Source organism: Phaseolus vulgaris, chromosome 9 (genome assembly GCF_051622355.1).
Source record: "Phaseolus vulgaris cultivar YP4 chromosome 9, ASM5162235v1, whole genome shotgun sequence".
Taxonomy (NCBI): domain Eukaryota; kingdom Viridiplantae; phylum Streptophyta; class Magnoliopsida; order Fabales; family Fabaceae; genus Phaseolus; species Phaseolus vulgaris.
The window spans coordinates 2,164,273-2,296,024 of NC_143506.1; the positions used below are offsets into that span (position 1 = coordinate 2,164,273).

The window sequence follows — 131,752 nt, forward strand, 5'->3', positions numbered from 1 at the left end:
TGCAGTTAGACAAATATAACCAGCACGGTGAAGACTGTAACCAAGGAACAAACAGCACTGAGAACGAAAGGCAAATTTACGTGTGTTATAGGGGCGAAGATTAGGATAACAAGCGCAACCAAAAACCTTAAAATGAGCGTAATTAGGAGTGGTGTGAAAAAGTTTTTGATGAGGCGTGTCACCTTGTATAGGGGAAGAGGGGAGAACATTAATAATATGAACGGCAGAAATAAAAGCCTCAGCCCAAAATTTTAGGGGAAGATGAGCATGAGCAAGCAACGCTAAACCCATGTCCACAATGTGGCGGTGCTTTCTTTCCACAGAACCATTTTGCTGGTGCGTGTAAGGGCATGTTAAACGGTGATGGATACCCTGTTGTTGGAGAAAAGGAGTTAAGGCAAGAAATTCACGTGCATTATCAGTTTGCAGATTACGGATTTTATGGCCAGTTTGGTTTTCAACCAAGGCTTTAAATTTTTTGAAAGCATGTGAAACTTGAGACTTGGTATGCAGAACATAAATCCATGTAAATTTGGTAAAAGCATCTAGAAAAGACACATAATATCGAGCTCCATTAGAAGCAGGGACAGAAGCAGGACCCCAAATATCAGTATACACAAGTTGTAAAGGAGCAGTGTAGACAGTTAACGTAGTGGGATAAGGGAACTGATGACACTTAGCACGCGCACAGGCAGCACAGAAATGAAGATCATGTTTTACAGAGATATTACAAGACGAAAGAATTTTCTTTAAGGGTGTTAAATGGCAATGACCAAAACGCTGATGCCAGAGATTGATAGTGGCACTGGTTCCAGTAAAAGAAAGAGAGTTAGCAGAGTAAGGTGATGAAGCCTTTAAGCCAGGAAAGGTGTACAGCCCATCTTTAAGAGTTCCTTGAAGAAGGACTTGCTTCGTATCCTGATGCACAACATAACACGAGTGAGGGTAAAATATGAAGAAAACATTGTTATCACGAGAGAATTTTGAGACACTAAGAAGATTTTTTGTGATATCAGGCACGAGCAAAAGATCGTTTAAATGAAGGGACGTACTGTGAGTACCAGCGGATAAAGAAGCAGAGCCAATATGGGAGATGCACAAACCTTTTCCATTACCCATTTTAACCGTTTCAAAACCTGCAAAATGTTGTTTATTGGAATAAACAGAAGGAGAGTTGGTGATGTGGTGAGTAGCGCCACTATCCGGATACCAGAGAGGGTCATCCATGGAGGAAGGCGCACCAAGTATGGATGCGTCACTAGGAACACAATCCGGAGAAGAGTAAGAGGAATAATGTGCCGTCATATTATTAGACGAAGAAGGATGATACCGCTGCCAACACACATCCGCAGAGTGGCCATGCTTCTTGCAGATTTGACAAACAGGGCGAGACGAGACCCAAGAGTCAGTATGTGAGGGTCTGTAGTGGGAAAGACGTCCTGAAGTCGAAGGAGCATGCATGACGCCACGACCACCACGAGAGCCACCGGGCTTGCGGTGAGAGTTGCCATGGGTGGAACGCGTAGAAGTCCACGTAGCAACATCGGCTGTGGGCGGAACAGAGAGATGATCAACCTGAAGATGTTTAGCGAGACGCTCTTCTTGAGCTAACAAGAGAGCTTCGATTTCATCAATAGTGTACGCCTCTTTGCGGGACATGATGGATGCAACAAAAGGATCAAAATCAGCAGAAAGTCCATCAAGAATTGTTTCCACATGGTCGTCAACAGAAACAGGGGCTCCTATGGCAGCAAGAAGATCAACGGTCTTCTTGATATCCAAGAGATACGTGGAAACAGAGCGCGCATTCTTGGGGTTCTTGAGACGCAATCGGAACTTCTTGATCTGTGCACGTGTGTTGGCAGCGAAATAGGTGTGAAGAACCTCCCAAATCTCAGCGGAGGAGTTCAGGCCCACCATCTTGGTGAGAAACGGTGTGGTCATGGAGGCTAACATCCATGCCACGAGCAAACTATCTTGCTGCTTGTATCGAGTAAAGGCAGGATTGGCACACGGGGTGGAGCCCTCAGTAACAGGTGGAAGAACAGAGGAAGGGACACAAGAGCCATCAAGAAAGTGAGAGAGGAGTAACCCATCAGTGGTTGCAAGGACCTGCTGCTTCCACAGCAGAAAGTTTTCTTCAGACAGCTTCAACGAAATTGGGGTGGTAAAGAAGTGAGGGGAAGAAAAAGAAGAGGAAGAAGAAGCAGAAACTGTGGACGTAGCGGAAGACATGACAGAAAAAACAGGGAGCTCTTGATACCATGTTAGGCTAAGTGAGCGGGAGAGAGAGAAAGAACTGATATTTCATTATATATTTCACTAGCTATGTATTACATGAAGCGTAGGGGTATATAAAGTACTACCCATGCAGTTACATAAACGTCATTCAGTTATACACTTAACATATATCAATGTTTTTCCTATTTAAAATAATATTATTGGAAGGAAAGAAGAGATACATGTGAAAAGAGAGACAAGTATCAGACATAGAAAGAACAAAAGCCAAAACTAGAGAAAGGGTGTATTTTCTTAAACCTTCCCCCCTTCTCCTCGAACACATACATAGTACACACATCTTACGAAAACACCAACAACGCCAATAGATTATATTCCATTAATTGTTTCCTTAAATAAAAACATGGCACAACCAACTACACTTCCAAATAGAGAAGAGTATAAAGGACAAGAATCCAGAGCTATCAAGAGAAATGATGACACTTACAGGTATAGGTATTCTTCTGTCATGAAAAGCACAACCTGATATAATAAAAATATCCCCAATACTAGCTCCTTTGGCCTGAAAGCATTCAACAATAAGCACTATTTGAAAACATATGTTCATGTGTAGACAAATGCATATCGCTGCATCATAACATTTTTAACTACTTGTATAATCATCATAAGATTTTGATTTGCAGAGAGTGAATATTTGATACATGCACACCAATGGGGTGGAAAGTACAACCACTCCACATGCTGGTAGAGCACGAGTTTGCCATCAACATACCACAGTCATATTGTCCATCCACAGTCATACAGTTTAGTAATCCATTTCTTGATTACAAAACAATCTATATATAAAATTATAAGACAAAAATCAATGACCATTATTGATTACAAACAATGCATTAGACTAATTGGTTTTGAACATAAAACACTTATGTTGTATGTTCATTCATCAACAAGCATTATTTAACATAGGTTACAGGGTCAGATTCAAAACCCTTATATCAACTCTGCCAACTGTGTTGTGCCACATCTTACCATAAACTATTGCAAAATGAATAGGCCAATAATTTCACAGATAGAGGATCAAAACAACATAACCTAGGAAGAGATGCGAAAATATAACACAAACATTTGGGAGTTCAAAACTCTGGCAAATCTAAGACGATTGTTGCTTGGGGAGAACGCAGTGCCAACCTTGAAGCCACCAGTAGTTCCTGCATTGATGATCAAGTCGGGTTGTAATGCTTGAATAGCAGCATATGTTACAAGAGCAGATGGTATTGTGCCAATACTATCAGCACCTGAAAGGAATGGATCAGGACTCGTAGCTGACAAAACAAAACAGTGTCCAATAGCTGACGATAAGGCAAATTCAACAACTGTTAAAATAAATTCTTATAAAACCATATAATTTATATTTAAACATAACTATGACTAGAGATTAGGACATTTCATTTTATATAAGTGGGTGCAAACCTCACCTCATGAGCCGGTTTTATGGGATTGAGTTAGACTTAAATTCACTTAATAATATGGTATCACAGTCATTTCAAGTCAATCCTAACAAGTGTTTGTTGGACTTATTAGGTCCACTCACAGGCTGTCACTCTCGGGTTGGGCGTGAGGGTAATTTAATGTAGAATTTCCAACAGAATCAAATATGAAACTCAGTGGTGATAATTGGATGGTTAGAAGTGGTGGAAAAGAGAAAACATGTTACCCGAAGCTGGATCTTTTCCAGGCCAAATCAAGTTTATACTAAGATCTTTGTATGTCCCACCATAACGGACCCAAGGAACCCTTTCTGGAAACCTGCACCATACACTTCAATCAACTGTAAGTACGTGAAAAGCAAAGCTCCACTCTACTTCGACCTCCTCAGTAAAGAATAAATAGATAACTCATTAAAAAAACTCCATGGAAATTCTAAGATATTTGTAAGCACCATAGCATCAGTGCTCAATTTCTCTTACGGTGAAGGTTGACCAATAAAACTTGTGTGATAAACTAATCAGAGAAAGTGATCGCAAAAGAGTGATTTTTTCTTGAAATTCTAATAACTAATCAAATTAGTTTTAAAATTAAGAAAACTAATAAAATAATCCTTAAAACTATAATCAACACCCAAATTATTTTTTAAACAGGATTAATATGATTGGTATCAACTGTGATTTAGGATTTAGTGTATGAAATAAATGTTCACGGTTGTTGGTATCGAATCATCCTAGTAGTTTACTCACAGAAAAAATTCAACAATCTTTTTTAGTTTTATACTATTTCTATGTGATGCCACATACATACTGTCTAACAAGAATGAAAAAGAATTGTGGTTTAAGATTTCAATGTCTAACATATGAGTTAAAAAAAAATTGTGGTTTAAGATTTCAATGTCTAACATATGAGTTAAAAAAAAATTGTGGTTTAAGATTTCAATGTCTAACATATGAGTTAAAAAAAATTGTGGTTTAAGATTTCAATCTTGATAGCTTTGAATATAGAATAAATATGTGGGAGTAAGACTCTTCAAAGAAAATTAAATTGAACCATTTTTGGTATTGACGAAACTAAATTATATAAAAAATTGATTTTTTTTAAACAAGCTTGTTATTTTAATTTATTTGTATAGAGACTATATTTTATAAATATTAAAATTAGTTATTTTAAATTTTATATGAATGAAGAATTTTTTTTTTATAAAAATCAAAATCAAAACTAGCTAATTTTACTCAGACCAAAAACATATTGAAGTACTTCGTTTTTAAATAATTAACTTATAAATAAAATAGTGAAATATGTATAAATAATAGATGAATGTATCACTTATATGATTATCTTTTTATATAAATATAAACGTAAATTAAAATTGTAAAAGTGTAGTTAATAAATGCAATATTTTAATATATGGAGTAAACAAGTAAGAAAATATAAAGTGTTTTTTTATGGGGATGGAGAAGAAAGAGGTCAATGATTCACCTCTCATCTTCAGCATTTTTATCATTTTTTAAAGGGTTAATTGAATTTTAAGGGCAAAATGGGTGAATACTTTTAAGAAAAAAATAGTATATAATTAAGTTTTTCTAAAACAATATAACTCGAGCAAAAATTCACAAAATTTTAAAAGTTAAGAAACAAAAGTGTAATACGTTCCTTTTAAACTTCAAGGATCCATTCGATCCGCATTAAAATTTTAGAGATTAAACTAATTGATAGTTTGTAATTTTAATACTAGCAATTTTTATTTATTTCATGATCAATTCAATAGTTTATTATAATTTTAAAAAATAATTAATTAGTAGTATACAATTCTATTTTTTCATTTTATTTAAAAAGCAGTTTATTTGTTTTTTAAATTTTAGAGATTAAATTGACAATTTATTTAATAAAAGCAAATTACTAAAACTCCCTGATTTGTTGAAAAAACATTGAGAATGTATTTTCCTTATACAATCTATTAACAATCTTTTATATATATATATATATATATATATATATATATTATGAGTAAAGTAAACTAATAATATTTTAACAAGTAATTATTATATAATTAATATTAGTTTTTAGAAGTGTAAACGGAGAGAGAGAAAGAGAGATATACGAACGAAGAGTGAGGCTGGCGAGTGAGCCGGAATCTGTTGACGATGGGAAGTGCTTCCATCTCCATAGCTGTTATTCATTAAAATTAAAACCATCAAACAAAAACACAACAAAACATAACATACAGTGGCGGCGCGTAAGTTACCAACGACGATGACGATGTTTGATATGGGTCGGATCTGAGTTTCGGGTTTTCCGGCCATGCCTTCTTCCTCTGATTGTTTGGCTGCAGATTCTTATTCCTTTTATCACTTTTCTTTGGCTATTACACTTTCATTCCAACAATAAATTCTTCCTTTTAATATGGCTCTGAAAATGATAGATATGGACTCATTGATGCTTATATAAATAATTTTTAATGGTATTCTAAATTAAAATATTTTAAGTTGAGTATTAATTAAAATTGAGTGTTAAATTATTTTTTTTACTTTAATTTAATTGCTTTGTTATTTTATTTTTTTCAAAGAAAATGTGATTCTTTTATCTATTAACTACATGATTAAACTATAGAATACTTAAACAAACAAATAAAAATTTAAACATTAAAAAGTGTTGCCTAGAAACTATTCTTCTTTCAGCAAAATATGTTTATTTCTCGAATTTTCTGAGCTTCTCAGTCTCTACTCTCGGGTTGGACCTTCGATTCACTCCTTCATGTTGGACTTATTTGTCTAACAAGCTCACTTGGTTGGGTTGGATCAATTGGATCTCTCGGTTTCTCTTTTCGTTCTCCTATCATGGTTGGGTGTGTATACTTGTAAGGCGCTCCAATGTCAAAGTCAGAATTAGTTTTATATAATTATCAGATAAATTCACTCTGCATACCTCTTAGATTGATGACCTATTTATAGTGTTCTCTTATTGGGCCCAAAACTTATTTGCGCTTTTCTTTTTTTACCTAATATTTTTTAAACACACACATGTTAATTTGTGTCATGTTATTATGGGCTTTGCTACAGTAACCAATTATAATTTTATTTATTTATATTTTTTACACTTTAACCTTTCGGCTTGATCTTTTGGCCTAACCTTTCCGCTTGATCTTTCGGACTAGTAGTACACTAGCCCCCAGGCATGAGGATTTTTGTAAAAAGACATTATGCCTATTACGAAAAGAAAGAAGGCATTTAAAGCTTATCAGTAAAAATATTTTTTCAAATCATTTCAATTTTGTATTAAATGTCTCGTTTCATGTGCTTTTTCTTGAACGCACCGATTGACTTGATGGGTTAGGAACATCTGATCGTTGGATGCAATATAATTTAACAGTTACGATGTCGTGACCTTTCGTATGAAAGGTTTTACTAATGTTATAAATACCTAACTTCATTTGTTCACACTCACACTTTCTTGTTTTCTCAATTCAGAAAGATTTACTAAATTCCATCAAAGGTATAATGTCTCTCTCCAACTCTGTTTTCGTTTCTGACGAATTTACGGCTTTTTCGAGCGCGGGTAATGAATCTATTGGGAGAGTGATGGAGGTTAATCAGAACGTGGATTCAGTATCGTCATCTGCTACGCTTTCATGTATGAAAGACTCAAATGAAGCAGCCATAGATGTTGAAATTGAAGGAACCGAAAGAGCTATAGAAAGGATAAGTCTTCGTCTCGGTTATAATTGGGTTAATCCTAAAGTCCGAGAATTTTTCTCTCGGTATCGTTCTTCTTCCGCTCTTAGCGATTTTCTTTCCAAGATTTACATTTATTCTCCAAATGCGGTTGAAGAAATAATTTTTTTTCGGCATGTCGGGCCGTCGACAATGTTTATCATGGCCGTGAAAATGATAGTTGTGAATTTTTCTATTTTTATGAATGTTTTTCTACTGACCTTCATGTTAGGTTTCCTTTAAATGAGTTTCAAATGGGTGTACTTAAATATCTAAACGTTGCCCCTACCCAACTTCATCCTAATGGTTGGGCTTCTATGCAAGCTTTTAGCATCTTATGTAAATTTCTTTCATTATCTCCTAGTCCAAAAGCTTTCATGTATTATTATAGTTCTCGACCTGGTAAGCGACGAGGTTAGTTGTCTTTGATTAGTAAATCAAAAATTTGTTTTCTTAAACAATTTACTTCCTCATACAAGAATTTCAAATGAGGTTTTTTCAAAATCCTAATCGAGGACAGTGGAAGAAGATATTGCTTTGATGGTGATGTTCCAAATTTTCCTTTCTACTGGACTAGTCAGCCCTTAAAATTTAATTCATGGTCATACCATTCAATGGATGCTGAAGATCGTCATGTTCTTGAAGTACTCGGTCACTTATCCCACAAGATTCCTACTCGTGCTCTATTACGGTTATACACTTTGAAAAGGTCCAGAAAAGATTTCTTTGGTATGTATTTTTTCAAAAACTTTCTTTATAACAAGAGATTTTTAACTTTGCTAAATGTTTTATTGACTTTCAGGTTTGATGGCGGCAACTAATCCGAAAGCACGATCTTACTTTTCAAAGATTGTGAACAAAGCGGGGGGTTTAACTCCTCAGCTTGAAGGAGGTTAATCATGAGGTAGAAGTAGAAGTTGTCGAACCAATTTCTTGGGTCGAGGCTGTCATTGAACCCGACAATAACGAAAATGTTGTTGGGCCTTCAAAGAAGAACAGGAAGAGAGATCGAAGTACTAGAAGATCACATTCATCCTCTAAGTGTCATCGTCATGCTATTGGAAGTTCTTCTCAACCACTTCCAGACTCTATTTTTGCTGCCATAACTCAATTTTTAGAGTTTATTCAGACTAACCTTGATGGAACTTCGTACAATATGCTTAAAACATCTGATATTCCATCCTTGGTTGATTCGATTGTTGAACTTACGAGTTGTGCTTTATTAATCGGCAAGATGATAAAAAAAAGAGCATAAGTGATATTTCTTCTACTAAATTTGAAAAATTGAAGACTGAACTTGCTGAATCAAATGGGAAGCTTAATTCTTTGACTACTCAAGTTAAAGAGTTAAGTTGTAAATTGTAATTATATACATTCTTAATTATGGTAATTTATCATGCTCAATTGGTAAGTTTTCTATTCAACATGTTTTAACAAAGATAAACAATTCAATCATAAAAGTACTATTATAGTAATTTAACATCACTTCCTTGTGTTAGAATAGTTTCTTGTACTTTACATTTTACATTGGTGCAAAAGTATCATCACGTTGATATTTTAATTTATGTAATTTAGATTATGAATTAGTAAAACTCATATAGTATTTAATTTTCTTAAACTCTAAATTCTTATACGTTATATATAATATTATAGATACCGTATCTCATCTAACTAAGATAATGCAAAAGTAATATCAATTTCATTTACATGCATACCATTTGTGAAATATATTTTTTTGAAGGATGGATTAGAAAGTGTGACAGAACATACATTTCTTGAGAATAAATTATTAATTTGACAATGAATTCGCATGTATTGGACATGGTAAGGGAGCTCTTCAAATTTCCAACCCCATAGAATTACAATTTTCAATGTGATATAAATGTATGTTAAGAAAACACAAAGCATTCTTAAAAAAAATGAGGTATGTTCAAAGCCAAAGGAGTAGTAGGGGAAGAAACAAAAGGATAAATAAGAGAGTAAAACTAGAATAAGTAGGTGTTAAAGTGGAGCTACGATTTGGCAACATAGGAAACGTGTCAGGTAAAGGCATTTCGCAGTTGTCGCCATTGAAATATATTCTTCTAGGAAATGCCCATCCATTACTTACTGTGAAAGAATTTGGATCTTTGTCCAATAGTATTTCTGTTGTCACAACACCCATTTGAGACTTGTCAGAATGCAATAGCTCATTGTTGTAATAATCTATTCCCCAAAACAGGGAAACTCCATCTGCCACACATTTTTTTCTAAATTAGTACTGCACTTTACAGCTTTTTAATCACATCCAATATATTATATAGTCTATACTTTGTCATCGTAGGTTATTTATATCCTAAATAGATTCTTACAAGTAACTGAAATTTAAGATTTCTTTCACAACAATGGTTAAATCTAAAGTTCAAGTCCTGTAAAATTTAAGACTACTTTTGAGTTTTGATTACTATTACTATGGTTGAATGAAATGTACAATAAAAAAGACAGTACCTTGGATTCCGAGGGTGGGAAGTTTACTGCTGTTGAAACTGTAGGTTGATGCTTTTTGAGTGAAACCAGGATGTTGGACCAGCAAGTTCCAGTTTGAGTAGTTTTTGTTGTAATTGTAGTTAGAAATGGTAAGCTTCACTCTCCATTGGTTCATATAGTTGTTCTTGAAATGCCAATGGACTCGAACTGGGCACATGTGGTCGGTGCATTCAACAACTTCAATCGTGTTCTCCTCATTGGACCGTGACAAGGAACCAGGCCTGGTTAGATAAGCACACTAATGAATAGGGAGAGGGAATGAAGGTAACGGCATGCACACAACTGTGAGCAATTGAAATACACCTTATGCAAGACGCAGTACTTTTATCTGTTTCTCTGCATCCACAACTGCAATTTCGGCAAGATGTGACGATGGGGTTGTAAAATGATGAGAGGGAAACACAGCATACCGGTAATGTGTTTGCTAAGAAACTGGAGTATGCACATGTTGACTTCCAAGTTCCTGAAGCACAAAATTTAAATGTGTGCCAAGTACACTAATCATTTACTGTCATCTAAATTCAAATCAGAGATTGTCACACTAGATTGTTGAGTTTTGTGATAATTATTGTTAAGTCACACTTAAGAGTACTTTATAATTACTGTGCATGTGCTGCTGGGAAATTAAACTAAGTCTAATCATTGCATAATATGATTATGATTGTGTATGTCATCCTTTCTTTGAGTGCGACAACAAAACAAAAGAAAAACCATTTGTTGCACGAGAATATTATGGCATAAGAAAAGTAACTTACTGAGAACAGGAACTTGTCTTAGTCCCCCAAAATCTGAGGACACTGAGGGATCAGTGTCAAGAAGGGGGCTACAAGTGTAACCAGGACCTGGGGCCATCAATGTAAGATTGTTAGGTGGTTGTCCTAGTGGGTCATCTCCCACGTTGCGTACTTCAAGTTCAAATGAAGAGAATGCATTGAAAGGATCAATAGACCAGGCAGAGAGGAGGCCACCACGGCAACAATGCTCTGACCTGTTTTTTGAGATTTCTGGAGAGAGATCAACTATGATGGGGTCATTATTGCAGGAATGTGGCATCTGAGAGCCGCTGTAAGATGAGCAATTTCCTCTGTCAGTTGCTATGGCACCACTCATTGACCATATCACTTCATTGTTAGCCCATCTCCATCCTAGCTTCCACCCTGGTTTCTCCACATGCCGATACTGATGGTTGTTCTGAAGTGTCACCCTTGCCTGCACAAAACATTCCAAGCTCGATTCTAGTTTTGATTTCAGCAACAAAACAAGATTCTAGTTGTGCGCTTCATTACTTTATATTGTATGCAACAAAACGGTAGAACTTAATCAACTAGTTAGTGTCGGAAGAATAAACTTCAAATGATTCTATTCAGTGCAATTTGCAAACCACCAAATATACAGTCTATAGTATAAAGTGGATCAGTGGCCAAGTTGATTGGGAGTTTTCATTTTCATTGTATAATATTTCTCAAGGTCCATGGGAATTTTCGCTGCCCTTTGTTGAGCATACCTGTGAAGTTCCAAGTATGTGGTTCAAAAATCAATTGGCAGTTTAAGTGTGTAAATGTACTTACCAGATATCCATTATCTGTACGTTGGTAAATGTCAAAAGTTACGGAAATATTCCCAGTTGGATCCAAGGGGTCAAAGCAATCTGCATAGAATATTGAGAGCTAAGTGAGAAAAAGGAGAAGAAAGGAACAATAAAGAGAAGAAGAAAAGGCTGTTAGAAAGGCACGAGCATAGCATCATGTAGTGAAAACAGAAGAGAAGCAGAAGATAAAGAGAAGTGCATTGCCTGATAAAATGAAGAGTGCAAAAAAGATTATCAACTTCGGCTTAGGAAGAAGGAGCCCCATTTTGTTAGCGTTGAGAATGGGTAGGTTTGGGGGCCTTTATTTAATAAGTTGTTTATATCAATCTAGAGAAACCCGTTATGTGTTGCTTCCTATTATATAGTACTGATATCAAACAAGATGTCATTGGAAATATCAGCTACTTCTTTCGACTATAGGAACCCTTCATGTATTCCACTAAAATGCATATATGCTAAGCTACAGAATAATATGTTTTGGGCAAACTACAAATAAATCCAACAAAACTTGCTAACTTGGTGAAACCTTTCATCTCTCATGAAACAGCTTTATGTATTGTTTGTTCCTTCCTAGGATATGCTACCTGTCCTCCTTAGTAACCACATCATGGGAGAAAGTCAACTAAACCTGCTCCCTCAAACCAATACTTACACTAACATACTAAAGGGAATTAAACACTTTTCATTTCAAATGAACTTTTTTAACAGAGACAGAAACACACACTAGGGAAATTATATTTCGATCATGCGATAGATAGATAGAGAATTTGTTGTTTTTTTACACTTGCAATTTTTATTTATTTCTATCATTTGGATTTATACAAGAGATTAACTGAGTGATTGAGGTTGAAGTTCCCTCGTTGTGAGGCATGGCTTCTTGTCTCTGTCCATTAGCCGCGGAATGTTTGAAAGGACATTTTTAATATATGAAAGGATTGTGATTCGTCTATTTATCTTAATTGATAACCATATCCGCTTAAATAGTGTGACGGAACCATAGATTTTTACGCACTACACTATCCATTATCCAATTATGCCTCAACAGCTGTGTAATGCTACATCGTTACCCAGCTGGCCTTCAATAATTCCATAATTAATTTCAATAATTCACTACCACTTACTTTCATCAACTACATGCTTCAACCATCTCATTTTTCAATCTTGCTTTGCAAATAATTACCTCAATTTTTTAAAATTACAGCCTAGCTAGACTCTATCATTTTTCACACCTCATTTTTTGTCACTGTTTTATTGGTTTTTTAAATAAAGTATGAAGTTCGGATTTCGTTCGTGCTATCTAACATTTCTCTTCAAATATTGTTTGACATGTTTACCATTTCTTTGGATATATGCCTTTTCACAAGTCAGACTCTATTTTTATTGGCTAAGGTATCAAGTGATAAACCAAGTCAAACATATATATATATATATAACAGAACTCCTTGCATCCTTTCGTACCTATCCATGACCAGCTTTTCATAAAAAAAATTATTAAATACATGTTTTGTGAATGCATACTTAAGGCATCTTCTTGCCGGCACATCCCAAAATTTCTACAACCTTTTTGCCTGAGACTGTTATATGAAAAAACAACAGAAGTCCAATAAAAGATGGTGCATGCGAAACAGAATCCGTATTATTTTTATTTACAACTATTCCTTAGTTCTTATTCATTCTATAATCGTCCAACTGCTGGTATATTGTATTTTCAAAGACAGTGATTTGAAAATTGTATGTCTTATATTATTATATTAAGTCTCTTTTTATGTTGCCATCAATGGCCTACAAAACATATATCTACATTACAACTGAAGTGATAAACACGCCCGGCAAAGGATAATAGGATAATTCAGAGTTTAATTTCTTTTTTTCCACTGAATTCTATAATTTTCAGATCCATAATTAATTCCACAGCATACAAAGTGACTCTAAAAAAGAGACTATGCCACTAATAATTTGCATCAATAAGAAAAATGATTGAACTTGGTTTTTTGACCGGTGATAAACTTGAGACAACTATGCTGTTTCACTAGGAGATGGCTGCAAGAGTGTAGAAGATGAGCCTAAAGGCTCATGTACGACTGAATTTGAAGAAACAGATATGGGATTGCCCTCTAACTGCAACATGATACCCCCCAATATTTCAGTTAAAATTTTCTTGAATTCTTCTTCTCTGACCGTGTTTGTGTCATCGACATTCACCATCTTAAAGGCTTCAACAATAACTTTATCCATCTGTCAAATCAAACACGCGGGTTTTTAATCTCTGGCTCAAGAAAATGCAATGCACATCTTTAAGATATTGTATGTCATGATATGCTGGCATGACCCAAAAGGAAAAATAAAAACTAGTTGTAGCATTGATTCATGCCAACTAAAACTTTTGAGCTTCCATTTTGTATAATAAAATAAATTGCAGAAGCATCAATTTATAAACAATAGTGTTCAATAAGAACATTTCAATAGAAGATGTGTCAATCTCTTTTATAAACACTAGCATTGTAATGACTCGTGCCAACATTTCAATAGAAAATGTCATAATCTCTCCTATGTTTCTTTAACAAAAAACACTATCTAGCAGCATACAGAATTTAATAGATTAAAAGCAATTGACAAATACATGAACCCAAAGTAAGTAGGAAAGAGGATGACTTTGTCTGCATGCATTTGGCAATATACCTCTTCAATTGCACCAACTGGAGGTAAACCAGCAGATGGAGACACCAGATCTAGTGCCAGCCGCAGATAGTCCTTTGATATTTTTCCATTGCGATCTTTTGGCAGATTCTCTAAAGCCAAGTTCAATGTCTGCATGATGCAACAGATTAATGAATTTCATGTATGGATGAGTAAATTCAAAGCAAGAAAGATATTGCAATGAATCACAGAAATTAAACCCTGTCTAGTTCAAACTTGTTGGATAAAAGTCTCTTAACGCCACGTCCATCAAATGTGTTTTCACTGTGGGCAACAATGACAGGTTTCTCTTTAAGAAAATCAACCACACTTAATGCCACTTTCTTAAATTCTTCCAAAAATGTCTCCTGAGCAGCAGGTTTGTCCAAAGCAGGCCCAGCTTGAGACAGTGCTGGATCCACAATGTTGTTGAAAACCTTGATGAAAAATTGTAAGTCAGGAGGGCAAGGAAAAGAAAGAACATTGAGATATATCTCTAAATAATCAAGTTTTGATACACAAAGTTCTAGTTTAAAAAACAAGCACTTAATTGTGTACAAGAAACACCATTCAAGGACAGAGTAGTTGCAGCATTTACCCAAGAATCTGATGTGGGAGGAACTCCTTGATCAACAGTGAGTCTCCCAAAAGCTTCAATTACATGGTCACGAAGTGATCCATTAGGGGACTCAATCTGAGATAAAATGGATGCCATTTCTGCTTCATAACTTGGACCATTAACAAACTCAAGGAGATCTTCCCCTTCCATGCGGAGTATAACAATAGGGTCTTGCTTTAGTCCAGCAGCCATGCCCAAAAGAATGTCTGAGAGAACCTCTTTGAACTCCATCTTGCTTACTTTTTCTTGCTTACCATGGGTGAACTCATTCAAGACCTATACACAGTCAATAGAATTTTCCACTATTGTAGTCTTGATCCATTATTTGTACAAATTAAAGAATGGAAATTTGGGTAGCACGTGTAGATATTGTGAAAGGAGCTTGAGGACTTATATTGAAAATAAAGTGACAAATCAAACTCTTCTTCAGAGAAACATGATAAATGCAGATACACATCTTGATTTACCTATGTAGCATCAAAGTGGATCAATTTCTGGGTAAATTTTGTTGGCCAGTATAGTGCTTCTTTTTATTTCTTGGAGGCAGAATCTGGTAACGTATCTGGTGGAAGAAACAATGTTAAGCTGGCAATTTAGCAGCTAATATATGTTAAACCCTGACTTGATCCTAGACCCTCCTATTGAAGAACTGGAAAATTGTTATTTTATACTAGACTTTGGAGAGTCAAAAAGTTAATCTGTTATTATAGTTTTGATTTGGAGTAGCAAAAAGTTAATGTCATTATAGTAAATGATGAACTCCTGTGAACCAAAATGCTAGTGCTAGCTCCAATGCTCCACATGTGCACAAGAAAAGGTGTTCCTTCCTTTTATAGCATGCTTTGGAAAAAAGCAATTTTCTTACCTAATTACTCCGCTAAATATGGGCAATAAAAAGTTAGAGTACAATGTGATCAACCAACAGTATAAAATAACAATTTCCAGTTCTTCAATAGGAGGGTCTAGGATCAAGTCTGGTTTAACATATAGTTTAGCATATATTAGCGGCTAAATTGCCAGCTTGATATTGTTTCTTCCACCAGATTCATCACCAGATTCTGCTTCCAGGGAGAAAATTAAAAGCAAAATATAGCAAGGCAAGCAATTGCAATAGATAAGGCAGATTTCCACTGGACCTACCAAGTAAACATGGTTCATGGATTATAATACTCCAGGGGCCAGCTAGAAGTCAATTTTGAGAACTTATTCTAGAAAGCAAGCACCACTAATTATAAAAAAATATGTCACTGTAGACTTTTTTTATCCCTAGTTCAGACACAGACTGTTTCTTCATCAACATCGGAAGCACTAACAGGTATATTTGTGAAGAGGAGCCACGGCTACAGAAAGAACAAAAATTAACAAAGGCAAAACCACAAGACACGGGAACTCAAACAAATTAGATGACGGTGATGATTATTTTATTATGGGTGATAAATTAACTATTTTTTCTTAGTCATCATGATAGTATTGTCATGGACAGAATTAAAATAATATGCACTCGGAATACTGCCAAAGCTTAAGCCAAGGCAAAAGTTAAAAAAAGCCAAGCAGCCCCATACAACATCAATCTTGGTAGCAAGTTAGACACTTTGAAGCAACCGATTTGAGTCTTATAACTTGTTTCCTAAGTGGGAATCATAAACAATTGACAAAGAATTGTTTAATCCATGAGTAATTTCTTTCAAATAAAGACATGTACGAATATTTTCTTTCATGTTTAACCCCCACCCAACACAACACACAACAACATTGCCAAGATTCCAATCCAAGATATTTTCGAAACAAGACAAAAACCCAAAAAGGAAAAAAAAAAGTAGGGATTATTGGGCAAGAAAAAGAGACCTCAAAATAGATGTGATCTGAATCCGGGCTAGTGCCTTGAGCAGGCAAACCAAGGCCAGCACCGATGTCAGCAACAGCAGGTTCAAGCTCCTTCATGGAGAGTTTTCCATCTCTGTCCTTATCCAACTCGTCAAACTTATTGTCCACAAAGTCGCTGAAAACTTGTTCGTTTCCAACCAACTCCATAATCTTGGAACCATCCACAATCTCACCCTTTGCACCATTTTTCCGCTTGCTGCTCCCTGACTTACTCTCCATTCTATCCTTCACCTCTAAAGAGTGGTAAGACTAGCACAGTAACACCCTTTGGCCTGTGATTGGTTTGTTAACGAGTTAAACTCAGTGGAAGAACAGGAGGAAGGAAAGGAAGAAGGTCATTATTGTATAAGTCAGCAATGGTGTGAACTGTGAACCCCACACGTGGCTCCCCAGACAAAGTAGATACATGTAAATCTTAATCATATATCACATATAAACATGTAAGAGAAAAAGGGCAAACACAACATGTGCTCAAAAAACGTTGGTCCTGTTTGTTTTAGCTATTGGAAAGTTATTTCATCCACCACCCAGCAGACCTGCTTTGTCCCTTTTCCTCCTCTCTCCTAGTCAAATTCTTTGTACTTTTAGTTCTTATTTGATGTGATTTTATAATTCTTTCTTTTTGTGTGTGTATCTAACTTGATTCCTTCAATAAGTTAGGATTTGTTTGAATTGGAGTGGAAGAAAACGTTGAGAAAAGAGGAGAAAATGTTATTTGAATCAAGAAAAAAATAAATAGATTTTAGTAAAAAATATATGATAAATGTGATTGAAAAAAATTATTTTTAGTAACAATGTGGCATAAAAGTGCCTTTGCCTATGATAATCACGTCGTGGGAGCAGGCTTTATTGCGGTCAAGGGTCAACATCTCAAAACGGGTACCCAGTGTCTCGTGGTGAACACCATGTAGCTTAAATGAAAAGGGGGGTCTATGGGAAGTGCTGACAACTCTCAAACAACAATACCAAAATCAAGCTTGGGTGTTTTGTGGAGATTTTAATGCTGGGAGAAGGGAGAACGAAAGAAAAGGATTAAGAGGCTTCTCAAGTCAAAAGAAGGAGATCGAAGACTTTAATTATTTTATTGAAACTAATGGGTTATTGGACATCCCCGCTGTGGGTAAGAAGTACACCTGGTTCAAAGCCAATGGTACAGCTAAGAGCAGACTAGACAGATGTCTGGTGTCGGAAGAATGGCTCCAAATCTGGCCCGCTTCTAAGCAGTATGTACAACCGAGAACGGTATCGGATCATTGTGCGCTAGTGATGAAGGCACGGGAAAAAGATTGGGGCCCCAAACCGTTCAGATCTTTTGATGTATGGCTCATGGAGCCAGATTTCAAGTTGATGGTAAAGAGAAAATGGGATTCATATCATGTGCAAGGCGACAGTATGTCCGTCCTCAAAGACAAACTGAAGTTACTGAAGGCTGATCTCAAAGTGTGGAACAGAAATACCTTTGGATGCCTGGAAACCAACAAGAAACGAATAGTTTCGGAAATTGAGGAGCTAGATGCCAAGGATGACAACGATGCCTTGGATGACACTGGAAATTTGAGAAGGATGGAACTGTTTAGTCAGTTGGGGTTGGTCGATAAGAAGTTGGACTCAGTATATAGACAAAAAGCAAGAGTGAACTGGTCCAAATATGGGGACACCAATTCAAAGTTTTTTCATTCTGCAATCAGATGGAGAAGATTAAAAAATGAGGTCAAAGGTGTTGAGATTGATTCGCAGTGGTGTGAGGAGCCGGAGGTAGTTCGTAGGGAAGCACAACGTGTGTTTGAGAACAGATTTAAGGCTACAAAAGACTATGGTGTTACCCTAGGATCGGTGGAATTCAAGTCCCTGTCTATGGAGGTTAGCAGGAAAATGATATCTAACTTCACCGAGGAGGAGGTAAAGGATGCCGTATGGCAATGTGGAGGATCAAAGAGTCCGGGTCCGGACGGATTCAACTTCAATTTCATCAGGAAATGTTGGGACGTCCTAAAAACGGATCTTATGGAAGCTGTGAGATTCTTTCAGGTTACGGGGTCTTTTCCCAAGGGCTGTAACGCATCCTTCATTGCCTTAGTTCCCAAGGTAAGAGATCCGTCGTCGCTCGAACAATTTCGACCCATATCTCTTGTTGGAGCCATTTACAAGATCATTACTAAGGTCTTGTCGATACGGATGAAGAATGTTATGTCTATGGTCATTGATGATAGCCAGTCTGCCTTCCTTAGTGACAGAGGTCTTTTGGATAGTGTGGTTATGGCTAATGAAGTACTTGAGGAGTGTAGGAGGACTCGAAGGAGAGGAGTTTGTTTCAAGGTGGACTTTGAAAAGGCATATGATTCTGTTAGGTGGAGTTTTCTGTTTGACATGTTACGAAGGCTGGGATTCCATGAAAAGTGGATAATGTGGGTTAAAGGGTGTTTGGTCTCGTCCTCAGTGTCTGTTTTGGTTAACGGAAGTCCTACAGATGAGTTTAAACCATCTAGGGACTTAAGACAGGGAGACCCCCTAGCACCCTTCCTGTTTCTAGTGGTGGCGGAAGGGCTAGCTGGGATTGTGCGGAAAGTGCTGAGTATGAGGGAGCTTACGGGGATAAAGGTAGGAAGGAACAACTCTGAGTGTTGTTTACTACAGTTTGTTGATGACACACTTTTTCTCTGCCAAGACTCCTTCAATAACATTTTCGCTATCAAGGCCATCCTTCGATGTTTTGAAATTGCTTCAGGTTTGAAAGTTAACTTCCACAAGTCTAAGCTGGTAGGTATAAGCATCGACAACTTTGTACTGAACACTTACGCGAAGACGCTTAACTGCCAAACTATGCAACTTCCATTTCAATACTTGGGGGTAGAAGTCGGTGGTAATCCTAGGACAAAGCACTTTTGGGAGCCGGTGGTGAAAAAATTAGAAGCTAGACTTAGTTCCTGGAAAAGAAGATCCCTATCTATGGCAGGTCGCATATGTTTGCTGAAATTGGTCTTCACCACCATTCCGCTCTTCTATTTATCCATTTTTAAAGCGCCAGTAGCAGTATGCAACAGGATTACTAGTATACAGAGACGATTCCTATGGGGGTGGGGGAGAGAGAATAAACCGATCTCTTGGGTATGCTGGGACAATGTTTGTAGGCCTCCTGAAGAAGGCGGGTTGGGGATCAAAGAGATTAGGAGGTTTAACTCAGCTCTATTGGCAAAATGGAAATGGCGTATAGTGAGTCATGAGGAAGGAAGATGGAAAGACATCCTTAAGTCCAAATATGATCTAGACCCAGGTGGTAGACAAGTTGGGCTGAAATATCAATCGTGGTGGTGGAGGGACCTAGTTAAAGTTATTGGTGAAGGCGAGCAGGAAGGTTGGTTCCATAAAGCAGTTCGATGGAAAGTAGGTGATGGGGGTAAAGTCAGATTCTGGGAAGACGTGTGGTTACTGGATAGTAGTCTTAAATCCATGTACCCAAGACTTTATACCCTGTCGTTGGACCAAGGTAAGAGAGTGGGTGAGTTAGGAGGATGGGAGGAAGATAGATGGCAATGGAGGTTAAGTTGGAGGAGGGATCGATTTGAATGGGAAGGAAATATGGAGAAGGAGCTAACCTCAACGCTGTCATTGGTCAGTATGTGCCAGGATGTCCAAGATCTCCTCACCTGGAGGGCAGATTCAAAAGGCATGTTTTCGGTGAAATCAGCATACTCCCTTCTAGTTCAGCACCAAACTCATGTAGCAACGGATAATGCTTTTGGCCTCTTATGGCAGTCGAAAGCCATGCCAAAGATACTTATCACTGCCTGGAGAGTCATTCTAGACAGGCTGCCTACCAATGACAATCTTATAAAGAGAGGGATACAGGTGAATTCGCCATTATGTGCCCTGTGTGGTTCGGCAGATGAATCATCTCAACATGTCTTCCTTGAGTGTGTTCAGGCACAACGAGTATGGTCCCGTTGCTATCGCTAGATTGACATCTTGGGGGCTAATAATAAGGACTTAAGAAGTCACTTCGTCAACTTCTATTTAGTCCACCTATCCAGTACACAAAACCAGGTGTGGAGAGGTTTATGGCGGCAATTGTTAGAAGCATTTGGGAACAGCGGAACCATGTAGTTTTTAGATGAGGGATACCTGACGCGAACGAAGTGTTCCAAAACGCTCAGTTATGGTCATGGTTATGGTTAAAACATAAGACAATTGGTTTCTCTTATGCGTTCTCAGATTGGATCTTGAACCCCAACCACTGCCTCTCTGCAGTAATTTGACAGGTTTAAACTATTATTTGGCTTGTTGTGTCTGTGGTGTTTGTGTTTTTGGTGCTTATATAGGTGGTACCGGTTCGTTGTTGTATGAACTAACGAGCATGCCCTATGTGGCTCGAGATGATTTCAAGAAGGAACATCAGTAATCGATTGTGTGAGAGGTTGGTAGTGCTTAAGGTGGATGAGGACACGTGGAAGGCCAATATGATCGTCGGTCGATAAAGCGGCGCTCTCCAAGCGTGCGTAGTCGATGGTCGCCGAAGGTATGCATCATCGTCGTTTTTTAAGAAGGCCAACATGATCGCCGCGATAAAAGAGGCGTTCTCCATGCGCGCATAGTCGGTTGTCGCCGAAGTTTCGATGAAGCGGCGATCTCCGTGCATACGTAGTCGGTGGTCGCCAAAGTTGTGCATCATCGCCGTCCTTGAAGAACAGAAGGTCATTGGAAGTGAGGGGCGATGTGGATGAGGACACGTGGAAGGCCAATATGATCGCCAGTCGATAAAGCGGCGATCTCTGTGTGTTCGTAGTCGGTTGTCGCCGAAATTTCGATGAAGCGGCGATCTCCGTTCGTACGTAGTCGGTGGTCGCCGAAGTTGTGCATCATCGCCGTCCTTGAAGAACAGAAGGTCATTGGAAGTGAGGGGCGATGTGGATGAGGACACGTGGAAGGCCAATATGATCGCCAGTCGATAAAGCGGCAATCTCTGTGCGTACATAGTCGGTGGTCGCCGAAGTTGTGCATCATCGCCGTCCTTGAAGAACAGAAGGTCATTGGAAGTGAGGGGCGATGTGGATGAGGACACGTGGAAGGCCAATATGATCGCCAGTCGATAAAGTGGTGGCCTCCATGCGTGCGTAGTCGGTGGTCGCCGAAGGTATGCATCATCACCGTGACCAACATGATCGCCGGTCGATGAAGAGGCGGTCTCCGTGCGTGTGTAGTCGGGGATCGCCGAAGTTGTGCATCATTGTCGTCTTAGAAATGAAGTGGTGATCTCTGAGCGTGCGTAGAAAATAGGGTTTGGGTTTTGTAAAAGGTTGGGATACCCCTCTTGTATCCCCTTAATTTAAATTAATTCTTTGCTGATAAAAAAAAATATTATATTAATTATTTATTTTATTACAATAAATAAAAACATAAAAATTATAAAAAATACATAATTGATTATGTTAAAGAAATAATTGATTGTGTCTATTTCCGCTTAAATCTTGTACAAGAGAGAAAAAGTCACCCACAATTTTTATCTAGAACTCTTTGAATATTTTTATTTTTTTTGTGTTTATTTTTTACTTAAACAATAATTCTCATGGTTTCTTTCCGCAAATCCAAATAAAATATTAGTGTGGAAAAAACACACACGGTAATAAATTTACATGGATATTTAATTTAAATTATTACATATGATAAATTTAATAATTTTTATAGTATTTATTTTAAAAGTTATATTAATGACAATAGATCTTAAGAGGAAGTGAATGAAAGTATAGGCCTTTGAACTAAATATTAGTGAGGTAAAATTTTCGATTTTGAGTTAACAAACTGAGTTTTTTTATAATAATGAGAAATAAACAATACATAATGTTAATTTGTTATTGAAGATCCACTAAAGATAAGTATATTATATAATATATAAGTGAGTGTACTTCACTTTATAAATTGATTTTATAAAATTGAGTTAAGTTTAAAATTCATTCCTTAATATCTATAAATAACACTCAAATTAGTGAATGAACAAGAAAATAATAAGTGAAAAGGTAAACGTAAATAATAAAATAATAAGTTGAAGTGAGTCTTTTAATTGTGGATATATAGGCTTGTATAACTTAATCTTTTGATTAATGTCATAATCTATTAGATCTTATAATATTGTAATCAAATAATATATTATATACATGATAAAAAAAATCGAGTTGACAGAGTTTATCTATTGAGTGATTATCAACTAATTTGTTAATAATAACTATTTAAGAATATATAAGTCACATTCTGAGTATATTGGATACAAGTCTTACAAGCTCAAAACCCAAGTAGAATGGTTATGCAAGTAGATGATTATGATTTTTTTGGATTGATACTCTGAGCTTTGAATAATCTTTAAGTGATTCATTTGCGATACTTGAGCTTGAAGAAAGTTAACATGATGTTAGTTGTTACATGAACATCGTGATGTTCCATACAATATATATGTCTAAACACATGTAACAATAACTTGATGTGTTATTATTTGTGAATAATCATTTGTAAAGCAACATTGAATGCTTTTAATAAGATTTTTTCTTGGATCTAGAAATGACAAAATTGTTGAGCATTTAATGAGTAGGTAAAAAAAAGACTTTTGATGTTCGAGGTAGTAAATATCATCAAATGTCTTCGTATCCAAAAATTGTAAAGGCATGATTTTATTTCCATTTGTCAAAGACATATACAGTCAATTTGTAGGATATCCTCTGTTGTTGTTTACTACTAAATTGTTCTCATTTTTATGCAAAGGTGATAGGTTCCAAGTTTGACTACAAGAAACTTGAGATCGGCATGCCTACTATCAATTAATTAGTCATTCTTAATAGATCATTGAAGAAGAAGAAGCAAGTGATAGACCTTTAAGAAATTGAGATCTTAAAATTGTTGAAAATGTGGTGTTTTGTTGAACAACCTCCTCTTTAAAAAAAAATATAAACATGTTTTGAAGCATTATCCACTAAGCAATCAATGCTCAATAGAGCATATGAATATTTGAGATATATTTTGTTTATATTTACCACTTTATTTTATGATGTGATAATATTGGTGAACAATGTAATGTAAGTGACTTTTCTCGTGAAGTAAACTATGACAAGATTGTTAACCTCTTATTTGACTATTTATCATCTTTCTTCTTCGAGTTTACACATTTTTTAAATTAAAAATTGACTTATTAAAATTTTGTCAATTTTTAAATCGTCTAACTATTCCAATAGAAAGTTCATCTTCTTTTATTAGTGTAGATAGTCTCAATAGAATGTCTAATCTCCTAGCTTGAATATTAGTACATGAAAAAATAACTAGTAAAATAATAAAATTAATATAAGTATTAAGAAGGTGAGTTAAAATTTATTTTTCTTTCAAAAATATTCTTATATTACGTTATCTTATGCATATTAAGTTGTATTATATTGTTAAAACCTAATTATATAATAGAGATACGATAAAAGATAATCAAGTTATTACTCTATATCTTTTAATAATAAATAATTTACAGAATATCAACCATTAAATGATAACTATTATGAATAATTATATAAAAATTATGACAAAAACTTGTTAAATAAGATTTAAAAAAATATTTTTGAAATGTTTTATAATAAAATTAAAATTGATTAACCAGTCGTGTGAATAAGTGGTGCAGAATTGAAGTAGTTTGTTTGGAGTTTTAAATTCAAATTCTACGTCATTATTGTTTTTGTTTACTAAAATAAGTATTAATTTATAAAGTCAGAAACAGTTTTAAATTTTATGTTGTATGATATAAGAAATGTGAAAGTAGATTATCATAGAAGAAAAAAAAGTGTGATGGAGTGATTTTTCTAGGTATGAATGAAAGAGGGAGAAAGTAGAAAGATGTTGTAGACCACTGTTGAGTTTGGGCCAAATATTGAAGTGGCCCATATCTCAACCGTTTGAGATAAGCGTCGGTGTTGAACTAGATTTCCTTTTCCCTCTCATTTCTGATCTTCATCTTCTTCATAAATCTTAGGTTCTACAATAATAAATCTGTTAATTACTCCCCCTTTTCCATTTTTTGTTTTTTCAACTCAGTTACTACAATTTAAAAAGTATAACTAATTGATTTAATATTTTTTTTCATTCTATAAAAGAACAATTATTTGTTAATCAATATATCAAGTATATTTTAAAATATTTTTTTTATTTTAGTTATCCGTAATTTGTTTGGTTATCAAATCAATCATCTATATATTTTTTTTTACTTTGACATTATACATTGAGATTGGGGTAGGGAAAATGCATGCTGTTTGTGACTTTTTTTTAGGATTAAAGGAAATGGAATAAAAGTACGTATAATTAAAAAATTTAGGATCAAAATTGCGTAAAAAAATCAAGAAAAAAATACGAATGATTAAAAAATGAACTAAAATTTTGAAAAAAAAATCAAGAACCAAAATTGAAGATTTTACAAAATATAATGATTAAAATTAAATTTAAACCAAAAATTAAAAAAAAATCCTTAAAGTTGAGAAACATTTGTTAAATTGGCCTTATTTTTTTAATCAATTTTTCTCAACTTTAAGAATTTTGTATAAATTTTTTAAAATAAGTCAAATTTAAGGGATTGATACTATTTCCAATCCAACCCAAAATAATGAGTTTATTCATCTTATTTTTATATGTTGCTAAACTATTTTTTTTTTCTCGAATTACACTAACCTTAATTCTAAACCATTATCACCTTCAATATTAATATAATCAGAAGTAAATTTGAATGTTAAAAAGGGGAGTTGTTTCTCTCCTCGCTAAACTTGAAAGATGATTCTTCTTGATTCATTGGTATCTTTTATATTTCCAGTGATTTAGATAACGCGGTTAATGTAAATTTTTAGTATAAATAATCAATAATACAATTATTAGGATAAAGATATTTCAAATAATCTTCATAGAATATATATTTTTATGTTATTTATTAATAAAAAAACGACTTCTGTTTTCTTAAATCTAACTTTCGAAATCTATGTTCGTTCAAATAATTGAAAATGATAGCTAGCTAGGCAAGTTGGTCTTTGTTGTTTATTTATTTTAATATATATATTTTAAAAGAGGAATATGTAGGTTTAAAATAATAAAAAATATAGTTAGGCATTGGGACGTGTGTCCTAAAGTATACACTACCCAATTGTATTGATTGACCATACGTTTGACTGTAGATGTTGTACACTTCTTGAACAAGCAACTGATGAGTATAAATACTAATTGATTCTGTCTTAAGATACAGAGATTTTACAAAGAAATACAACATATATACGAACTATAAATAGAAATTAGAAGACAAATAATTTTAGCATGTAATAATTGTAATTAATGAGATAGAAGAATCCCTCAACAAATTTAATCAAAGAAACTATGATCCTGCAACTAATATATCACCTAAAATTCAACAATGCAATAAAAGCATTCATTATTGGCACCAAAAATGTTTGTCCTTTTTTTTATCTCTCTTTTTACTTCTCCACACTTTTTAACAATTCATAAGCTCATGTATTTTAAGCAAACAAATCTAAATTATACTTTATTTTGTAACAAATAAGATCTTATTGAGTGTTTGGATTGGGGACTTATCAGGTCATCCGTTATCATAATATGTTATTTCATACACAATCTGTCATTTTCGGCGTAAGGAGGTGTATTAGAAATTTCACATCAATTTGAGATAGTGACAATTTATTGTATATAAGTGAATGTAAACTTCATCTGATAAATCAATTTTATGAGGTTGAATTGAGTCAGTTTTATAAGGTTAAATTATGCGTGAAAATATAAGAAATTTCACGTGAAATTATACTAAATGAATAGAGTTGCCTTGTGATTCTGATAAAATAAAAAAAGGAATCTCATAATCGAAGCAACTTCAAAGTTCTAAGATTGACATAATAGCTGGTTGTTAACTTATTTGCAGTCAATCACATTATTATGGCCATTCATCTCTATTCTCTGCATCATTGAGACACCCACGCCCCTTCTTCTAACCACATGCATGCACTCTGCATATTCTGCTTTTCAATGTTGATTCTCTTATCATCTTTAATCAAATAGGATATTTTTTTTAATTTTATTTTCCACTTCTTCATGATTGCCAGATTAACATTCTTTTTTATTCTATTACCTCACAAATCAAGTTTCAATTCAAGATGATATCAAAGTTGCTTTTCAGTTTCTAAATCTATTCAAAATTTCTGTTTATCAACTTTAAGCTGAATATGTATCATGTTTTTATTTCTTTCAAATTTATAAAATTAATTATTTTACTTTTCTTTATGAAAAATACGCATCTTTTAAGTTATTCAAATCAATTCCATCAATTTTTTTTTTTTAGAAAAGTCAGTAGTTGAACAAAGTTGTAGCTCTAAATTACTTTTTGGTTAGTGGGACAATGGATGTCAGAGTTCCAAATCTAGAGACTGGTAAATATCTCTTTTATGGGTATGAAGAAAATAGAAAATAGAGTAAATATATATATATATATATATATTATGTATCAGTACATTATTTGATAGTGAAGTTCATCTGATATACTAGAGTTAATGTATTAAGATAAATTTATCATAAATTATGTATTTTATTTAATATTATAAAAAATGTAGTAATCAAATTAGAGATATTTTAGAAACTAAAATAAAAATTGGTTTTTAAATTAGTTTTTATTATTGTTAAATAATTTATAAATTGGTATCTAATTAATTACAAATATTTTAATTATCAATTATTTAATTTCTAAATTTGGTAGAAAAACCTTTATTACATACTAATTTAGATATCATTTAATAATAATAAAAATTAATTTAAAAAAATATATATTTTAGTTTCTAAAATAGTCTTTAGTTTAATCATTATAACAATTAATTAGTTTTTATCTTTAAAAATTAATATTTATTTCATTATTTTTTTTAATGTAAATTATAATATATATTAAATATGACTTATTAATAAAAGAGTTCATTATAAATTTTATAAATAAATGTTATATTAAAATAAAAATATTTTTATCATCAATATATTAATTACATTTAAAATGTAAATTTTTACAAATATACTCAGAAGTGAGAACTGAAAACCAAATAAAAAAAAGGTAAGGTTGAGTGAAATGATTCTGAACCTACCTTTTACAAATTAGTTTATATGCAAGTACATATTACATATAACATAGAAAGAGGTGGTAGTACGGGTGTGTGATTATGTGGTGCATTTAATATAAATTTTACAGCGACTTTCCTAAGTTTTTGAGGCCTCACATCACATGACATGTGAAGGGTGTGATGTGATCCTTTTCGTTTTCAGTGTACGGCACGCTGTTTTCAACATAATGGGTGATTCCAGATGGAATTGGAGTTGAGTTATGCAGTTTTCTGTTCTGCCATGTGAGAGTTTTGTGGAATTTGATGAAGTGGGCCCTTTCTTTTGTGGCACCACACTCCAACTAGCACTTCCACTCATATCATCCTTTCTGGATACGTATGGCTTCCCACACTCTCTCCTACCATCACTATAAATTCAACAACTCAAACCCCCTTCACTCCCAAACTCAATCATTACATCATCTTCTTCCTGCATGTTCCAACAATATTCACTTACCTTCCTATAATTCAACATCTTCTTCAAGTAACGTACTTGCATTATTCTCACTGTCTCTCTAGCTAGCTAGCTTCTCTTCGAACCCCATCATCATCAGATATATAACATATTATGGGTATTCGTCTTCCAATATTCATGGCTGTTCATGCGAACAAGATATTGAAGTGGCAGCAGCATCTCCATAACAGAAACCACTCCAATGTTCCAAAGGGTCACGTAGCAGTGTACGTGGGAGAGGCTCAAAAGAAGAGGTTTGTGGTTCCAATATCTTACTTGAACCACCCTTCCTTTCTTGTTTTGCTAAACCGAGCTGAGGAAGAGTTTGGCTACAATCATCCAATGGGAGGTCTCACAATCCCTTGCAAAGAAGAGGCATTCATCTCTCTCACCTCTCAATTACGTTCCTCCTGATCAACACACTTTTCTGTCCCTACTCACCATTTTACTAACTCCATGCTGCTTCTTCAATGTTGCAGCTTTCCTTTTTGCATACCATACTTTTGTATATTATTTTCAGCCTTCTGGTTCATATTGTACATGCTGATTAAACATATTTTGTTGTAAAATCTTATCCAATAGTACTAATAAACACTAGTAATGATTTTAATGAAATTTATGTCTTCTTAACATTATGTTGATTAGTTATTTATTTATGATAATTGAATTCAATAGAGTTTTATAGAATGGTGTTAGAAGCTGAATATTGAAATGTTATGTACATGTACATGCAAATCCCAACCCAACATATTTAATTGTAGTCTTTCATGTATAGTTAAATGTTTTAGTACATTTTCTTCTAAAAATATTCTTAGGGTCTGACGACAAAAGTTTAAATATTTATTACTCAATGAACCAAGTTGTGTCTTGCATGCACATATCTCAAGTTAAAACTATACTTCAATTTAATTAAAATATAGTGATATCAAGTGGTTTTGGAACTTAAATTAATGAAATAAAAAGAGATGAAATGATTTTTAAAACCATTTTATCTCACTTTTCAATTTCTCTATTCTTATTTATTTCAAAATTGTAAAAGTTATCTACTATGTATGATAGAGACAGCAGAGTTAGATTGAGATGATTCAAATATGGTTAATGAAATATAAGACACGGGCTTTAATTTTGGAATATGAAACAAATATTGGAATTTTAACTTGATTTAAACATTCTAATCAAACTCAATCTCGTTGTTCTTTCTCAATAGCTTTATATTGATCTAAATTAAATTCTAGCAAACAATCTGGCATTGAGTACAAGATATTTTTATCCTAATTTAATCATATGCACAATTTGTACGGTAAAAAACTTGTTTTTTTTATCACAATAAAAAATAAATAAATGGAAATCACTTCACGGGTGGTTCAATCCTTATACACGGTACACAAATACCTCCTTCGACCACAATCCACCAAACTAACTAAAAAATAATCTTGCCCTTATTACACCTAACAAACAGCTTCAAGAAACCAACCTCATACACTCCACATGTTCCAAACACCAATCAGAAAAGGAAAACGAAGCAAAACGAATTTTTGCAGAAACTCAAGACCAAACCTTTACTTGCACCAAAGCAAATACTTCAGACACATCAGTCACTCCTCTTTTGAAAATGATAGAATTCACGTGGTTCCAAATTTCACTCATCACCCCAACCCAGATTGTGTTCCATACAATATTAATCGACTTTGAAGATAGAGTCATCCTGAATTGATCAAAGTTAGACTTCAGATCAATGTGAGACACAAACGAAACAGCAAGCCACCTAAAACATAAACTCCAAACTCACCAAGCAAAACTGCAATCGAAGAACAAATTTCTGCAAGACTCTTCCTCCTTCTCACACAAACAACACATCGAGCTTTCTACCAACACTCCTCTTCTATTCAAATTAACCCTAGTAGCAAGCTTGTTTTCCATCGTCCTCCAAGCAGTAAGCACAGCAGAGGGTACTGCCTTACACCTCCACAACTTTCGGAAAACTGAAGAAGAAACCACCTCTCTGTCCTTCCTAACTAAATTGTAGGCAGAATTAACTGAAAAAGTTTGAAGACCCCTAACCTTCCAAATCCATCTATCGGCCTCTCCCGAGGCCAACATAGCCTCAAGCAAAAGATGACTCAACTGATCCACCAAAGGATTCTCCCAATTAAAAAAGAGTCTTCGCCAAGCAAGTTGCCAACCCCAAACACCATTAGACCAAAACTCAAGCTCCGCCACCTTTGCATCTTTGGCTGAACAGATAGAGTACAATCTCGAAAAAACACTCTTCAGTGCAACACCATTCAACCAACTGTCCTTCCAAAAAGAAATGTCCTTCCCATCACCTACTTTCCACTTGAAACCGTCTTCAAAACTTCTCCCCCAACCCTCTAAAGCCCACACCTCTTTCAAATCTTTCCACCAAAGAGAGTACCTCTTACTTTTTCCTTCATCTCCCAAACTTCTCCACCCACCGTATTTAGAAACGAGAATCTCCTTCCAAAGACCACCCTTATCCGAACCCAACCTCCAAATCCACTTTCCTAACAAAGTGAGGTTGAACAACTTTGGATTAATAATTCCTAAACCCCCAAACTCGCGAGGCTTACAAACCAAACTCCAAGAAGCCCAAACAATCTTCCTTCCTTCATAAGAGTTGAATTTTTTTTAAGAATTATTTAAAAAATTCAAAGTAAATACAATCTTAATAAGAATAACTAAATACATACAAGTAGTAAAATCTTATCTGATTCTAATTATAGAAACAACAGTAGTTATATTAACTAGTAAATGAAATTAATATTTTCTTAAAATTAATTTGGTTAGTATTTTGTTTATGATATGATATTTGATAGTATATTAATATATATATATATATATATATAATTAAATTTAATTAATAATAAATATTCTAGGTAATATTACTAAAATTGAAATTACTGCTTTTTTAAATAAAATAAAATAATACAATCTAATAGTAATAAATAATCAGTAACCAACCATGATAAATAAATTTATTTTTGTTCTTATGGTTGATTTTTTTTTTCAATTTTCACCAATTTTTTTGTAATGACTAGACACAACTATGTCATTATTCAGAAAATTGTATTTATTCTAGTAGGAAGTTAGTGGATAGCTTCTCTAAGAAGAGATTGTTGTACAATTTTATACATGAATTTGATCATTCTTAAAGTGGTTCTTATTTTTTTATTTTTTTATTCTCATTCAGAAAATTCACGTAATAGCTTATAAAATACACTTGTCCTTGTCTACTTGGATTCACCAATTTTTCATGTGTTTGGTCCATTAGTACAACTATATGTATATTCTATACTCTAAGCTCACAACTATTGTATTTACTAGATACATAACACCTAATTCTTTAAATAGACACTTCATCTTATTTTAAATTTTTAAAAATATATTTAATTTATTATATAAATAAAAAAGTTATTTTTTCACTATTATTTTTTTATTCTTATTTCACATAATCTTGAAAACCCTTATTTTGTTATCTAATTTTCATTTTCTCTTTTAAATATTAATTTCACTCATCTCCAAACTAAGCATTAAAACCAATATGATATAGGTGAGTGTGAACCTAAATTAGATTGACATCTAAAATTTAATATAATTACTCAAAATATAATATTGTATCTAAAGTCAAAAACAAAGAAAATGGAAAGACAAATGGTTAAAATAATAAATTTCAAAAGAAAACGTTTAGACCAAAAGAACTTGCAAAAATAACAAATTCCCACTAGAGACACTTCAACTTCACCTACAAATACAAGACAGAAAAACTTTAGTGCACAGAAAAAACTATAAAATAATAAATCCTTTAAAAAAAACTTGTAGGAGTTGAACTTTTATCAGTTTTTAGGAGTCATTTGAAAAGTTTAAACTGAATACAATTTTAATAAGGACATTAAATACATGTAGTAAAATCTTATATATCTGATTGTAATAATAGAAATTACAGTAACGATATTAACTAGTAAATGAAATTAATTTTTCTTAAAATTAATTGTTTATGATATTTGATAGTATATATATAATTAAATTTAATTAATAATAAAAATTTTAGGTAAATATTACTAAAATTGGAATTACTTCTGTTTTTTAAATAAAATAAAATAAAATAAAATAATACAATATAATATAATAGTAATAAATAATCAGTAACCAACCATCATAAATAAATTTGTTTTTGTTTTTATTGTTCAATTTTCACCAAATTTTTTTTGTATTATTAGACACAACTATGTCATCATTGAAAAAATTGAATTTGTTCTACTAGGAAGTTAGTAAGAAGCTTCTAAACGGAGGAATTATTCGTTTCTGTACGAGTTGTGTATGAGTTGGATTATCTGAAGGGTTTTTATTTATTTTTTATTATTGATGCATTTAAAAAATTGTCTCAATAATTTATAAATTACACTTATTATCTAATTTTTATTTTCTCTTTCAATTATCAATTTCACTCATCTCCAATCTAAGCATTGCACTTTAGAAAATTTAAATTTAAATTTTATTAAACTAAATCATTTTTAGAACATATATTGAGTAGTTCAAGTACCAAATTATCTCAAATTCCTAAAATAATTTTTCTTTCAACATTTATTAATATTTATAAAAACAATAAATATTGAAGCTATGAATATTAAAAAATAATTATTTACTATTTTATATAAGTATTTAATAATATTATATTTTTTTTATTGTAAAATCATAAAATTTTAGTGTGTAATTATTTATCCTTTTATATAATTACTTCACAATTGTTTATTTTTTTATGAAATTATTATTTTGTATTCTATGAGATTTATAAAATTATAATATTTATAACGACATGAAAACTAATATAATATAGGAGAGTATGACATCTAAATTATATTTACATCTAAAATTTAATATAACTATTCAAAAAATAGTATTGTATCTAAAGTCAAAAACAAAGGAAATGGTTAAAATAGTAAATTTGAAAAGAAAGCGCTTATACCAAAAGAACTTAAAATAATAGCAAATTCCCACTAGAGAGCTGCTTCTCATAAATCCATTCTGGTGCTATAACAAATCTAACTGCTCTTCAACAAAACTATAAAATAATAAATTCTTTCAATAAAATGGGCCGGGCCGTCCCAACAGGCAGATTAACTTTTTGGTTCATTAACATTAGGCAACTTCTTTCTGCACCTCTACAAATTTCTTCCTGCACCCCCTCACTTTCTGAAAAGACTGTTTTGACCCTTTAAAATATGACTTCCAGATTGTTATTTTCGAAATATTTCTAGAACGTCTTTTTCAGACATGTTTTATGAATTCCAGATTTATAAATCCGGAAATAAAAAAATGTATTCTGAAAAAAAAATTCTTGAATGATTTTGTCTTCCGGAATTTCTATTCCAGAAACATTTAAAACTGTAAATGATAATTTCGATATTTTGAAAGAAAGTAGGGGTGCAGGAAGAAAAGTGTAGAGGTGCAGGAAGAAACACCCTTAACATTATCACTAGTCTTTTCAAACAACCTGGTGGTAAGCCCTTCCATTATCCGTCACCATTGTGAGACTGTTTCTTCCGGCAACTCCATACCTTCTTCTCTCACTTCCATAAAATTTTGAATTTCCAAAAATGTTCCTATACAATATTCTAGATTATGTAATCTGAAAGTCATTTTTTAAATTTGTAATTAGCTTCCAGATTACATAATTCGGAAGTCTTTTTTAAGATGCATGATTACTTTCCAGATTACATAATCCAAAATTCTTATTTAGCTTTCAGTTATTTAATTCGAAAGTCTTTTTTCAAATGAGTTTTCGGATTATATAATCCGAAAACTATTCTATGAGGGTGACACAAGAATCAAAATGTATTTTGTTGTTGTGTATGAGATAGCAAAAGAAAAGAAGATATGAAGGTGCAGGAATTGTCAAGCAAGAATATTATAACAAGTCATAAATGATTCATGAGAGTCACCAAAAATAACTGCAAAATTTTCTTTTTGTTGAATGTATGAAATTGCAGAAAAAGATAATTTAAATCAAATGTGGTACCAGATTTAACCTTCTCTTGTCACTCAGTTTGTAGTTATATTCTAAGAAGTCCACGTATTTAGTATTGGGATGCCACAATTTTTTAAAATTCAACATACCATACATATAAACCATGGATACATTAATAAAAAAATTATAAAAGGTTTTTGTATAAATATAAAGTATTGATAAATAAAGTGGCTTTGCTGGTTCTTACTAATTCATAAATATGAAGATCATAATAAAAAAAAAACATTTATAATCATTACAGAGAAATGTACTTTTTGTCTACATCAAAACCAATCTTATTAACTGTATCAATAAAAGCATGTGTGCTTAAAACAAGCTTTGACTCTACTACAGTAATTTATAATTTAGAAACAATGTTAAAATGTTCTGATATTCTTTTCATCCATTGTTATTATGAGAAAAAAAAACATAATTTTTAAGTTTTGTTCATAAATAGATATTCTTCCAATTCAAAAGGCCCAACACAATGTGAATATATCTTTACTATGTTTCACAATTTTATCTATTTTTTTTTATACAATAATGTCCTTAATCATTTTAACAAAAAATTAGAATGTGTGATACTATTTAGAAGTATTCAATTAATATATAAAAAAATAAAAATAAAAATTGAAAAGAATTATATACTTTTTGAATACACACCTTAAAGTATCCAAGATGAGTATGAGAAATATTTAATAATATATTTTTAAATAAATAGTATCAGTTACTTTTTCTGTTCATATTTTGAAATATGCAATTTTGAATTAAGATATAGATACTTTTCAATTTTTAAAGGATCCAAACTTGATAGGTTATATTACATCTCTTCAACTTATATCCAAATTTGAGGATAGATTTAATCTATTATTAATTTAAGATTCCTTGAAAAAAATACTAAAAATCATTAAATAAAATTAATTTTTAAAATAAAAAATAATTAATTATTATATTAATTAACTTATATTATTTTATAGACTAAAATATTAGTTAGATAAATAGTTTTTAAATTGATATTTAATTATATATTAAGATTTTAACTATTAATTATTTAAACTTATATAATTACTTAATAATTATTTATTTATTTTAATTGTTATTTTGTATTCATAAGATTTATATAATCATAAATTTTTTTCTAAAATTTGATATTAGAAAAACAAAAATTCTTTGAAATTAAGTATTTAATCATAATTTTATTATAGAATCACAAAATTTCAATGTGTAATTATTTATTTTTTATATAATTATATCACAATTGTTTATTTTTTATGAAATTATTATTTTGTATTGAGACTTATAAAATTGTAATTTTTTCTTTAAAATTTGATATTAAAAAACTATCCTTTAATTATATTTTTGTGAAAAATTAATATTTACAGCGACATGAGATCCAATATAATATAGCGGTGAGTATGACCTAATAGGATGCATTACATCCTACACAATTAAATGTTTCCATGGATCTCACTGTCTAGAAAACCACATAAAATGAATATATATTGACATCTAAAAGTATAATATAACTACTCAAAAAATAATATTGTATGTACAACCACCAAGGACTTCACCAACAATTCATTTCTGTCTTCTTCCTCTACTATGCCGTTTCTTCAAGAGATGCTCGAATGGTTTCAGGGCTCAACATTTTGTTTATGCTACCAAAAACCACGTGCCATAAAGTCAAAAACAAAGGAAATGGCAAGACACATTGTTAAAATAGTAAATTTAAAAGAAAACGCTTAAATCAAAGGAACTTACAAAAATAGCAAATCCCCACTAGAGATCTGCTTCTCAGAAATCCATTCTGGTGTTACTTCTTGTAACAAATCTAGCTGGTCTTCAACTTCACCTGCAAATACGAACCAGAAAAACTTTAGAGTACAGAAAAAACTGTAAAATAGTAAATCCTTTCAACATAAAACAGGGCCTTACTTCTGTCAACAATATCACTGTGGCTTGCTATTATCTTGCTTACAAGCTCGGCTTTAGTAATACAATTCCGCTGTCGAAGCAAGAGGTGAATCATGTCAAAGAGCTTAGGGAGGTTAGCTATATATTTTTTCCGTTTCTTTGCTTGAGTGATAGCTGGGTCTGTTTCCTCCATTGCCATTCTTTCCTTTTCTCTAATCTGCAATAGGCACAGTAAATATTGATCACATTAATGCAAAGTAAACCTAACCAGATGTTAGGCCCAAAATTTATTGAAATACTCATTGAGTGGACAAACTAATAAAAGTGAGGCTGATATCATACAAAAAACATTTATACTTCCTCACTGGAAAAATACTTTAATTCTAGTTAATGGGACAACAAGAAAAATGGAGAAGCAAAGGCCTAAAACTAACGGGTAGCAATTTAAAACCATAGGATCCATTATTACCAAATAAATAAATAAATGTAGCACATTGTTAAAGAAAAGACAGACATACCGATTGGACAAGATTTTCTGGAAGAATGTCAAAAACATCATCATCTATTGGTAAGCCACCGGCATTGTCTTCATTCACGACCTCCTTATTATTCACTGGAGTGTCAAATCTCAATGACCTTGAGCGAGATGGACGTCTAGCTAACTTGTTCAAAGAACTGATTGGGTGGTCATCTGGGCTCATAAGACATCTTTTGGGTGAACGCAACGCAGGTGTGGCACTCATCAACCTAATTGGAGTAGAAACATGTTTAACTGGAGTTGACATGGCATCAATGCTAATTGGAGTAGAAACATGTTTAACTGGAGTTGACATGGCATCAATGCTCTTGAGAGAAACATCTTTGTTTTCTGTGCATTCAGCGATTTTATCTGCTTGAGTTGACATGGCATCAATACTCTTGGGAGACCCATCTTTGTTTTCTATGTACACTATGGTTTTTCTTGCTGGAGTTGACATGACATCAATACTATAGAGAGACCCATCTTCGTATTCTGTGTGGTCAACTATTTTGCTTGGAGTATTAGCGGGGGCGGGAGAACTGCATGATTCGAGAGAGGCATAAATTGTTGGACAATTTTGTACCGAATCTACTTGAGAATTTTGCTGTACATTATCCGCTCCATTTTGTTTAAATTTCAAAGAAAATCTTGCTCTAAAGGATGGAGCAAAGTGAGAAGCTGCTGCCAGATGCTGATTAGACAATTCAACTGATGTTTCTACTGGTACAGACATTTGTTCATCTATGTTAACAGACTCTGCATTATTGACAATGTCATCATAGCGCATGCAGAGTGATAATTTTGTTCGGAGACGAGTGTCAAACGTGTCTAAAATATTGGCTTTCTTTGGACGATTGAATGGCTCAGGCAGAGTTCCTTCTGGAATTTCATCTCCCTACACATAGAAGCATCTCTCAGACCAAACAAAATGCATGATTACGAAGTAATTAGTCTGATGAGGTAGTAATTGCCCATTATTAAAAATAATTAGTATTCATTCAAAAGTATTTAATCTGATTGAGATAGTAATTGCTCATTTTAAAAAATAGACTGGATTCATTACAAATTATCCTAATTTATCCTAATTTATGAACAATCAATTTCCAACAAAGCACAGGACTATTCCATTAGCATATGATAGTATATCACATCTATAGTAATTTTGCATAATAACAATCACAATCATGAACAAAACTAGAAAGCTAGAGAATAATGTTGAGAGAAATAAAAATCAAGGCAAAAGTGAATCATAGTAATATGAAAAGTTTCACGATAAATTATTAAGCGGTTATTCTAGAGGTAAAACGTGACCAACCTCAGGATGAGATTCCCAAAAATCTCTGAGCCGTGCGTGAAACAACTTCTTCAATGACACTCTCGCATGTTCAGGGGACAACTTCACATCAGAATCTACTGTCTCACGGACTAAAGAGACGTGAATATCCGGCTTCATACAACTAGTCCGTTCATCATGCACTGAAACCTTCTTTAAAACAATAGCATCAGGCAAGATAAATTTCAACTGCGCCAGATGACCATGAGTAAACCTCCTAAACAAAAAGAAAAAAACAAAATTCCGTTATTGAACACTATTGCGGTATAAACAGTTCAGGAAGAGATCTAGATCAAAACGTATAACGTTCTTGCTGATGGTGAGATAAGTTTTGTTATACATTAATGCTCAAATTAGGTGAGTTACTCAGAAAGAGAATATCAAGTGATTACAGAATATCTTTATATGTTATATTTCTATTTCTTTGAGTGGAATTGAGATCTGACCCCGAGTGTACAAACACAAAGCTTAAACGATAATTTCATGTAAAAAAAACATTTTTGTCGATTAAAAGAAAAAGAACCTAATCGATCGGTACCTGTCTGTTAAAGATTCAATTCTAGAACTGATTTCCGTAAAAGATGGAATCTTCCCTTTCAGACGGAACATTGAAATTAAAGTGTCCAAGCGATCGAAGAACCGATCCAAAATCTCATATCTGCGCATAAATCATAAAACTCAATTATAATCAAATACATACATAAAAAAACACACACACATATACATATATTAAATTATCGGAAATTATAAAAAAATGTAAATTACTTTTCGGGAAGCTTGGAGGAATCATCGTCAGTAATCTTAGATTTACTCGGAGAAGAAGGCCACAGTGAGATCTGTCTCTTCACACTCTTGCTCTGCGACGGAGACGACGTCGTTTCGCCGCGTTGCTTCCGATCCTGCAAATCCTTGCCGACTTTTTTAATGTCTGAGACGGAGAGCGACACGCCACGGTTTCGGATCCGCTGCGGTGGTTTCTCCGGCGTCTTGGAGTTGAACTGAACGGGATTTGGTGATTGGACCTTGGAGCTTCTAAGATCGGGGTTCTTCATGATGTTTGGGGATTAGTGATGTGTGACACAGTGAAATGAAAAATTATTATGGACTGATCTTTCTTTTCGAGGGAAAACTTTCTCTTATTGCGTGCGAGACGTTGCTTCCCGCCAAAATGAGACGTTGCTTCCCTCCAAAATGAGCCGTTGCTTCTCCTACTACTCAACTATTAATATTTATTATTATATATTAAAATAAAGTGGTAAATAGTTGTTTTGTTTCTATGGTGGTGATAGTATTGTAGTTCTAAACTTAAAAGAAATTATTTGGAATTTTTTTTAAATTAAGAGGTGCTTTATATAATTGAATGATAAATTAATATAATTGAATGATAGTATTTAATGAGAACAATTATAAAAAAAGGTAAAAAATAAAAATCAGAAAGATATTACAATTTTTTTAGTTAGAAAAAGAATGAAAATATTGTTTATTAATATATTTTGCAAATTTTGTTTATTCGTTACAGTTATAAAAAATTTGAAATGTAGCGTATGAAATTTATTTATTATGTATTTAAGTAAGAAAAAAAATATCATTAAGAGTGTGTTTGCTTCCAAGTGAGAAGAAGGAGGGGGTGTTTTTTTTGTGTTTGTTTCCATGGTTTTGAGAGTGGGGGAGAGGGTGGAGGGTTTTTTTCATTCTTCACAAAATGAAGAGATTTGTGGGGATTTAGTAGGATTATTGCATTTTACTAAAATACCCTTGTGTATACATTTTATTTTAATATATAAAATTAAATATTACATAAATTTATTTATTATTTATAATTTCAAAAATATTTAATTATACTATTAATAACAACATATAATTATAAATAATAAAATAATAAAATAAAATTATAATATCAACAATATATATATAGTTATATAAATTAACAAATTAATATTATTTTTATAAATTTTAATGTATTTAATAAATTTATTTTAATTTAACACCAAAATATTTTATATTATATTTTTTAATTTTTTATTAAAAATATAAATAATTATAGATATTATATATTAAAAATATTTAATTAATTCAAATCTAAAGAGAAAAAAATCATAATTCATTATTTAAATATTTTTAATAAGAAGGATAATTTTGTAAACTTACAATAAACCATCCTCACAAATCCACTCCCTCAATCCAAACAACCTCACACATCCTCTCCAATCCTCACAAATTCACTTCCTCCCCTCCTCACAAATTCACTCCTCAATTCAAACAAAGCCTAAGTCATGTAATAATAGGGGTGGCAAAGCGGGCCAGCCCGCCCCGCGTTTGGCCCGTAAAAATGAGGGTCGGATTGGCCTGCCTCGCAAATTTATTGTGGTCTAGAATTCCCGACCGACCCCGCATAAGAGTTGGCCCGCAGGTTTGCGGGCCAACCCGCGTTTTTTTTAAATTATTATTATTATTTTTTACATTTTGTTCTTAAAAAATTGTCAAATTAAACCTATATATTTGTTACTATCAAATCTAAATTAATTTTTCTTCCTTTTCAAACATCAAAACATTAAACATTAAGATAAATATCAAATATCACTATTCTTCAATTTCCAAAACATTAAAAATACCTAATTCAAAAACATTAAACATAAACATTAATTCAAAAACATTAAACATAAACATTAATTCAAAAACATTAAACATAAACATTATTGACATTCTTCCATTTTAATAACATTGGATGTCACCTTAGAAGAACTTTCATCCATATTTTTTTTTGCGGGTTAGCGGGCCAGCCCGCCCTGCCCCGCTACTGGCCCATGCAAGCCGCGGGTTAATGCGGGGCGGGCTAATGCTAATGGTGCCCCGCTGCCGTCCGCCCCACTTTGCCATCCCTATGTAATAAAATAGAGATAGAAATTAAATGGTAAGATAAAGTTATGAATGAAAAATGAAATGGCAAAGATATTAATAAGATATTTTGATTTGATTGTATTAAAATTTTGAATTGATTTTTTTTTTATCAAACAAATAATTAATTTAACATTATATGGACACTTAAATGTGTCCTTAAACCCTTATACAAAAGTTGCAACAGAATAATGCTCATAGTATATCTAAAATAATATGCTTCTTTTGACACTACCGTTGGGCTTACATTTGTCCCAGACCCCCAATACAAGTTCTGCACAAAAAAACCAGCACCCACATACACCTTATGGTTGCCTTAATACGCACCAGCCTCCAAGCCTCCCTTTACCTGATCCTCAATGCCCTCCTCATACCCATATGATCACAATTCATTGTCCCCAATTAGCTTCACTGATTATGTCCATGCTGCCCCAAAACTGAGTTGCTTTGTCTTCGTAATCACAACTGATCCTGTTATGGGATATTTGGTCATCACTGGACCGCAGATACCTGCATCAGGGGTTTCCATGCACTCCATGTACTTGCTAAATGTTATTTCATTTTGCCTTGCATTTTTAGTTGATACCTATCCATCTATATGGCACCACTTCCCTTCCTAAAACTACCAACCAGGGACCATAAACAACTGCACCTAGAACAGGGACCATATCCTAGATGACTCAAATCAAAGGCTTCTTTAGAGCTAAAACACCACCACCAGCAATTTCTGCCATTCCTCCATCGTCGCTGCAAAAAACCTTGCATACCATGTTTATCCACGACTTCCAGCAGAGACATAGGTACACATTTCTCTTGCATCATAATACTAATTGTTGGAGTCCTAAGTCTTCATTTTTACCAGCCAAAGCATGCCTAAATCCAATGTGGCAGCATCCCTGATTTGGCCTTGTAGAGCAGCTTCCATAATTTGGCCTTAAATAGCAGCTGTCACAGCTGCCATCAGAAACACCTTTGGTGGAACGCATTCTGATAGTGTTGTCATTGTCAACACAGATCCCCTTCCAAAACCAATGGAGCAACTAAACTTGTTTTCACCTGCCAACAACGCCTTCCAAGTGCACCATTTCCAGGCATAAGTGGGCAGCCCCAACACTTGATATGAATCTTCAACTCATATTTATCAGTAATTCTGAATTGCATTATCAGTGAGCATTGATGTCATTGCCACCTCTGTCTAATGCTCTCGCTGCCATACTGTAGAAGCTGATTCGTGTAGATGCTCAACACTGATACAACACGTCGCCCTTTAATTCCACATTTACGCAGTCCTTCTATTCTTGTGGTTACAAACGTTGCCAAGAGAATTTGCAAAGTGCAAAGACGAGGAGCATGGGATGACCACCCTCAAACTATCAGCCTACGATCACTTGCTTGCCAAGTCATTGTTTGCAGAAATTGGCCACAGTTTCTTCACAGCGGCTACATCTGTAGTGCTCAGCCGAGCCTCTCCAACCAGCAGGTTCTCCATCTTTTGCAGGACCTCAGCACCTTCGGGTGCATCATACACCAGCTACTACCTTTATATTGAACCTATCCTGCCACTTCAAAACAACACCAGAACATCCATCAAACTGTTAGCCATTGATAACCCTTATAGAGTAGGTAGACGTTGGACAGTTTCTTGCTACCTCCTCCTCCCCTGTGACAGACCAACACCCTGTTGTCTTAGATTGGTTGCCGCATAACATGCCAGAGGATTTAAGCTATTGAGCTTTTGTTGACCATTCAAAAGCTGCTTCAACTTCAAAACCACTCTTCTTTGGTCTTTTGCTTAAATCTACTCACAACTAGCTCCAGCAGGTTTTCATCAGCAAGATACGAGCACAAACCGGATGAAACCAGCTTGAGAAGCTTGCCACTCACAACCATCTTTTTCTTACAAAATCAACTTCCAAACAACAGTCATCAGTTCCTACCCCAACAGGTTATGCCACTCCAACTTAATAAGGGATTGCACCAATTCCCCGAAAAAGAGGAGTTCACTAATCGGGCCTTCTACTACACAAGGAGCATAACCTGCAACAACAACACCATCAATACCAACGTCTTTTCTGCAGCTTTCACAACACCATTGCACAACATGACCACCTTTAGCGCCTCCTTCCTCTTACATGGCAGCTAAACTCCTTCCGAAACCCACTTACTTAAGGCTTCTGATACAATACATTGGATTCAGGATCCAATCCACTAATGAGTAATTAAAAGAGTCTGACTTATGCTTCATCCATAACCAAGATTTGAGTTGGACTTTTTTAAACATATCTTCCGCATCTACTACACCTTGCTTGAACACAACCGAATTCCTTTGGTTCCAGATAGACCTAACTATTGCTGTCCAAACCCCTTTCCAGACCAGATTTTGACTATTACTAACCTGGAACAGGTGGAAGCTCTCAAAGTGGATCTTTATGTCGTTATGTTGGACGAACAAGATACCAATCCACCTAAAGCACATGGACCAAACACTCATGGCATATTTACACTCCAAAAAGAGATGTTGGCAAGATTCATCTTGGTCTGACATAAAGCACATAAGGTGGAGAGTGTCATCACCCCTCTCCTACTTAAGCACTCTCTTGTTGGTAATTTATCCATTAGAACCCTCCATGTTGTGGTCACCACACTGTGGAAAGCCTTAGCCGTCTACAAATACTTGAATACATCAAGTTAAGCGTCTCTTCCATGTTTAGCTAAGCATTCTTAAGCGGAGTTCACAGAGAAGAGTATTAACAGCTGATGGAAGAGGACCAAGCACAACCTCACATAAGAAGACAAGAGCCAAGACATGAGCATCCAAAGCCAAACCAAGAGCGTCTAGGCCAAAGGGAGGAGCGTCTAGGCCAAGCGAATCCATGAAGATTTGTATATGCTACATGAAGGCCCATTAAGGGTAGCTTGGTATTAGTTGTGGTGTAAATAGCATAAACTTGATTCCAAGAGACTTGACCTAGATTTGCTAAAGATTTGGTCACATTCTAGAAGGATTCTCCACTAGGCTGGCCATGTGCCATGTTATGTAAATTTGCATTTCATTTTGTTTAGCATTAGGGTTGCATTATGGTCCTTTTTAGCCTATAAAAGGAGGAGCCAACACCTTGTATTTTGAAGACTATTTTGAGTAATGAAATGCTTCCCAAGTGCCATTCAAATTACTCCCTTGCCAAATTCTCTCTAGAATTAGGTTTTTAGTCTTCAATCTTCACCCTCAAATGGAGATGGCCGAACCACTCCAACCCTCACTACTCCTCATGCACCTTCAAGGCACCCACACTTCCTAGGAAGGCCTTGTTCCACTCTCCTCCACTAAGCTTCCGCAACCATCATCATCATCAAAATCAAAGAAGAGCTCATAGGAATGCCATCATTTGGTATCATGAGCTATGGTTCTTCAAAGATGAGTATCTCTTTGCAATTTTCTTTTTGAGTTCTTCTTATTTCCTAGTTGTTCATCTTGATTCCAATTTGTCTTGCTGTTTTTATGATTTTAATATGATTTGAATGCTTGTTTATTCATTTCAATCGGTGGTTTGTTCAAATTTGTGCTTGAACATCTATTTTCAATTTTGTGTAGGATTCTTGATATCTTTGTGTTGCTGTTTTTATTTTTAGGTATTTGAGTCTTGCTTGAAATTTCATTTGGGTCATATAATGTTCTTGAGTCTTTTCATTTTATGAATCCACAAGTTTTGTCTAAGTCATGTGTTTCCATATTTGTCAACAAATCCTAGTAGTACTTTTCTTGGTTTATTTGTTTCTTGTTTTTGGTTTGAATGCTTGATCTGAAATCTGTTGTGTTTCGATCCTTTGGTACTTTTTATTTTTAGTTTGAGTTCATATTTGTGTGTTAGATCCACACAAATTCCTTCACACTAATTCCATTGTGTTTTTGTTGGTATATCATTCTGTTTTTGTTTCCATATTTTCATAATCCTCTGTTTTACACCATTCTGTTTTGGCTGATTTTGCTTATGAAAATTAAATGCAACATAAGAAAATTCTGAGCCTCTGTGATGGATATCCACTAGGAGAGGATTTTATTAATGAAGGAAGAGGATTTTCACCTACACATTTGAAGTTCTTCCTTCTAGTCTTCTCACAAATTAAAAGAAGTCAAAGAGAAGATCAAGCCTAAAGATAAAGAAGTCTACAAACTCTCAAATAATAGGCTTCATATTAAATATCTCTCTTTATAGTTTCTTTTAAATTGTAAATAATATAGAATAATGTTTAGAAAGGTGCTTAGAGGGAAACATGAGACACCTCTTTTGTAAAAGCATCTTTAGGCTTTAGTTTAGCAAATTCTATAAGCTTGGGGAGTGAGCTTAGTAAGGGGGTGTGATCTTAGGAGTTTTTTGGGTAGCTTAGGGAATAAGCTATGTAAATGACCAGCCCTTACTCCTATAAAAGGAGGGCTTAGGTCCTTCACAATTCAGATTGGAATTTTATAGTAGAGAGACTATACTCAAATTTGGAGAGAATTTGTGAGTTTTGAGTCTTCTTCTTCTTTGCCTTATCTTGTGAGCTATGATGAGCTTCAAGTGGTGGCACTCCATCACTTATCTTGGTTCAAGGTTCCAAGTGGCGTGAATGGCTTCTTCCAATTCTCAAAATCCAGCAAGCATCTTCCTATAAGTGTTCTTCTTCCTTTTCTTCAATTTTCCCATTCGGTAGATTTTAATTCCTAGTGTTTTCCTTCATTTTCTACCGTTTACATTTACTTTTCCAGCTTTGTTCTTTGTTTCTTTTCGGTTCAGTAGCTAGCTTTTCAATTCTGTCCAGTTTTTATTTCTTGTTCTTCATTCCTTGTGTTTGATTCAATTTGACAATACATGGACTTCCATTTGAGTCTTGGTTGGTGCTAAGTTTTGGTGAGTTCTTGAATTAGAACATGGATCCAATTCTAAAGTAAAGTGCCTTTCAAATCCAGCTCAAGTTGCTCCTAAGAATGTCAAGAATCATGTATTCTTGTAGTTGCATTCACATCATGTGGTATCTAGAGTCTAGGCTTGTTTCTTGCTTAAATTTTGAGTTGTATTGCACTTTACTTTCAAGAGCTCTTTAATTCAAGTTGTTTATCATTCTGTTTTAGGATTTATTTTGAGTTTTCTTGCTGTTTTTCTTTTGTTACACCATGTGTTTGTGAAAAGGATTCTAGCACTTATTGTTCATATGAGTATGGCTGCTCTTTTGGAATGACATTCTCCTTCCTAGAGCTGACCTTAAGCTTCCTTTCACTTGTGGTTTTATCTTGTTATATGTCTTTTAATTTTGTAATCATGTCAAGTTTTGTTTTAGTCATGTTATTCCATAATTGTCATTACTTCTAGTAGTACTTTTATTGCTTTAATTGTTTCGTACTTTGGTTTACTTTCTGTTTTTTTTGAGTTTATTGCTTGATCCTTTGTGCATTTTCATTTTTAGATATTGAGTTCATGCTTGTATTTTCATTCTATACAAGTTCCTTTACACAATTTCCATTATGTCTTCGCTAGTTCATCATACTGTTTTTCATTCCTAAATAGGCTCCTCTGTTTTCTTACAAACGTGCTACTGTTTTCAATTTACTGCAATTAATTGGCTCATAGGAAATTTGTGAAAATTTGGATTTACATACTTCAAAGTGTTACAAAATCATAGAAAAAAGAATCACTCAAAAATTCCAAGTACACAAAAAATGATAAATAAAATACGAAAAGTGTACAATACTGCCGAAAAGAATACGGTAATTGGGCAGCAATTTTGAAAAATTTATTTCGCTCATTTGGCTTACTGTTTTTACCTCATTCCAGTGCCATTTTTGAGTTAAGACATTGAAGTTTCTGTGGTTAATTTTTCACTTTCCAGTTCGCTTTCAATCGGTACAGTTAAATCTGTAAACATAGCACAGTTTGCTTTAAAAAAAAAAATAAAATTCCAGTAGCTGTTTTCTGATTTCTTTCATCTACTCTAGCACTTTTCTTTAGGACTCTTTTTGTGTGCCTTCTTTATTCATTGAGTTCCTTATTTTTCTTGATTGTCTTTCATTCATATTCTTTCTAGTTTGTCATACATTGCTCTCTGTTTTTTGGTTTAGCTTTTATTGTTTACACCTTTTCTTGCTTGTCTTTTTGTTCTTCTTAAAGTTGTGTGGAGACTTGTTCTTAAGTAAGTTGGTTTGCTGTGACATATTTCACTTGAAGCTACTCCATTCCACAAGCAAGGCTTGGTTGAGGACAGAATATTTTCTTGGAGTGGTTTGAGTGCTTTCTTGGACATTTTTCCAGCAACCTATATCTCACTGTTTTTAATTGTCTAACAAGTTTCTTTCACTGTTTTGTTTTCTGTTGTTGTGTATTTTCTGCTCATGGCTCATTTCTCTAGTGGAGAGTCCTCCAAACCGTGCTCACACAAAAGGCAGCCCTTTATGAAGACTTAAAGAATGCCAAGCAATCCAATGCTCACTATCTTGAGGTGATAAGGAAGATGGAAGCACGACTCCAAAGTTTGGAGTTAAACCGAGAAGAAATGCATCAAAACCGTGAGAGAAGAACTCCTCCTCCTAGTCGGCATTCTTCAAGGCACTCCCATGGTTATTATGAAGATAATCCAAGGCCAAGACATCATCACCATGAAGAGAGGCGCCAACATGTGACTGGCCCTTGTTCTCCTAATGTAAAACTTCCTAGTTTTAGTGGTGAAAGTGATCCCAATGTATACTTAGGATGGGAGGCTAAGGTGGACCAAATTTTTGATGTAAATGGGGTTAGGGATGAGCATAGGGTTAAGTTAGCTTCTTTAGAATTTTTGGACTATGCCATGTAATGGTGGCATCAATACCTCATGGACATTGACCTACACAAGAGGCCGCCCGTGGTCTCTTGGAACGATTTGAAAGCATGTTTACGCGCTAGATTCGTACCCCCACACTTTAGGAAAGACCTTATGTTGAAACTCCAACGGTTTCATCAAGGCGCGCTAAGTGTGGATGATTACTTTAAACAACTAGACACGCTTTTAATTCGAATTAATATGGATGAGCGTGAGGAAGCTAAGTTCGCTAGGTTTGTGAGTGGCCTTCGAAGGGACATTCAAGACGTGGTAGAGTTACAAGAATATTCTTCTTTGGAAAATGTGGTGCACCTTGCTAGTAAAATTGAAAATCAACTTGCAAGGAAAAAGGCTTTAAAAAATTCTTCTAAGGATAACTACTACCACTCTTCTTGGAAAAATAAAAATAACTCTTTTTCAACTATCCCTTCTAAGGACTCTACTTTCAAATCTAGAGAGTCTAAGCCTTCCACTTCCAATTCTAGGCCTAAATCACCACCTAAATCGTCTAGTAAGAAGTGTTTTAAATGCTTAAGCTATGGACATATCGCTTCTAATTGCCCTTCTAAACGAGCTATGTATATGCATGATGGGGTACATAGTAGTGAGCATGGGTCCGAATCTTCTAGATATTCCTCACCTTCTAGATCCCCAAGTGAGAGTGAGAGTGAAAGCCCACATGAGGGTGACCTATTAGTAATAAGACGCATGCTTGGACAAGTTTTAAAACCTTTTGATGAAACTCAAAGAGAAAATATTTTTCATTCAAGGTGTCTTATTAATGATAGAGTATGCTCTTTGATTGTGGATGGGGGGAGTTGTGCTAATGTGGCAAGCACAAGAGTGGTAGACAAACTTGGATTACCTACCATCTCTCATGCCAAGCCCTACAAATTACAATGGTTAAGTGAGGTAGGTGAGATTGTTGTTAACAAGCAAGTCCTCATTACATTTTCTATTGGTAAATATAAAGATGAGGTCTTGTGTGATGTTGTCCCAATGGAAGCCACTCATATTCTTTTAGGTAGGCCATGGCAATTTGATAGAAAAGTTTTTCATGATGGCTTTACCAACAAAATGTCTTTTAACTTCCATGGGCACAAAGTCATTCTTAAGTCTCTCTCTCCAAAGGAAGTTCATGAGGACCAAGTTAAAATGAGAGAAAAAAGAGAGAAAGAAAATGATATAAAAAGTTCAAAGAGAAGCCTTCTCATGTCCACACAACAAGTTAAAAGGGTAATAGTTACTCAAAAGCCTATTTTTTTAGCTATTCCTAGGACTATTGACTGTGAGTCGGCTAAGGATAGTCCCACATGTTTGGACAATTTGGTAAAGGACTATGAAGATGTGATTCAAGATCCTCCTAAAGGCCTACCACCTCTAAAAGGGATTGAACACCAAATAGACTTAATGCCCAGGGTTTCTTTACCACATCGTCTAGCATATAGGACCAATCCCAAAGAAACTCAAAAAGAAAATGAAAAGGAAATTGAAGTACATGATAAACCGAGTCTTAATACCTTCTCAACTAAATCACTTTTCTTGACTCGTGCTACGCCTACAAGGTCTTCTTCTTCTTTGTCATTTTCATTACCTAAGGTTCCTACTTCCACACCATATTGGATACAGAATGTTAAGGATGATTTTTTCATATCTCCTATTTTACCAAATAATATCATTCCTAAACAATCTTTTCCAACATGGTCTGTGTATAGACCATCTTTTTTTGAACTCCCACCATTTCAAAGTGATAAGTCATGTTTGCCCATTTCTTCTTGTCTTCTCTTATATAATAGCAAACTGACTTTGTTTTATGCAGGAGTACTGAATTCGTGGACGAATTCTCTCCAACTCGGGGAGTATGACGGATATCCACTAGGAGAGGATTTTATTAATGAAGGAAGAGGATTTTCACCTACACATTTGAAGTTCTTCCTTCTAGTCTTCTCACAAATTAAAAGAAGTCAAAGAGAAGATCAAGCCTAAAGATAAAGAAGTCTACAAACTCTCAAATAATAGGCTTCATATTAAATATCTCTCTTTATAGTTTCTTTTAAATTGTAAATAATATAGAATAATGTTTAGAAAGGTGCTTAGAGGGAAACATGAGACACCTCTTTTGTAAAAGCATCTTTAGGCTTTAGTTTAGCAAATTCTATAAGCTTGGGGAGTGAGCTTAGTAAGGGGGTGTGATCTTAGGAGTTTTTTGGGTAGCTTAGGGAATAAGCTATGTAAATGACCAGCCCTTACTCCTATAAAAGGAGGGCTTAGGTCCTTCACAATTCAGATTGGAATTTTATAGTAGAGAGACTATACTCAAATTTGGAGAGAATTTGTGAGTTTTGAGTCTTCTTCTTCTTTGCCTTATCTTGTGAGCTATGGTGAGCTTCAAGTGGTGGCACTCCATCACTTATCTTGGTTCAAGGTTCCAAGTGGCGTGAATGGCTTCTTCCAATTCTCAAAATCCAGCAAGCATCTTCCTATAAGTGTTCTTCTTCCTTTTCTTCAATTTTCCCATTCGGTAGTTTTTAATTCCTAGTGTTTTCCTTCATTTTCTACCGTTTACATTTACTTTTCCAGCTTTGTTCTTTGTTTCTTTTCGGTTCAGTAGCTAGCTTTTCAATTCTGTCCAGTTTTTATTTCTTGTTCTTCATTCCTTGTGTTTGATTCAATTTGACAATACATGGACTTCCATTTGAGTCTTGGTTGGTGCTAAGTTTTGGTGAGTTCTTGAATTAGAACATTGATCCAATTCTAAAGTAAAGTGCCTTTCAAATCCAGCTCAAGTTGCTCCTAAGAATGTCAAGAATCATGTATTCTTGTAGTTGCATTCACATCACTCTGGATTTTAGTAGATTGAGGTGTTAGCAAAAGAACAAAAAAAGAATCAGTTGAAAAAAAAGAAATAGAAAAAAAAGATAAATATTACAAAAAAGTGTGCAATCCTGACGCTACAACTGGCGGTTCTGAGCACTGTTTTTAGAAAAATTATTAAAATTAAATGGTGCATGCGTTTGGAGTGAAACCAACGCCAAAAATTTGTTGAGATCTTGATTTGTTTGAATATCAATTTTCAGAAGCAAATATTAAAAGGCCAGCTCAGCATAAATATGAGAAAATCATGCATTCTGGACCACAACATTTTGTTTCAGTGGTGCTGTTTTTGGTTTTTAAATCAAATCTAGTGTTATTCCATAGGTTCCTTTTTGTGTGCCATCCTTTCTTTGAGTACCTTTTTATTTGCTTGTCTAATTTCATTTGAACTCTTTTTAGTTGTCACATTTAATTCCATTTGTGTGGTACTGTTTTTCAAATTAATTTGTTTCTTGCTTTCTTTCTTTGACCTCTAAGCTTTGTGGTGGATTAAATATCAATTTGTACTTGTTGAGTGGGAATTGACTTGAGAGGAGTCTAGCTTTGCTTGATAGGTGCTGGATTGAAGATTTTAATTACCTAATTCCAAGAGGAACAAAGGTAAGGGCAGCAACAAACACATACTAAATACACCACACACATTGGAAGGCCCAACAAAGAAGAGACAACAAAGGAAGTGCAAATAGAAAATCCACAAAGGGAGTTCCATCTAATTTCTTTGCAACTTAACTCTTGTTAATTACTTGTTAATTACGCAATTAGACGGTGAGTGTGTCTTCAAGGGCTCCAAGTGTCCAAGAAGCCTCACCTAGGGCCAACTAGCTTAAAACTATCTCGCTTAGTTTTTGTTAATTGCTTTAATTACATCTTGTGCCTTTAGTTAGCTACGCTTATTTTTACTTTGCCTTTGTATTGTTTAAGCTTTGCTAATTTTGCTTGGGTTGTAGATAACTTGCATTGTTCCTTGCATTAAAAATTTGATTTCTCCAACCTCATTGTGTTTTAAGTGGTTTACCAAGAGAAAGATTTGTGGAAGATCTTGAGGGATAGTTTTTGGCTAAGGCAAGACTTGGTATTTAAGTAGTCCATTGTGACTCACCTCTCTTACCTAGAAAACTACCTTCTTTAACTTCCCTCATTTTTCTCAAAGTAAAACATTTCTAGACACAAAGTTCTAGTCATGTCTTCTCATTCTTCAAAGTCCATGAAAAGTGATGTGAAATCCATCAAATCCCTTTTGAAACAACTTTCCAAGGATATTCAATCAATTCCATCTAAACAATTGGAGAATGAGGCCAAAACTAATAAATTGACTAAAGCAAAGGATGAGAAGTCTCAAATTTCAAAAAAATTACATTCTCATGCATATAGCTCTCAAGTTTATGAATCTTTTGGGGAAGAAAGTCTTGGGATAAATGAATATCATCAACCACCCCCTAGGAGAGCTAAAAAAGAGAGACAAGAAAACCTAAAGGAGGTTAAGGTAGAGCTACCTCATTTCTATGGAAAAGAAGATGTAGAAACATATCTATATTGGGAGATGAGGGTAGAGCAATTGTTTGCTTACAACCATGTGAGTGAAGAAAAGAAAGTACCCTTAGCTACCTTAAGTTTTCAATGTGATGCTATGTATTGGTGGAATGCCCTAAAAAGAGAGAGACATCTCCACAAGGACCCTCCCATTACATCTTGGAATGACCTTAGGGGAGCCTTGAGATGTCGCCATATTCCCTCACATTACAATAGGAAGTTAATGGACAAGCTCCAAAGACTTCATAAAAAATATATGAGTGTAGAAGAATATTGGCAAAAGATGATATCATATATTGAGAGGGCAAGGATTAACGAAGACAACCATACCACCATAGCTAGGTTTCTAAGTGGTCTCAAACTTGAGATAAGAAACAAAGTTGAACTTTTACCTTATAGAGATTTAAATGACTTGATTCAACTTAGCATTAAAGTTGAAAAACAAATTTTGAGAAAACAATCAAGTCAAAAACAAAGTTCATACTATGTATCTTATGACAAGGATGAGTTCCATAGAGGGGAAGAACATATACAAGAAACATCTCTAGAACTTTCCCAAAACCTAACCAAGCATATCTCTCACACTCAAGCTAGAGAAATTCCATGTTTAGAATACCTTGGCAATGATCAATTAGCATCTCAATGTTCCAATGAAAGATCTATGATCTTAAGGGACAAAGATGAGAATAGTAGCCAAGAAAAAGAAGCTAGTGAGAGTGATAAAAATGTAAAAAAAGAAAAGCAAGAGAAAACCCTTGGGAAGCAAAAGGCGTGGGAGAAGAGTGTTCCTTCCCACAAGGTCATTCAACAAGACAAAAGAATTAAAAATACCTTTGAAAATATGCTTCTTGTTGAACAACCTAGCCTTACCTCTTGTAAAGGAACACTTGCAAGCATAGTCAAAAAAGAAGAATCCTTAAAAGAGGCTTGCATAGATAAAGATGTAATGGATTATTTCTCATATGTGCTAAGATATCACCAAGTGAAGTTCAAGTTATCTATAGGCATCTACAAAGACAATTTTTTTATGTGAGATAGTGCCTAAAGAAACTTGTCATGTCTTATTGAGACAACCATTGCAAAGTGTTCAAATTCTCAATGGTTGTAACAACGAGACTACCTTTGCACATAAGAGAGAAATTCTTCATGAAGGAGAACTCATGGGCCAAATTAGAGTTGATAAAACTCTAGAGCTTTTAAAAGGAAAACTTTTGTTACCCATGAGAAAGGATGTTCAAAGACATTACCCTAGATACATTTCTTGTTTTAAAACTACACCTAAGGCAATGTCTCATGAACTCTATACTCCTTCACCTTTTGCAAATGATCCTTGGGAAGACATAAGCCTAAATTTCATATTAGAGCTTCCTAGGACAACAAAAGGTTTTGATTCCATTTTCATGGACATGGATAAACTCTACCTTAAAGAAGTGACAAGTCTTCATGATTTCTCTTCAAACTTAGTGTTGGATAGAGCTCCAAAATTTGAAAACCATCATTTGAGGATTCTCTTGGAAAAACTTGCAACTAAGTTGTCCTTTTCAAATTCTTATCATCCTCAAAAGAATGGTCAAAATAAAATTGAAAACATAGCTCTTGTTACTATGCCTAGAGAAATCATGAAAGACAACCACAAGTCTTGGGAAGAGTATCCTTTTTCTATTGAGCATGCATACAATAGAGTAGTCCACAAGACTACTAATATTTCTACATTTGAAGTTGTATGTGAACATAGTCCTCTTTCTCTTTTAAAGTTGTTACCACCTCCTAAAGGAATTATGCCTAAGGGAAAAGTAACTACTATTGGAAATTTTAGAAAACATAAGAGGATTAGAGGACACATACAACCATAAAAAGGGAAATATTGTGAAAAGTTGCCAAAAACAAAAGAAAAACAAAAATGGCAACTTCATACAACTAAGTTTTCTCCAATTGCTCACACTAACTCATTTGCTTTGTTTCAAGATTCCCATAGATGGACATTTGATCCGGGAGGACAAACATTGACTAAGCAAGAGGCTGCTATTCGAGATCAAGTCTGTAGATCTGAGGATACATCTTCTCAAGAAGGAGGAGATGATGGACACCATCTAGCCACATCCATCCCCCTAGTTGAAGAAAAAGCGTTGGATTTGAGGACAAATCCTTTTCAAGAGGGAGGGGATGATGGAAGAGGGCCAAGCACAATCTCACATAAAAAGACAAGAGCCAAGACATGAGCATTCAAAGCCAAACCAAGAGCGTCTAGGCCAAAGGGAGGAGCGTCTAGGCCAAGCGAATCCATGAAGATTTGTATATGCTACATGAAGGCCCATTAAGGGTAGCTTGGTATTAGTTGTGGTGTAAATAGCATAAACTTGATTCCATGAGACTTGACCTAGATTTGCTAAAGATTTGGTCACATTCTAGAAGGATTCTCCACTAGGCCGACCATGTGCCATGTGATGTAAATTTGCATTTCATTTTGTTTAGCATTAGGGTTGCATTATGGTCCTCCTTAGCCTATAAAAGGAGGAGCCAACACCTTGTATTTTGAAGACTATTTTGAGTAATGAAATGTTGCCCAAGTGCCATTCAAATTACTCCCTTGCCAAATTCTCTCTAGAATTAGGTTTTTAGTCTTTAATCTTCACCCTCAAATGGAGATGGCCGAACCACTCCAACCCTCACTACTCCTCATGCACCTTCAAGGCACCCACACTTCCTAGGAAGGCCTTGTTCCACTCTCCTCCACTAAGCTTCCGCAACCATCATCATCAAAATCAAAGAAGAGCTCATAGGAATGCCATCAACAGCTCTACTTCCAGCACGGACTCCCACTCAAATCTTGCACACCTCCATCTTAAACTTCATCGCCACACCGAATCATCTCACTCACCTACCTCTTCCACCTTATGACCCTGATCTAAAGACAAATCAGGTATTAGGGTATGGTAATGCGTCGTCTTATATAATATCACCTTTCATTTATTCTCTACATAATTTTAGTTAGGTTTCTTTTCAGACTTTCCCTGTCAACTATTCTGTGTTAATATGATAAGTTAAATATGTTTGCACAAAGGATTAAATCATATTCTCCACGGTTATTTTAATCTGAGTGTTTTATTTTTCATCTGCTTCTGGAACTGTCCATGCAGTCCTGATGAGGATTGTATAGGTACTTGTTTTGCATGTAATGTCTCATAGATAAACCACATAACACTCCTTTTGCACACAAAACACAAACAAAACACTCCCAATATCATGGTGGATAGAACATTTCATGGAAATTATGTAAAGTTTGAGTGCCGATAAATCGTCATTTTATTACTAGAGTTTTAAGGAGTTTGAGCAATTAAATCCATAAATTTTATAACTTGTTTCTTCCTTTTACCTCTTAAATCAATTTTCCAATAATTAAAATTATTTGGGAAAAAGATTTAAGAATTGAAACCTATAAATACGACACTCCCTAGATTGAGAAGGACAACTAAATTAACTAACTTAAAGTCACTATTTTTTGAATAAAAAAAATAACCCAATATCAACTTTCATTTCTTAAAGAAAACAACAATAGAATTTAACATAAAGATTAATACTCTCTAGATGAAATTAATGGAGCCCAATTAGTTCCAGGTCACAATCATAAGGTATAATTCAAGTACCACTTTGGGAATTTTGTGTTTCACTCTTTGTTGAGGAGGTCTTGTGAGGAATGATTAGGTGGGAGCACTGGATGATTCGAGAGAGGCACAAATTGTTGGATAATTTTCTACTGAATCTACTTGAGAATTTTGCCGGACATTATCAGCTCCATTTTGTTTAAATTTCAAAGAAAATCTTCCTCTAAAGGATGGAGCAAAGTGAGAAGCTGCTGCCAGATGTTGATTAGGCAATACTGATGTGACCCACCTCAGGATGAGATTCCCAAAAATCTCTGATTTGTGCGTGAAACAACTTCTTCAATGATAATCTCCCACATTGAGGGGACACGAGAATATTCGGCTTCATAAAACTCGTCCGTTCATCATGCCTGAGAAGCTAGAAGCGGTTGCTACATTTATCCATGAGAAGCTAGAAGCTAAGCTTTGGTTGCTACATTTATCTATGAGTGAAGTTGTTGATCCCTTATAAAATCTTTGTTCACCTTATCATGTTAGTTCATCAGATAATCCATCTTTGAATAGAGTTTGCTATCTCATTACACAACAAGAGAGACAATTTTTTGGTGATCAATCCAAGACAATGATTGTTACTGGCAATGATTGCTACTGGAAATGATTGCTACTAGCAAAGGAAGTTATGAAAACAATGCTACCATCTATGGCAGAGGTGGTGGATACGGGAGAGGAAGCTATGAAAGAGAATATACCGCCAAAATTTACAGTTATTGTGGAAAGACAGGGCATACCATTGATACATGCTATAAAAAACATGGTTTTCCACCTCATTTCAAGTTTAAAAATCAGAACCATGATCAGAGTCATACTAATGCAGTTCTTTAGAATACAAATTTTAATAATAATGAGCAGAATCATGAAGGTCTGAAGTCAAAAGTGGAGTCTCAACAAATTGGTTTTACTCCTAAGCAGTATCAAACATTGTTAGCTCTTTTACAACAGGCCAAATCCAATGACAATGTTTCTAGTCAAGTTTATGTTATTCCTTCCAACATGACAACACAAACATGTAATGACTTTATTTCTTCCTTCAGTTCTTGGATTATTGATAGTGGTGCTACTGATCACATTTGTTCATCCTTAACTTATTTCACTTCATATCATCAAATTAATCATATTTTCGTCAAATTTCCAAATGGAAATGAAGTCATTGCCAATTATTCTGGAAGTGTTTTTCTCAATCAAAATCATGTCATAGACGATGTTTTGTATATTCCTTGCTTCACTTTTAAATCTTCTTTCAGTAACAAAATTGATTGATAAATTATCTAGTGTTCTTACTTTTGACTCTAATGGTTGTCACATTCAAGACAAAAAATCCTTGAAAATGATTAGCTCTGCTAAGATGCAAGATATAATTTATATACTCAGGATCCCATCTTACCAGAAACTTCAAACAAACCCATCGAATCTACACACACCATCAATACTGTTAATGTCAGTGCTAGTGATCTAGAAATCTTTTGGCATTTTCGATTAGGTCATATTTCAAATAAATGTATTGATGTTATCAAGAATAAATTTTTTTTCGTTAAATATAACAAATCTTTTGTTTGTGATATTTGTCATTTTGCAAAGCAAAAAAGGCTTTCATTTCCTATTAGTACATATAAATAAATAAAAAATGTTTTAATTTGATTCATGTAGATATTTGGGGACCATACTTAATACAATACCATCAATTCATGGTCATAAATATTTCTTGACCATAGTTGATGACTATTCGAGGTACACATGAATTTTTCTTTTAAAACACAAATCTGAAATTGTCAAGGCTAAAATTTTGTTGTTTTTGTTCAAACATGATTTGAGACCGCGATAAAAATAATAAGAAGTGATAATGGGACTGAATTGTTCATGACTGATTTGTTTGTTAATAAAGGAATAGTACATCAAACATCATGTGTCAATACTCCAAAACAAAATAGTATAGTTGAAAGGAAACATGGTTATTTATTAAATATAGCAAGAGCTCTTATGATATAATCTCATTTACCCAAAATTTATTGGTCATATTCTGTGATACATGTTGCGCATATTATAAACATGCTTCCCACACCTTCTTTAAACTATTCTTCTCCTCATGAAATGCTTTACAAAACTGATGCAAGTTTTAATGGATTAATGGTGTTTGGTTCTTTATGTTATGCTAGCACTATGTCAACAAATAGAAGAAAATTTGATCCAAGGGTATCAAAATGTGTTTTTATTGGTTTTTAAAAAGGGACAAAAGGATATATTTTATTAAATATTCAATCAAGATAAATTTTTGTTTCTAGGGACGTTGTCTTTTATGAACATGTTTTTTCATATCAAAGGGTTCAAGATACTAGCAATGAAACTAACAGTCCTGACATTTATGATCAAATTTTGTTTGCTGAAGATCAACCTGTCTTGAGTCAGCCATCACAAGCCATTCTTGCACCTTGTGATAATGCACCTTGTGGTAATAACTGTGAGTCACACATTAAGGTTCCAGAAGAAGTTTGTTCCCATGTAGACCAAAACCTCAATGAAGATCATGACATAGAACAAAATTCTGAATCAGATCAATCTGATTGAATGAGTATAAGAATTAAAAGACCACCTGAGTATTTAAAGGATTATCATTGTAATCTTAATGTTTCCAATACATCTTCAAGAGTTAAATATCCTTTGAATTCTGTTTTTTCATGTCTCTTTCTTCACATGTTGAGCCAAATACTTACTCTGAAGCTGTGAAACATGACTGTTGGAGAAAAGCTATGCAATGTGAGATATTTGCTTTAGAGTCAAATCAAACTTGGGAGACTGCTCTTCTGCCTAAGGACAAAGCTGCCATAAGTTGCAAATGGGTATTCAAAATAAAATATAAGGTTGATGGGACAATTGAAAGGTATAAAGCAAGGTTAGTGGTAAAGGGATACACACAAACAAAAGACATTGACTACCTTGATACTTTCTCTCCAGTAGCAAAGATGACCACCATAAGGTTGCTTTTTTCTCTAGCTTCTATCTATAATTGGGAATTGAAACAATTAGACATAAACAATGCCTTTTTATGTGGAGATTTGAAAGAAGATGTATACATGGTTGTTCCTCCTGGATTGAATTCTATTCCACCAGGAAAAGTTTGTAAACTAAAAAGGGCTTTATATGGCCTTAAGCAAGCCAACAGAGAGTGGTTTACCAAACTGTCATCATTTTTGCTTTCTATGAGATATACTCAATCTATGAATGATCATTCCTTGTTCATTAATTCTTTTGAAGGATCTTTTACAACATTATTGGTGTATGCGGATGATATAATATTGACAGGAAATGATAAAGAAGAGATTGCTCGAATTAAACAAGCCTTGAATCAGACATTCAAGATTAAGGACCTTGGGGATTTAAGATATTTTCTTGGTCTAGAAGTAGCAAGAAGTAAAAAAGAAATAATGGTGAATCAAAGGAAATATGTATTGGAATTGTTAACAGATGCAAGTCTTTTAATCTGCAAACCTGCACTCACTCCTATTGATAATCATGAAAAATTTTCTTCTATTGGAAGTGTTCCTTTCACAGATATTCAAGCCTACAGAAGATTGATTGGAAGACTTATGTATCTCTTTAATACCCGACCTGACATAACATTTTCTGTGCAACAACTCAGTTTCTTGTTAAGCCTGCAATTGCTCAGTATACTGCAACGATTAGAATTCTTAGATATATTAAAGGAACTCCAAGTCTTTGTTTATTTTTCTCTTCCAACACTTCTGTTCATCTCAAAGCCTTTTGTGATAGTGATTGGGGCACCTGCAGTGATTCAAGACAATCAATGTCTGGTTTTAGTGTGTATCTTGGGAATTCTCTCATATCTTGAAAATCAAAGAAGCAAAGCACGATATCAAAGAGTTCTTGTGAAGCTGAGTACAGGGCAATGACCACTTTTACATGTGAAATTCAACGACTAACTTATCTTCTTCAAGATTTTAAAGTTCCTTTTGAGCAACCATCTCTTTTATATTGGGACAATGACTCAACAAGATACATTGCAATAAATCCAGTGTTTCACGAGCGTACAAAACATAGAAATAGATTGTCACGTTGCTAGAGAAAAATTAAAGAAGGGTCTCATCCATTTGCTTCCCATTTCCACATAAAACAACTGGCTGACATTGTTGTTTCTCTTTATAGAGATGAATAACCTTTATTGTGTTTTGTCTGTTATGATTCTAATATTTATTTGATTGATTATTTCTCTCTTTAGCTAGACCTAGAATGAGTGTACTGCTTGTATATATTCAGACTATTTGTTTTGATCTCAATAGAATAATATTAGAGATATTCATTCTCATATCATTTGTCTTCCTTTTACTCTTTTGTTCATATCTGTTTTAATTTATAATATGGTATCAGAGTCATTTCGAGTCTATCCTAGCGAATGTTTGTTGGGTTTATTAGGCCACCCACTATCGCACCGTTATCAGACCCATAATATGTTATCCCATGCACGAGCTGTCACTTTCGGCGTGAGGAGGGTGTGTTGGAGATCCCACATCGACTAGAGATGAGGACAATTCATTGTATATAAGTGGGTGCAAACCTCATCTCATGTGCCAGTTTTATGGAGTTGAGTTAGACTTAAAGTATACTTCATAATAATAAACAAGATAAATTTCAACTCAGATGACCACGAGTAAACCTCTAAACAAAAAGAAAAAACAAAATTCCGTTATTGAACACTATTCTTTGTTAAGTGTACAAACACAAAACTTAAACGATAATTTCATGTAAAAAAGATAAAACATTTCTATCATTAACAAAAATAAACGTCAAAAAGCAAACATACATAAAGTGAAATGCCAATAGTAGATTAAATTTTACCAATTCAAGCTATTTTATGTATTATTTTAATCACAAGTCCTATATATAAATGTTCATATATTCACATTACTATATTTTATTATTATCATTAACTATTTATTTGTCAATAACTAGCTTCTAAGTTATTTCTTTACACAATTCCTGAGCCTGCAATAAGATTAACAATATAAAATAAGTAAAGCTAAATTCTTTTCTGGATGTACAACTTAATAGGTAATTTAATTTAGTTTTAAATTTCTTATAAATTTAAATATTTTTAATTAATTTTTTATTAAAATTATTCTATTGAACTAACTAAATTATATTTAAAATTTTCTTTTTAATTTTAAAATGTGTACTATCAATTTACTGTTGATATAACATATTATAATAACTGTCCTAGTAGACGATATTCTTCTCCTCCAGTCAGATAATTTAAACATCTAACTAAGTTCTTCAACATCAACAGTGTACATGATTTAAAGTCGATTACTATAGGAAATGAAAAAAAATAGTTAGAATAATATGATTAGAAAACGTTGGCTCTAACCAGAATCATGTAACAGCTTCCAAGTAGATTTCATCTTTTATAGGTTGAATTTCAAGTATCCTCATGAAAGAACAAAAGATCTGATATGTTTTAGAGCTGTCTGGAACAAGTGAAGCAGTAGGTCAATTACACGTTCCTTAGGTAGGCCTATATTCTGAATGGTGGGGCGTGTAATTGTGTGTCATCATGTAATCTTCCGGTGCCTTCAAGACAATACCATGTGATATTTAAGGAACTTGTCTCCCACTAAAGCCCATTGAATAACACATTCACCATCCAGTTAGCTAGAGAAAAGCTTACACCCTCTCTCTATATATATCCTTCACTTGTTTCATAAGCAACATAAATCATTCTCATACTGAACTAAAGGTCACTACTTCCTTATACTACTTTGAAATCATTCTTTCCATCAGCAGGTGAAGCAACCATTAAAACAATGGGTTTTCGCTTACCGGGTATTAGACGATCATCATTCAGTGCAAGCAAACAATCTTCTTGCAAGGTGTTAGAAGTTCCAAGAGGGTATCTGGCAGTGTATGTCGGAGAAAAAATGAAGCGTTTCTTGATTCCAGTGTCCTTCTTGAACGAGCCTTTATTTCAAGAATTGCTAAGCCAAGCTGAAGAGGAGTTCGGTTACTATCATCCTATGGGTGGTCTCACGATTCCCTGCAAGGAAGATATGTTCTTGGATATAGCTTCCCGCTTGAACAGATTATAGTTCATACTACCAAAGATCCTAATCCTAACATTTGAGACAACTTTGTACAACAGGCTTTTGCTATATTGTAAATAAATCTTTTAATACATGCGGGGAAACACCTAAACCTTGCACCAATTTTTAGATATATTGCGTACTACAGTTATTATGCAAGACTAGATTTTTTTTATAACTTTTTTTCGTTACCATTTCTCAGAGTGGAGATGTTAATGATATAAAGTTACTAAAGAGATTGATACAATATCTTAGCATTTGTTATATCTCATTGAATTACTGAATTCTTAGTTAATTTGTATAGGCATCTTATTTAAGAGCAGTATTTCTTTCTGGATACTGAAATATAACCTGCTGCTAATGGTTATAATAATTGCTGCATTGCTGTTCCACCTTTGTCCATGAGCAAAACTTGGAACAGTAACATATCAATCCTTGAACAGCCTTAGCCACTTTGCCAGATTTTTCTATAATATGTGGTTCATCTTATTACTGGTTTTCTAAGCACCATATAACGGATAACTTTTCAATTTTGTGGCTCTTACCATTCTCTCGGCAATTGTCATTGTCATATGCACTGTCCCAATCAATCAGAATCATCACATGGTTTTGTTAGTTGTTTTTGGGGCAACAAGTGATCGATAGTGATAAGCCTCTACCAAAGTAATTTTCATTTGCTCACCAAAGAGTAATGGATATGGACATTTTGGTGGAAAACAAGAAAAATTAGGATCCACTTACGTAGATTAAAGGATTAGCAGCATCCATGAGCTGTATAATTCTTTCTCTCCTATTCAAGTTCTCTTATTCTCCTTTAATATTTTGCTTAAAACACTGTCAAAGAAGACGCTGAAAGCCAGTTCATAAATTAAAGTTCTTTTAGCGAATTAATTCTGCATGCAAAGAAAATGATGAAAACCATGTATAACCCGTACAAGTTGCAATTAATAATTGTATTGTGGTTCCAATCATGTACTATTGCGCTCTGATTCACAGTGCCTAGTGATGGAACTCTTGACACCTAATAATCTGATCCATTGTTATCAACTACCTTTTAATTTGTGAACAAGACAGTGTGAGCAATGTATGGTAGGACTGAGTAGTTGTGAGTATGAAGAAAACGCGTAGGAATGTCTATTGTCTAGAAAAAGAAATCGTCATTGAATTATGCAGTAAATTTAACCATAGCATATCTCATCTTATTTGACGTTCCTTCTCTATTATAGCCTTTGTGTTCAACTTAACCAACAAATAGATGATGGAATTGAATTAGGTAATAATAGAGACACGTAAAATATTTATTCGATACTCAAAACATATACCGGATAACTAAAAATTATGTAAGCCAAAAATATAATTAAAATAAAAAATTATTTTAAATTATCTTAATCCAAAGAAAATTAGTAGAAATATAACAAAAGATATTTTTCAAACAAAAACCTTAATATTTTATTTAGATCGAAGGATGATTTGGAGAAAAAAAATGGTGAATTTGAAGAATAATGATATTTGTAAGTAATGTCATTTGATTGATAAAATTGTAACATTACAATTGTTATTTGTATATGAAACTCTTGAGATAAACATTTCATATTGTTATAATTATTATTTATGACTTTATTATTATTATTTTATAAATTTATTTTTTTATTATTATTTTTAATATTGTTATTATAATTATTATTTATAATTTTTTATTTTATAAATTTATTTTTAATAATAATATTATTATTTTATAATTTCTAATATTTATATTATTATATTATATAATTATAATTGATTATGTCATAAAAGTTATAACATAATCAATCATGTATAATATAATCGCTCATCTACCCAGCTTGTAAAGTGAAAAAAAGTGAGGGTAATATTGTATTTTCTATTAATATAAGGAGTCTTAAGCTTTATTTTTTTACATATATTAAAAATTGCATAGGTATGTTGTTGATTGAGAAATAGTTGTAAAACAGAGTTTGTGTTAGGGTTTAGCTTTCAATAGGAACTAATGTCAAGATTGAATTTCAAACACAAATAGATATTAGGGTTGGACGTGTAGAGTTATGATGGTTAGAAAAAAAGTGTATAAGAAAAAAAAAGGGAAATGCAAAAATAAAATAAAGAAACGGTGAGTGGGTAGTGAAAAATAAAAAATATCTTTCTCCAACTTTAATCCACAACAAAATATTAATATTTATAATAAAAAAAACTTTTTAATAAAAATATAAGTAAAATTTAAAATGTTAAAATAATTTTTAAAATTAAAAAAATTGGAAAAAATTAAAATATTAAAATTTATTGTAGTGTAGAGTGAAACATGGGTGTAAAAAAACCATTTTTCAAATAAAAAGTGATCCTCGTCCAACAATGTAAAAAAGAAAAAACAAAGAGTGCTCGTTGTTGAAGAAGAACACAACAAAAAAAGTTACACTAATAAAAAAATATAACACTAAAGAGAGAAAAGAATGAGAAGACTTATGCTACTTATAATAACAAGTGAAATAAATTTTTAATTTATTTACTATATTGTCCCAGGACACTTAGTATGACATGATAATATTTTCACTTTTATATTAGTAAAAAAAAATAATGTTATGTTTTAATTTAATTTTCTCTAATTCGTACTTTTTTTTAAAAAATCTAGATTGAATTGAAATTATATTTTATTAATCAATCAAAACTAGATTGAACATTTAAAAGTTTCAGCCAAAAGAAGAGAGAAAAGAAAAGAGAAACATAAAAAGTACGTGATTATGTTAGTGCCTAGGAGAATAAAAAAATGCATATGCATGAAAATATCAACCCTGATTTAAATTTAAAGTTTGAAATTTCTTTCAGTTTGTAGCCTACCTTATTATATATAATCATATTGCTTCCTTGTAAAACACTTCAAATTGAATTTAAAATTTTCTGGTGTTTGACATCTGAATAATGGCTTAATAGACATTCTTTTCAAGGCATGATTCAAACAGTTAAATGCAGAAAATAGAGATATACATATATCTTTCATTTTCAAGAGATAGGTTCTCCAACATGTACATATTATCTTTCATTTTCAAGTGTTCATCATGTCAGCACATCCTCAAGAATTACGACCCAGTTGAATCGATGGATCTGCCAAGCAATCACCATCCTCGATTAAGGGCTCCAAGACAATACCATGTGATCTCTCTTGAACCCTTGTTTGTTTGTATCCTACTTGAACACATCAGAGGGCCCATCCACCAAACCTGAGTTCAACTATATATACTAACCACTTCATCACAACAATACAACCCAGTTTCTCTCCAAAGATACTTTCGTCTGCAAGTTCTCTGTCATCATTCTTTACTTCCAAGTGTCAATTAAAGCAATACAATGGGTTTCCATTTACCTGGTATTAAAAGAGCATCTAAGGGGGTTGAAATCCCAAAAGGCCATCTTGCAGTATATGTTGGAGATAACATAAGGCGGTTTGTGATTCCTATATCATACTTGAACCAACCTACTTTTCAGGATTTACTGAATCAATCAGAAGAAGAATTTGGATATTCTCATCCAACGGGTGGTCTCACAATTCCGTGTAAGGAGGATGTGTTCCTCAATGTCACTTCTCGCTTGAATGGGCTATAGCTCATGCTAAACAAGACTTACTAGAGTAGATGACAAAAAATTTGTGCAGGAGGGAAATTTCTTTCAATTTTTCATTTTTGTTTTCTTTACCTTTTCCACAAAGAGTGGAAAGACGTTAACCAGAAAGTAATGAAAAGAGATAGATACCATTTTTGCTTCAGTTAAATCTCATTGAATTTTTATATTTTAAGAACTGTTATATATACAAAATCTAACTTTATGTGTATAAGCTTGCTTGCAATTTGAGAGTTGAAGATACACCATACCTGACCTAATGTAGTAGTTATAATTCAGCGCCATATGTCCATGAGCAAGACTCAGAATACCAGAAAACTGCTGATCAAAAAAAAAAAAAAGAATACCAGAAAACCTTATAGCCACTAGGTAGACTTTCTATAATTTTTGGTCCCTTTGTTTACTCTGCACCATAAAACAAATATCCTCTTAATTTTGTGGTTCTTCCCATTCTATCTGCACATAAAATTCAGCCTCACTTCCTACGGCTCATTGCTTCTCGCATTATCTCAATCAACAGCATCTTAGTGGTGTTTCTGGGGCAACAAGTGATTTACATAATACTGGTTATGTTCTACTATAAAGTAATTTATTGTTGATCACAAAAATAATAAAGCATATTTCCATTGGAGGGAAAACAAGTGATGATCCATATTAGCCTGTTAAATAACTTTATGATTAGTTTGGAAGCATTATATACTGCACAAAGTTGACTGTCATTATTGATCTGGACCTCAAAATTGAAGTTATCTGGTTAGGAAAAACCATTGGGTCACCTCTGGATGGGAAAAAGAACTTCAAGAAAGACTAAACTCAAGTTCTCATAACCCCAGTTAATTAGCTTAAAATACTACCTAAGAAGACTCTGTAATCCAATTTCATAGTCGTTCATGAATATTAGCTAATCATTTCTTTCATGCTAAAAATTAATATCGAAACAACCATTATTAGTACAAGTTACATACTATTGAGATTAAAATTAATGGAAAATGAAAGGACAGTTGTTGCCAGACTTTCATGAAAAGACTAATTATGCTGACTATATTAAGGACAGTAGTGTATATTTACGACTTGGTTCTAATCATGTACTATTCTGCTTCAATGTTATATATACATCAAATTTTCATGTCAAAGCAAATAGTGATTGAGCTTCAGGATAAAGGTTCCATGCTGGATCCTAATAATTATGATCCATTGCTATCAACTATTGTAGAACGCGTCACTGAGAGGTTCTGTCAGCAATATATTTTTGAATTGGGTTGCATTATCAATATGAAGAAGAAGACACGTGACATGTCTGCTGCATGTCTACAAAAACAGTACAATTGAACAAGCATTAAACTTAACCTGAGCATATCTCGTGAGTACTCTATACGCCATTGGTTCTGAAGTTAGTGGTTTTCACTATTAATGAACTTGTTCATAATTCATAGAGGCATCTGAGACAACACCATGTGATCTCTCATCTCATGGACTCCATCTTTTCATCATTTCTCTAGGAAATAGATTTCTAAAAAAACTAAAATCTATAAATACATTGTCTTCCTTCACAACCAACTCAACTCATTTGCATACTCACGCAAACCTTAGCTACATTCTTCTAGTATTTGTGAATTTTAGCTTACTCTTTGAGACATTTGAAATGGGTTTCCGTTTCCCTGCAACTAGAAGGGCTTCATTTACTGGTAGCCAAGCATCTCTAAAAGCTGTAAATGTGGCAAAGGGCTATCTTGCAGTGTATGTTGGAGAGAGAATGAAACGGTTTGTGATCCCCTTGTCATACTTGAACCAACCTTCATTTCAAGACTTGCTCAGTCAAGCAGAGGAAGAATTTGGATACAATCATCTAATGGGCGGTCTAACAATTCCTTGCACAGAAGATGTCTTTTTGCATGTTACCTCTAGCTTGAATTGGCTCTAAAGCTCAAAGAATAGAAGACTGACATAGATTAGTAGTGAGATTGTGTACATCAGGCTTCTTCTAGAATTGTAGAGAATTTTTTTCATTCTCTTTCTTTGGAAATTGTTAAAAAAGTTATTTATTAGAATGAAAAATTCAAGAACATACGTTTCCTATATGTTTCTCTTTTTTCACAAGCACAAAAACCTTATTGAATTACAATGTGTTACATATACAGAGTTACATTATGAAGGTCTAACGCGGAGGGGTGTCCACATCATGGATACTGCATAAACAATTTGGACTGGTCAATAGAGCTTTAAAAAGCTCTTTGTGACGAGTACTGTTGGGTTGAATTTCTAGATCTGTTTAATCTTTTGTGTGAAATCAGAGGAGTAAGTAAGGGGTATATTGAACAGCCCTGTTGATGCAGAGAATGTAGGAGGATAAAATTGTAACTGGAAACCAATTTTGCATCTTTGTATATAGTTATTAGTATATACTCATCTTTCTGACAAAAAAAATACACAGTTAGAAAACTGTTTTAATTGCAGAACACTTTAGTGTACCACGATATTTGCTGCTGTAGGATTAAAACACAGCTAAGAAACAATGGGAAGAGGAAGATGCCATTTTATTGAATAATAATAAATACAAAAAAAGTCCAATTATGGAGAAAAGGGTATTCAAATAATTGATCCAACCATACAATAATGTCCTAGTCACGAATTAATGTTATTTGTGAAGCTTCGAAAGAGCTGATTGTGATAAAGAGAAACAGAAGGATCCTGTTGAGTTCACAGGGATATGTGGTGTGAAAATAATAGTGAGAAAGCACATTGTATGTATTTTGAATTGAATAGAGTGGTCTTAGAATATGAAAGCAGCAGTGACCCTTGAGTTGAGGTTGTATCAGCCAGCTAGCATTCCTTGAATCATCATAATATCCTTGTATGACTGGACAATAGATCGATGTCAGATTACTTATATTTCTAGACAAATAGGCAAATTTCCTTTCACTAGAGACATAATATGGACATGGAATAAACTACTCAAAACAGACACTGAACCCATCAACTAATAGAGTTTACAATACTTTGTCCAATTATGACTAGTTTTCCGTTTTAAATTTCTCTGATCCTGACAAATAATGTAAGGTAGCAAACAAAAATATTGTATTTCAAAACACTATTCAAACGAAACTTCCATGTAGGCTACTGTACACACTTGTTTGAATGAGTTCCAAAGTCATGCATAATGATTCATGAATCCTATTCTCTGCCCCAATTCTGTGTAATAAACCAGAGGCTTTCATATACATCTTATAAATTCTCTTATCCGCCACCTATTGTTTGTTCACACGTAATTTGTCAATGATCAGCCAATATAGTCTACAACTAGAACAATCTTAGTCATCAACAACTTCTACCAATAGCTTGTGGTGTAGATTTGTATATCTCTCTCACGCCCAACTTTCCTTGACATCAACCACTTTATCCTCATACTTCTATTTCTGCACAAAATATAATTAGCTTTTGTTGACCAGCTTAATTGAGAACAATAAGGCGTTCAAACTGAGAAAGTGATGATAAAAAAGGCAACAACAAAAATATGATTCTAAATAATACTTTGTTCTGTATGTCCGTAAGAAGGCAACAACAAAAAGAACAATATTTAATACCAGTGTCATTTTGAAACAGCCCTCATTTCAATAATGAATTTGTGGATTAATGTTTTGTAAAAAGTGTTTAATGTAGATTGAATGTCTATTAAAAGTATTTAGTGATATTTATGTTACTTTTTATATTTTGTACCAGAGGATTATTACAGAACATTGTTTTAGCTTGAATCTACTACAAATGTATCCCAAGTCAAACAAAAAAAAGAAAAAAAAAATGAAAAGAAAATAATCAAAAGAGAGCTCAATTCAATCTCAAAATTATCTTCCTCTAGTTCTAACTTTTACACTGCAAAGTATTGCACTACCTGAATACTACTAACAGAGTGCTATAGATCCTTCAACGAGTTCTAGATCATTGCAACAAACAAAATCAAAATGAAGAACAATGATACAGATGTAGTAATATAGGCTTTAAAACGAACAAAAAAGGTTTCCTGAGGCGTGAGTAATCACTGTCCGTAAGGACTTATCCGCGGTGTATTGCGTAAGTCCCCCAGGATACAACAGAAACTTCCCAGAGATTTCTGAGGATCAGAACTAGCAAGTTTCTCTTTAAAAGAGTAATACCCAAATATTACCCAGAATTATTATAATAATAAAATAATGAGGTGAGAGAAAATGAGAAGGGAAAAATTGGAGAAGGAAGAAGAAGGCACGGTGGTGAGTGCTGTGAGGAAGAAGAAGATGAAGAGGTGAGTGATTAATGGTTTTCAGAGGGGTGGAGCTCTCTTTATATAGGGAGAGGGTCCAAGGGTCCGTTGCAACTTCCAGAACCACGTGCTTCCGTCCAACATTGCAACTGCGGCGGCAACGTTCTAAAATCCCAAAGGACCAGGCACAGCGTGCGCGGAAGCGGAGCAACGTTCTTCAACTTTCGAAGGGCAAGGTAGTGCTTTCCCGGTCATGCGGCCACGATCCAGGGTGGAGAGGGCAACGAGCGCGAATATCTCGGTAAGTTCCAATCTCTACTGCACTTCCGAGATCTCCTCCAACGGAAATCGAAAAGCTAGGGTTTTCCACGCACAATCTGATTTCCGTTTCACACACTCTGTTTTTCGTTTTTGTTTTGCTATATTAGGTTCTGTTTTACAACAGTCCCCCACATATTGCAAAAGATAAAACATAGAGATAGAGAAAGAAAAGAATATTCTGGGTTCATCTAAGATGTAATGCATCAGATCTGGTATAGCAAGCTATATGAACCAGTCTTAGATTGATGAACGTAACACATAGTGTAGTTGGTATAGCGAGCTATATGAACCAAGACACTTAGTATGTGTTAGAGGTTTATCAGTCACAATACACCCCCACATTACTTGTTGTTATCGCTGTGTTGCGCTACTAGGCCATGCGCGTGCTCGGTATTCATGAGTGCTATAGAGATCTTGCCAAGATCTCATGCAAGCGGCCCCACTTGACACTCATATAGGTGATTTCATCAAGTATATGCTGCAAATTATACACCACCCATAAGGGATATGAAAATCATTAAAACTTTGTAAATCGTTAAAACTCTTTTACCTCTGAATTTTAACCACAAAGTTTATCCTCTCGATAATGCAGTATCTAGCACTTTCACACACACCATAGGAATGGACAAAATTGATTTAAAATCAATATTAGTGCTAGCAGAACTAACAAGTGACTTGTTTTTACCCATATGAACCTTATTCATGGGATCTCCAATCACAAAGGTTGGGTTTCCATCACTTGTTTGTTTGCAAGTGGCTTAAGTCCCATTCCCCTCGATGTTTCTAAAATCATTTTTCTCCCTAGGGGTTTTGTCAGAGGATCTGCCAGATTCCGTTATGACTTGACATAGTCAATAGAAATCGTTCCACTCTTTAACAGCTGTTTCACCAAATTGTGTCTCAATTGTATATGTCTATTCTTTCCATTATAGCTTTTATTTTTAGCTATAGCTATTGCCGATTGGCAATCACAATGCATTGATACAGATGGGGTTGGTTTCATTCCTAAAGGAATGTTTGCTAAGAAGTTTTTCAACCACTCAGCTTCACTACCAGCCATTTCTAGAGCAACAAACTCAGATTCCATTGTTGATCTTGCAATAATAGTTTGCCTGGCTGATCTCCATGTAACTGCACCACCCCCAAGTGTAAATACATAACCACTAGTGGATTTTTTCTCATCTGAATCAGAGATCCAGTTAGCATCACTGTACCCTTCTAGCACAGCGGGAAATCCACTATATTCAATGGCATAATCCATTGTACCTCTGAAGTATTTCATGAGTCTCGCAAGTGCTTCCCAATGATCCTGACTAGGACATTGAGTGTATCTACTCAATCTACCTACTGCATAAGCAATATCTGGTCTAGAAAAGCTCATTAAATGCAATAAGCTCCCAATTATCTGAGCATACTGAGTTTGAGAAATAGATTCTCCTCTGTTCTTCTTTAATTTAGAGTTAGCATCATAAGGGGTACTCACTGACTTAAAGTCATAGTAACCAAACTTCTTTAGAAGTTTCTCAGTGTATTTTTCTTGGGATAGTAATATGCTATCTCCATTCCTTATGATTTTAACTCCTAGAATCACACTTGCTTCACCCATGTCTTTCATCTCAAACTTAGATCCAAGAAACAATTTTGTTTTAAAAACTATATCATTGCATGTACCAAAAATTAGCATGTCATCTACATACAAACATATAATGACATATTCACCATTTTCTGATCTAGAATACACACATTTATCAGCATCATTGGTAGAAAAACCTTCACAAAGTAAAACATTATCAAGTTTTTCATGCCATTGTTTTGGTGCTTGTTTCAAACCATACAAAGATTTTAAAAGTTTGCATACCTTTTCCTTTTGACCTGAGACTACACAACCTTCAGGTTGAGTCATATAAATTTCCTCTTCTAATTCACCATTCAGAAATATTGTTTTAACATCCATTTGGTGAATTACTAACTTATGGATAGATGCTAAGGCTAGCAATACACGGATAGAGGAAATCCTAGTAACAGGTGCAAAAGTATCAAAGTAATCTATGTTATGTTTTTTAGTAAACCCTTTAGCAACTAATCTTGCCTTATATTTCTCTATGGATCCATCAGGATGGTACTTCTTCTTAAAGATCCACTTACAACCAATGGGTTTTGCTCCTTTAGGCAGATCTACTAAGGTCCACGTATTATTTTTCTTAATTGAATCAAGCTCAGTTTTAATGGCCTTATCCCAATGTTTAGCATCAGGAGCACTAATAGCTTCTACAAAACTTATTGGATCATTCTCAACTAGATAAGTATAAAAGTCATCTCCAAAAGATGTTTCCTTTCTCTGTCTTTTACTTCTTCTAACATCCTCACTCAAGGTATCACTAGCACTATCTATAGGTTGTTCAGATGTACCACTACTCTTTAGCGGAAAGATGTGTTTAAAGAACTCAGCGTTTTTTGTCTCTACTATAGTGTTGCGTTCAATTATATCACTATTAAGAACTAGAAACCTATAGGCAGCACTATGTTCTGCATATCCTAAGAACATACAATCAGATGTTTTAGAGCCTATTTTCCTTTTCTTAGGATCAGGTAACATCACTTTAGCTAAACTCCCCCACACTCTTAGGTATTTCAGATTAGGTTGATAACCTTTCCACAACTCATAGGGTGTTTTACTAGTTTTCCTATGTGGTATCCTATTTTGCAAAAAACACGTAGTAAGCAAAGATTCACCCCATAAATTATCAGGAGCATTAGAACTAATAAGCATGACATTCATCATTTCTTTAAGAGTCCTATTTTTCCTTTCAGCTACTCCATTAGACTCAGGTGAATATGGTGGGGTTACTTCATGAATAATACCTTCTTTTACACAATAGTCATTGAATAAAACATATTCACCACCTCTATCTGATCTAATTCTCTTAATTTTCTTATTCAGTTGATTTTCTACTTCCGCTTTGTAAGTTAAAAACATGTCAAAAGCTTCATCCTTAGGTTTAATTAAATACACTTTGGTGTATCTAGAAAAATCATCTATAAAGGTTACAAAATAATTTTTACCACCTCTAGACATGGTTTGTTTTAAATCAGCAAGGTCGATATGAATTAAACCAAGAATTTCAGTTTGACGTTCTACAGAGTGACATGTTTTCTTCGTTATTTTAGATTCTACGCATATACATCACCTTTACTATTTTGTTTGTCATGCTTGTTGATTAATCCTAGTCGTTGCAATTTTATAACATACGAAGAATTCACATGTCCTAATCTAGCATGCCATATATCATACGAGTCAACAATATAAGCAGAAGATTTAGATTCATTCATAATCTCAGAAATGTTTAATACAAAAAGGCCTTGATCACAATATCCCTTTCCCACAAAAACATTGTTTTTTGTCATAACAATCTTGTCAGATTCAAATGACACTTTAACCCCAACTTTGCTTAGTAATGCCACAGAGACCAAATTAACTCTAATTGATGGCACATGTAGCACATCATTCAAAGCTAGAGTTTTACCAGATGTGAGCTTCAGAAGAACTTTTCCTTTTCCTAGGACATGAGTTGTCCTGGAGTCACCGAGATATACTTGTTCTTCTCCATCCCCCACACTTGTGTAGGAGGTGAACACATTTCTGTTTGCACAGATGTGTCTAGTAGCCCCAGAGTCTACCACCCATTTGCTCACATTTGTCACAAGGTTTACTTGTGAAACGACTGCCACAATAGTATCTTCCCCTTCGGCTAGATTTGCCTTAGGAGGATAGTCGTTTTTAGCCCTATGTCTACACTGAGGTGCATGATGGCCTGGCTTTCCACAGACAAAGCAATTACCTTTTTTCTTGAAAGTGGGGTTAGTTCCACTGGGACGAGAGAATTTGTTATTAGGTTTCTTTTTGTGATCCATTTCTTTCTCGTACCTTTTTGGAGCTGGTTTGTCTTCTATCACGTTTGCTTTGGCAGACAAAGCTTTGGCCTTTGCAGCAACGCACTCCTTCCTGTTTGTGTCTTTGATGATGATGTGGGTGATCAAATCTGATAGAGACATCTATTTTTGTCTGTGCTTCAGTTGTTGTTTGTAATCCGTCCAAGACTGTGGAAGCTTTTTGATCAAGAGTTCGGACACGAATTCATCTGGCAATTTTATGCTTTCAGTTTTGATATCTTCAATCAGCTTGTGATATTCGTTTATTTGGATTTTGATGTCTTTGCCTTCGATCATCTCCCAGCGGTAGTAGTTTGCAATTATGAACCTTTGTCTGACGATGTCTTCGGCAGTATATTTGAGGATAAGAGAATCCCAAATGTCTTTCGCATTCTTATAAGAAGCATAAACATCGAACAAATCGTTAGATAACACACTAAGTAAAGTGTGACGGCATACCTTATTTGCATGGATCCAGTCGTCAACTTGTTTCGCAGCCATGGTTGAGTCGGGTTTGGCAGTTGTAAGTGCATGAGCAACTTCGTACATGTCCAATAGGGTGGACACGCGTTCTTGCCAACGTCGGAAGTTCTGACCGGTGAAGACTTCAATTTTGGAGATGTCCAGAAATGGTTTCGCAAAAACGATTTGCGTTGCGGAAACAACATTTGATGTTCCGGTAGCGGTGTTGTCGTTGTTGTTCGGATTTTCAGCCATAAGTCCTTACGATTGTAGTAATATAGGCTTTAAAACGAACAAAAAAGGTTTCCCGAGGCATGAGTAATCACTGTCCGTAAGGACTTATCCGCGGTGTATTGCGTAAGTCCCCCAGGATACAACAGAAACTTCCCAGAGATTTCCGAGGATCAGAACTAGCAAGTTTCTCTTTAAAAGAGTAATACCCAAATATAACCCAGAATTATTATAATAATAAAATAATGAGGTGAGAGAAAATGAGAAGGGAAAAATTGGAGAAGGAAGAAGAAGGCACGGTGGTGAGTGCTATGAGGAAGAAGAAGATAAAGAGGTGAGTGATTAATGGTTTTCAGAGGGGTGGAGCTCTCTTTATATAGGGAGAGGGTCCAAGGGTCCGTTGCAACTTCCAGACCCACGTGCTTCCGTCCAACATTGCAACTGCGGCGGCAACGTTCTAAAATCCCAAAGGACCAGGCACAGCGTGCGCGGAAGCGGAGCAACGTTCTTCAACTTTCGAAGGGCAAGGTAGTGCTTTCCCGGTCATGCGACCACGATCCAGGGTGGAGAGGGCAACGAGCGCGAATATCTCAGTAAGTTCCAGTCTCTACTGCACTTCCGAGATCTCCTCCAACGGAATCGAAAAGCTAGGGTTTTCCACGCACAATCCGATTTCCGTTTCACACACTCTGTTTTTTCGTTTTTGTTTTGCTATATTAGGTTCTGTTTTACAACAACAGATACTCCAACATCCACCATCACAATTTATAGCAATGTCTAATTTTCTTTATTTGAATGAGAAAATTATGATTTTTTGGCTATAAAAATGGGAACTTAGTTTACATCTTTCAAGGATGTATGTTTTTTTTTATCGGGTAAAGAATACTAACATTAAAGTAGAGTATTTAAAAAATAATTCAACCCGTGTATAAAATAAGGTCTATTAATTATTTGCATTAGTTCCACCAAACTACAATACAATCTTAACTAATCAAAAACCACAACTTACAAAGATAAGAGGATAGTCTAAATCTTCTTCTTCAATTTTACAGATTTTCCCTCCCCAAATGTAATAATCCATATTGTTCATAGTAGTTTTACAAGATTAAATAATCAAACACATTATCGGAATATCTATCATCTAGTTAACAAGTTTCTCTCCCATGAGATGCATGGTTGACCAATATCATTGACAACCATTCCAAAAGAAATGAGTAAGGAGAGGCAAATAAGTATTGGAATTGGTGCACATATGTATCCAATAAATACTCTTTCTCATAGTCAATATGTATCCAATAAATACTCTTTCTCATAGTCAAAATAGGTATTTTATTTATTAATGACTTGACTCATTTGTGGAGAGTTTATTTTATGGGTAAAATAATCTAAATTGTTTTATATATTTAAAAAGTTTAAAGCCACTATGTTTGAAAAAAGAATTTCTAAAGAGTTTGGGTTAAACTTGTTAATATAACATTTTACCTATTGAATAGAGGTCCAACCAAACCAAATCACTTTGGAACTTGACCTCATTTAAAGTATGGAGTAGACGAAAACTTTCACCGATTTTAAATCAAAGATAATGAAACTTGATGAATCAGTTAGAGATACATATTTATTGGTTATAGTTTCATGTTACATAAGGAATTACTCTTAAATACACAAAGTCCATCACCATTATCAAGTCTTTTAATTAAATTCAAATTCTTCATCCCAAAGCTCAATTCCAAAAAATGAGAAGTAATTTTTATACCAGGTGTAATTATTCGCTTTCAAAGTACTAGTAAATTCATATTTAGAATTCTAAGAATTTTTTAATCCCAAGACAAAAAAAATAAAAAGATCTCAATTCAATTTTCAAATTATCTTTTTTTTCTCTAAATTTATACTACAAAGTATTACAGTTCCGGAATAGAATACCATCAATATAATTTTTTAAGTATTACGGAGGATGAAGAATTTGACTACAGTCATGACCTTAATTTATATTCAAAATGTAGAGTTAGAAGTGCATTAGGCGAAAATCAGTTCAAAGCGAGTTGTAAGTTAGAAAACATCTCTGTTTTTCTTAAAGATTGAGATATTTTTTAAACTATTTCCATTATTTATTCTTTTGATAAAAAAAAAAATTGCTAAAATCACTACATGCACATGGAGAAAAAAGAGAGGGTGTGATTTAACAATATTTAAGCAATGCAACGGTTGGCTTTGGTTTGAAGCTTCTAGCAGCCACTCAACATTCAAACATTTAATACTACCAAGAGTGAACTCGACAAAAGGAACAACACACTACACCTTGTGTGTAGACATGTTTCCAGAATTATGGCCTTTCTTTACCAGATAAAACTCATCAAATATTACCAATACTTATCACAACTCTTCCATTTCTGATTTTTAAGTACGGCAAAAACCACTGTGTTATTCAAGTTTTTCAAAACTTCAATTCTGAATTTCATAAAGAGCCACGTTAATATCAATAAATACTTTCAGTAGATTTGTAATAAGTATTCAATTTTCCTTAAACATTTATAATTAGACAGAAGTAGCACCCAATATATATAAAAAAAAACGAATGACCGATTAAATTTACTAGGAAGAGTCGCGTCATGAGATGAAGACTTAAAACTAAAATCACAAGGAGTTCCCATGCACTTCACATGGACTTGTCGTCAAAGTATAGCTAGTTGTGAGAAAGCAGAAGCTGCTGATTTTGAATACAGCCTTCATATATACAATATCTTAAGTAATGCATCACTTGCCTTTCATTTCAATCTCCTAGCAGCCACTCAATATTCAAACATTAACTATTTCCAAGACAAACTTAATATTAAGTGTACACAAGTTTCCATAATTATAGTATTTTTTATTGCCTTGGAAAAGTCTCCTCCACTTATCAAGGTGTTGGTCCTTTAGCTGTCCATTGGTTGAAATTGAGATACTTGTATTTCATAAAGTTATACATTATAAAAATATGTGGGATATTCAAACGGTATCTTTTGTGCTTTCTTTTAAAACATAAAATCAAACATTATAATTTAAACTTGTATCTAATTTTGCCCTTTCTTTTAAAACACAAAATTAACATTATCCTTTTTAATAATCTCCTGAAATTTTGTTTGAATCTTCATAAAATAATGATTATTTTTTTAACTTCAACCTCTCATATAAACATATTTCAACAAAAGGTATTATATTATATAAGTAAATATATTTAAATAAAAAATAGAAAAATGTTTTATCAACAAATTTAATTTTTTTTAATATGAAGCATATATTACATCGGTTAGATTACTTAACTGATGTAATATTGGTCAGAGTAAAAAAAAAAATATTACACCAGTTGTTTCTAATAACTAATGTAATATATTATTTTTTTATCTTATTTTGAAACTTGCACCGTTCATTCGCATGCAATTTCACTCTCTCATGTCTGCGTTAAATGTGTGTCATGTGTAGAGGTGTCAACATATTCGAACTAAAAAAATATTATTAAATTACGATTTTTCGTTAGAAATGTCATCATCCTTGATTTACAATCTGAACATTTATTTACTTAACAGTATTATTATTATTATTATTACTATTATTATTATTTTTAATTCTACAGTTTATATATCGATTTTGTGGTCTATATTTTGGGACAGTAAAATAAGTATTATCTCAAGTAGTAGCCCTTACAAGTGTATATATACCCTACATTTGGTTCACAAACAGCACAGATCACTCTTATTCTTGAGCATAAGAAATAAGCATAGCAGAACTTCCTTGATATCATTCTGGCGATTAGTGAGTTAAGAAACAGAACAAAATGGGTTTTCGCTTACCTGGTATAAGACGATCATCATTTAGTGCAGGCCAAGCATCCTCCTGCAAGGATACAGAAGTCCCAAAAGGGTATCTTGCTGTGTATGTTGGAGAGAAAATGAAGAGGTTCTCCATACCAGTACTATTCTTGAACGAGCCCTTGTTTCAAGAATTGCTTAGACAAGCTGAAGAGGAGTTCGGTTACTGCCATCCCATGGGTGGTCTCACTATTCCATGCGAGGAGGCTGTGTTCTTAAACGTAGCTTCTCGCTTGAACCACCTATAACTCATGCATGCAACAAAATATCCTTATCCCAAAATGTATGGATACAACTTTGTCCATTAGGGTTTTCTTTTCTTTCAGTTTAGTTGTTTGTTTCCCTCAAGTGGAACAATGTCATCTCAATATATGAACCTTACTAAACCATGTATCTGAAGTATATATATCTGATGTTTTTCTAAATGAGGTAAAGGCACAAGCACAAAACATGTGCTAATTTAAGAAACACTCTGTCACGTAGCTATATTAATCATCTATTCAATATATTGAAAAACCACCCAAAGATAAAACTAGAATTTAACTGTACGTTCTTCAAATTATGCAGAAGTTTACTTTCAGTTGATGATCATGAAGTTTTTCTTTTCTGAAACAGGTTATGACCTGAAATTTCATCTGACCATATGAACAAAGAAAAGCCAGATTCTGGCATGTTGAACTGTTAAAATATATGATGTCTACAACTTAACTTTAATTTATACGTCAATGATGTGAAATTCTCTCAAATAATAATCACATTATGCTTCGATATTTTAGCTTCTTTTATTTAACTATTTTCTTGATTTAACTTTTCTAAACGTGAGTTACGCCTCCCTTTAAATTATCTTAATCATTTGAGTTATGTCTTGAATTTTTGTTTAATTTATCTTAATTACTTTCTTTAAATTGTTCTTCATTTCAACCTAGCTTCGTAACGATGAACATCATTAGATCATATATCGGTATAATAGCTAAGGTTTACTCACTACAGATATACGAATTCTAGTCATAATAAAGATAAGTAAAAATATTATCTAGTCTTTTTTTTTCATGATATTTGATCTAATAATGTTACTAGTTATCAATCTAGAACAATTTAAGCATCATCTTCTAATTTAGTCAATATAACAACTAATTATTTTTTATATCTCAAATCACTACAAGAAAACAAGGATCTAGCGTGGACCAAAAACGGACCCAAGTCTTTCCGGTGACAAAGAAACTTTAACTACTATACCAGACAAGTTCTTTTGTTATATTATGATTTTTATTATACTTATTATTAATATTATTAATGTGGAGCAAGTGAAAATTTTCTTAAATATTTAGCTTAAATATAATTTAATAAAAATTATATTAAAACTTGCAAAAATTCAATTCATTTTATTTTAAATTTATACAACAAATAAATAAATTTAATGTATAAAAACAGTATATAATTTATAAAAAAAATTCTTTAATTTATACAAAACAATTAAATTCAATTTATACAACAAAAATAATTCATTTCATTTATACAACAAAAAGTTATTTTAAAATATATAAATAAAATAAATTTCTTTCAAATAATAAAATATTTTATATAACATTTAAATAATTTAAATACATCTTTTCTTTTACTCAATTAATTTTAAATCAAACACTTAATTAATTTAATAAATTTAATTTAACTAATTTATATTAAAAATTGATAAATTAAATAATTTATTATAATATTAAAAAAGTAATTTTAAAATAAATACAATAAAAAATTAAATATTAAAATATTTGTTATACATTAAATAAATTTAAATAAATAATTTTAAAATCTTAAAATATAAACATGTGTGGGCCGTAGCGGACGCATATGCGTGGGCCGCGGCCGACGCAAACTGAACTTTTAAAAAAAAAAAATTAAATCTGCGTCTGTTTTGCGTCGAATGTCATTGTTGCGTCGATTTTTCGTCATTTTGACCGACGATAGTAGTGTCCATAAATAGTCCACGAAAAAATTGGGAAGCAAATTTGCTTGTTTTCTTGTAGTGAATTTATTTTTATTTAATAATTTTTTTTATAGTTTTCCTACCTAATATCTAATATTCTAATATTGAAAGAGATACTATCGCCAAGAGTGTGACTTCACATTATATGTATAGTCATATTTTTCCAGAAATATGTACAGATGCTTAATGTTTAAAAATAGCAGACATGAATAATAACTCATCAATCTGATCCTTTGCCACAACCCAAGTTTCTGGAATCAACTATGGCATATTTGAACCAATAAGTGTTCTATCGCTACATTTAATTTTTAATATTATTTTCTTATCAGGTGTTTTTATTTGTACGCTATTGGGACAATTTAAAACCTAAAACAACACAAAGAAAATAATTGAAGGCTTTTACATTCTCCATCCTCATGTTTTTAAGCTGCTCCCACCTAAAATTTGATTTTTTTTTACAGTTTAATTCCAAATATACAATCATATACATTTGGGAACGTTCAGATCATACAATCATTTTATTTTTTTTAGATTTTTTACTACGGTTAGCGATTTGGTTTGTTAGTTTGATAGTTTTAGTTAAATATTGGGTTTTTAAAAAAAATAAAATTATCACTGAAATAGTTTGCATTTATTTATTTAATTTTTATTACGATAAAAAAAAATACATTTGGCAACGTTAAAGCCTCCATCCATCTTGTACTGAGACTAACACAAGATCCAGACCCTGATTTGGAGGAGTGCCTTGTGCAAATCCATGTCCTCTATCTATCAAATTCCTCCAAACTGCCAAATCAATCAAAATTTCATATTCAAACATCTATTCCATACCCTCACACCAATCAAAGAACACACACTTAAAGTTTTTTAAGAGAAATTATCCTTTTACACTTACATTTCTTTTATTTTCACTTTACAATTCCTTTTAATAATAAAATATTATATTTAACTAATAAAAATAAAATAATTATATCTTTAATGTCAAATGAAATTAGAATAAAATTTAAATTTCATAATACAAAAATTTAAAATTTAACTTTAAATGTCATGAGATTGTACATTAAAAAGGTGAAACTGCAGAAATAAAAAATGAAAGAATAAAATTTAAATTTCAAATAAATATGGAGCTGCAGGATGTAGGAGCCAAAATTGAAAAATTGAATTGAGCCTCTGTTCCAATAAAAAATGTGTCCAATTGGGCTACTTGGCCCACTTCACACAAGGCAAATTCTTCCTACACCCAACATTTTTGAACCTGCACCCAATACAATTTTAAAATTTCGAAAATACCCTTTATTCCAGAAATCAAAATCCAGAATAGATAATAATACATTCTGCAAAAATAAATACTAAAGAGTTGTGGCAATTTCTCCCTCCACCATATGAATTTCAGCATGCACCTAATCAGCTCTAGAAGATGACAAAAATACCCCTTCTAAATGATGAAAATAACCTTACACAAAAATGGGAAAAATTATTTTTGAAACTTTTATCTAAAATATTTTGGATTTCAATTTTCGGAACATATTTTTGAATTCTGAATTTTTTTATCCAGTTTAGTTGTGTTCAGAATTTTTTTTCCAGCATGTATTTTTTTATTTCTCAATTATCATTATTATTTTGGATTTTTTAATTTGGAATAAGGGTAGTTTTGGAAATTTAAAAAATTGATATGGTGGTGGAGGTTAAAATTGATATGGTGCAGGAGGGTAGTTTTGGAAATTTATAAAATTGATATGGTGGAGGTTAAAACTGATATGGTGCAGGAAGAATTTGCCTTCACACAAATGTGTTTGTATCCAATCCAATTTACGAAAACAAAAACAATAAATTAAAAATGAAAATACATTTCAAATGCAAATTAGAAGTCTTTTTATCCTCTTCATGTTATATGCACCTCTGTTATTTTTGTTAATTATTAGTCTCATTGCTCTGAGAATCTCTGCTATGCAATGCAAGGTTCCCAAAAAGTCAGTTTTGGAAATCCTTAGTTTAAATAAACATATCTCATCTTTCTTTTAAGGGTAGTTAATGGAATAATAATATAAAAGCCCATTACGGTATATGTTAGGACATTTTCAACTTCTATGATCTTAGATTTAGGTATTGTCAGAAATATATACATTAAGATGGGAAGAAAGGGATTCAGTTGAAGTTCTTCTATAAATTTGTGAATTGTCTTCAACAAATCCAATATCGAGAGGTGTGTTGAATTGGAATTTGAACTTTATTGCAAAAAAGTTTGATAAATTTTAAAGACTATGTAAAAATGTTGTAACTTATATATGATTTGAATCTAGAAACAGTGGGAAAATAATTTGAATCTAGCAAAGCTTTAATGGTGAGTAGAAAATAATTCATCACGGAATTTCCCATGTTCTTGCATACTGATATGATCAGTATAATCCGTACATGTTTTGCAAGACAAATTTGTAGATGGTTTTTGAGGTGAAATATGATCTAACCAGTTCAATTTCTATGGCACAAAAAAGAGTGTTGATATTCTACCCAAATGGAACTCTAATCATTTACACCATCTTGTCAACAAATAGTACACTCCATTATGATTTGATCAATGGGGTTTACTTTCCCATCAGTGGGCTTGCATTATGAATGGCAGAGTACAAATAAGTATATGTTTTGCACGGCAAATAATCACATCATATTTTTCCAAAAAATAAAATCATCAGAATACAAAACTTGAATAATGAATTGATTGATAGCATACTTACTACCAATGTTAAAATAATTTGGTAAGCCAGTGCCACCTATAAGTGTTCTCTCTGAAATGCCAGTTTCTGCAGAACACACACAGAGTGATATTTTGCATGCATATTTCCCACACTAACAAACCATTTCCTAATGCAGACTCAAATTTTCAACTTCTATCACCCAAATCCACTGTGGGAAACAATGACTTCTTTCAACTTCTAACAATTACTATGATTAATGACTGTTATTCATTTGCCAAGTGCCTTCACTTGAGTTCTAAAAATATTGTACGATGATGTTATCTGTTTTCACGTCAGACAGATATGTAACATGGCTCTGTCTAGGTACACTTTTGGATTAAACTATGTCATTTTGAGTTTGTAAACTGTTAGTACAGAGGGTTGTAAGGTGATGCATCTTTTTCCAGTAGTTTTGCTCAAAAAGAATAAGTCTATAGGGAGATATGAATAACAGTATAATATATATAAGATTTGCACCACTTATATTATGAAATACTCTTTCGTGTATACCAATTTCACAGTTTAATATAAAGATTTAATGTACCAATCTATCTATCACTCCTTAACAACACAGTACATTTAGTTCTTCAAATATAAGAACTTATCAGTTCGAAGATATGAAGATCCATTTTCCCAATGTACTCATATAGAGTCTTAGCAGCTTTTTGTTCACAACTTCGGCAAACAGAGTAACAGATCACGTAAAAGTCAATTGTAAAGTTGGAACACAAGTATAACCTATAGTTAAATTTAAGTCTAAATTTAGTTTTTAAAATACTTATCCTGGTCAAATTTTTATGTTTATAGTATTATTTATTAACCATCATGAATATCTAATTTTAAATTTAATACAATTTAAAATATTAAATTAGTGTAAAAATACACTACAAGAAAATCATAAAATAGAAATCAATTTTTAGAGAGATCAAAATAATTAGTTAAAAATAAAAATTAAATTAGAGACTATTTCAGAAACTATAAAAAAAAGTTAGTTTCTAAATTAGTTTCTATTATTATTAAATAATTTTTAAATTAGTATCTAATTAGCAACTAAGATTTTAACTGCCAATTATTTAGTTTCTAAATTTGGTAGTAAAAATCTTGATGTCTAATTAGATACCAATTTTGAAACTATTTAACAATAATAAAAACTAATTTAGAAACAATTTTTTTTTTATAAATATAAATTCTACTTTAGAAACTTGTGGTTTTGAATTAAGCATAAATACACATTATAAATACACATCTTGTCCATATTGCGAAGGAGTAGATTTCCACTGTGATTGGATTGATGAGTACAATTGTCTTGCACGGCAAATAATCAGATTATATTTGAAAATAAACGTGGATCTATTCTAACCAGTTATATTTGCACCCAACAAAAGAATAAATTATTAAATCATTCACCATTTATTAATTTTACATAACACTTTTAAGTGCTATTAATTTTTTTAAAAATGAAAAAGGTTGGAATATATGTGATGTCACCTTAACTCTGACTGTATTATTGCCTAATAAATTTTCGTACAAAAGTGATAGAAACTTGCATTAATATCGTGTATGTTGAAATAAGTAATTTTAATTAGGACCATATATATGTGTTCTCTAAGAATTGGTGAGCCTCGTTCTGCAATAAATAAGCAGTGAGGATCATCAACACGTTTTTGCCAATAAGTTTGAGTACATACTGCGTGATCTTCTGCATGCACATGTCCCACACTAATTAATAAACCATACCTAAGTTATAACAACGATTCTTTCTCACGCTTTCATCTATAAATACACGTAATATTCTAAACTTTTTTCACACAAAACAAAACTCAATTGTGAAACACAATAACCTCTTCCAACTTTTAACCGATTAATTCTATGATGGCTATTCGTTTGGCTAGTGTTTTGAGTGCTAAACACATTCTTCGCCGAACTAATATTTTTGCAAATCATGCAGCTGCAACATCACTGGATGTGCCTAAAGGGCACTTTGCTGTGTACGTAGGAGAAGGTGAAAAGAAGAGGTTTGTGATACCAATTTCATATTTGAACCACCCTTCATTCCAACAACTTTTAAGCATAGCAGAAGAAGAATTCGGCTTCAATCATCCAATGGGTGCCCTTACTATTCCATGCACACAAGACATTTTCCTTAACATCACCTCTGCCTTACATACCTTATGACATGTAATATAACCTTTTTTTCTCTCATGCTTTTTGCTTTTCAACATGGACTTCACAAAACTTTACCCATATAGAAAAGGTTTAAATTTAACCATGCAATTGGTTTTTCAGATTAAGTAATATAGGCAAAAAAAGGACACTGAAATACATGACTATTGTTAATTATTAACTATTTTCCCCATCTTCCTTTGTTCTATTTCTGTGTAAATTTGAAGCTTATAATCTTGATTATAGAGTAAATTTGATAGCCTTAAATGGAAAAAAAGGAGGCTAATTAAAGTATAGATGATAGAATTAATTTATATATTAAATAACAGTCATTATTATTTCTCATTAACTCAACTATAGTGTTTTATCCTTCTTTATTTATTTATTTATCGGTCGTTTAATTAATAAATCACAAAAACAAAACATAAATTACATATTCGCCAATTATGTCCCACTTTTTAGTTATTTAAATATAATTTTTACTATACCATCAATGAAAAGTGGACTTGCATTCTGAGTGGAAAAGAGTACAAATAAGTATATGTTTTGCACGGCAAATAATAAGAAGATATTTTTCCAAAAAAAAATGATGATATGAATACAAAACTTGCATAATGAATTGGTTGATAGCATACTTACTAGCAATGTTAAAATAATTTGGTAAGCAAAGTGCCACCTATAAGTGTTCTCTCCAAAATGACAGCTTCTGCAACACACACAGTGATATTTTGCATGCATATTTCCCACACTAATATAAACAATTTCCTAATGCAGACTCAAATTTTCAACTTTTATCACCCAAATCAATTGTGGAAACACAACCACTTCTTTCAACTTCTAACAAATACTATGATTAACGGCTATCATTCATTAGCCAAGTGTCTTCACTTTAGCTCTAAACATAATGTACGATGACCTTATCTGTTTTCACGTCAAACAGCTGTAACATGACTCTTAGCCACACTTTTGGATACAAATCTAAATGTATTTTGTCTTATATATTGTTAAAAGTATATTAATATTTTAATTACATATATTTTATATATCAATATAAATTATTATATTCTTAACATAGGTAAACAAGTCACGTGTCTCTCTCATTGGGTAAACACACAAGGCAAATTATATATATATATATATATATATATATATATATATATATATATATATATAATGATAACATAGTCTGATAATCTTATATATTTGATGAACTTGTTTTCCACATAATCCACCAAAATCTGATGAAGTCTCAAAATTTCCATATATCTGATAAACACACACCAAGGCATGATTAGTCAATGAAAAACATCTTTTATCTGATGCAATTTCAGTCACGATTCAAATTAATGTCTTTAGAAACTTATAGTAAATAAAGTTGATCGCAAATGATCTAGTTATTTCTGCATGGTGTAAAATTTTCTGATATTTGGTCCATATATGAGTGAATTGCTTAAAATAAATTGTAGATTATAACAGAGGCATGTGAATGATGGTGACAAGGAAATAATTGATGAGGGAATTGGAATTAGTGGAGTTGAATTGTGATTAGATGAGTATAATGAGTACCTGTGTTGCACGGCAGATTAGAAGGGTTTTGCAACCAATTACATTTGCATCGTACACAAGAGAGTGGTTGATCATAAAATTTCATGATCTTGTCAACAAATAGTAGACTTCCCATTATCATTAAATCAATGCCCTTCACCTTCCAATCAGTGTACTTCCATTAAATGACTACAGATCAGTATATGTTGTTAATGTACGGCAACCTATTTGATCATATTTCACCCAAATCTGGATCTAACCTACCCAATTAAAACTCCACACAACTCACTGCTACAACATGCATTTATATCATCTCTACTCAAATAATTCATTTTCTTATCCAGCTACACTTCTCTCAAGACCAAGGAGAAGCTTTTACATCATTAACATTTCCTACTCAAGAGGGGATTCATCAATTCCTTAATCAATATCATACAACAAATTAAAATTTTTATAAAATTATTAACTGGGTTCATTATCTCTAATTTAAATACCATTTTTTACTACAAGAAAATCATGAAATAGAAATCATTTTTAGAGACTAAAATAATTAGTTACAATAATAACTAAATTAGAAATTATTTTAAAAACTAAAAAGAATTTGGTTTCTAAATTAGTTTCTATTATTTTTAAATAGTTTCTAAATTGATATATAATTAGCAACCAAGGTTTTAGAGACCAAATTTAGAAACTAAATAATTGGTAGTCAAAACTTTGTTGCTAATTAGATATCAATTTAAAAACTATTTAACAATAATAGAAACTAATTTAGAAACCAATTTTTTTTTTTCTAAAATATCTCTAATTTAGTTACTATTGCAACTAATTATTTTAGTTTCTAAAAATTGGTTTTTATTTTATGATTTTATTGTAGTGTTTCAGTTAATATCTAATTCTTAAAACACAAAATACTTAATGATCAAATAAAATCTCAAGTATTAAATACAAACTCAATTCACTAAAAGGAATAATAGAAAATTACATATCAAAAGAAATATAGGAAAGTTTGATAGATTATATTGAATTTCAATAAAGTGGAAGATTGGGCTATTCATGACATTGTGAACAAATCCTATTTTAAAAATAATAATAATAGAAGTCATTTTGAGTCTCTCTACTTAAATTGATATAATATAAAATTCTGAATGCTCTACAAATTATATTTTCTTTATTAACAATAAATAAATAAAATAAAATAAAATATTTTAGAGATAGAGTAAATTATTTCATATAGATCCGAAACCTTCTATCACAGTAGCCTATCCCATTACAAAGTCCAGATAATATAGTTCGCAAAGTCTTACAATACAACCATTGTTACACAAAAAAAACAGAACGGAAAATAATCATTTAACTAAGTTTAGCAAAGTTCCCTGAATGCAGCCTCTAAAAATTATTTAAAATCAAGTGTAATTCCCTTTTTCTATGAAGTTACAAATTTTTTTCACGTATGTCCTTGTTCATTTTCTTTCATGTAATCCAAATCATTTCCCTTTTCATTCATTATAATATCTTCTTTTCCTTTTTCATTCTCACACCTTTTTCATCAGTACATTCAAATAAAGCATAAAAAGTATCAATCTCTTCAATAAATAAGCAGTGAAGGCCATTAACACCTTTTTGCCCCCAAGTTTGAGAACACACTGCATGATCTTTTGAATACATGTGTCCCACACTATTGTCTACTTTCGGAGCTGATTCTTCCGCGCACTTTCGTCTATAAATACACAACCATATGCTAAACATTTTTCACCCAACCCAATTGTGAAAAACAATAACCACTTCCAAATTCTAACCAACACTACTACTGTAATGGCTATTCGTTTACCTTGTGTTTTGAGTGCAAAATACATTCTTCGTCGATCTAATCTTGCAAATCATGCAGCTCCAACATCAGTGGATGTGCCTAAAGGGCACTTTGCTGTGTATGTCGGAAAGGGTAAAAAGAAGAGATTTGTGATACCAGTGTCAGTGTTGAATCAACCCTCATTTCAACAACTGCTAAGCATAGCAGAGGAAGAATTTGGCTTCAGTCATCCAATGGGTGGCCTTACTATTCCATGCACAGAAGACATTTTCCTTAACATCACCTCTGCTTTTCGTAGGCCATGACCTATGCAGTCAATGTAAATCCCAAAGACAGTTCTTGTTTTATGGTTTTTGCCTTTCCACATGGGCTTCATACTCATGCAGAAAAGTTTACTATGATATGCTATTGGATTTTTATACTATGTTGCAACTCAACTGTCGGCAAATAATGTCACTCTAAAATGCATTTAAAATATTACTATGTTCCATTTTGGTTTTTACTTCTTACTATTTCAACCATTTTGTTCTTCATGCATCTTTCAACTTTATATCTAAATTCTTTTCGGTTCAATATTTTTTTTATCCCAATAATATTGTCTTTTTGGTTTTAATCTTTATCAAAAACCATTTTTAGATGACTTTTTAATTTTTTAAGTTTCATTTTATTATTATTTGGTTTCAGTCACCGTAATAAATAACTTTTCCGTTTATGCATGTCCTTGTAATGTATGAATAATTTTTTTAGTTCCTATATCATTTCTTTCTTAAAAGAAAAAAAAAATCAAATTTAGTAAAATTTTAGAGATTAAAAAATGAATATATATTACGAAGGATTAAATAAAAAAAAATCTTACAATAGCTATTTTAAAAAAACTGATATTTATCAATTATCAAAACCAAAAAACATTATATAAAAACTAAAGACTCTTCACAGTATAGCTTGTGAAATTTTTGTGATTGTCAGAAAAAAAGAATGCAACAAACTAACCCAAACCAATCGTTGAAATGTCAAAATTCCATTTTCATAAAACACATTAGGCATGTTATATGTTTTTCGTGTTTGTGAATTATAAAGGGGCAACTCATTGATTGAGTGGCAAAATAAACTAGTCCATCGAATTAAAATGTGGAAAATACTATTTAATTTAAGAGAAATCCTTTTTGTTACGACAACAAATTGCACTAATTAAGCATATACATACGAAACTCTCTCTTATAATTAATTTGGGAAAAAGACTATTTTCCTTTGTTTTATCTACAAATAACAATTATACAACACATTCAAATATATTATTGTACAGTTTGCACCATTCTCTCTCGTATAATGATAACATCAAGTGGCTGAAGAGCATCTGGGTTAAAAGAGCTAAATAATTTCCTTACAAACTTTGACATCACTAAAAAAAAATCAAGAACGGTTAATTTTTTTAATGTTCTCTAATTGTTAGTACAGTCGCTACTAATAAGCAATGAATTAAGTCCTAAAAAATTATCATTCTAAATGGGATTTTATTAAAGTAACACTGCAAGAAAATAAATAAAAACCAACTTTTAGATATCAAAATAATTAGTTACAATAGTAAATAAAAGATACCATTTTAGAAACTAAACAAAATGTTGGTTTCTTTGTTTCTATTATTGTTAAATAGTTTCTAAATTGGTATCTAGTTAGCAACCAAGATTTTTGCTACCAAATTTAGAAACTAAATAATTAGTAGTTAAAACATTAGTTGCTAATTAGTTACCAATTTAAAAACTATTTAACAATAATAGAAACTAATTTAGAAACATTTTTTTTTAGTTTCTAAAATTATCTCTAATTTAGTTATTATTGCAACTAATTATTTTGTCTATAAAAATTGGTTTCTATTTCATGATTTTTTTTATGTAAGCTACGTTGACTTTACAATTGTACAAAATTTTGAATTTTTTTAATAAGTCAAAAGTTATGAAAATATTTTAAAAAATTAATCATCTTATTATATATAGATTTTTATATTGACCTAACCCACCTTAGCTTTTAAAAATATGTAGATGTTGATTAAACAAACTCTACGACAAAAAGAAAAGATTTTGAATTTTCTTTAATAATTTAAAAAGCAGAAAATTTATATATATTTTTTATTATATAAAGTCTTTACGTCTGATCTAGTTGACACTAAGTTTTGGAAAAAACAAGATGTATAAAATAATGTTAATTTTTTTTATTATTAGTCATTTCACATTAATAAAATCAACTTCTCTTAAATGCATATCTATTTAATTCCTAGACTCAACTCCCACATGAATCATTTCACATTATTAATTACAATTATTATACCTATTAATATTATTAAAATCATTAATATTATTAAATACGGTTAATATTATTAATATTATTAAATACTTTTAATATTATTAATATTATTAAAATTATTAATACTATTTAATATTATTAATATTATAAAAATTATGAATATCATTAAATATTATTAATATTATAAATATTATCATTATTATTATTATAATTATTATAAATATTTATATGTAATACTTTATATACGAATAAAATTTGAATGTAATTTTTTTATAATTTTTTTTATAATTTTTTATTTAATTAAATTAAAAGAAATAATTACACTCAAATTATTTTTCTAATTTAATTCTAACAACGTAATAAATCTTAAAATGATTTCAATTCCCTATATCCGTATGAAAGTATGTAATGTTTACTTTACATACGGATCTAGATCTGTATGTAAAAATTCGTATGTAATGCTGACTTTACACACGAATCCAAATTCGTATATAAAAATCTATATGTAATGCTCACTTTACATACAGATTCAGATCTGTATGTAAAAATCTGTATGTAACGTCACTTTACATACAAATTCAAATCTGTATGTAATGCTCAATTTACATACGGATTTGAATTCGTATGTAATAATCAATATGTAAATAGTAAATTTCTTGTAATGTATAAATTATAAAAAATAAAAAAATTAATAACCTTAAAAAAAATAAAACATCACCAACCTTGTGCGTGAAAAGGCAACATTGGTAGTGAAGAGTGGCGCGGGACTGGTAGCAGCGAAGGTGGCAACAACGATGGAGCAAATAGGGCACAACAAAACCCAAACAACAACATGACAATGAAACAGTGGTGACCTTCGAGCAATGACAAAAAACAAACAAATAAGAGAAACGAAAAAAAATACAAAAATCAATGGTGAAGAAGAAGTAGAGAGCTCAAAATGAACTTACCAATGGCATAGAGAACACAATGTAAGCTCGAGGAAGACGAGAGGAAGCACGAGAGCATAAACAGAAGAGAAAACGAAACGTCATAAAAGAAATGAAGTATGAAAGCGTAAGTGGCACATTTCACTGTTAGGGTAAAAAATATTTTAAAAATGCAGCTATTAGGTAAAACTGCATTCTTAAACAACGCTTTGTTCTAAAAATGCGTCTATTAGGTAAAGTCGCATTCTTAAACAAGTTTTGTTTTAAGAATGTGACTATTAGGTAAAGTCGCATTCTTAAACAAAGCGTTTTATTTAAGAATGTGACTTTACCTAATAGTCGCATTCTTAAGACAAAGCGCTTTGTTTAAGAATGCATCTATAACAAATAGTCGTCCTCTTAAATGAAGTTAATTTAAAAAATGTCACCGCATTTTGAATGACAACGTCTGAACGTAAAAATGCCTTAAATGTAGGGTCGTTGTTTTTATATTTTGTACTAATGGTTAATATTTTTTTTATGCTTTTTTTTTAATCAGCAATAAAGATTTAATAAATAGAAGTACTTGGGGTACTCCAACCCATTTACACAATTCCTTATACTAAAGAAATGAGGTTTTCATATAACATGCCTAAACATAGACATATTCTACACATATATCTGCTAATCTTAACCTCTTTAAAAACAACAAGATGTCAATACATAAACCAAATTAGCTATCAAGGAATCCTACAACTTAGTCCAATTCCAGACTATAAGCGTATCAGCTCAAAAGAAAGACTTTGTCTCCTTGCTATCTACTGCATTTTCCAAGCATCCATTATGATTATAGTTGTACCCCAAGGGCATTCCTCTCATGCAAACCAAGAATCCAACCAAAAGCAAAGAAAGGGTGTTAATCATCAATGTATTGATTTTAAACATTCATATACATTAATACACCAATCAAAATAAGAGAAATTTGACTTTGGAAATTTATAACTTACCCATGCCCACGCCTTTACTTGGGCCAAAGCAAAAATTGCAACAGGAACCACCACTGCATTATTGAAAATTATCCTATTCCTATGATTCCAAATTCCCCAAATAATAGAAATCCACATACATTTCCAAACACAATTTCCCAAGTAGTTTAGACTCGTAAAACCTATTTGTTCAAAATGTTGAATAGCATTATCACAATGTACAAAAGCTCTACCAGCCCAAGCATCAGACATACACCATACTTTAGAAGTCACTTTACATGTGAAGAAAAGATGATTTACCGTTTCAAGCTCAGACCCACACATGACACACATTCCCCTTCCAACCTGAATTCCTCTATGTACTAAATTATCATATGTTGCAATTTTACCAAATAAAACACGCTAGGCAAAGTAATGTGCTGATGGTAGAGCTTTTAGGCTCCAAAAAGAATCAAAATTGAAAGCAGAGCATGAATGTGACTGCAAATTATTTTGTTGGCAAAGGATTTTATAAGCAGAATTAACAGTAAAACAATTTGAGATATCACCTACCCACATCCACTCATCATTTCTACAAGCATCTATTTTAATAGTCTTCAATTCATCCATAAATTCATTTATAATTTCATTTTCCCATAAAAACAACTCTCTTCTCCATTCTATTTGCCATACCCACTGATTTTCTTGCCATACCCCATATTTATCTACAAAGCCCTTTTTAAGCACTGAGTTTGAAAAAATTCTGGGATATCTGTTTTTCAAAGTATCATTCCCTATCCAATGGTCTGTCCAAAACATAATATTATTCCCTGCACCGACCTTCCACCTTCTCTGATTATCAAACCAAGAGTTTGAGTTTCCTCCGCACACCTTCTTGATATCTCTCCACCACCAAGATTCAGTATTTGACACAACATTATCATCTAACTCTCTCCAAGACCCATATTTAGATTCCAATACCTGTTTCCAAAGTCCTGATTTTTCACAACCAAGTCTCCATTTCCATTTCCCAAGAAGAGCCATATTAAGCAACTTTACATCCTTAATTCCCAGTCCTCCTTCCGATTTGGATTGACATAGAAGGTCCCACTTAATCCAGGCTATCTTCCTTTTATCACTTCCCCATCCCCATAGAAAATCTCTTTGTAATCTTGTGATTAAATTCCCAACTGATGTAGGCATTTTGAACAGAGATAAGTAATATAAAGGGACAGCTGAAATGACAGATTTTATTGTTGGAGATCCCACATCGAGTAGAGATGAGAGCCTTTCATAGTATATAAGTGGGTGCAAACCTCATCTCATTGAGCCGGTTTTATGGGGTTGAGTTAGGCTTAAAGTCCACTTCGTAATATGGTATCAGAGCCATTTCGAGCCTATCCTAGCGAGTGTTTGTGTTGGGCCTATCGTGCCACCCGCTATCGGACCACCCATAATATATAGTCACACGCACGAGCTTCTATCTATCACTCTCGGCGTGAGGGGGGTGTGACTATCTCGCAGGTATAGGTGCACAACATACTGAAATTCTAAGATACTCTGCGATTTTAAATTGTAATCAAATGGAAGTTCCTTTTAAATATTTAGGGGTTCCTGAGGGAGATAATCATAGGAAAAAAGTGTTTTGGAATGATATGATAGCAAAAATTAAAAGCAAGCTTTCTAGTTGGAAAGGAAATTTTTTATCTTTTGCCGGAAGAGTTACTTTGATAAATGTTGGAGATCCCACATCGACTAGAGATGAGAGCCTTTCATTTTATATAAGTGGGTGCAAACCTCAACCCTATGAGCCGATTTTATGGGGTTGAGTTAGGCTTAAAGTCCACTCTTTCGTAATATGGTATCAGAGCCATTTCGAGCCTATCCTAGCGAGTATTTGTTGGGCTTATCAGGCCACCCGCTATCGGGCCGCTATCGGACCACCCATAATATATAGTCCCACGCACGAGTTTGTAGTCTCGGCGTGAGGGGTGTGTTGGAGATCCCACATCGACTAGAGATTAGAGCCTTTCATTGTATATAAGTGGGTGCAAACCTCAACCCTATGAGCCGGTTTTATGGGGTTGAGTTAGGCTTAAAGTCCACTCTTTAGGCTCTAATCTCTAGTCGATGTGGGATCTCCAACACACCCCCGTCACGCTGAAACTACCAACTCGTGCGTGGGACTATATATTATGGGTGGTCCGATAACAGCCCGATAGCGGGTGGCACGATAGGCCCAACACAAACACTCGCTAGGATAGGCTCGAAATGGCTCTGATACCATATTACGAAAGAGTGGACTTTAAGCCTAACTCAACCCCATAAAATCGGCTCATAGGGTTGAGGTTTGCACCCACTTATATAAAATGAAAGGCTCTAATCTCTAGTCGATGTGGGATCTCCAACATTTATCAAAGTAACTCTTCCGGCAAAAGATAAAAAATTTCCTTTCCAACTAGAAAGCTTGCTTTTAATTTTTGCTATCATATCATTCCAAAACACTTTTTTCCTATGATTATCTCCCTCAGGAACCCCTAAATATTTAAAAGGAACTTCCATTTGATTACAATTTAAAATCGCAGAGTATCTTAGAATTTTAGTATGTTGTGCACCTATACCTGCGATTTTAATGTTTGTTGTTGATTGATCAACCATAATTGATATTTGATTTATTGAATATTGAAAAATATCTTTTGGAATTTATAACCAAATCAAAACACCTAAAGAAAATTGTATCTAAAACTAAAACTTGGCTCATTATAGTTTTCCTAAACTACTATTATGAATGCAAGTTTACTTATTAAGCCCTTAAAGGAAGTGATTCTTAATAAAAAAAAAACACTTAAGTTCATTTAAGGGATTAGGATTGGAGTAGACTAGTGGGTTGACTTTCGCATTAGAATTTCAGTATGTTGTGCACCTATACCGGCGATTTTAATGTTTGTTGTTGATTGATCAACCATAATTGATATTTGATTTATTGAATATTGAAAAATATCTTTTGGAATTTATAACCAAATCAAAACACCTAAAGAAAATTGTATCTAAAAATAAAACTTGGCTCATTATAGTTTTCCTAAACTACTATTATGAATGCAAGTTTACTTATTAAGCCCTTAAAGGAAGTAATTCTTAATAAAAAAAAACACTTAAGTTCATTCAAGGGATTAGGATTGGAGTAGACTAGTGGGTTGACTTTCGCATTAATTATGAAAATTATTTGAGTGATTATATACATAAGAGATGTATAATAAATTCAACCTTAATAATAACTCACTATACTCATATCCATATTGTCTTCTAAATATTTATAAAATTCAAAGAGAGATTTATTTGTATCCTAACCTTTTAAAGGTAACCACAACTTATGAAAATAATCTTTATACAAATTAAAAATTAATATTTTGTCAGAAGTGGGATTTGAACCCACGCCCTCGTTAGAGGATCAGAACTTGAGTCTGACGCCTTAGACCACTCGGCCATCCTGACCTATTAATATTATTTTATTTCAAATTTGATCAATATTATATTAATTCTATTTTTATAACATTCAACCTCTTATGTCTTTTATTTGTAAAAATTTTGTTTTACGAAATGATAGAAATTTTAAAAAGAAGTAAAAAAAAATATTGAGTCAACCCTGTAGGATATAGATACACACAAAAAAAAAAAGGTAAATCATCAATATGTTGAATTACATAATCCTATGAAAAGAGACATAAAAAGAACCGACCCAGTACACCCACCAACTTCAGTTCGTAGGTAATGTGTCTGTGGGTAAATTTATAAGTAATTCAACATACTTTATTTTTAAATTTTCAATTATTATTTGAATTTTTTTTTCAATTATTATTTACAAATATTATTTTATGTCCATTTTTATGATTATTATTGACAATTATTATATATGCTATGATGATTATCATTAATGTTAGAACTAAACTACAACAAGTGGAATTCGAAGCCAAGTCCCTTAAAGAATGACCAAAGAAGTCTTAACTATTACACCAATCAAATTTTGTTATCATGTCATGTTATGATTATTATTATACTTATTAGTATGATTATCAATATTAATATAATTAATAATATAATAATTATTAATATTATTCATATATTTAATATCATTAATATTATTACTATTCAAATTAATAACATTATTAATTATTATAATAATGTTATTAATATTATTAATATTATTATTATTAATATAATACTAATAATATTATTATTATATTAATATTATTATTATTAATATAATACTAATAATATTATTATTATATTAATATTATTAATTTTATAATATTAATAATATGTATACTTATTAGTTATTATTATTATTATTTATGAATATTAGTTACTTTTTATAATTATTCATATTATAATAATATTTTTAATATTACGTATATAATTATTATGATAATAGTTGATTGGTAATAGATACCCGTGAGTAAAAGTTCGTAAGTAATAGAGATTTGTGGGTAATAGATGTTCGTGGACAATAATTCGTATGTAATAGAGATTTGTGGATAATAGTTGGTAGGTAAGAGAGATTTGTGGGTCAAAATTGGTAAGTAATAAGATACATAGATAATAGTTGGTAGGTAATGCCGAATTTATCTACGAATTCATATTTGTAAGTAATATCCGTAGGTAATGTTGTCCGTAGATAATATTTGTAGATAATACTGAATTTATCTACGGATTCAGAATCGTGGTTAAAAATCTATAAATAATATTGATTTTTTTTTTTTGCCTTATAATGAAACTTCGATTGAAAGAAATGGAGTTTGAATTAAGAGGCTAAGGTCTCCCAAAAAAAATGGGATAAACTTAAATTTTTCCTCGAAAGCTTTTAGCAATTATTTTTGTTTATTTCTTACATTACCTTGTTAAGCGTGCCAAATCCAGGAAAAAATCTAATTCATAAAACATAGGTTAAGTCATCGTTAACTAAGTAAAATATTATTTTCTTTGTACTTAATTTAGTTCACTCAAACATTTTAATTATTTTTATTTTTATTTTTCTCTTATGTGTTGGTGTAGATATTAACATATAATTATTTAAAGCAAATTTAGTACTAACATCTGTTTTATTCCCCCAAAGAGCATTCGCATATAAATTTTTATTATTTTTTATTTACATCACTTTGTAGCGTTGGCATGCCTTTAACCGACTCTTGATCTGGCATTCTTGTAATGACTATAATAGAATACTCTTGGAATGCATTAAATAATATTTTTAAAAGAATATGTTGTTTACAAAAGGTAAATGAAGTTTTAATTATTATCTAATAGCATCTTTTGAAAAATGATAGAAGGGGAAGAATTAGAGGGAGAAAAGGATTGAGTTTGATGATGAATCCCTATAAATCAGTGAATTGTGTTGAATGCTATGAAACTCAGACACTCCTCTTAAACGGTTTGTCGGTGTTCGATACTCGTATCGGACTTTGACACTCGTATCGGACACCGACACTCGTATGACACCTGTTGGACAGGTATTTGTGAAGTGTTCAATTCAAAAAGTATTTGTTAGATTTCTAACAATTCTAATAAAGTTCTAACACAATCTAAAAAAAATACATAATTTTCTAAAAATTCAAATTTTATTATATAAATTATTATTATGATTATAAAAATAAGAAACAAATCATTGTGAACCACTAATTAAAAACATCTTTCTATCTTTATGCTCCAAAAAATAATCTAAAACATACTTGTGTACATAAATCTTTATTGTCAATTTATATAATTCATAATTATATAATATATAGATTTGTGTGCCCGTGTCCTACATTTTAGAAATTTTAAGTATTTCTATATCCGTATCCGTGTTGTATCAGTGTCCGTATCAGTGTTTGTGTAGATAGATTGAATGTAGTTGAGTTTTGATGTAGACTAGGAATTAAATGATGAGGGAATTCCAATGAGTGTAGACTTTCATTCAGATTAGATGAGTATAGAGTGAGTACATGTTTTGCACGGCAAATACTCCCAGATGGTTTCTGAGGCCAAATAATGTAAATCTAACCAATTAGAATTCACCGTACCATCGTCAAGAAAAAGTGTATCACATTATCTTTTTACGAATTTCAACCAGGGGACTTGCATTAAGATTAGATGAATAAAAAATTATAAAAGATGATGATATTTGAAGAGAAATGTGGATCTAATGTAACCAATTGGGTCTCCACCGTACAAAGAGGTAGAAACTTGCATTTATATGATGTTTGTTGAAATAATTAATTAGTTGGTCAGATAAGCAATGAAGTTCATTAACACGTTTTGGCCAATAAGTTTCAGTACACACTGCGCGTTCTTTTCAATGCTCATGTCCCGCACTAATTAAAATACCATAACCACTCATCGCTTTCATCTATAAATACACACCATATCCCCCACTTTCTCCACACAACTCAGTTCTCAAACACAATATTAACCTCTTCCAACTTCTAACCAGTACTACGCATGGCTATTCGTTTGCCTAGTGTTTTGAGTGCTAAACACATTCTTCGCAGATCTAGTCTGTTTCCAAATCATGCAGCTGCAACATCACTGGATGTGCCTAAAGGCCACTTTGCTGTGTACGTCGGAGAAGGTGAAAAGAAGAGATTCGTGATACCAGTTTCATATTTGAACCAGCCTTCTTTTCAAGAACTTCTAAGTATAGCAGAGGAAGAATTTGGCTTCAGTCATCCAATGGGTGGCCTCATTATTCCCTGCTCACAAGAATTTTTCCTTAACATCACCTCTGGCTTACATTGACTTGAAGGCCAACTAAATTTTTTAAGACAGTTTTTGCTTCATGTTTTTTTGCCTTTTTTGCCTTCCAACATGTGGTGTCAGAGAAGTTTACCCGTGCTGAAAGGTTTCAAATATGCAATTAATTGTATCACAGGCAAAGAACATAGTACAAAATTTATGGATTACAAACTTGACTATATTCCATGTTTTTTACAGTTTTTTTTACCCCCTTTTGTTTTGGTTCTCTAAGCGTGTTTCACTGCTCAGATAATTATCTAGGTACTAATCTAAGTAACTTTGATATCCTTAAGGATGCTAAAGTGTAGCTTATAAAATATCCTACAAAAGCACTGAGGCACATGGTTTTGAAGTTTAGGAATCGTACAGGAATCACTCAATAATTGAGTGGACAACTAAAACTAGTCAATTGATGAATTAAAATGAGAAAAATAGCTTTTAATTTAATTATTAGTGCAATAATAATAAGAATAATAATAATACAGGCAAGAACCTACCTTGACTAAGCTATCACAATACAGCTGATATCCACACCACACAAATCAACGAAGAAGTAAGCTTCCTCTCCTCACAGACAGCACAAAAATTAATGTTGGAAGATCAAAATATTTTCTATCATATAACTTCCAAAAGAGATACGAATCGCAGAAGTTGATAAGCAACACGTCTTGGAGTTCAGAGAATAAAAGATTCGCATTATATTGATATATTATAAAAGATATGAGAGGGAAATTGAGCTGTATGTGTTCACAGTACTTGTTAGAGGGGTAATTAACAACCATCTCTAACAACCTAACTAAGCAATTTCAACGAATTAATATCATGTAACATTTTCTGTAACACCAATTAATGAATACTCGGAATTCTTAATGTTAGTGGCCTTCTAATAATCCTTTTATCCAAATTCCATTAAGAGCATATTGTAAGTTGTAACTATATTTGGCCCAAATAGACAAAGCATCAATGGATTTGCGGTAATAATGCCAAGTTTCTCTGCATGTGGTTTAGAATACTTTTAATCGACATCTGTGATCTGACCAGAACAAGTAGTATCTTAGGGTTTCGCAGAAGGAAGAATAAAAGTGACATGAGTTATATAGGAAGCAAAGGATTGTCTTTCTGAAGCCATATACAGCAGTCAATTGCCTCCAATAAATCAAAGTCTAAAAGCAGTTGGAATTTAATATGAATTTAGTTAGCCTTCGAAAGTTGACTTGGAAATAATTGGTCATGGAATTCCAATCCGTGGACTTGCATTCTAATTGGAACAGTTCAGTGGAATATTCAGATATGGCAGAAATGTGGATCTAGCCAATTAAATTTCCATCGTACAAAGTGGTAAGTTGATACTATACCAAATTATCTTTAGTCAAGAATAGTAGAGTCGCATTAATTATTATTAGATCAATGGTGTTTACCCTCTAATCTGTGAACTTGCATTATGAGTTTATGACTTGGTACAAATCAGTATATGCTATTGCACAGCTAATAATCAGATGATATTTTGTCTATTTGAGGTGAAATGTGTGTGGATCCAATCTAGCCAGTTATATTTCAAACGTACAGAAGAGTGGTGGGAATTGCACTTACATCATCTTGTCAACAAACAGTAGACGCACCCGTGTTTAAACAATTATTTGTGAACACTGGAGTCTTCTTGATACCTAGTAAAACAAAAAGAAAGAGACTTGAGAGAAAAATAAATAACTATAACAATGAGTTTAACTTTTAAGATGAAAAAACAGAAGATTCATGAGTTATTACTTTCCGACCAAAATAAAAGAATTAAATAGTGAATTCTATCATCTTTTTCTCTAGTCCCTCTCAAAACCATAAACTATTGTATGTGTGTTAAATGAATTTGGTGAGGCAAGTGTATAGGTGCTTTCTGCGAAGTGGTCAGTTTGTGCAATAAATAAGAAGAGAGGGTCATCAACGCGTTTCATGCCAATTATATTGAGTACAGGCCGCGTGATCTTTTGAATGCATGTCCCACACTAATAAAAACCATGCCTAATTTTCTCCACTGATTACTCCTTATGCTTTCATCTATAAATAAACACCATGTACTAAGCATTTTCCACCAACTCAATTCTGAAAAGTGATAACCACACTCTTTCAAGCTCTAAACAATACTACTATGATGGCTATTCGTTTTCCAACTGCGTTGAGTGCCAAACACATTCTTCGCCGATCGAATCTGTTTGCAAATCAGGCAGCTGCAACATCAGTAGATGTGCCTAAGGGCTACTTTGCTGTGTATGTAGGAGAGGGTGAAAAGAAGAGATTTGTGATACCAGTGTCGTTGTTGAATCAACCCTCATTTCAGCAACTGTTAAGTATAGCCGAGGAAGAATTTGGATTCACTCATCCAATGGGTGGCCTTACTATTCCATGCACACAAGACATTTTTTTTAACATCACCTCTGGCTTACATAGGCTATGACATGATGCAGCCAAACTAAATCTGAAGATACTTTTTGTTGCATTGTTCTTTTCCTTTCAACGTGGCGTCAAGAAAAGTTCACCCATGCAGAAAGGTTTACTGTGTAATTGGATTTTCAGGTTACCTTTCAAATGTATCATAGGCAAATAACATTATAAACTGATGAAAAACATTACTATATTCCATTTTGCTTTCCTTCTTTCTTTTCGTTCTTTCTGTGAATTTGAAGTTCACTACTCATAATTTATCTAGGTCAGATTTGGAACTGAAAGTAGGTTTAAGTACAGCTTATAGAATTGTCTTGCGTTAAATAAGCTATAGGATCATTTAGATTATTTTAATCCATCACTTCACAAAATATTGAAGAAGCTATTTGCTGAGTTATAGGAGATGTGAAGTGAAAAATATAATTTTATTTTAAATAAGAACTACAAGTTTATAAATCCTGCCTGCACAGATACAAAATCATCTCCACTTTGTTCCCATTTACAATCCTTTTCATTTTCTTAAATTTGCATAGTACAGTTTAGTGTCAATCATAACATCACCACCTGCAAATTATTATAAATATATCAAAAGTGGATGTAGCTAATGAACACAAATATATATATTTTTCATCAGCACAATAAAGAATAAATTGAAAAAAGGATAAAAGGGTTACCCCATTCCATATAAAAAAGAACAAAAAATACATGATTAAAGAGAAAAGATAACAGATAAAGCTTCTAAATGGACTCCCCTCTACTATCCTACATAAAGTATCATCCAGCAGTATACAGTTTATTAATATTACAAAATTCTGCCATCTAGATAACCTATATAATGACCAAAAATAATACGTACCCAAAAAAAGTGTGATGGATGATATTCTGGTTCTAGACAGCCAGCAGAATACATATCAGACACTCACATCTAATAAATCGTTTTACTTGAATCATTCAACCAAAACACTACTGAAGTATAGTACTAGGGGTTGAATAAAGTGATTAAGAAAGCTAATATATATTAAATAATAACAACTCGGATTTAAATTTCTTCGAATCAAATTACCTGTTTAATATTTTAATTTCCTGTGTTAGCCCCAAGAACACAGATCAAAAGGGTTGTTGTTGTACTCAGAAATGCATAGAGAATTACACTTCTTCTTGCAAAGTCTTCTTATTAATTTAATGTTCTACAAAGTAAAATATTAAATAATATATATATATATGTAATTTAATATCTTGAATAACATTCATTCCATTCTTCATGTACTAAGTAATAATTATTGTTCTTACAACAAGGACCAAGAACACTTGAAATGGGTTAATCAAGACTAATCCTTCAATCTTGGGCTGAATACTATCTTGGGCCGGGTACTTCTCTCCTTGATGGAAACTCTTGGCTTCTCCTCTCGGCTGGTGCTCTCGGCTTCTCCTCTCGGCGGGTGCTCTCGGCTTCTCCTCTCGGCTGGTACTCTCGGCTTCTCCTCTCGGCTGGTGCTCTCGGCTTTACTCTGAACTTCTATTTATAGGGTTTCCTTAATGGGCTTTTCTCCTTTTCTGTTGGACTTTCTCTTTACACCTTTTTATTATTTACACACTCCTCCTGTGGGTTTTAAACTTAATTGGGTTTCATTTTTATAGTAATATTTATATTTTATTTTATTCTTTAACATATATCTTTTTCATTCTCGGTTTAAACATCTCGGTTTCAACCTTTTTCCCTCGTTTACTCAATGTTGTTCTCGGCCTAAACCTCTCGGTTTTAGCCTACCAGTACACTAGCCCCCGAGACAAAAATATTTTTATTTTAAGTTTAAAGAAATATTTGTGTCTTAATATAATATAATAATGTTTGACGTTTGATTTGATTTGATATGGAACGTTTTGATTTCTGCGCTTTATTTTGCCCAGTTTTCATGACTTGACAGGAACTTGCTATTTTGACCGTTAGATGACATATTTTTGAATGGTGCCACATTGTTTATATCGTTTGAAATTCTAGGGTTTTGTTTGGGCTATAAATAGGTTTGCCATTGGGTTTTTTATGATTGTGTGAGCTTTGCTGCTGTTTAGAAGGAAGCATATTGTCAATCTTCGTTCAATTCTTGCGAAGGTAATGTCTCTTTCAAGTTCTTCTGCTACTGATGAATTTTCAAGCGCGGGTGGTGAATCAACTGGCTGAGTGGTTCGAGAAGAAGTTCCTCCTGAGTCAAAATCTTCTTCTGCTACTCCATCTTGTATGAATGATTCAAGTGGAGCTCCTACTGTTGATGTTCCTCAAGAATTTGAATTTATCGTACCCCAGAAAAACCTTCGTCCTGGTTATCAATGGGTCAATCCTAAAGTCCGAGAGTATTTCTCGAAGTATCGTTCTGCTAACGAACTTCGGAGTTTTCTTTCCCGTTCTCAAATTTATTATTCTGATATTGAAAATGATATCATTTCATTTCGGCGTGTTGGTGATGTTGATAATGTGTGTCATGGCCGAGAAGGTGATAGCTATGAATTTTTTTATTTTTATGCTTGCTTTTTCAGAGATCTTCATATTCGATTGCCTTTGAACAATTTTCAAATGGGCGTTCTTAATTTTCTTAATGTTGCTCCTACTCAGCTTCATCCTAATGGTTGGGCTGCGATGCAAGCATTCAGTATTTTGTGTAAATTATTGTCACTTTCTCCTAGTCCTTCTGCGTTTCTATACTATTATAGTTCTCGGCCTGGTAAACGGCCAGGGTGGCTATCCCTTATTAGCAAGTCCAATGTGTGTTTTCTTAAGCCTTTTACGTCGTCGTATAAGGATTTTAAAGGAAGTTTTTTCAAAATTCTAATAGAGCCAATAGGAAGAGAATATTTCTTTAATGGAAATTCTCCAAAATTTCCTCTGTATTGGACGAAAGATCCTGTGAAGTTTAACTCAATATCCTTTCATTCGATGGGTGTGGCCGATCGTCATGTTATTGAAGTTTTTAGTCGTTTTTTGTATCAAGTTCCCACTCGTGCTTTGCTTCAGTTGTATACTTCATCACATCCTCGAGAAGATCTTACTGGTACGTGGTTATTCCGCATTTTCTTGCTTTTTAGGATAAGTTTTTTAACTTTGCTAAATTTTTTATTGATTTTCAGCTCTGATGGCAAGTACTAATCCGAAAGCTCGATCTTACTTTTCGAAACTGCTTAACAAAGTGGGTGATGTTACTCCCCGACGCGAGAATGTGGTAAATCCTGTTGTGGAAGTAGAAAACGTGGAGCCAGTTGCTAATGTTGACGTGGTGGAACCGACAAGTAATGTTGATGTTGCTGGTCCTTCGAAGAAATCAAAGAAACGAGATAGGAGCAGCAAGAAGTCACATTCATCTTCTCGGCACCATCACCATAGTGGAAATGTTTCATGTGAACCTCTTCCCGAGACGATTTTTAGTGCTACGAATAAATATGCAAAATTCGTTCAAACATCTTTTAGTGAATCAACTTACAATATGCTGAAGAATATGGATGCTGCTTCATTAGCGGATTCTGTTATTGAATTATCAAGTAGAAATCTTTTGATTGGAAAAATGATGAAAGAGAAGAATGGAAACTGCGTGTCGTTGTCCGAATTTGAGAAGCTGAAGAATGATCTTGCTGAGTATAAGGATAGGATGAACTCTTTATCATTAGAGTTAGAGAAGGTGGCAAAACAGAAAGAACAACAAGAAATCGAAAATGAAGGTCTTGGAAAAGAAATTTCTGATTTGAAGAATGAAAACCTGAAATGTATTACGGAGAATGCTCAATTGTGCAAGGAGAAACAACTTTTGACCGAGAAGGTATCGGCGCTATCTTCTGCTAATGAATCTGACAAGAACACCATCAAACTTATGGATGAGGAGATTAATCAGCTAAAGACCAATGTTTTTGAAGCCGAAAGTTTTATATTTGAACAACACAAACTTGGCTTTGAGAAGGCTCTTCAACAAGCAAAATACTTTTATAAAATTCCTATTGATGAAGGTAATTTTGATGTTAAGAAGGACTTTTATAATGGTGAGCTAGTTCCTGCTAATGAGATTCCAGATAATGATGCTGAAGATATTAATATTGAAAATTAGGTATAGGGTTTTAAGGTTTAGTTTGTCGGATACTTCTCGGTTACTTGTGGAGAAGTATAATTGTTTTGGAATGCTAAGCTTGTTGGATATTTGCATTCGTGATGTAATTCCTTTTTTTGGGAACTTTTGTTAATATAAATGTTTAAGCTTTTGTGGTTATCATCGTAATTTTATCCTTTGTTATGTTCTGATAATTCTGTTATAATCGTTGAGGCTTGCTAGTTTTCGGTTCTTTTGTTGAAAGCGTTAGAAATGTTAGAATTATTTGAGTTTACCTCTCGGTTTTAATGATTATTAGTTTAAAGACGACATTTTGTTGGAGCTTGAAGATATTGACTGTTATGACTTGGACCTTTCGGTGTTTTTTTTTATTAGTCAAAAAATTGTGAAGTATAAAATTATTAATCAAAAACCTTTAATTTATTAAGGTTGATTCATAATTGATATATTATTGACTGGAATATGCAACTGTCGGTTTAGTAATGTAAGTTGTACGAGTGACTTTCGGTTTTTGGAATTGTGTTTTAGCTCTGATCTTTCGGTTTTCGTTTGAGATAAAATGTTTAAGATTGACAAATTTTAAAGGAAGATTCTGATAGCAGGGATTTTCAAAAAACGAAAGCTAATTCTGATCTTTCGGTTTTCATGTGATTTGAAGATTTTCAAGAATGAGAATTATATTTATGTTTGTTCGGGAGGGATTTCACCTGAAATGAAAGCATCCAAGCCCGAAAAAGTTATGTAAATCGATTCTCGGGTGGGATTTCACCTGGAATGAAAGCATCCAAACCCAAGAAAACTATGTAAATCTATTCTCGGGTGGGATTTCACCTGAAGTGAAAGCATCCAAAGCCGAGAGTTTATGTAAATCTATTCTCGGGTGGGATTTCACCTGAAGTGAAAGCATCCAAGGCCGAGAGACGAAGAATGTATATGTACATAATGGAAGATAACAAAACGGATTGTTTCTTGAGAATTCCTCTTCATTATATGATAAGTAATTTACATCTATTCTAACTAAAATAAAATTTTAGATGACTTGCATTCCAGGTTCTCGGTATCATTTTCTCTTCCAAAGTTTCTAACCTATAAGCTCCATTTTGTAAGTTTTCTAGCACTCTAAAAGGTCCTTCCCAATTGGATGCCAATTTTCCATGTCGTGGATCCTTTCGAGCATTAGTTCGCATTCTCCACACCAGATCCCCTTCTTTAAAAGCCCTAAATCTGACTTTTGCATTAAATCTCTTCATTGCTCTTCGTTTGACTGCAGTCTCTTTTATTTTTGCTTTTTCTCTAAGTTCTTCAATAAGATCAAGATCGGTTCTCAAACACTCATTGTTGATATTCCAGTCTTCCATTTGTCTTCTTAATGTGGGTTCATTAACTTCTACTGGTAACATTGCGTCTGTTCCGTAAGTGAGATTGAACGGCGTTTCTCCAGTTGATGTTTGCGGTGTGCAACGATATGCCCATAAAATCTCCGGTAATTTCTCTGCCCATAATCCTTTAGCAGTCCCCAACCTCTTTTTTAATTGTCCAAGAATAACCTTGTTTGCGGCTTCAGCTTGTCCATTCGTTTGTGGATGTTCGACCGAAGTGGTTGTGGGCTTGATTCCCAAATCTGCATAAAATTCCATAAGTTTTTTGTCAATGAATTGTCGGCCATTGTCACTTACAATAGTATGTGGGATTCCGAATTGACATATTATATTTTTCCATATAAACGTTTGGACTTGCTGTGCCGTTATCTTTGTCAATGCTTCTGCTTCTATCCATTTTGTAAAGTAGTCTACAGCTACTATCATGAATTTTGTTTGGCCTCGTCCAAGTGGGAATGGGCCAAGTATATCAATTCCCCATTTTGCAAATGGCCATGGAGATATGATTTCTTGCAACTCCTGCGCTGGGATATGATTTAAGCTCCCAAACTCTTGGCATTTTCTACATGTTTTGACATAAACTTCACAGTCCTCTCGGATTGTTGGCCAATAATAACCAGCTCTACAAACCTTTGTTGCCATTGTTCGAGCTCCACAATGCAGTCCACAAATTCCTTAATGAAGTTCTTTGACCACATATTCTGCTTGTTCTTTGGTCAAACATTTTAACAAGGGCATAGAGTATCCTCTTTTATATAGCTCATCACCGATTAGAATGAAATTAGCGACTTTCTTTGCTATTTTGACATCCGGCTGAACACCTTGCTCCTGGGTCTTTATGATTTCGATGTATGTGTTTATCCAGTCATCTTTGGCTGTTACAATATTGAAGCATTCGTCGAGACTAACTGTCGGATGACTGAGGGTTTGTTGTATGATGGAATTGTGTTGCACTTGTCTTTGTTGGCTTGCTAACTTAGACAATGAATCTGCTTTCATATTTAATTCTCTTGGAATGTATTTCATCTCGGCCTTGTTAAAACATTGCATAATATTTAAGACTTTATGATAATATTTCATTAACAAAGGGTCTTTTACCTGATACTCCCCGTGCACTTGTCCCACCGACAGCTGTGAATCCGTTTTGCAAAGGACATTTTCCACTCCCATGTCTCTGGCTAATAACAATCCTGCAACAAGAGCTTCATATTCGGCCTGATTGTTGGATGTTTTGAACTCGAATTTGAGCGCCATTTCGACTTGGAAGTTATCGGGTCCTTCAAGTACTATTCCTGCTCCGCTTCCTCTTTTGCTTGACGCGCCATCTACATACAAAGTCCACTGGTCCTGTTGTGTTGATGTTGGCATCTGAATGATAAAATCTGCAAGAGATTGGGCTTTGATTGGTCCTCTTGGTTCGTATTTGATTCCATATTCCGAAAGCTCCATTGACCATGTCACCATTCGACCTGCAAGCTCTGTTTTTTTTAAAATTTTAGATATTGGAAAATCTGTTCTCACTATTACCTGATGATTCTGAAAGTATGGTCGAAGGCGTCTTGCAGCATACACTAATGTTAGGGCAACTCTCTCAACTTTGGGATATCTAGTTTCGGCATTTTGTAGGGTTCTACTCACAAAATATATCGGTTTCTGCTCTGGGTTTTCTTGGATTAAAGCGGCTCCTATTGCTTCATTTGAAGTAGCTAAGTAGACTATGATGGGTTGATTGGGTATAGGTTTTACTAAAATTGGAGGTTCAGCCACCATGCTCTTTATTTGAGATAAAGCTTGCTCACATTGTTCACTCCACACAAAATTTTCAGATTTTTTCAACAAGTTTATAATCGGTTTAGTTTTCTCAGCCAATATTGGCAGAAATCTTGATAGTGAATTCAACTTCCCTACTAGCCTTTGCACTTCTTTTAGGTTTTTTGGTCTTCCCATCTGCATGATTGCCTCACATTTGTCAGGATTAGCTTCAATTCCTCTGTTTGTCAACATAAATCCCAAAAATTTTCCTCCTCTGACGCCGAAAACGCATTTTTCTGGATTAAGTCGAATATTGTATTTCCTTATTTGAGCAAACACTTCTTCAAGGTCTTCCAGGTGTTTCTGTATCTCATTTGATTTAACAACCATGTCATCAACATACACTTCTAGGTTCTTTCCAATCTGTTCTTTAAACACTTTGTCCATCAATCTTTGGTATGTTGCCCCAGCATTCTTCAAGCCGAAAGGCATGACTTTATAACAATAATTTGCAACATCAGTGGTGAAAGCTGTTTTCGGGATATCAGGTGCATACATCTGTATTTGATTATACCCCGAATAAGCATCAAGGAAACTCATCATCTCTTGGCCAGATGCCCCATCAACTAGTCGGTCTATGTTAGGCAATGGATATGTGTCTTTCGGACAAGCTTTGTTCAAATCGGTGTAATCTGTACACATTCTCCATTGTCCACTTGGTTTTTTGACGAGTACCACATTAGACAACCACGTGGTATACTTAGCTTCTCGGATAAAACCAGCTTGTATTAACTTTTGAGTTTCTTCAATTGCTGCCTGTCGTCGTTCTTCTCCTAACTTTCTTCGTTTTTGAGATACTGGCTTTGCTTCCCGGCAAACAGATAATTTGTGACACATTACCTCTGGATCAATTCCAGGGATATCAGACGGCCACCAGGCAAATAAATCCTTATTGCTACGCAACAGTGTGATAAGTTTGCTAAGCAATTCATCAGGCATACTTCCACTTACATAAGTGCATTGTCTGTCGTCTTGGCCTAACAGTACTGCTGTCGTTTCTTCTTTCGGTTCCAGCCTTTCCTCATTCAATCTGGGATCCAAGTCCACCATGGCTACTATTTTTTCAACCTCTTTATCCACCTTCAAATTCATTTTTAAACCTACTGCATAACATTCTCGAGCATCTCTTTGATTGACATAAACTGTAGCTATCTCTCCTTTTTCTGTTGGGAATTTCATGGCCAAATATGGTGTTGACACGATTGCTCCTAACTTATTTAAGGAAGATCGTCCTAGCAACACATTGTATGAGGTGGATGCATCCACCACCAGATATCGGATTTTAATTTTTCTAACTTTGCTACCTCTTCCAAATGTTGTCACCAAATCAACATATCCCTTTGTGTTAACTCTTTCGCCTGAAAAGCCAATGATTTGCTCTCGGAAAGGCACTATGTCTTCTTCTCTCAAATGTAACCTTTTGAACGTATCCCAGAACAAGATATCGACCGAACTCCCTTGATCAACCAGGGTCTTCATGACAGCATATTCGGCTATTTCAACCGTGATTACCATAGGATCATCATGATCTGGATCAATTTCTTGGAAGTCTTCGTCTGTGAAAAGCATTGGTGGTAAAGTTCTTCTTTTGAAAACATGATTAACAGACCTGATATTTCTCCAATGTTGCTTTCGTGCAGATGAGGATTCCTTCCCAGAAAAACCTCCTGAGATCGTATTTATAAACCCCCTAACCGGTCTTCCCAAACTTCGCTCTCTGCTTCGTCTTACTGATTGAGTGTTTTGATAGATTCTATCTCTTCTTTCGTCTGGCCTTCCAACCCTTCTTTCGTCTCTTTTTTCCACTTGTTTTTCTCTCCTTTCCAACCTTTCAACCCTTCTTTCACCCAGCTCTCGCCCCCTCGTATCTCTCTCTGGACTCAACCATACTCTTGGATTTCCCCTTTGAACAAAACGTTTTAACTGTCCGGCATGAATCAACTCTTCTATTTTATCTTTCAACCCAATACATTCTTCTGTATGATGACCATGATTTTTATGATATTCACAATGTTTGGTGCGGTCTGCCCTTTCTGGTGTTCTTGCTTTTCTTGGTGATGGTATTATTTCGGCTGCCATGGCTTCCTGTAAAATTCTTGCTCTGTTCGTATTTAGAGGTGTGTATTGCTGGAACTTTCGAGCTCTGAATTCTTCTCGGGCTCTTCTTGCAACAGGCGGGTGTTCTCTTTCTGTCACCCTCTTCTCGCCTCCATCAACCCTTACTTGGTTTCGAAACTCCCTTAATTCTTCCATTTGCATAAATTTTGATGCCCGTTGCCTTAGTTCATCCAGATTGATCGTAGGTTTCTTGCAAAGACTATCGGCAAATGGTCCCGGTTTTAATGTCGTTATCATATGATGCATGGTGACCTCTGGACTAAGATTTCGGATCCCCAAAGCAACCTTTCCAAAACGTTCCATGAACATTCTTAAAGACTCTCCTTTCTCTTGTCTTATGTTCACTAAGGCGATTGACGTTAAATGATGGGGACGACTAGTTGCAAATTGAGCACCGAACTTTTCTATCAACGTATCAAAACAATCTATACTCAAAGGTGGGAGGCGTGTAAACCAGCTCAATGCTGCCCCTTTCAGAGTTGTAGGAAATACTCTGCACATAATAGCATCATTCCATGTATACAAGCTGATTTGAGTAGTATATATTGCAATATGCTCATCAGGATCCGTACTTCCATCATATTTGTCAATGGTTAAGTTCTTCCAATTGTCAGGCAACGGAGTATCGACTATAACATCATAAAACGGATGTTTTCTGGAAGATGTTCCTGCACAAACCCCAGAGTTTTCAAGCCATCTTCTTCTGGTTTGAGAATTTTCATTATATATCCTCTCGTTCACTTGTATCCCCGGTTGGACAGTTTCGAAAGATGAATTCAAAACCGTTTCCTCTTGTAACTTTCTCCTCATGTGTGCGTTTTCGGCTCTTAACATACTCAATTCTTCTTCATTATTCTTTTTTAACATCTCGAATTCTTTTTGTAATTGGACCAACATTGCCATTGGCATGTTAACATTGTCTTCCCGATCTCCACCTTGTTCTCCTCCTTGACTCATCTTGTCTTTAACCCTTCTCAATTGACCCTCGGTCCCACGGTGGACGCCAAAATGTTCTTACAACAAGGACCAAGAACACTTGAAATGGGTTAATCAAGACTAATCCTTCAATCTTGGGCTGAATACTATCTTGGGCCGGGTACTTCTCTCCTTGATGGAAACTCTTGGCTTCTCCTCTCGGTTGGTGCTCTCGGCTTCTCCTCTCGGCGGGTGCTCTCGGCTTCTCCTCTCGGCTGGTACTCTCGACTTCTCCTCTCGGTTGGTGCTCTCGGCTTCTCCTCACAACAGGTGGGGGTACCTGCAAGTCGCTCCGATGCCAAAGTCAGAAAAGGTTTAACGTTCATCAGATAAAATCGCTCTTACCTTTTTTCTTACTCTGAACTTCTATTTATAGGGTTTCCTTAATGGGCTTTTCTCCTTTTCTGTTGGACTTTCTCTTTACACCTTTTTATTATTTACACACTCCTCCTGTGGGTTTTAAACTTAATTGGGTTTCATTTTTATAGTAATATTTATATTTTATTTTATTCTTTAACATATATCTTTTTCATTCTCGGTTTAAACCTCTCGGTTTCAACCTTTTTCCTTCGTTTACTCAATGTTGTTCTCGGTCTAAACCTCTTGGTTTTAGCCTACCAGTACAATTATTATTACGGAAGCCAAATATCACTGATCATTAAAAAAAAGTTGATTTGATATAGTCTTATAAAATGTACATTAAGCTTAAATTCAATTTCATAATATCACTGGGTGAGATTTTTAAGATACGTTACATAATTTTAATCAAATTTCTTTGTTTGAAAGATTAAGATGACTTTTTTCTCCGGTTAGTAAATTTAGGATATTTTCCAAATTTATTATGTAAAGATGTTTTTGTTGAATTCTTGCTTCATGCCATAAAAAGGTTTTAGTAAATTAAATTATGGGTTACTTATAATGAAAATATCATGTCTATTTACATGTGTGTCATATAATGATTTTGTAATTATTTTTACCTTTTTTAAAGGATGAGGTCTCTCGGGACGAAGGAGGAGTGATGCTTGTTGCACCCTACTAACGTGTTAAAAATATCTGGAATCCCACTTTAGAATTTATAGATTTTTATTATGTATGTGTTCTATAATTCAACATTTAACTAGTTAGTCCTGAATTTTGTAATAATTTGTGCATGATATCTAGTTTCTCCATCTTTTTTAGTTTTTTTTTGTCCTATTTTCTCTCTTGATTTCCTTTTCACGGATTCTCTCTTGCTCTCAAAGGAATAATGAACAATGATTTTCAATTTCAGGGAAAGGATGATTGAGCAATGGCATTTATGCACCCTGAGTCTTGTGTATGTGGCTAGCATCAACATTATCAAGAACGACTCTGTTTGATTCCATTTTCATTTTCTTATTACATGTCTAAGTCCAACATATTTGAGCTCTTGCACCAATCTCGTGTAAGTGTCGATGATTCAGCCATTAAGAAACTCCACGCTCAGCTACACAGAACAGGCATGATCTTCTCTTCCATCATCTCCACACCCAACTCATTGCCACATACGCAGCATGCCTCCCTAACACCAACCTTAGCATACTCGAAAACTTGTTCAAATGAATGAACTCCACCAACCCATTACACTTCAACGCCATAATATCTGATTTCTGTCGCAAAGGTTTCCCCTTTCTCGCTCTCGCCTCCTTCTCCTTCATGCACACCAACGGTGTCCCCTAAGATACCTACGCTTTGTGTAGCACGTTGACCGCCTCGTCCAAAGCCAAAGAACTTAATTTTGGAAAGCAGATACACTCCCAGGGGGTAAAATCAGGTTGGTCTTCTATAGTGTGTTTGTGGGTAGTGCTCTCATCGATTTCTACTCCAAATTGTCGAATGTACAAGATGCAGCCCTTATGTTCGATGAAATTCCTGACAAGAACACTGTGTGTGCGTATGCACTTTTGTCAGGTTATGCCGAAGCTGGGCTTTGGGCTCGAGAACTTGAACTTGTTAGGAAGATGAATGTGTTGAAATTGAAGAATGATCATTTTACTCTATCAGCAGCTTTGCGTGCATGCACTGGATTGTCTGCTGTTGAAATGGGTAGGCAAGTGCATGGTTACTTGCTCCGTCCGATACCTGATTTAGAGAGTGATGTGTTTCTTCAGAGCGCGTTGATTGAGATGTATGGTAAGTGTGGATTAGCGAAGAAGACTTGGCACGGGTTCGAGTTGGTCGGGATGGAGATTAGGAAAGAAGGAAGAAACAGGGACATTGTGTTATGGACTTCAATGCTTGGTGTGTACGGTAGGAACGACCATTACAAGGAAGCGGTTGATTCGTATGATGAGATGTGGATGGAAGGAATCCGGCCGGATGGAATAACATTCTTGACAGTGATATCTGCTTGTGGTCGCACTGGCCAAGTTCGTGCTGGTGTCAAGTATTTTGAATCAATGGCTAATGAGTTCAAGATAGATCATGGTCCAGAACATTACATCTGCCTGGTTGATTTACTTTGTAGAGCTGGTGAATCGCAGCGGGCGTGGGAATTTCTGAATGAGGCACTCTATAAGGGAATGGGAAGCTGTACTATTTCAATGTGGGGAGCTCTCTACTCAGTGCTTGTGTGCATCGAGGGGATTTAGACATTGGAAAATTAGCAGCTCAGAGGGCTCTCGAGTTGAATCCTCAAAATGTTGGGATATGCATTATGCTGTCAAATCTGTATGCTCGGTTTGGCATGTGGGAGGAAATTGGAGACTTGAGAGCATTGATCAAAACAAGAGGGCTAAGAAAAGATGTTGGATGCAGTTGGGTTCAGGTGACTGACTAGTTGAATGGATCCTCTCTAGTTAACAACCAGAAGGAAATCACAGGATTCAGATATAGATCATTGATGATATTCTCTTTCGCTTAAGTACTGTGCAATAAACAATCAATGGTTGTGATTTGGTTGGATCTGGACTGCATTGGTGAAGTTCTATTACACCAAATTAGTGGGAAAAAATTATCTATTTTGATGACGAGTTCCTACTGCAAATTCTGAAGATGCTCATCATAACAAGTCACAACATGAAAGTATTGTCCCAGCAGGGAAGTTTAGAAAGAATAAGAGACTGTGTAAAATTGATTTTACATGAACTTGATCTAACATAATGGATTTTAGTTCAAGTGTATATAAATAAATTAATTTATTTTTTACAATATTTGGGAAAGAAGTGTTTTTAATTATAAATTTTGTTTGGATAATATTGATTTAAAAAAAATACTCTTAGATGTATAATTATTAATATGCATATGTAAATGTGGATGAAGTAATTGGGTTTATGTATTCTAATGTCTAAAAGGTAAACTTGTATAAAAACAAAAATTTCATATGATAATTAATATTTCTAGGTTTGTGCATGTCAAGCACAATTTTGGTGTAACACTTAATAGTTCAAATTCAATCTCACAGTCTAGTCACCTTTAAGTCTATAACACCAATAAAAATCAAAATCCAATTTAAAAGGAATTTTATAAACTAGCTTAGAGAATCAAAGTTCTCATCTACTAAAATTAAAGAAGCTTAAGAAATAATCATATATCAAGTAAATTGAAAAAACAAAAGAAATTACAAAATAAAAATGAATCCACTCTTATTTAAATTCTAAATGAATAGCTGTCCTATATTATCTCTAATATAGTGAGATCTAGGCATAAAACATATAAGAATTGGAGTTAGAATAAAGAGATAAACGAAGTGAGAACTAAAAAGAGAAAAAAAAAATACAAGTTTGTTTTTATTTTTGAAAAGCAAAAACAAAACACGAAAAGAATAAAAAAAACAAAAGAGAAGGAAAAAAAGGATTGGGCCTGGAGCTGAAAGGTTTCACCATTTCATCCTATGAATCAAGAGTTCAAAAGTTATATATACGCCATCACCATTTGATAAATTATCTTAAAAAAAATAATTCATAACTTCATAAATATTTTAGCATGATAAAAAAATATGTTTAAATAAAATGTATGTGATTTGAACAATGTTCTGAGGATTTAGTTAAATTTTTAAAAAAAATCAAAGAACAATTTAGTTTTTATATATTCTCACTTTTGCTTTATATAAAACTCATCATGATTATTGCAAAACTTTCATAAAACATTTCAGGATAAATTTTTCAACTTATATGTTGTACAATAATAAATAGAAATATAAAAATCATAAAAAACCAGAATAATTTATCAGAAAAAAAAAGTATCACAAAAATGACTAATTAAAAAGTGATCAATATTTAAATAATATTATTAAATTCTTAAAATTTGTCATAAAAGATAATAATATCAAATTACAATTAATTCACGTACTGTAATCTAATTTATTTTCCTCCTCCAATGGTGGTTGTCCCCCCATATGTAAGTATGTTTGAGATGTATTATTTTTGTGGTGAGAAGAATATATATATATTAATCTGAATTTCCATTTTCTGAAGGCATGCTGTTTTTATCTGATGGTTCCCCATGGATGTTGGTTTATGTGGTACCTATGTTGTTCTACCATATCAATTTGTACTTTATAAAATAATTCATATTCTCGATCACACAACCTACTTAGAACATATCTTTCTTTTATCCAAACTCTCTTACTCTCTTCTTCAATCCAATCTGTACCAAATGTATTATGAAATTAAAAAATAATAGTATTTTAACAAGTACCAAATATAATTATCTCAAATCCCTAAACATATATATATATATATATATATATATATAATATACTAACCAATAAGTATGGATAGTAAAAGCATGTAACTCAATTACAAATAACAAAAGAAAAATAAAAGAATGTAAAAGATAATAATAACAATAATTTCTTTTATAACAAACTAATAAGTCGAAGGGGAAATTTTGTTAAATAATATTATTGCTTTGACTTTAACTTCTCGTAGGAGCTCCGTTATTTCAAGTAAATGTTATTTTCAAATGTTTTTTTTTTTGGTCTTTCAAACCCAATTTTATGGGATGTAATATATGTTGTGTTTTCTTTTACAGTTTTTGCTGATTTTATGGTTGGTTTTTGCACGGTTTTTAAGGTAGTGTCAGTTGTTTTTTTTGGATATTTATTCATGTGGATCTGTTTTGGAACATGTTTTTTTTTAAGGATAGGTAATATTTCTATAAGAATTGGAGTATCTTTAAATACTTTTTATTTATTTTTTATTATTGATAAATAAATAAATATATCTATATTGTTTCTTTAATCTCCTTCTTTACTAGAACGAAATATATAGTTAAATTCGTCGTTAAATCTTTGTAATGTTTTCCTAATATGAGTATGATCTAGTTTTATATGGTAGTTCATTGATCAATACATGTTCCTGTGGCTATTTTGGATTTTCTTGATCTAGTTTGAGTGCATATTTCTTTTTGAGTCATTATCTTTATTTATTATTTTTCTTTTTTTAGTGTTTGAACAATGTAGAAAGATATTAACTTTTCTCTCATTAGAGAAGTTTATGAAGCTTTCTAAAGTTTGATTGCTATTGAGATTGATTTGAAATTTACTAACATGCTGTTATTGGGATTGATTTTAAATTTACTAATATTATATTCAAGTGTTGTGAATTCTTACATTAAGTATAAGAATTTTTTATTTTTATTTTTATTTTTTTTCTTTGATCAGCAATGAATAAATAAAATTAAAGGGGATACTTTAAGGGTATCCCAACTCATATACAGTAATCAGAAGTGGACTTCCTATATCATCCACAAACGAAACTCTCCTTTATGGTTGGAGCAGAACAACCTTAAAGTGAGAAAACCATACCCAAAAATATAACCAACAGGTTACCTCACAGCAACATTCAACTTTTCTGAAACACCCAGACCCGAGGCCACCTACATTCACCTCGCCAAACGACGAGTTACCCATGCACGTTGCATTACTTCGACGACCACTGACTACAGTGTAACCGTTTCATCGACCGGCGATCATGTTGACCTTTGCATAACATTAAGTATAAGAATGAACTTTAAAAAAAAAGTACAAATGATAAATAAGCATCAAGTAGACCAAATGGGAAATGGAAAATGGAAAATGGAAAATGGCATAAAATAACCAAGTTTGTGAAAGAAAAGTAAATTAAACAGAGTGATTTAAAATAAAAGTTTTTAAAAATATTTTTTCCAATAGAATTTAGAGCACAAATTCTTAATTTTTTTAAATCTTGGCGGAACAGATTAGTTTTACCTTCTGGAGTCTTTTTTGTGTTTTTGTTTTGTCTGATAAATTTTGTCAATATCTTAATTTTTTTCTTTACTTTTTTATTTTTAACATTCTTAGTGTGTCCTTAAATATCTTTAAAACGTTTTATCTTTCTAGAAATTCTGAGTTATTTTTGTTAATCTTTATTTTGTAGAAATGACATTAAATAATCTTCATCCATAGAGGTTCAACTGGTTGAGATGTCTACTGAATTTTATAACAAAATATAAGAAACACATGAAAAGGGAGAAAGAGAAAATATAACATAAGAAAATGAAGATCAAAACTCCATTCCTTTTATGAAAATGGAGATAAACACGAAATTAACTAAAAGAAAGACACAAATTCTATATAAAAAAAAAAAGTCGTGAGAAATGTAAGACAAAGCACGAAGAATATCAAAGAATTAAAATTTAAATCTGAAGATGAACATATCATGTATCATTGTCTCTGTGTATGCATAATTGGAAGAGCAAAGATTGAAGATGAAGTATTTTGATCTAAATATTGTTCTTCTCTCGTGTCCATTCTATGCTAATTATTTGTGTTTGTTTCTTTGTGCTACCATATATAGCAAATTCTCGCGGATTATTTTTTTAGAAAAATTCACATCTTATTTCTTGCAGAAAAATCCGTAAGAAATAATTGATTTTGTAGAAGAGAAATTGGCATTTTACTTATGATTTACGAGTTTATAATCATAGTCTTTCGAAATAGTATCTTAATGGTTTAATCTTCTTAATTTAGTAGTTGAAAATTCTAACTTTTTTACTTTGTACAAATTGACATGTTTGTATATAAAAACTCGGGGTGCAGAAACGAATAGTAAAGTTATTAAAAGGATTGTAATCATACCACGAGACCCTGTAATTTACCTCACTATGTTGTGTTTGACAAGAGAATTTTAGGGGCAAGAGTAACATGGCTTTCATGTGCCAAATGAAAGGTGAAGTCCCTATCAACTTAAAAGAATATCCCTTATGCTGAATTACTCTGCTTACCACATATTTTGGTTAAAATTTATGAGCTTTCAATATTTCCCATTTTTCTCCAATTAATCTCATTCACAGAACATGAAGTCTCTGCAAGGAAGGTACATCCACTAAACTGGTTTCCCATTAGAGCAAGAAAAATAAGATAACTTTTTCCCCTATATAATAGGGAAATATTGAATGAACTACCACATTCCTTAAAATCTCACTAATATTATTTCTTCTATCTCTGTGTGAAACTGTGAACAAATAACTAATGCAGTTGGAGTATATTTTAACTTGGTATATTCTGGTACTGGTTTTAATTTTTGAACCAGCAAAATTTAAAGGCAGTTAGAATTTGTCCTGTAAAGTGGTGTGTGATCGTAACATTATCATTGATATTTGGCATTGAGGAAAACAGAGGGAGAGGAGAGATCACAAAAGTGATAAAAAGAAACAAAAATGAAGGAGTTAGAACAATAAAATATGGTATGCATTTGATATAGATTTCTGGTTACAAAATTTGTGGTAGTGTAGGTGTTATATTCTAAAGTTTTGGGATTTGATTAATATTATTATTGGGTTGTTAAGATTTAATTAGTTAGGATTTTATCATTTATTTAATTAGTTAGGATTTTATTAGGATTTTATTAGAATTTTATCATTTATTTAATTAGTTGGGATTTTATTAGGATTTTATCATTTATTTAATTAGTTAGGATTTTATTGGGATTTTATGATATTTAGTACTCTATAAATAGAGTATTGAACTATTATTTGAGATATGAATAATATATGTAGTTTGTTTCCTTTTCTCAATTCTCTATCGTTGTTCTTGTTCTTGGTATAATCGAAAGTCACCAGCTACCTAAAGGTTCCCTTTGTCCAAAGCTTAATCGTTTTTCGAAATCTCTTACGAGAGGACCTAGATGCTTCTACACACGATCGTTCATATCAGTAAGTTGTTTTAGACAGGATCACATGGGGAAGTTGCAGTATTGAGACACTTATTTTGTAGTAGCAAACATTGAAGTAGTGATATGTAGGTTGAGAAATTGACAAGCAAGAAATAGCTTTAATTACCACATTTGTTATACTTTGATCTTATCCCTTTTTGTTCTCCTCTGAAGCAATTAATATGAATGTCTTTCCAAGAAGAGAACCATCGTGGCAACCAACCACGTTGAGCATGACCTCTCAAAATCCATCTTCATATTCAAAACTTACATGACAGCTTAGCTTGTTTTGTCATGCTTTTCCTCTTCATCAAACATTTAAATAATCACAATATAGACATGTGCAATTACTACTCAAATGCATTGCTGTATAATACTCAAATTCTTATCCAATAATTCCTGCAACTCAAAGGTGGTGAAGCATTTTCTCGAAAAATCAGTAGAATTAATAGATCAAAACTTAATTAGTTATAGCCTTATAAGGTTTGCTTTACGGTTCGTCTCAATAACTGAAGTTGATAGCGATATTATGAGATAAAGATAAATTTTGATTGAAAATTTAATAAAACAACACGGTGTATATTTTTTTTATTAAAAAATTGATAAATTAATTAAAGGAGATATTTTAGGGTTTCTCAGTCCTTATACATAATTCAAAACATGTTACTTAAAACAACAGAATCAAAACAAACTTAAACATGATTTGAAGGAGATCGTAGCTTGAGAGTGCCTCATTTGAAGACCGTGACAATTCTGCATTTCAGGACCTTCTTTATCTTGCTATAGCTGCAGAGTTAATTCTGCACCAGCTGCAGAATTCATGGTTGCTGCAGAATTAGAATTATGCAGCAAAGTGGTTGTCTAAAGAGTCTATAGAAGTAAATTGGTGCATCATAATTTCTTGTTATAGTGCACCATAGTTTCCTTTCTTGTCAGCCAAAACATATAGTGGGAACATTTGATACAGACTCGATACGTTGATCTTGTGCTGTCTCACTCTATTACGATTGAGGTTTATCCTTATGTTCATGCAGATTAACTGTTGGTATGACACTGAACATGTTGAGTTCTGCATGATACTGACATGTTCATGAAAGTGGGACATGAATATATTTTTTGGTGGAAAAACAAGTGGGAAGCCAGCTGCAGGCTTATGAATGCAAAAGATCAATAAGTAAGTTAATTTTTATTCTCAAAGAATTGATTAAACAAAAAGGAGTATTTAAGGATGTTACAACTTACAACTCATACACACAAAAAAAATAGAAGCTAGAAGCTCTTCAGGACCAAGTTCCTATCCAAACTAAGTTTATTTAACAATCCAAAAAGGTATTTCCAAAACTTCCAAACCTTAAAATGAACAAGTGAATGTATTGGTGATTATTATTCGATTAAGATAAAGTGAGGATTTGGTTGAAAACGTAGAAAGTAGGAGAAATTAGGAACACATGGGTTTCTGCAAAGTTGATTTTGTTTGCATTGAGTGTAATGTCGGATTGAAGTTGATTTCACGTGTCATTCATGAGCTCGCAGCATCACAAAACAAAACCAACAATCACAAAATCCAAATAAATACCATCACCAGGTTGTACCGAAGAGTACTTGTAGGTCCGTGTCATCAGTGGATACTATTTCCACTACAACCTCTGTTTACATTTTATACAGTTAAACCAAAATATCATTATATTATATTATATATATATGATGCTGAATATTTTCTTTATTTAATTTGTGTGTCTTCATCTCTTTCCTGAGTATAAGTTGTTAGAAAAATTGATGCATATAAGACATTAGTCAAAATATAGTGGTGTGGCATGTCTTGATTTTTGCGTGCTTGTGGGGATAGATGCGCAGAAATAAAATAAAATTTACAAGCTTGTTGTAACTAAAGAATAGCCACTGATGATATATAAATACCCGAAGTGGTAAGGGTCGGTGGGGTTAGGTGTGCGATATAAGCCACACAAATACATATACATTATTTTCTTTTGGCATATACGTATACATATATTATATTATATATTTATTAATCATTAATAATCTTCCTTTGTATGAGTTAATGACGTTCTCTCTCTTTTTAATATATATTTCACTATTCCTCCATCGAGCTTATTTTATAAACAATGACAATCGAATATAAATTAAGAATCGAGCTTAGTTTATCAACAATTACAATCAAATATAAATTATGAACTACGACATCATCTCTTTTTGATGTTAAGTGTAATCACTGCATCTTAAATATTTTTTTTTTTGAAATTTAGAGTAGAAACATTTAAAACGTTTTTTAAGACAAAATTATAAGTTCTAAATAGACAATATCTCAAGTGTGTTAATTGACTTTAACGATATTATTTTAATGGATTTTAGATTAGAACATTGACATCTTTTAAGGACAAAATCGTACAAAATTTCAAACTTTACAACAGAGAATACCAATCAACCCTAACAATATTATCTCAACAACAAAAGATTACTTATTCTTAAATATGCATACTATAACATCCCTATATTTTTCTTCCGCATCTAATATTATAATATGTGTGAATTTCCAACATAAAATATTTACATCTATACATATATCATATGTATAGTAGTTCAAAATACATCTCTCTTCATAGAAAAATAATATTTATAAACATTAACAAATTAATAAAACAAAAATATATATCTTTTATCTACTCACGGAGGATCTTTCTCACCTGCAGCCTCATCTGCTCCCGTGTAAAATACACGATCATCACAGATAAAAAAAAAACAACCACAAAACAAAGCAAAGGGTAAGCTAGCTATTTTTTAGAATTCCAATATAAATATAACTTTAAATATTCACATAAAACCATCAATTCTCATGCATTTCCACATAACCATAAAGTGGGGTTTTTGATCATCATGGGGCATCTTTTTTCCGTTTTTACCAAAACGGGGCCGCTTTAAAAAAAATTACAAATTTGGGCAAGTTGTGCCAATTTGGCACGACTTCATATGTAGAAGTCATACCAAGTTGGCACGACTTTGTCATGTCAGTCTGAAGTCGTGCCACGTCAACCCCTGAAGTTGTGCCAACTTGGCACGACTTTGTCCACGTCATATATATATATATATATATATATATATATATATATATTATTTTATTTTTTAATTTTCTTATTTATATATTGAGTAGTAAGTTATGTAATGTTTAAAATTAATTTGATACATAATTTTCTAAGGGTGTTAATTTTAAGCAATAAAAAAATGAATAATTGTGTATGGATTATGTTTGACGGTAATGTAATATATTAATTTGGTTATTAGATTAATAAAAAATATGAAAAAATTGTTATTGCATTTGGAAATAAATAGAAATGAGAATTAATTATTTAGAAAATAAATAGAGAATTGTGGGGAATTTCAAGCTATACATCTCTCTTGTCCACATGTAATTATTGTTTGCTCATTTTGTCATTTACAGCTTCGACATTTATCACCCCAGTGTAGAGTCTCCACAATATTTCCAAGCTTACGAGGTCTAATTTAATCCATGAAATAGATTATTCAATTCTAAATAAACAAAAAAAATGTTCATATTGCAGAACCGAAAGTCACAATAGAAGCAATTGCCCGCACAAACAAGCTTGATAATAAAATTCAATTTCAAGTTTGATTATTAATTTCCTCATTTTCTTTACCTAAGTATTTATTCTTTCATAAAAAAATTATTTATCAAATTAATTTCAAATATTACATAACTTATAATTTTAATTATAATTAAATAATTATAATATATTTATTTATTTAAAAACAAGAAAATTTTAAAAAAAATGATGTGGACAAAGTCGTGCCAACTTGGCACGACTTCTACATATGAAGTCGTGCCAAGTTGGCACGACTTGCCCCAGATTTGTAATTTTTTTTACAGCGACCCCATTTTGGTAAAAAACAAATAAAAATACCCCATGATGGTCAAAAAACCCATAAAGTGTCTATCAAATTTACAATTCATTTTTTTCTCATGTCACTGACTCACAACACAAAGACACTTGACTCTACTTCCAGAAGACTCGTGTATTGAATTTAAAATCTTGAGACCTACACCTGTCTCGCTGTGAATCCACATTGTCATGCGCATAAACATTTCAATATCTCATCATCTCGTATGACATGGTAAATTCATATGACCTGAAAGACTAGATTATATTTCAAACTACAAACAAAGTCATATGAACCTCATGTTAGAAATTATGTAAATTAAATTCTATAATGTGACTCATATGAAATAAAGTTTGGGTTTTGGGTCTGAATGTGATTTAATAATAATAATAAAATAAATTTTCCATTGGTTAACGTGAAAAATATATATATCTAATGATACTTAATGAAAACCGAATCTGATAGTGATGGAAAATTGGTTAACGTGACAAAAATAAAATAATATATATATATATATAGATAATGATACCTAATGAAAACCGAATCTGATAGAGATTGGGAAATAATAGCAATAGGGTTCTGTCTCTACAAATAAAGTTGTCTCATTGTTGGTCATCAAGAAAGGGTCTGACAAGAACATAATTACCAAGAGATAGATTGGGGAAAAGGGAGACCAAGAAACTGCTCACATAGGAATACACATGGATCAAGGTAAGTTCCTATCTCCTTCTTAATTGAATATAAAGCATGTGAGAATCATAAGTTGATAAGATCTTTATGAGAACATTATTGTATTCGTTCCTTTATGTTTTATTTTACATGTGGTATCAGAGCATGGTTGCTCATTTTATGATTCTCCATTAAAGTTTTTCCTAAATCTTAAAGAACCCTAATTTTCCACAACATTATTTGCATGCACATACATAAAGTATAAAACATAAATTTCATAAACTTGTATTTATCAATGAGCTCAGAGTGTCAAATCAACATTAACAACAACATTCATAATCGACTCTCACCAAATGAATAACTTCATTTATGTGATCTCATTATATCAGTAGAATCATGATGTCTCATTACGGGTTTGACAAATCAATACATCATTACAACAATCTCAACACGGTATTTCCTTTCCTGAAAATACTATGTTTTTTTATCAGACTTTCACATCATTGCACACTTCATTTAACACATCAATACACCATTCAATCACAACATATTTTAAACTTTATAAACACTCCAAACATATCTCAAAATTCACTTAACATATAACTAAGTTCCTTTAATCATACTCTTAAATAAAATGTATAATTTCCACTTAAAAACAATAACCAATAATACACTAGGCTTTCAGAATCCAAAAATAAAAATTGATTGCTTTTTTTAAACTTTTTTTTGGCTTGAGCGAAAATCTTTTAGTGTGAACGAAAATATACCGGCGAGCTACCCAAAAAAATTGGCTTGAACGAAAATTTTCAATGTGAGCGAAAATGCACATGAGGGCACCTAATATTTTTATTCAAATTGTTATTTCATATACTAAACCAAAGTAACAAAGTCTCTGTTATAGTTGAATAATTGCTCTAAATCAACATCAAACAACCAATACTCAACAACAATCCTTTTAAGTGATTCATCAAACTATTTAAATACATTCATTTACACATTAAAAAAAACAATATAATTTTATAACATCTATCATATATAAAATTTCACATTCAAATCTCAATCAACTTTTAATATACTTAAAACAAAAAATCCTACAAGAAAGTTTGAAATTGGTGACCACGTCACCCCCACATCTAGATCTTCTAGCCTATGGTTCTATTGGAAATTAAGACTAGTTTCCCTTACCTAAACTTGAGCATATGCTCACTAAAAGCTTCAAATCTATCAAAAGCTTAAAGGTAATTAACCTACACCATAGAGTTCTGATAAAACATCTAACTATATCACTAGGATCCTGAGCTAATAGAGATTCACCCTGAAGCTAAAAGAGTCACATGCAAATCAAAGACAAAGACAACCTAACAAGTTTAAAATTTGACTAAAAAAGAAGAGCAAAAATGAACTTACTCTATTAGGGATTCTAATCGGGCAGTCCTGTAGTATTCACTGTCAGGAGTCTGATGGCAGACTCCGATCATCAAACTGATGAACAAGGAAATCAGGATCTTAGAGAGAAAGCAGAGAAAAGGAAAACATAGTTTTCAAATAGATGATGGTTTCTTTTAACTTTAATAATAAAATATTCAGGTGTCATTTTAATTGTATCACTTCTACTTTAAGACTCTTGATCCTTACACACCTAAATGATATATATATATATATATATAAATATATATATATATATTGAAAAAAAGTACATTTGCTTGATTGTGCGGAAAAACACTTATATTTTTCGAAAATGTTTTGTTAACACCATTTGTCCACTAACACAGACCTGACGCCGCAGACGTGGCATTGGGTGAGGATGTGACAATGAGATTTTTTGTAATTTTGATGGGAGTGATGTGGCAGTTTTGTAATAGTGTAAGGGTTTACGTTTGAATTTGGGTGTGGAAGCGGGAGAGTTTTGAACGAAAGGGAAGGTCAAACGAAAGGGAGAAAGAAGTGGTGGCCTCGTCGGAGGGAGGGAGAAAGAAGCAGCGGGAAACATAAACTATGTAGTAGAACAAGCGAAACACAAACCATTAGCGTCTTTCTTGTGCGGTTCCCGCTGCTTCTTTGTTTGTTGTTCAAGTGTTCAACGTCATTGAGCCATATATTACACTGGTTAGATGGCTTAACTTAACTAGTGTAATATGTGTCATATATTACACCCATGGCAGAACTTGACACCCACCTACCAGAACTGGTTACCCAGCCACAAGTTGCTCCACATGTACTAACACACGCAAAATTGGTTACTCGTGTGCTTGTAAGTGGTTACTTATGAGACGTTTATGACCACCCACTCTTCATGAAAATTTTCAAAAAAAAATCAATATGGGTCATATATTACACCGGTTAGATGGTTTAACCGGTGTAATATGAGCCATTCTGAGTAAAAAATAATAATATATTACACCGGTTGTTACTAAGAACCGGTGTAATATATTCTTTTTTATTGGCACACGCAAAATTGGTTACCCGTGTGCTTGTAAGTGGTTACTTATGTGATGTTTATGGTCATCCACTCCTAATGAAAGTTTTCAAAAGAAATTGAATATGGGTCATATATTACACCGTTTAGATGGTTTTAACCAGTGTAATATGGGTCATTCTGAGTAAAAAAATATATTACATCGGGGTTGTTATTAAGAACCGGTGTAATATATTCTTTTTTTTACTGGCACACGCAAAATTGGTTACCCGTGTGCCTGTAAGTGGTTACTTATGTGACGTTTCACTACAAGAAAATCATTTATTATAAACCAATTTTAGAGATAAAAAAATAATTAGTTGCTATATGACCAAATTAGAAACTATTTTGGAGACTAAATTTTTTATTTATTTCTAAATTAGTTTCTATTAGTGTTAAATGGTTTCTAAATTGGTATCTAATTAGCTATCAAGGGTTTTGCTACCAAATTTAAAATATAAATAATTGGTAGTTAAAACCTTGGTAGCTAATTAGATACCAATTTAGAAACCATTTAACAACAATAAAAACTAATTTAGAAACCAAAAAATTTTTTAGTCTCCAAAATTGTCTCTAATTTGGTCATTATAGTAACTAATTGTTTTTTCTCTCTAAAATTAGTTTTTATTTAATGATTTTCTTGTAGTGTTTATGACCACTCACTCATCATAAAAATATTCAAAAAGTTTTTGAATATGGGTCATATATTACACCAGTTAGATGGTTTAACAGGTGTAATATGGGTCATTATGAGTAAAAGACTAATATATTATATCATTCTTTACTAAGAACCGTGTAATATATTCTTTTTTACTGGCACACGCAAAATTGGTTATCCGTGTGTCTGTAAGTGGTTACTTATGTGACGTTTATGGTCACTCACTCTTCATGAGAATTTCAAAAAGTTTTTGAATATAGGTCATATATTACATCGGTTAAATGGTTTAACCGGTGTAATATGGATCATTCTAAGTAAAAAAATAATATATTACATCGGTTGTTACTAAGAACTGGTGTAATATATTCCTTTACCCTACTTTGAAACTCGCGTCTCACGACTCAATTCCTCATATAACACTATTTACACTTTTATTTTCGCATCTAGCACCTTTTTGTTTTTATTTCCCTATCTAGCACTCTTTTGTTTTTATTTCCCTATCTAACACTATTTCAAAAGTAAAAAAAATAAATTAATTAATAAATTTAAAAAAAAATGATAACTTTAATTTTGAATACATTAAAAAAATAAATATTTTTAATGTTTAAAATATAATTAATAATAAAGAAATAAGTTTTTACAAAATAAAAAAAAGTAATAAATTAAAAATGTTTAGTTTATTTTTTTTTAAGAATGAAAAAAATAAAAATAAATAAAACCCTACAACAACGTAAAAGTTGAATAAACAAAAATTAGTATTTATTTTTATTATTATTAATGATGTAATCATGTTAATTTCAAGTAAAAAATACATGACATAATTATAAAAAAATCAAAGTCAATTAGTATTAATTAGTAGTGGACACAGATAATATTGAAGTGTCGTCTACCCTAAATGCAAAATCTTAAAAAAAAAACTAATGCAAATGTTATACTTAATGCTTAAAAATAAGAAGAAAAAAAATAAAAAATAAATATATATAGAAAATAAAAGCAGCAACAATAAAAACAAAAACAAAAACATAAATAAATAAAGAATGGCAGAAAAAAATAATAACTAAAAACATAAAAGATATAAAATAAAGGCAAAACAAAATAAAGATAAAAGATATTAAAAAAAAACAAATAAAAACAAGATAAAGATAAAAGATATAAAACGATACTAAATAAGTATATGTTGACCATAAAAAGGAAAATAAATGAGAGATGATCATTCATTTAATATTTTTTTTCAATGGTACATTAAATAAATTGTGCAAAATGAAACATAATTAATGACAAGAAGTGAACGATAGAGTAATGTTGGGACACACTATTTTTGTGTCCTGGTGTTTGACAATATGAACACTTTTTTGTTCAATCATATTGTTCTCTTACGTCCATATCAGTCTTTATTCAACTTGACTCAGGTCTACTGTTTTAAGTTTTTTTTATCTTTATCTTATTTTGTTTTGTCTTTATTTTATATTTTTTCTGTTTCTAGTTATAATTTTGTCTGCCATTCTTTATTTATTTCTATTTTTGTTTTTATTTTTATTGTTGTTGTTTTATTTTCCATATTTATTTATTTCTACATTTTTTTTCTTCTCATTTTTAAGCATTAAGTGTAGCATTTGCATTATTAATTTTAGGGTATATACTTGAATATTATCTGTGTATCCACTACTAATTAATACTAATTGACTATGATTTTTTTATAATTATGTCCTGTATTTTTTACTTGAAATTAAAATGATTACACCATCAATAATAATAAAAGTAAATACTAATTTATGTTTATATATTCAACTTTTATGTTGTTGTAAGGTTTAATTTTTTATTTTCTTCATTTTTTAAAAAAATTATTAAACTAAAATTTTTTAATTTTTAATTTTTTAATTTTTATTTTGTAAAAACTCATTTCTTTATTCATTAATAACTATTTGAAACATTAGAAATATTTATTTTTTAATGCATTCAAAACTAAAATTTTTTTTTTTTAATTTATTTATTTTTTTAACTTTTCAAATGATGTTAGATAAGAAAATAAAAATAAAAGAGACCTAGATTGAGAAATAAAAACAAAAAGGTGCTAGATGGAAAAATAAAAATGTAAACAGTGATATATAAGGAATTGAGTCCGCCTCTCATTTGTGATACTAACCTATTTTAAATTTGTCACCTCACTAAACACAATCTCATTATGTCACGTCATTGTTATCTATGTCAAATGTGTGTTATGTAATAAGGAAGAAATTTTACAAGTGAGTAAATATTTTTCTTTTTAATTAAAACATGACTTGGAAAATAGAAAGAGGAGAAATTTGCGTGTTTCTGTCTGTAGATGTCTCTAGAAAACAAAATTAAATTTTTTAAGAAAAGGTTATGCAAAATACAAATTGTGTTTAATTAAGAATTGGTTACGTTACGTCCAATCACCAACTACACAAAATTTCCCATTTTACTTATATTTATCCAATATACATTAAAATTACTTTAATATGTAATAATTATAAATGAATCTTTTTAGTATATGTCTTTTAAGAAAGAAAAAACCAGCAAAATGTTTTTAGAGGTTTATCTTCAAATTTTATTTCTTTCGATTTATTATTTTCTTAAAATCAAATTTTAATATTTTAAAAGTATCTGTAATCTAGCATAACTTTATATCACAATATAAATTATGTGCCATAAATCTAAAATAAAATTTATATATTTAAGTATTTATATACGATAGATTTAAATTATAATTTAGTATATATATATATGCCTATACATGCTAAACTACTATCCATATAAGTCGCTAAAGAATATCTGTTACACAGGGTAATCGTAATCTCATTTTTTTTTCTTAATCTTCTAAATTTGAAAAGTTTAGCTTTTTAAAGTGTTTCTTTTACCCGATTATCAAACCAGGTCAATTTAGGAACTTAAAGGACCAAATTAATTAAAAAAAATGAAAAAATATAACTTAATAACCTGTGTAGCACAGATACAGACACGGAAATACGTATAACCTATCTCTAAAATGTAGGATACTGGAGACATGGATCTATATTTTATATAATTTTGAATTATATAAATTGAAAATAAATATTTATGTGCAAAAATATGTTTCATATTCTTTTGGGAGCAGGAAGATATTTTTCATGATTGGTTCAAAAGAATTTGTTCCTTATTTTTATAATTATAATAAAAATTAATAAAATAAATTTAAATTTTTAAAAAATTATTATATTTATACATTTTAAAATTGTGTTAGAACTATGCTAGAATTTCCAAAAATTTAATAAATATTTTTTTAAATTAACATTAACCGATTAATGTCCTACTAGTATTAACACCTATA

At 32.7% G+C, this 131,752-nt stretch overlaps 16 protein-coding genes and 1 non-coding gene across 21 annotated transcripts in view; 11 read left to right on the plus strand and 6 right to left on the minus strand.

Moving 5' to 3' along the window:
* Positions 1-6,123, minus strand: part of LOC137822484 (5'-methylthioadenosine nucleosidase) — a 9,201-nt gene extending 3,078 nt beyond the window's left edge. For 2 of the 4 annotated variants that reach the window (XM_068627381.1, XM_068627376.1), the window contains exons 1-5: positions 5,972-6,123; positions 5,832-5,895; positions 3,953-4,044; positions 3,427-3,533; positions 2,726-2,800 (exon numbers count right to left, since the gene is read on the minus strand). In XM_068627381.1, the coding sequence (XP_068483482.1) occupies positions 2,726-2,800; positions 3,427-3,533; positions 3,953-4,044; positions 5,832-5,895; positions 5,972-6,029 (396 nt within the window). In that variant the 5' untranslated portion in view covers positions 6,030-6,123. Of the gene's footprint in view, positions 1-2,725; positions 2,801-3,426; positions 3,588-3,952; positions 4,045-5,831; positions 5,896-5,971 lie in introns of all 4 variants that reach the window. The other 2 variants (XM_068627379.1, XM_068627374.1) reach the window with 1 other exon arrangement.
* Positions 6,124-9,258: 3,135 nt separating this feature from the next.
* On the minus strand, positions 9,259-11,830 carry LOC137821517 (COBRA-like protein 2). The gene is made up of 5 exons (XM_068626146.2): positions 11,531-11,830; positions 10,718-11,171; positions 10,266-10,425; positions 9,924-10,183; positions 9,259-9,668 (listed from the first exon to the last, which is right to left on the minus strand). Exons 2-5 carry the CDS (start codon positions 11,070-11,072, stop codon positions 9,367-9,369), a joined length of 1,077 nt encoding a protein of 358 aa, XP_068482247.1. The 5' UTR covers positions 11,073-11,171; positions 11,531-11,830; the 3' UTR covers positions 9,259-9,366.
* A 1,560-nt stretch (positions 11,831-13,390) lies between these two features.
* On the minus strand, positions 13,391-17,309 carry LOC137820491 (uncharacterized). 2 transcript variants are annotated; one of them, XM_068624610.2, is made up of 5 exons: positions 16,691-17,309; positions 14,825-15,121; positions 14,448-14,663; positions 14,230-14,358; positions 13,391-13,785 (listed from the first exon to the last, which is right to left on the minus strand). In XM_068624610.2, exons 1-5 carry the CDS (start codon positions 16,946-16,948, stop codon positions 13,567-13,569), a joined length of 1,119 nt encoding a protein of 372 aa, XP_068480711.1. In that variant the 5' UTR covers positions 16,949-17,309; the 3' UTR covers positions 13,391-13,566. The 2 variants fall into 2 exon arrangements, with proteins under 2 accessions (XP_068480711.1, XP_090151719.1); XM_090295593.1 differs by lacking the exon at positions 16,691-17,309 and adding an exon at positions 15,313-15,485.
* A 10,947-nt stretch (positions 17,310-28,256) lies between these two features.
* Positions 28,257-28,933, plus strand: LOC137821109 (auxin-responsive protein SAUR21). The gene has a single exon (XM_068625542.2). The coding sequence runs from the start codon at positions 28,433-28,435 to the stop codon at positions 28,730-28,732; it is 300 nt and encodes a 99-aa protein (XP_068481643.1). The 5' UTR covers positions 28,257-28,432; the 3' UTR covers positions 28,733-28,933.
* A 6,881-nt stretch (positions 28,934-35,814) lies between these two features.
* LOC137822095 (CDT1-like protein a, chloroplastic) lies at positions 35,815-39,311 on the minus strand. The gene is made up of 7 exons (XM_068627000.2): positions 38,876-39,311; positions 38,649-38,768; positions 38,093-38,327; positions 36,776-37,672; positions 36,279-36,474; positions 36,105-36,195; positions 35,815-36,001 (listed from the first exon to the last, which is right to left on the minus strand). Exons 1-7 carry the CDS (start codon positions 39,160-39,162, stop codon positions 35,944-35,946), a joined length of 1,884 nt encoding a protein of 627 aa, XP_068483101.1. The 5' UTR covers positions 39,163-39,311; the 3' UTR covers positions 35,815-35,943.
* A 17,182-nt stretch (positions 39,312-56,493) lies between these two features.
* On the plus strand, positions 56,494-59,014 carry LOC150025100 (uncharacterized). Its single transcript, XM_090295076.1, has 4 exons — positions 56,494-56,672; positions 58,215-58,380; positions 58,569-58,867; positions 59,002-59,014. Exons 1-4 carry the CDS (start codon positions 56,494-56,496, stop codon positions 59,012-59,014), a joined length of 657 nt encoding a protein of 218 aa, XP_090151202.1.
* Positions 59,015-61,599: 2,585 nt separating this feature from the next.
* On the plus strand, positions 61,600-62,116 carry LOC150025101 (auxin-induced protein X10A-like). The gene has a single exon (XM_090295356.1). The coding sequence runs from the start codon at positions 61,710-61,712 to the stop codon at positions 61,989-61,991; it is 282 nt and encodes a 93-aa protein (XP_090151482.1). The 5' UTR covers positions 61,600-61,709; the 3' UTR covers positions 61,992-62,116.
* A 2,936-nt stretch (positions 62,117-65,052) lies between these two features.
* LOC150025102 (auxin-induced protein 15A-like) lies at positions 65,053-65,787 on the plus strand. The gene has a single exon (XM_090294685.1). It carries the CDS (start codon positions 65,340-65,342, stop codon positions 65,592-65,594), a length of 255 nt encoding a protein of 84 aa, XP_090150811.1. The 5' UTR covers positions 65,053-65,339; the 3' UTR covers positions 65,595-65,787.
* Positions 65,788-67,005: 1,218 nt separating this feature from the next.
* LOC150025103 (auxin-induced protein 6B-like) lies at positions 67,006-67,725 on the plus strand. Its single transcript, XM_090295533.1, has one exon. It carries the CDS (start codon positions 67,252-67,254, stop codon positions 67,528-67,530), a length of 279 nt encoding a protein of 92 aa, XP_090151659.1. The 5' UTR covers positions 67,006-67,251; the 3' UTR covers positions 67,531-67,725.
* Positions 67,726-78,505: 10,780 nt separating this feature from the next.
* Positions 78,506-79,087, plus strand: LOC150025104 (auxin-induced protein X10A-like). The gene has a single exon (XM_090295969.1). The coding sequence runs from the start codon at positions 78,593-78,595 to the stop codon at positions 78,872-78,874; it is 282 nt and encodes a 93-aa protein (XP_090152095.1). The 5' UTR covers positions 78,506-78,592; the 3' UTR covers positions 78,875-79,087.
* A 6,087-nt stretch (positions 79,088-85,174) lies between these two features.
* On the plus strand, positions 85,175-85,658 carry LOC137820822 (auxin-responsive protein SAUR23-like). The gene has a single exon (XM_068625086.2). It carries the CDS (start codon positions 85,209-85,211, stop codon positions 85,512-85,514), a length of 306 nt encoding a protein of 101 aa, XP_068481187.1. The 5' UTR covers positions 85,175-85,208; the 3' UTR covers positions 85,515-85,658.
* Positions 85,659-88,797: 3,139 nt separating this feature from the next.
* On the plus strand, positions 88,798-89,291 carry LOC137820823 (auxin-responsive protein SAUR20-like). The gene has a single exon (XM_068625087.2). It carries the CDS (start codon positions 88,860-88,862, stop codon positions 89,157-89,159), a length of 300 nt encoding a protein of 99 aa, XP_068481188.1. The 5' UTR covers positions 88,798-88,859; the 3' UTR covers positions 89,160-89,291.
* A 7,142-nt stretch (positions 89,292-96,433) lies between these two features.
* On the minus strand, positions 96,434-96,517 carry TRNAL-CAA (transfer RNA leucine (anticodon CAA)). Its single transcript has one exon. It is a non-coding gene; the product is annotated as a tRNA-Leu (tRNA).
* Positions 96,518-99,425: 2,908 nt separating this feature from the next.
* Positions 99,426-99,972, plus strand: LOC137820824 (auxin-responsive protein SAUR23). Its single transcript, XM_068625088.2, has one exon. It carries the CDS (start codon positions 99,500-99,502, stop codon positions 99,794-99,796), a length of 297 nt encoding a protein of 98 aa, XP_068481189.1. The 5' UTR covers positions 99,426-99,499; the 3' UTR covers positions 99,797-99,972.
* A 1,889-nt stretch (positions 99,973-101,861) lies between these two features.
* On the plus strand, positions 101,862-102,424 carry LOC137820821 (auxin-responsive protein SAUR23). Its single transcript, XM_068625085.2, has one exon. The coding sequence runs from the start codon at positions 101,934-101,936 to the stop codon at positions 102,237-102,239; it is 306 nt and encodes a 101-aa protein (XP_068481186.1). The 5' UTR covers positions 101,862-101,933; the 3' UTR covers positions 102,240-102,424.
* Positions 102,425-108,365: 5,941 nt separating this feature from the next.
* LOC150025105 (uncharacterized) lies at positions 108,366-112,577 on the minus strand. Its single transcript, XM_090295078.1, has one exon. It carries the CDS (start codon positions 112,575-112,577, stop codon positions 108,366-108,368), a length of 4,212 nt encoding a protein of 1,403 aa, XP_090151204.1.
* A 1,008-nt stretch (positions 112,578-113,585) lies between these two features.
* Positions 113,586-115,759, plus strand: LOC137820552 (putative pentatricopeptide repeat-containing protein At3g23330). The gene is given in 5 exon segments (XM_090295968.1): positions 113,586-113,685; positions 113,866-114,082; positions 114,085-114,392; positions 114,395-115,168; positions 115,171-115,759. Coding segments are annotated over 4 exon segments (1,410 nt in total). The 5' UTR covers positions 113,586-113,685; positions 113,866-113,976; the 3' UTR covers positions 115,393-115,759.
* The last annotated feature ends 15,993 nt before the right edge of the window (positions 115,760-131,752 follow it).

What these genes read in the sequence shown, in the direction of transcription:
- LOC137821109 (XM_068625542.2), top strand. Translation starts at nt 28,433, where the DNA reads ATGGGTATTCGTCTTCCAATATTCATGGCTGTTCATGCGAACAAGATA.
- LOC150025103 (XM_090295533.1), top strand. Translation starts at nt 67,252, where the DNA reads ATGGGTTTCCGTTTCCCTGCAACTAGAAGGGCTTCATTTACTGGTAGC.
- LOC150025102 (XM_090294685.1), top strand. Translation starts at nt 65,340, where the DNA reads ATGGGTTTCCATTTACCTGGTATTAAAAGAGCATCTAAGGGGGTTGAA.
- LOC137820823 (XM_068625087.2), top strand. Translation starts at nt 88,860, where the DNA reads ATGGCTATTCGTTTACCTTGTGTTTTGAGTGCAAAATACATTCTTCGT.
- LOC137820821 (XM_068625085.2), top strand. Translation starts at nt 101,934, where the DNA reads ATGATGGCTATTCGTTTTCCAACTGCGTTGAGTGCCAAACACATTCTT.
- LOC137821517 (XM_068626146.2), bottom strand. Translation starts at nt 11,072, where the DNA reads ATGAGTGGTGCCATAGCAACTGACAGAGGAAATTGCTCATCTTACAGC. An exon ending in AAGACAAGTTCCTGTTCTCA is followed by an intron (nt 10,426 to 10,717) that starts GTAAGTTACTTT and finishes TTTGTGCTTCAG; the next exon opens with GAACTTGGAAGTCAACATGT. An exon ending in AGTACTGCGTCTTGCATAAG is followed by an intron (nt 10,184 to 10,265) that starts GTGTATTTCAAT and finishes TTATCTAACCAG; the next exon opens with GCCTGGTTCCTTGTCACGGT.
- LOC150025101 (XM_090295356.1), top strand. Translation starts at nt 61,710, where the DNA reads ATGGGTTTTCGCTTACCGGGTATTAGACGATCATCATTCAGTGCAAGC.
- LOC137820824 (XM_068625088.2), top strand. Translation starts at nt 99,500, where the DNA reads ATGGCTATTCGTTTGCCTAGTGTTTTGAGTGCTAAACACATTCTTCGC.
- LOC137822095 (XM_068627000.2), bottom strand. Translation starts at nt 39,162, where the DNA reads ATGAAGAACCCCGATCTTAGAAGCTCCAAGGTCCAATCACCAAATCCC. An exon ending in ATTGAATCTTTAACAGACAG is followed by an intron (nt 38,328 to 38,648) that starts GTACCGATCGAT and finishes CTTTTTGTTTAG; the next exon opens with GAGGTTTACTCATGGTCATC. An exon ending in AGTGGGGATTTGCTATTTTT is followed by an intron (nt 36,002 to 36,104) that starts GTAAGTTCCTTT and finishes GGTTTTTGGTAG; the next exon opens with CATAAACAAAATGTTGAGCC.
- LOC150025104 (XM_090295969.1), top strand. Translation starts at nt 78,593, where the DNA reads ATGGGTTTTCGCTTACCTGGTATAAGACGATCATCATTTAGTGCAGGC.
- LOC137820822 (XM_068625086.2), top strand. Translation starts at nt 85,209, where the DNA reads ATGATGGCTATTCGTTTGGCTAGTGTTTTGAGTGCTAAACACATTCTT.
- LOC150025100 (XM_090295076.1), top strand. Translation starts at nt 56,494, where the DNA reads ATGATTGCTACTAGCAAAGGAAGTTATGAAAACAATGCTACCATCTAT. An exon ending in GGTTTTCCACCTCATTTCAA is followed by an intron (nt 56,673 to 58,214) that starts GTTTAAAAATCA and finishes TTCATATCAAAG; the next exon opens with GGTTCAAGATACTAGCAATG. An exon ending in ACATTAAGGTTCCAGAAGAA is followed by an intron (nt 58,381 to 58,568) that starts GTTTGTTCCCAT and finishes TTCTGTTTTTTC; the next exon opens with ATGTCTCTTTCTTCACATGT.
- LOC150025105 (XM_090295078.1), bottom strand. Translation starts at nt 112,577, where the DNA reads ATGAGTCAAGGAGGAGAACAAGGTGGAGATCGGGAAGACAATGTTAAC.
- LOC137820491 (XM_068624610.2), bottom strand. Translation starts at nt 16,948, where the DNA reads ATGGAGAGTAAGTCAGGGAGCAGCAAGCGGAAAAATGGTGCAAAGGGT. An exon ending in CAGATCACATCTATTTTGAG is followed by an intron (nt 15,122 to 16,690) that starts GTCTCTTTTTCT and finishes GACTGTGTATAG; the next exon opens with GTCTTGAATGAGTTCACCCA. An exon ending in CAGTTGGTGCAATTGAAGAG is followed by an intron (nt 13,786 to 14,229) that starts GTATATTGCCAA and finishes TTGATTTGACAG; the next exon opens with ATGGATAAAGTTATTGTTGA.